Source organism: Myxocyprinus asiaticus, chromosome 12 (genome assembly GCF_019703515.2).
Source record: "Myxocyprinus asiaticus isolate MX2 ecotype Aquarium Trade chromosome 12, UBuf_Myxa_2, whole genome shotgun sequence".
In the NCBI taxonomy this organism is placed as follows: domain Eukaryota; kingdom Metazoa; phylum Chordata; class Actinopteri; order Cypriniformes; family Catostomidae; genus Myxocyprinus; species Myxocyprinus asiaticus.
In genome coordinates, this window is record NC_059355.1 from 4,894,308 (window position 1) to 5,016,203 (window position 121,896).

The 121,896-nt window shown below is 39.9% G+C and overlaps 5 protein-coding genes across 8 annotated transcripts; all 5 read left to right on the forward strand.

Moving 5' to 3' along the window:
- The first annotated feature begins 53,720 nt into the window (after positions 1 to 53,720).
- Positions 53,721 to 81,222, forward strand: LOC127449147 (vacuolar protein sorting-associated protein 16 homolog). Of its 2 annotated transcripts, XM_051712380.1 has the most exons (22): positions 53,721 to 53,951; positions 55,353 to 55,441; positions 57,156 to 57,247; positions 57,691 to 57,819; positions 58,096 to 58,240; positions 58,699 to 58,814; positions 59,161 to 59,283; positions 59,535 to 59,590; positions 61,403 to 61,587; positions 62,248 to 62,324; positions 65,529 to 65,660; positions 65,811 to 65,974; positions 66,391 to 66,499; positions 69,715 to 69,849; positions 70,399 to 70,507; positions 73,230 to 73,327; positions 73,526 to 73,630; positions 76,738 to 76,815; positions 77,223 to 77,392; positions 78,416 to 78,512; positions 78,615 to 78,718; positions 80,510 to 81,222. In XM_051712380.1, exons 1-22 carry the CDS (start codon positions 53,902 to 53,904, stop codon positions 80,652 to 80,654), a joined length of 2,508 nt encoding a protein of 835 aa, XP_051568340.1. In that variant the 5' UTR covers positions 53,721 to 53,901; the 3' UTR covers positions 80,655 to 81,222. The 2 variants fall into 2 exon arrangements, with proteins under 2 accessions (XP_051568340.1, XP_051568341.1); XM_051712381.1 differs by lacking the exons at positions 55,353 to 55,441; positions 57,156 to 57,247 and having other exon boundaries at positions 53,722 to 53,951.
- Positions 81,223 to 81,291: 69 nt separating this feature from the next.
- On the forward strand, positions 81,292 to 88,478 carry LOC127449166 (regucalcin-like). The gene is made up of 7 exons (XM_051712405.1): positions 81,292 to 81,456; positions 83,329 to 83,494; positions 83,591 to 83,773; positions 84,704 to 84,919; positions 85,010 to 85,141; positions 87,153 to 87,307; positions 87,413 to 88,478. Exons 2-7 carry the CDS (start codon positions 83,332 to 83,334, stop codon positions 87,461 to 87,463), a joined length of 900 nt encoding a protein of 299 aa, XP_051568365.1. The 5' UTR covers positions 81,292 to 81,456; positions 83,329 to 83,331; the 3' UTR covers positions 87,464 to 88,478.
- Positions 88,479 to 89,926: 1,448 nt separating this feature from the next.
- On the forward strand, positions 89,927 to 96,053 carry LOC127449165 (PI-PLC X domain-containing protein 1). Of its 2 annotated transcripts, none has more exons than XM_051712403.1 (7): positions 89,927 to 90,076; positions 91,129 to 91,259; positions 91,340 to 91,462; positions 91,579 to 91,740; positions 95,250 to 95,424; positions 95,530 to 95,779; positions 95,925 to 96,053. In XM_051712403.1, exons 1-6 carry the CDS (start codon positions 89,989 to 89,991, stop codon positions 95,766 to 95,768), a joined length of 918 nt encoding a protein of 305 aa, XP_051568363.1. In that variant the 5' UTR covers positions 89,927 to 89,988; the 3' UTR covers positions 95,769 to 95,779; positions 95,925 to 96,053. The 2 variants fall into 2 exon arrangements, with proteins under 2 accessions (XP_051568363.1, XP_051568364.1); XM_051712404.1 differs by having other exon boundaries at positions 95,530 to 95,711.
- A 380-nt stretch (positions 96,054 to 96,433) lies between these two features.
- Positions 96,434 to 102,988, forward strand: zgc:112023 (PI-PLC X domain-containing protein 1). Its single transcript, XM_051712402.1, has 6 exons — positions 96,434 to 99,334; positions 99,463 to 99,599; positions 100,267 to 100,395; positions 100,485 to 100,640; positions 100,902 to 101,082; positions 102,009 to 102,988. The coding sequence occupies exons 1-6, from the start codon at positions 99,232 to 99,234 to the stop codon at positions 102,257 to 102,259; spliced, it is 957 nt and encodes a 318-aa protein (XP_051568362.1). The 5' UTR covers positions 96,434 to 99,231; the 3' UTR covers positions 102,260 to 102,988.
- Positions 102,989 to 103,191: 203 nt separating this feature from the next.
- LOC127449167 (vesicle transport protein SFT2B-like) lies at positions 103,192 to 119,491 on the forward strand. 2 transcript variants are annotated; one of them, XM_051712406.1, is made up of 11 exons: positions 104,304 to 104,869; positions 105,933 to 106,175; positions 107,696 to 107,794; positions 108,470 to 109,523; positions 110,974 to 111,063; positions 111,155 to 111,240; positions 113,846 to 113,927; positions 114,112 to 114,147; positions 114,321 to 114,379; positions 116,602 to 116,631; positions 117,030 to 119,491. In XM_051712406.1, the coding sequence occupies exons 4-11, from the start codon at positions 109,461 to 109,463 to the stop codon at positions 117,067 to 117,069; spliced, it is 486 nt and encodes a 161-aa protein (XP_051568366.1). In that variant the 5' UTR covers positions 104,304 to 104,869; positions 105,933 to 106,175; positions 107,696 to 107,794; positions 108,470 to 109,460; the 3' UTR covers positions 117,070 to 119,491. The 2 variants fall into 2 exon arrangements, 1 of the variants encoding a protein (XP_051568366.1); XR_007898675.1 differs by lacking the exons at positions 113,846 to 113,927; positions 114,112 to 114,147; positions 114,321 to 114,379; positions 116,602 to 116,631; positions 117,030 to 119,491 and adding an exon at positions 113,281 to 113,803 and having other exon boundaries at positions 103,192 to 104,869; positions 108,470 to 111,063.
- The last annotated feature ends 2,405 nt before the right edge of the window (positions 119,492 to 121,896 follow it).

The window sequence follows — 121,896 nt, forward strand, 5'->3', positions numbered from 1 at the left end:
TCTTAAGAAAAATGTTTTTGTGAAATATAATGCTCCTAAGACTTTTGCACAGTATTGCATATATATATATATATATTATTTGTTCTAATTACTTATGGTATTGTTTCTTTAATAATGCTGGCAGTTTAGTGAGTGTCTCCATGAGAGGTGTGGTGTGAAATGGCTTCTATACCACTTCTGTGCTATGCATGACTAGATTTATATGTTTATTTTTTGGTTGTTTTAGATCAACAACTTTCTGTAAAAAACAGAACAATGGGTGGCATGGATCTTGTCTTTGGACACAGTTTCCAAAGATGAGATCAATGCAACCCATTTGTCATTGAATTATGTATCTTTTAGTGTGCTTTCTGGACACACATTATACAGAACGAGTCAAACCGGAACTAAACTTCTTCACCCCTATACTTCTCAATCGCTGGTGAGTGAAATCAGAAAATTTACCAGCTAATGGCTAATCGTAGACATTTTTAGTTGCATAGTGCAAAATTTGGTTGCATGTGCGACTGATTTATGGGAACGACAAGAGAGTGAATAATTATTGACACGACACGATTTTTCATTTTTAGGTACACTAACTAATTGGCATGCATCCGTCGCGAAGGCTGTGTGAAAAGCTAGGCAACCTATTTATGCTGCCTTAAAAGATACCTTGTTTTGGCCATATTCTAAGGCAGCATTTCATGTATCCTTAATAGAGAAGGCAATCTCAGAATGTATTTTGACAAGCTCAGTGAAGAAAGGAGAGTTGATTTCATGCAAAAACTGAAAAGTACTGTTAAAAATAGTCATCACAAATTGATTCTTTAACACAATATTTGTACGTAACATGCTAATGTCAAACAAATCAATTGTGAGTCGAGTCTCCCATGTGGAGCACTATTTTTGTGGCATGTAGCGTTGCTACTAATGTAGCATGTTCAAATCACTCCCTTCAAAAGTTCCATGATGATTAGGAAGCTGCCTTAGAAGGCAGCTCACCAGGTTTTGAAACAGAGCTAACGATTTAAGTTTCCTCCTGGGACTTACTAAGGGGGTTATATTTAAGAGTTCATATTTAAGGGGTTTTGAGAGTATTATAATGTATAAAGGCTTCTTAAAACAATGACAGGCTGAAATATAGTGATATATACCAATTCAGATGTTTAATAAATATTCATGCTATCCTGCAGTTATCCTACATGGCTGAGTAGAGTAGCAGCCAGCTCAGTGAACAGGTCCTGGTTTGATCACATGCATGCTGTCTGCTGGATGAAAAATTACGACCTCTAATGCATAAACATTATCTACTAAGTTTTACATGATAATCTCCCAGTTATCTGCTGCTTCTTGTCCTACATTTTAAACATAAATCATGCAGGAGAGGAGAGGAGAGGAGAGGAGAGGAGAGGAGAGGAGAATTGCAACTTATTCAACTCACTATTGATTTCTATTCTCTTGTTCATGTTTAAAGTGTCTTTAAATCTGTCGGCTGCTTTTAAAAGCAGTGCAAAACACGACTGGAGTTACTGCTGTCTGTGTTATAGCCTTTGTTGTTTAATATGCCATTATTGCTCATGTTTTTTATGGATGGTGTGAAAACATGTTGTGAAATTGGCGGTGAAATTAACAGGCTGTTAGATGATCGCACAGAACAATTATCTGCTTTGTGCGTGGGCAGACAGAAAGCACGGATATCACTTCTATAAAAATTAAAAACCTTTTAGTGGGTCTCACAGACTATCTGCATTTTAGGTTTTCACACAACATTGAACACCAAATGTTGAATGCATTTTTTCTTTTACCAGCTTTTTTTATTTCTGTCTTGAAATGACAGCTGAAAGGGTCTGCCAGGGACTGGCTCATTTCTCCGAGCACTTCAACTGGTTCGTTCTTATTTCAGAGAACCTCTCAGTTTTGGGATGAACATATGGAAAAAGCAGCTTTTACTAGCTGGCCACCTGTTCTGTCCTTTCCAAAGAAAGAAAAAAAGAGAAATGCGTGTATGTAGAGAGATAGACAAAGAGGAAAAGAGAAAAAATAAGTGAGAAGAAGGGAGGAAGGGACACTCAATGTGATAGAAGCTTCTGTTTTACTGTTGTAAATAAGGTGGCCTTTGGAGAGAGAGAGAGGGTAATGTTATGTTATGTTATGCTATGTTATATCCAACTTGACCACATGGGAAGTCGACATGTTGTTTCAGAGAGTTCCAGTACCCTAGGATCGGCCACATTATGCAGACCCACTGACAAGCACCATCTCCTATCAGACATTTTTGCATCTGCTCCAGTGTGTTTACTTTACCTTGTGGCACGAACAGAAGTGCGTTGCATCAGCATTGTAGGAAATCCAGGTTTGGATCCTGTGTTAAAACCAGTAAGTAATCGTGTTCACATAATCAGTCAGTGACGAGGATGATTTGGAGATTGCATTTTCCCCTCTAATTTTTTCTCCACTGTATTACGGCTTGTACAGCTGAAAACAACTCGCTTCACAACTCGCATTTGGCTCCCCTCCCGGGACATTACACCCGGAAATTGGAGCTCACGCATGTCCATGTGCCCAACAACACTTACCGCTTTGGACACTGGGGGCAGTGTTTTGAATTTTGGTGAGCACAGACTGATTTTTGCTAATGAAAAGTCAACTTACTGTTTCCAATTTCACTGTGAGATCAATATGGTTATATCAACTGGCAGTTTTAGCATTTCATTTATAGCATATTAAGGCTTAACCAAAGCTATAATACCTGAAGAAAGTTATCCATAAGCATTCCTATTTATCTCAATGGCAGTTGCTCAGAAGGCAAATGCAAGCAAATACAGTTCATTTGTTTGTGTGAGCAACATGAATTTAGACCGGGAAGTCTGCAAGAAATATCACAGAGCTGGCTGGTTATTGTTATGGATGTAGCAGGACTTTATTGATCTTTAAAAAGGAATTCAATTGATAGTGCCATTAACTGAATCTCTGCCCCATGCTGAGGCTTAAAATCTTTTAGAAAATTGCAGATCATTGCATAAAATTGAGAATCTTCAGAGAGCAATCTCAGCAGTCCTAAAGCGGACACCTGAGGCAAGCCACTGCCATACTCACAAGACCAGAGATGATAAGGAACTTTGTGAAGCTGTACATCCACACTCGCCATTCAGCAGAAAATATAGCGAGCCAAAGCATGCCGCGAGGTCCTATTAACAATGAAAGTGGTCAGGCAAACGTGAGAACATTTATGACCTCTGTGGAGAGAACAGAGGGAATATTGTTCCTATTATTCTTGGTTTATCGTTTCACTTCTTGTCTGAAGGTCGGTTCCAGAAAAAGGGTCAAACTGAGAGGTGGGGAGGAAGAAAAGGAGAATAATTTATATTCTAAAAAAGGGTCAGTATAAAAGAGCATTGAGTCAATGTCTTTCATTATCTCACTCTGTATTTTCTCTTTCTCTCTCAAAGCTTAAATTTTTTTACACCAGACTGAATGCTTTAAGACAAAGATACTAATACACTTAAAGGTGCAGTAAGCGATTTAAGCCATTCTGGAACTTTCACCAGACCAGCCATTGAATTAGCCATGCCCCCTTTTTTCAAAACCCCGCACTCTAAAGACACATGCACACACACACACACATACACACTAGAGGCCATTGTGTTGGAGCAGATGGAGGGCAATAGGCCCCCTGAGCAATTTGCCGTCTGATCCTGAGCATTTCGCGTGAGCGGGACACCCCGCCGGCACTGGCACAAGCATATATGTGCTGCCCTGTCAACGCACACATTGATTGACAGGCAGAAAGTCATCTAATTGGCTAAAAAAACTATCTGACCGTGGTCCGCACCACATTCCCCCGCTGTTCACTGAGCCTTGGGCTGTTACAGAAACAGGTGTGATATTTCATGGCACCTATTTCAGTGATAACTCACAGGTAAATAGAGGGTTCTTCTATGATTTGATGCAGCATCTAAGTTTCAGCAAATAACTTTTCTCTTGTCAAGAACCAATTATTACTGTATTGGGTTCTTGAGTTGCCTATAGATAAAGTTATTGTGACATCACGCAGCAGGCAAACACACCTTCAGTTTCTTCAGAGCAGCAGATTTTAATGATGGAGATGATATGTTATTAGTGAATGTAATTATGTTTGTGTTAATAAAATCAAATTGCTCTATTACACACATTTCAGAATGTTTCTTCTACATCATGATTTTTTGCTGCGTCTTGATAAGTTAATTAGATAAGTTAATTAGATGTTGCTTATTGATCAACTTTATCTAAAATACAGTAGTTTCACAGAAAATTTAGAAATTATAAACTTTTCCATATGGCTATGTGGCAAGCAGGGTGGGGCCGAGCAGCGTCTGGGCTGAGCGAGGCCGGGAAGATAAGTGGTGAATGAGGTCCACCTGTGTGCCGCACCGGTCTCGCATTCCAGTGAGGGGTGGCGGGAGTATATAAGGAGAGGAGACAGTGGTAGACGAGAGAGAGAGAGATGCATGAAGCTGATTGTTTGTAGTGTTGAGCTGAAAATGGAGTTTATGTGTCGTGAAGCTGAAAAGCATTACATAGTGTGAAGCAGTGTGTTATTGTGTGTGACTGAAAAGTGCAACAATAAATGTCTACGTGTTTTGTCAAGCCGACCCCAGCTTCCTCCATTCCTTGAATTGTTACAGGCAACAAGGTATCTCAAAGGGAAAATTGCTATGTTGCCATATGGCATCTATGTAAATGGAATGGCACAAATGCAATTGATTAAATAAAGAAATATGAATTCATTTAAAGGAGAAATTTTTCACCATATTATTATTATTATTTATTTATTTTATGTCAGAAAATCAAGTGGGAAAAAAATATTCAACTGTTACAACATAATGCGTAACATACAGGGTTGTGGTGGACTACATTTTTGGCACTTTTATGGTAAATTATTACAGAATTGTCATTTTTGGTGAACTGTTCCTTTAATGTTAAAGGAATATTTGGGGTTCAATACAAGTTAAGCTCAATCGACAGCATTTGTGGCCTAATGTTGATTACCGATAAAAAAAACTGACTCGTCCTTCCTTTTCTTTATAAAAAAGCACAAATCAATATTGCAGTGAGGCCAATGGGGGCAGTTTTTGAAGGTTTTAAAGGTAGAAATGTAAAGCTTATAATTTTATAAATTTATATAAGTCTTATGTTAAAACTCGTATTATTTTATCTGTATAGTTTTTTAAATTGTGAGTTTTACAGTCATGTTAGGGTGTTAGGTTTGGTTGACATTACATCGTCATGGCAACAAAGTTGTAAAATTGGCTATAACTTTACACAGAACAGGTTAGTAAGTGATTTTATCACACTAAAATCGTGTTTACACAAATATTGTTCATGTCTTGTGGCTATATTTTTGAAAAAGTGAGTACTTTAACGTTCAAAAATTGGCCCCCATTCACTTCCATTGTAAGTGCCTCACTGTAACCCAGATTTTTGCTTTTTTTAAAGAAAAGGAGGGGCAAGTCAAAATACATTTTTGTGGTAATCAACATTATGCCACAAACAGGGGCGGTTTTAAAGGGGGAGCCCAGGGGGGCAGCTGTATGTCAGTACAGAAGACTGTCATGATTTAATCATTATAATGGTACCCTGTCCGACCCACCATTTGAGAATATCCTGGCACCACCCCTGGCCACAAATGCTGTCGATTAATCTTTACTTGTATTGAACCCGGAAATTCTGTTAAATTATATGTCCTTTAGATTAGCATATTGGTTTCTGCCTTCTACAAAGGACCAACATGGTTTTCTAAAATTGCATCAGGCTGCGACATTTATAATTGGGGCCTCTATTTTTAAGAGTTAATATTGTTACCACTCATAATCAACATGAATGTTGAATACAGGGCACAGTGCCTGACATTCAAAAAACAGCTGATAGGCCTGGGGCTTTACTTCTGCAGCCCTGCTGTATATCCACTCTGCCTTCTGTGTCGGCATCTGCTCACTTTGTCAAAGTCCATTAGCATCCTCTGTATTATATCTCCTACTGCTGACACAGTCACACCCACAGAGATTTACCCCTCATTCAATATCCAAAAATCTCAGTAATGTTCAAGGTTCAAGCCTGGGTGAGGAGCAAGTTCATTTTAAAAGCCATAAACTTGTGTCACCCTGGTCAAATATTCTTTATGGCTGCTTTGGTGTGGAGCTCTCTAGCGTTTTTGTTACTTTTGCCTCATTGTCATGTTTTTTTGTCACTCTTTCCCAATCCGTTTCACCAGGAATTAACTGTTGAATATTCGGCACAGCATACCTGATAATTTTTTGCCGGTGTTTGATTATTTGGACGTTTTATTAGAGATCTTAGTTGGAGGCACAGCAGTGCTCTACAAGCAATCTAAAAGACGCATGTGAGTGAAGTGAGCCGGTGCGCTTGTGAAGCTTCGTCAACACGGATTTACGACTCTGCTGCCGAGTATTCATCTGGCGAATGTCCACTCCCTCGCCAACAAAACGGATGAACTGCTTCTGCTCACTCAAACAAATAAGGACTTTTCTAACTCCACTGCTCTGTGTTTCCCGGGAACCTGGCTGAATGAAACCATCCAGGACAATGTGTTTCATCTGCCGGGCTTCCAGCTGTTCAGAGCGGATCGCGTTGCGGAATCATCAGGGAAAACAAGAGACAGTGGAACATGCTTTTACATCAGTGAAAGTTGGTGTACAGATGTAACAGCGTTGAAGAAGATGAGCTGTCCTAATTTAGAAGCACTCTTCATCAACTGTAAGCCTTTCTACTCACCGCGGGTGAACACAGTGTTGCAACAGCTGGCTGATCACATCACAGACACGGAGCAACAACACCCGGACTCACTTATTATTATTCTGGGAGATTTTAATAAAGCTAACCTCACCCGTGAACTGCCAAAATACAAACAACACATCACATGCCCCACCAGAGACAGAAATCTACTGGACCACTGCTATACCACTGTAAAGGATGCATATCGCTCTGTACCACGTGCAGATTTAGGACTCTCTGATCACTGTCTGGTTCATCTTCTCCCGACCTACAAGCAGAAACTAAAATCAGCTAAGCCTGAAGTAAGGACTGTAAAGAGATGGACTAATGAAGCAGAGCTGGAACTACAAGCCTGCTTTGACTGCACTGATTGGAGTGTTTTTGAAGCTGCAGCCACAGACCTGGACAAGCTCACAGATACTGTAACATTGTATATCAGTTCCTGTGAGGATATGTGCATCCCTACTAGGACATTTTTGTCAATCAATAACAATAAACTGTGGTTTACAGGAAAACTCAAGACAGCTTCATCATGCCTAAGAGGATACTTACAGGAGTGGGGATAAAATATCGTACAACCAGGCCAGGAACACACTTACTAAGTAAATCAGAGTGGGTTAAAGAAGCTACTCTGAAAATCTGAAAAACCGAAAAACCAGTTTTCAGCCAACAAGCCTGCATCTGTGTGGAAAGCATCACCAAGTACAAGACACCACACCCTTGCTCTGTAGAGAATCAACATATGGCTGATGAACTGAATGTGTTTTACTGCAGGTTTGAAAATCCCAGACTCACACCCCTCCCCCACTCTGATCTTCACACACACACACATCTACACCTCCTGAAACCACCCTCCTCCCCTCTCCTGCTACTCAATCTGCACTTATGATCTTTGAGGAGGATGTGTGCTGGGTATTTCTGAAACAAAAGATTAGGAAAGCTTCAGGCCCAGACAGTGTTTCACCTGCTTGTCTGAAAGTCTGCGCTGACCAACTGGCCCCCATCTTCACACAGATCTTCAGTAGATTACTGCAGCAGTGTGAAGTTCCCTGCTGCTTCAAACGCTCCACCATCATTCCGGTCCCCAAAAAACCCAAAATTACAGGACTTAATGACTGCAGACCTGTCACTCTCATGTCTGTGGTCATGAAGTCATTTGAGAGACTGGTTTTAGCCTACCTGAAGGACATCACTGGACCCCTGCTGGACCCCCTTCAGTTTGCTTACTGAGCAAATAGGTCTGTGGATGATGCTGTCAATATAGGACTGCATTACATATTGCAACACCTCAACAGACCTGGGACTTATGCAAGGATCCTATTTGTGGACTTCAGTTCCCTATCTGTCACTCACTCAACATTGTGTCGATGTAGTGAAACTAGGGGTCACTCTTGGGAGCCCGAGACACCTCTGGTCTTTGATTAAAGGCCAATGAAAATTGGCGAGTGGTATTTTCATGCCACTCCCCCGGACATACGGGTATAAAAGGAGCTGGCATTCAACTACTCATTCAGATTTTCTCTTCGGAGCCGAACGGTCAATGTTTACTGAGCTGACTGTTCATTCACCTCTGCTGGATCTGACAGTGCATTTCAGCGGCTTCTCCCTCCTCTGCACTGGTGTACTACAGAGAACGCCCCTGGGTGCTTCAGCAGAAAAAAGAGAGTATATTTTTCTAAAAGGGTATATTTCTCTAAAAGAGCGGCACACAGGGAATGTCTTTTTAAAGACGCATCTTTTTAAAGATGCCTTTCCGTTTGTGTGTTATTCCTGGTTGCGTCATTACCTCTCAACTTCAGACGGTCACGATCGCTGTCTTTCGTGTCTGGGCATGACCCACTCGGAGACAGCGTTCGTGGATGGATCATGTACTAACTGCGAAAACATGACCATGTCAACGTTGCGGTCGTGGCTTGGTTTCGTAAGAAAAAGCAAGGACCCCACCTCGGTCCTTCTACTTACAGGTATGAGGCCAGCGCGTCTAGCACTGGGGGTGATTTGGGGACCCCAATGGGACCACCTCCGCCGGGTATTTCCCCACGGACCTCCCATTCCCCAGCACACTCGTCTGCCCCGATTGGGCTTCCGGACAAGTCTGCCGGCTCGTCTCATGGAGAGTTCGACCTCTTGTTCGGAGCCCGCGAAGCTGATGAGCTCTCGAGCGCAGCATCGGAGAGCGGGCTCATCCAGTCGGACACAGAATCCTCAGCTGAGCTCCCCCCCTCGGGGGCGGTCGACCAGTCACAGGCTGTTGCGGAAATGATGGACATGCTTTCCCGGGCAGCCGCGAGCGTCGGGCTAGAGTGGAACCCTCCACTCTCCCCTGAACCCTCGCAGCTCGATGATTGGTTCCTGGGCTCGCGGCGCCGCTCAAAGCAGCCACGCCCCGCTCCAGTACCTTTCTTCCCAGAAGTGCATGAGGAGCTGACAAAATCGTGGGAGGCACCTTTTACTGCCTGGTCCCAATCTTTCAGCTCACTACCATTGATGGCGGGGCGGCCAGGGGCTATTCGGTGATTCCCCCGGTGGATAAGGCGCTCGCGGTGCACCTATGCCTGCAGAGCGCCGCCACCTGGTGCAGATGCCCTAAGCTCCCATCCAAGGCCTGTAGGTTCACGTCGTCCCTGACGGCCAAAGCCTACAGTGCTGTTGGACAAGCCGCCTCTGCCCTGCACCCCTGATTTGATGCATGCAGTGCGCTTGGCGACCGACCTCGCTCTCCGGGTGATGAAGGTCACGGTGCGGTCTCTTGCATGGGCGATGTCCACTTTAGTGGTCCAGGAGCACCACCTTTGGCTCAACCTGGTCGAGATGGATGAGGCCGACAAGGCATGGTTCGTTGCTGCCCCTATCTCCTAGCTGGTAAACACACCACTCCATCCCCCGGTGGATGGCCGGGAGGAGAATCTTTTGTTGCTTGTTCAACAAAAGAGCGGTTTTCTCGTTCCCTGGGTCACATAACCGGTGTGCACAGCCGTCGTCACGACCACCGTCCACCTTTTTATCCTTGCAGGATTGGTGCTCCAGCAGCGGTCTCCCCGCCCCTGCACGTGCAGCTGTGGCACAAATCCACCCCTGATGTGTCCCAGGCTGTTCCGGGGGTGGTCACAAGGAGCCAGGTAAGTGCTTTGATGTCCCTAGACTCAGCACGGCCACGACATGGTGTGGCACCTCGAGCTCCGCCCCACCTGCCGGTACGTCCGACGAGATTGTCCATTTGGTCCCTCTCGCATGGAACTTGGATGCGTGGCTTGCGCTTTCCAATCCATTGCGATGGCTGATCCGGACCGTCCGACTCGGTTACGCGATTTCGTTTGCCAGGCGTGCGCCCAGGTTCAGCGGTATCCACTTCACCTTGATGGAGGACGAAAATGCTGCTACCTTGCACGCGGAGATCGCTACCCTCCAACAGAAGGGTGCGATAGAACCTGTCCCTCCGGCCGAGATGAAGAAGGGGTTTTACAGCCCCTACTTCATCATACCGAAAAAAGGCAGTGGGTTGCGGCCAATCTTGGACCTGCGAGTACTGAACCGGGCTTTACACAGACTCCCGTTCAAGATGCTGACGCAAAAACGCATTCTGGCGAGCGTCCGGCATCAAGATTGGTTCGCGGCGGTAGAACTGAAGGATGCGTACTTTCAAGTCTCGATTCTACCTCAACACAGACCCTTCCTGCAGTTTGCATTCGAGGGTCGGGCGTATCAGTACAAGGTCCTCCCTTTCGGTCTGTCCTTGTCCCCTCTTCGTCTTCACGAAGGTCGCAGAGGCAGCTCTTGCCCCGTTAAGGGTGGTGGGCATTCGCATTCTCAACTATCTTGACAATTGGCTAATCCTAGCTCACTCTTGGGACATGTTGTGTGCACACAGGGACCTGGTGCTCTTGCAGCTCAGCCAATTAGGGCTTCGGGTCAACTGGGAAAGAGCAAGCTCCTCCCGGCTCAGAGCATCTCTTTTCTCAGTTTGGAGTTGGACTCAGTCTCGTTGACAGCGCACCTCACGAACGAGCGCACACAGTCGGTGCTGACCTCTTTGAAGGTGTTCAAACAGAAAACAGCGGTTCCCCTGAAACACTTTCAGAGGCTCCTGAGGCATATGGCATCCTCAGCGGTGGCCACTCCGCTCGGGTTGATGCATATGAGACCACTTCAGCACTGGTCTGTCACCACCTCTTCAGCCCTTGGACCGACCTCGCATTTCTATGAGCAGGCATTCCCCTAGAACCCCTAGGTCTCCAGGCACGTCGTGGTCATAACAGACGCCTCCAAGACGGGCTGGGGCATCGTTTGCAATGGGCATGCAGTCGCTGGCTTGTGCAAGGCCTGCAGCTGGATTGGCACATCAACTGCCTAGAGTTGCTGGCAATTCTGCTCGCCCTGCGGAGGTTCCGGCTGTTGATCCAGGGCAAGCACATGTTAGTTCAGATAGACAACACGGCAACGGTAGCATATGTCAACCGTCAAGGCAGTCCGTGCTCCCATTGTATGTCACAACTCGCCCGCCGTCTCCTCCTCTGGAGTCAGCAGCATCTCAAGTCACTGCGAGCCACTCACATCCCAGGCGACCTCAATACTGCAGCGGACACACTGTCACAGCAGGTTACCCTCAGGGGAGAGTGGAGACTCCACCCTCAAGTGGTCCAGCTGATCTGGAGTCGATTCGGACAGGCACAGGTAGACCTGTTCGCCTCCCAAGAATCCTCCCACTGCCCACTCTGGTACACCCTAACCAAGGCACCTCTCGGTATAGACGTTCTGGCACACAGCTGGCCCCCTGGACTGTGCAAATATGCATTTCCCCCAGTGAGCCTACTTGCACAGACCCTGTGCAAGGTCAGGGATGACGAGGAGCAAGTCATCCTGGTAGCACCCTACTGGCCCACCCAGACGTGGTACTCAGACCACACGCTCCTAGCAACAGCCCCCCCCCCGGCGAGGAAGGTCCTTCTTTCTCAGGGACGGGGCACCATCTGGCACCCACAACCAGACCTCTGTAATCTCCATGTCTGGCCCCTGGATGGGACGTGGAAGACCTAAGCAGGTCACACCCGCGGTGTAGCTCTCCATAAATGATTTTAGGTATGCTGGAGCAGACCCAGTGACTGTTCTGTATGCCAGCATCAGAGCCTTGAATTTGATGCGTGTATCAACCGGCAGCCAGTGGAGAGAGACAAGGAGTGGTGTAACATGTGCTTTCTTTGTTTCATTAAAGACCAGACGTGCTGCTGCATTCTGGATCATTTGCAGGGGTCTAATTGCACATGCAGGGAGGCCTGCAATGAGAGCGTTACAGAAGTCCAGTCTAGTTATGACAAGTGACTGGACAAGCAGTTGTGTGGCATGTTCAGAGAGGAAGGGTCTTATCTTCCTGATATTGTAGAGTGTAAATCTACATGATCTTGCGGTCTTTGAGATGTGGTCTGTGAAATTTAGTCTGTTGTCGATGGTTACCCCTAGATTTCTGACTGATTTGGAAGGTGTTACTGTAGTTGCACCCAGCTGCACGGTGATGCTGTGTTCAACAGCAGGGTTGGCTGGAAATAGTTCAGTCTTGGCTGGGTTGAGTTGCAGGTGCTGCTCCTGCATCCAGGCCGAGATGTCTGCCAGACAGGCAGAAATTCGAGCAGTCACTGTGGTGTCGTTGGGCTGGAAAGACAAGTGGTAATGGTAAGAGAAACCATGTGCCTGAATGATGGGTCCCAGCTATGTTGTGTATATAGAGAAGAGAAGTGGCCCAAGCACTGATCCCTGGTCGGCCCAGTTGGAAAATCCCCCTTTTTTTTAGGAAGTGGAAAAAAAGAAGGGGAAAAGAGGCCATGACTGGGCTAGCCTGTCTCTATCTTTTGGGTAGTCGACTTGTCCCAAAGGGCCGTTCAACACTCATAACAGTGTTGGTGGAGGTTACGTGTCAGCCTGGTGCGCTGGCTACGAGGCACACAGTGGTCTGCCCATCACACCGCCAGTTCACGTAACACAGTTCAGCCAGTTGCGGTGTTTTGTATAGGGACCCCTAGTGTCACTACATCGACACAACGTAGAGTGACAGATAGGGAACGTCCTGGTTACTTGCGTAATCTCCGTTCCCTGATGGAGGGAATGAGACATTGTGTCCCTCCTGCCACAACGCTGAACTATCCGCTGAAATGGCCGGACATTGTCTCGGCTCCTCAGCATAAAACCTGAATGAGTGGTTGCACGCCAGCTCCTTTTATACCCGTATGTCCGGGGGAGTGGCATGAAAATACCACTCGCCAATTTTCATTGGCCTTTTATCAAAGACCAGAGGTGTCTCGGGCTCCCAAGAGTGACCCCTAGTGTCACTACATCGACACAACGTCTCGTTCTCTCCATCAGGGAACGGAGGTTATGCAAGTAACCAGGACGTTCAGCCTTCAATACCATCATGCCTGATCTTCTCTCAACCAAACTGACCCAGCTCTCCATGCCCACCCCAATCTGTCAATGGATCACCAGCTTTCTGACAGATAGGCAGCAGCTAGTGAGACTGGGGAAACTCACATCAGGGACCCTCACTATTAGCACTGGTGCTCCTCATGGATGCATTCTCTCTCCACTGCTCTTCTCCCTGTACTCGAATGACTGCACTGAAAAGGACCCCACTGTCAAGCTCCTGAAGTTTGCAGATGACACCACAGTCATTGGTCTCATCCGACAGTGACAAGTCTGCATACAGACGGGAGGTTGAACAGCTGGCTGTCTGGTGCTGTCACAACAACTTTGAGCTGAACACACTCAAAACAGTGGAGATGATAGTGGTCTTCCACCCCCCCCACCCCCAAATCATCCTGAACAGCAATGTGGCAGAAGTGGAGTTATTCAGGTTCCTGGGCTCTACCATCTCTCAGGACCTGAAGTGGGACACCCACATAGACTCCATTGTGAAGAAGGCTCAGCAGAGGTTGTACTTCCTTCGCCAGCTGAGGAAGTTCAACCTGCCACTGGAGCTGCTGACTCAGTTCTACTCAGTCATCATTGAATCTGTCCTGTGTACATCTATAACTGTCTGGTTTGGTTCAGCCACCAAATCAGAAAGAAGGAAACTACAATGGAGAGTCAGGGCTGCTGAGAGGATTATTGGTGTTCCCCTGCCCACCATCCAAGACCTGTATGTCTCCAAATTGAGGAAACGTGCAGGTAGAATCACTCTGGACCCCACACACCCTGCCCAATCCCTGATGGGAGATCACACATGGAGGGAGTACGTGAGATTAACCCAGCAAACTCCCGCTTCTGAGGATCCTCTTCTCTCTGTCCCGATCCCGGCTTCCGAGCCTCCCACGCCTGAGTCTGCTCCACGCCATGTCACAACCATGTCTGTGTCTGCTCAACGCCATGTCACAGCCAAGCTTTCTGCAACTCCTTGCTCTAAGCCTCCCACGGCCCCTGCCTCGAAGCCTTTCACAGCCCCTGTCTCCAAGTTGAATGATCTGCCATTGATGTCGGTGCATAGGGCCATGAAGACCCTACCTCACAAATTGTCAGCGCCCACGCCTGCCACGGCCAACGAGCCAACGCCCACGCCTGCCACGGCCAACGAGCCAATGGCCACACCTGCCACGGCCAATGAACCAACTCCCACACCTGCCACGGCCAGCAAGCTGGAAACCTCGTCTGTCCCAGAGCCTGCGTTGCCAACCTCGTCCATCGCAGAGCCAGTGTTGCCAGCCTTGCCCGTCCCAAAGCCAGCGTTGCCAACTTCAGCCGTCCAGAGGAGGAGGAGAAAGGCTTCTGTTTCCAAGTCTCTGCCCATGTTCACGACCACGGAGGTTGTTCCTGAGTCTCCGCCCATGCCCATGACCACAGAGTTCATTCCCGAGTCTCCACCCATGACCACAGAGGTCATTCTCGAGTCTCCGCTCATGCCCATGACCATAGAGGTCGTTCCCAAGTCTCCGCCCATGCTCATGACCACAGAGGTCGTTCCCGAGTCTCTGCCCATGCTCATGACCACAGAGGTCGTCTCCGAGTCTCAGCCAGTGTTTACAACCACAGAGGTCGTTTCCGAGTCTCTGCCAGTGTTCATGACCACAGAGGTTGTTCCCGATTCTCTGCCCATGCTCACAACCACAGAAGTCATCTCCAAGTATCTGCCCTTGCTCATGACCACAGAGGTCGTTCCCAAGTCTCTGCCCATGCTCAAGACCACAGAGGTCATCTCCAATCTCTGCCAGTGTTCACGACCACAGAGGTCGTTCCCAAGTCTCTGCCCATGCTCATGACCACAGAGATCATTCCCGAGTCTCCACCCATGCCCATGACCACAGAGGTCAATCCCGAGTCTCTGCCCATGTTCCCTACCACAGAGGTCGTTCCCGAGTCTCTGCCCATGCTCAAGACCACAGAGGTCGTCTCCGAGTCTCAGCCAGTGTTTATGACCACAGAGGTCATTCCCGAGTCTCTGCCAGTGTTCACAACCACAGAGGTCATTCCCGAGTCTCTGCCCGTGCCCACGAACACGGAGGTCGTTTCCCAGTCATCCAGTACTCTTTGTCTTGAGCCTCCCACGGCTCCACCTTCCATGGCTTCACCCCTTGAGCCTCCTATGGTTCCGCCTTCCATGGCTCCACCCCTCGAGCCTCCCACGGCTCCGCCTGCCACAGCTTCACCCCTCGAGCCTCCCATGGCTCCACTTGCCACGGCTTCACCCCTCGAACCTCCCACGGCTCCGCCTACCACTCCTTGGTCTCCTGGCCTTCTGCCTGATCTGCTCTGGCCTCTTTGGTCTCCGGCTCTATCTTGGCCCTGCCTCCCTTACCAGCCTTCCTTGGGTGTCAGGAGCTGCCCATTGGTGGGGGGGGGTTATGTCATGTTTCACTATTGTTTGCCTTGTGTTTTGCCCCTGTCATCTGTTTCCCTGGACTACATTCCCCATAATTCACTGCCCTCATCACTACCAGCTGTTCCAAATTGTTTTCACCTGTCTTTCATTACCTCATTTATCCTTGTGTATATAATCCCCTGATGTCTGCTCTGTCGTTGTCAGTTGTTATGTGTTTCTCTCCCATTCATTTACCTAGTTCCCATCGTGGATGTTTTGTTTGGTTTATTCCCCAGTTCTTTGTTCTGCCGTGTTCCTGAGTTTTCTATGTTAATTTATACCATACTTTGTTTCTTAATTAAACTTCTTAAGCCGCACCTAGATCCTGCTCTTGTGTTTCCCTTCAAAGTTACAGTCTTATTTGCCTATTATTTGCTATGCAACATGGTATACTATATTTAGTAACTGCATCATTTAGAGATGCAGCATGTTTTTGCTTACTTGCATTGAGCTGCAGCAGTAGCGGGCATTGTTGCACTGGTGCTGGCATGTCCCTTTATGCCATTCAGGTGTATGAAAAATATCTGTACACTAGACAGACAGCAAGATCACAAGCAATACTGGCCACCTATCATGTACTGTGTACAATACTCTGGAGTAGAACTGTTAAAGGCTTCAGGAGCCATGCGTTAGGTTGGTTTGTTAATACTGTATGCAGTTTATGAACCAAGGGAAATTGTGATGCCTCCTTGAAGCACAACGAAAGCCTTTGGTGTTCCAGTGTTCTCACAAGAGTTATTAGTCATGGTTCAGTGCATCAGAACATCGTAAACACCAAGCAAAATTAAGTTAAATCAATGTGAGTTTCATCTTCAATCCTAGGAGCAATCAGTGCCTTGGCCTGTTAATTAAGGCACAGAGCTTCTCTCTAAATTCCCTTAAAGAACAAGGAAATTTTGTTTATTACACCGTAAAACTTGATCACAATTTTATGGAAATCAAATTGATTAATTTCATTGTAGCTGTGTTTCATGATAATAGGGTGAATCTCAAACCAGATAATCAAATGTCCTGGTCATATTTTACCCCAAAATCAAAAGAAAGAAAGAAGTTATATTTTGCTTAAAGAAAATGAAGTCTATTTCTAGGACCATTAAGGTTTTTGGCATTGTGACATCATTCTCATGCTGACTAAGCAAATTTACCAACAAATTCTCATTACCGCAATGTAAAATCTCATTCTCTCCCAATAAAAATCATATTTTGATATAAAGATATAATAATGATATATAAAAAATGAAAGTATTTATACTTCATGGTAGTATTTTCATTAAAATAGTGCGGGGAGTGCGGGGGGATTTCTCCTGAAGTCCACTATCATCTCCACTGTTTTGAGCATGTTCAGCTCAAGGTTGTTGTGACCATACCAGACAGCCAGCTGTTCAACCTCCAGTCTGTATGCAGACTCGTCACTGTTGCAGATGAGGCCAATGGCCATGGTGTCATCTGCAAATACCATCAAGCAGTATGCTGAGCAGTTCTGCAGTCTCGCACAGATTTTCAATTGGGGCTAAAAGACAGCTATTGTTTTGGACTCAACAAGCCTGTAAAATCCTGTCTGCCTGGAAGCAGATGTGACCTTTCCCTGATGGAATTCATTGACTATGCTTTGAGGCTCACATTCTCCCCCTACTCTGTGGGGTATGGCAGTAATCCCTTGCTGCTGTCAGCACCCACGGCAGCCACAAGCCAATGCCCATGCCTGCCACGGTCAATGAGCCGGCACCCACGCCTGCCACGGTCATTGAGCCAGCGCCCACGCCTGCCACGGTCAATGAACCAGCACCCACACCTGCTACAGTCAACAAGTCCGTTCCTGAAGCCTCGTCCATCCTAGAGACAGTGCCTGAAGCCTCGTCCGTCCCAGAGTTAGCACCTGAAGACTCGTCCATCCCAGAGCCAGTGCCTGAAGCCTCATCCGTCCCAGAGCCAGTGCCTGAAACTTCGTCCATCCCAGAGCCAGCGCCTGAAGTCTCGACTGTCTCAGAGCCAGCACTTGAAGCCTCGGCTATTCCAGTACCAGCGTCCTCGGCCACGGAGGTCGTTCCCCTGTCACTGCCAGTGCCCACGGCTGCAGAGACCATTTTCCTGGAGCCGTCTGTCCTCGCTCCCATCCTGGACAAGCCTATCAAATTCCCTGAGGCTGTCAACGAGCCTGTCCAGTTCCCTGAGACCATTGATGATCCTGTCCACTCCCCAGCAGCCATCGACCAGTCTGTTGCTCAGTCCAGTGGCCAGAACCTGTCAAACACAAGCTACCAGTCTGTTCAGTGCCCAGCAGCTACCCACTTCCACTTGACATCTGTCCAGCAGCCACCGCCCAGTCTGCTGACTCCTGTCCAGTGGCTCCGCCGCTTGAGTCTTACATGGCTCCACACCTCTAGTTTTCCCATGGCTCTGCCCCTCGAATCTTCCATGGCTCCGCCCCACGAGTCTTCCATGGCTCCGCACCTCAAATCCTCAGCTTTCCTGGCCTCTGAGCCCTCTGAGTTCCCTGCTGCCTTGCACCCTGCTGCTTTGCTCCCTAGTGCCTTGCTCCCTAGTGCCTTTCTCTTCAAGTCCCCAGCTGCTCTGAACTCTGAGCCCTCTGAATCCCCAGCAGCTCTGACCTCTAAACCCTCTGGGTTCACAACTGCCATAACCTCTGAGCCCTTGCCTGCCATAGCTCCATCTCCTGAACCTCCTGTGGCTTTGCCTCCTGCGGCTCTGCCCCATGGGACTCCATTCCCTGAGACCCCTGGGTCTCCGCCTCCTGCGGCTCCACCCCCTGGGCCTCCACCTCCTACTCCTCCCATGAACTTTTTTGTTGTATTTATGTGTTAAGGAGCTTCAGGAGCCGCTCCTTAGATGGGGTTACCCCGGTGACCACTAGGCGTTGCCATGTATACTTATTGTTCACTGACTGTCTTGTGTTTTGATTATGGGTTTTGTAGTTCTTGTCTGTCATCTTGTCATTGTAGTTCTTTTCATTGGTTCTTGTGATTATTAGTCCCAGGTGTTCCTTGTTTTTTTCGTTTGCCCCTTGTGTATTTAATCCCTTGGTTTTCCTGTGTTCTTTGTCAGTTGTTAACCTTCATGGATGTATGGTTTGTTCTGTTTTCAGGTTTGAGTTTTTATTAAATAAGCCTGCATTTAGATCCTCTCTCTCGACTCCTTCCTGCAAACGTTACAACTTCATTGCCATGATAGAGTAAAATGGAATTATACACACTGACCTCTAGAGTTTATATGAACAGCAGACTCCATAACTGTACATTAAAATGTTGGGTGAATTTTCAGGAAAGTGAAGGTTGGATGCGTTTGATTAGAGTGTGTTTGATTGAAGTGTGAGCCTCGGATGACTCTGCACACATTATTGATACCAGTGACGCACACACACATAACCACACACACAACATTTAGTGTATGGCATATAGATCAAAAGCTTCATTAGCTTTACCCTTTTAAGGAGGTCAAGGGTCAACTCGCTTGTAACAGCTTTTTAGTGTTATATTGAGTGCATTCTACATCTAGTCTACCAAAGTGCTTTATATCAACCACCATATTTGAATACCCAGATTCTCATTAATTATCTATAATATTCATTTTTCTATTATATCCATATTAATAAAATATGAATAAAATAATATAGAATAGTCATCCATTATAGCAGTGTTTTTTGAGTGATGGGTTGCATCTTAAACATAACATTTAAACAACTTAAACATTTATGTTGCATCCTATCAGCTGAGAAACACTGCTATAATGCAGGTCTACCGATGGTTTAAGGACAGCAGTAAAAAGCAATACTACTGCATCTATAAATAGGCTTACCAAGTTTAAAAAAGGGAGCAGAAAATTCTTATATTTATTTGTTGTTGACAGGTTGTCCATTTTAAAGTGCTTTCAAAATGGTAATACTGTCACTTGATAGAAGCTAGCTAAATTATGCAGATGCCAACATGGACAGGTTGCATGGCATGCCCTCATCCTTAAAAACTATGAATGAATAATACACAATGATGCAACCCGGAATCCATTAAATACAGGTTTGGAGGTAAATCACACTTCTGCCACTTGCCACTTTTTCTATTCAGCCTATTTTAATAATTATGTATATTGTTATTGTCCTATGTATTTTATGATACTAATAGCATTAATTAATTTCAGTATTTGATTTTAAGAAGATAGTTTTTTACTTTTGTATGATTGCATGACAATGTTGGTACTTTATTGGGTCACTTGATGTCCAATGGAAAATCTGGGTGATGAAGCTCAACTTCTGCTTTATAGAATGATCCCTTAAATTAGTACTCAGCTTTTTTCTTCAAAGAAAAGATGCCTGATTCACTAAATGGAAATAAACAAAGGAAATGAGTTTTGTGGCAAGTAATTAACCTGTCACTGTCTTCCCACTACAAGTGTAGTGCATGGTGTGAATTTGGGTTTGAGTGTGTTTGTCAATGCATGTGTGCTTGTGTTTCTCTCTCCTGTCAGGAAAGGTATTTTAAACTCTCTAGGTGGCAGATAATCTATATTTCCTTATTTACTCCCACTGGGAGGCTCAGATAATGGTATTAGGCCACACATGTGTCGCATCAACCCATTTGCAGGCCTAACAAGAAAATGTCACATATTTGCCATCATTTAACCTCCTGTGTCTTCCTCTTCAGAGTGTTAAAAAGATGATAATGAGCACATATGAGAGAATAAAGGGCTGAAATCTCATGTGGTCTAATGCACTAACTGAAATTCCTCCTATAGAGTGAATCGCTAATGCTAGGAACTGACCCTTTCCTAAGCTCCACCCTAAAAATCTCAATGACCAATCCTGCCTTTGCAACTGCTGTCCAATATATTGTGAGACAAGTTTTTGCACTTTTTTATGCAAGTTTGAAAGTCCAGTGTGTTTGGAAAGGTTCAAACCAAATTTAACAAAGTTTACAAAAATATGGTTGCCGTTGTTGCCAGGGTACATTAGTGACTGAAAGTGCCCAAATGGGACATAAGCAGCACTTTTTCCCCTTTTCAAAATCTTGAGAAGTGCGTGCTGTGGAATAAACGAATGTGTCAGTCCTCTTTCCCAAATGAATGTGTACAACAGTAATGACACCTACTGTACATTTGCTCCAAGATAAATTAATGTTAATAAATGAACATACTTTTGTTAACTTTAGTTCATATGTCATTATATAATTATTATTTTCAATAACCAAATACATTTTTCTCTTTGAGACACTTTTATATTTGTACTGTATGAATATTTTATATTTTTCATTAAATCGTTTTCATTAGATTGTCGCTTGAAAGAATTAAGCCCATTATCAATTTGACCTTAAAGGCTATTATTAAAACTTTACTGAACAATAATCACATTAAAATGTAATTATAAGTGAGAAAATCACACAGCCATTAACAAGCGTATTTATTTATATACCGAAGTGGCCAACCTTAGTGGTCTCAAAACAATTACTAATTTCCAAGATGACTGATCACCTTTCAGACGCAATGAAGAGGGGTTTGAATACAGTATGTTGCCACATTTTGAGGTCAGGTTGTACAATTAGGATTCAGTTCATTAAGTGAGGCCTACAGCAGTATGGACAATTTTACGTTTGTGAAACAACAGAGCTATTTTATGACAAGCTTCATGTTCCAAGGTTTCATTTTCCCCGGTGTCTAATCAAAGTAAAAAAAATAATAATTAAATAAAAAACTACTTTTCGTTTCTTTTCAAATGGATGTGTTTTTCAAGGACGTCCATTTGTGCAGAGTACAATGGTTGACATTCTCTGTGTTTAAGATGTAAAGTGAGGTCAAACAAAACTAACTCTTTTAAAAGGTAACAGAAATCTCAAATCTCAAATAACAGAAGGTGTACTTTTATAATATTAATTACAGTGATAAAAATTCATCCCTGGATAAAATATCTCCAAGCATGGATATGTTCTGAGCTCTTTAACTAAACATGATTTGATAAGACTATGCCTTTTAGAAAATAACTATACAATCACATTATATATTGAATCTTTTCTGGAAGTGTAAGAATGTGCTCTGTTTCTCAGAGCTGAGAATTTTCTCAGATCCAGGGTAAATAAGGTGCATTGGTTTAATTAAAAAGGCTCTGAAAAGAGAACTGGTGAGATTTACATTTCAAAGCTCCTCTGTCTCTCATGGAATGGAAAACAGGAGTGTAATTTGGATAGAACACCCCTCTGAAAATGATTTGGGTGATTAAGTGACCTGAAATGTTTGAATATCAAATTAGAAACCAGTGAATTAACCATGAGAAAGAGATGAGTTGCAAGATGAGGGAGGGCGAGAAACGAGGTGAAGAGTTTGAAAGTGAGATTTCAAATGATGAGGGAAAGATCTTCAAAGGGCATGAAAATTGTCAATCACCTACAATCTATTTGTATTTGTTCATGAAGTAGCTTAATAAAACCTGAAAAGGTAAACACATTTAATGTCATCTCTTCCCTCCAACCAATCAGATTTGGAGACGTTATCTGTTTGGTCAATCGATATTCAGTTTGAAGCCTCTCGGCATGATCATCTTCTTCTGGTGTGGAGCGCAATACTAACGCTTTGATAAAACAAAAATAGATTCAAGTCTTGATACTTTTATATGTTCTCAGAGAGCAGGGGTGGTGCCAGGATTTTTTTTATGGGGGGTGGGATAGGTGTGCGAGTACTCCGACCGTGGGGGGGGGGGGTGTCTATGAGTGGGGGGGGGGTGCATCAGGGGGCCAGGCTTCTGTGAAGAACCAGAGAGCGTGCCAAACCTTTCTGAAGAAATCAAAGACTTGGATGAAGATCGCCAGCAGCTACTTCCATTTCTAAATGGATGCAAACTCCCTCCTTTTGACACGTCTAATGCTTCTATCTAATTGCCTGTATTTGTGGGGTACCAGCCACAGATCTACAATGGTTAGCCAGCATCTTTTGGCAAAGACCTTTGGCATTCTCTGACCTGCTGTTCTGATTAAAGCCTGCAGGACACTTAAGCTTCAATTATGAATGCAGTGGATGACATAAGGTGACATAGACAAAGAGGAACAAAAGGCAACTGTCATAAGTTTGACATTATTAAAAGATAATTTAATGGTAAGTGTGGTGATGTGAGTCTTTGTATGTGAATTGGGATCGATACAAGAGCCTTGTGCATCAACGCCAAAGGCACCCTCTAGCATCAGTTTCCAATGCATCCGGCAAGCACATTGCTTTCACCGAGAAACATTAGATGCCAATAGACTGACGCAAAGAACATCAGAATTGTATCGTTGTGAAACTATATGTAAGGGTACAGTTTTGTCTTTGTGACATGATATGTTGGGGTACAGTATGATTTTCATTTCATGATTCATTTCACAGTCACGGTCCCCCAGCGTCCGCCGCAACCCATCCTGCTCTCAACTCGTTCTTCTATCACATTCAAAACCTCCCACCTCAAGAAGCATTACGACACAGGCTTGTCATCAGCTATGTCAAACGTCATTGGCTGTCACATGTCTTGTGACCGATTGCAGCAAGCTCAAGTTCGGATATATTTTTTAAATGAGATGTGTGATAGGTGGAGCTACTAGCTTGGGACAGGATGTCACTGCATTAACAGAGGAAGATTTTCACCAATTAAAACCTTCAGTTTCACTCTATTTCTAACACAATATTATCGTATGTTTTGGAAAACTATTATAGTGCTTTTGTATAATTTTTGTTTTATAAATTTAAATTTATTTGCTTATGTCTTTTATATAGTTGAGAATTTGCTAGATTTAGGCATAGATGTGGGGTCAGGTGCTCATAATTATCTATATAATAGTGTAATTTAAATCCAATTATTCTGACTAAATTTATCCGTCTGTTACATGTTTTAAACTGTTAATAATTGGTAAGGTTTAAGAATGGGGTTGGGTTAAGGGATGTAAAATAGCTGTATGATTGCATAATGTAACAACACTTATACATTTATTAGTATGATTTTGCTGTTAAACATGCGATAATATCCAAAGATTGACAGTGGCACTTCCCTTATCAGACTGCCCTGTGCATACCTGCCACTTGCATCGGAAACGGATGCTAGAGGTTGCTCTCGGCGTACATTGACTGATGTGCTGGGTCTTGCACAAGCAGCTTTATTTGATGCCTCAGAGAAGGGACTGACATTTTGCATTTGGCAGACACTTTTATTCAAAATGACTTACAGTGCATTCAAGATATACATTTTATCATTATGTTTGTTCCCTGGGAATTGAACCCAAGATCTTGGCAAGCACTATGCTCCACCAACTGAGTTACAGGACTTATGGGCCTGCTGTGGAAACCAAATTTAGATCCAAAGTACATATAGAAAGATTTTATAGGAGAAATCTTTTGACAGCCACAATGGTGGATCCTGTAGGTGACATATATACATTTTCTAGCGCAGCACGGGAAGCCTCCTTCACACACAGCCCTTAGATGCACACTCCACTTCTCTAAAACACCTTCACATCTGTTTGTGCGCCTTTGCGACAGCCCTATGTTCCATTACAATCCTCTTAGCATTAAAAAAAAAATTCTGTACCATTTGAGCTTGAATTTTTATCATTTAATTGCAATTTGTGTTTATTTTGTACTGGTTGAAATGGCAGTTGTCTCAAGCCCTATTTGGATGGGATTAGTTTTCTGGACATATGTCGGTAAAGTAATTGTTACTGAAAACATCTGTAATGTTTACTGTTAATTCTCACGAGATAAGCAATATCTGTAGAAAATGCTGATATGGGTGTTTCTTTGTCATTTACCTGTTGTCATCATTTCTTTGCAATTCTTCCCATAAGGCCTGCACCCCTGAGTCTTCTCTTTACTGTTGTACATGAAACTGGTGTTGAGCGGGTAGAATTCAATGAAGCTGTCAGCTGAGGACATGTGAGATGTCTATTTCTCAAACTAGAGACTCTGATGTACTTATCCTCTTGTTTAGTTGTACATCTGGACTTCCACATCTCTTTCTGTCCTTGTTAGAGCCAGTTGTCCTTTGTCTTTGAAGACTGTAGTGTATACCTTTGTATGAAATCTTCAGTTTTTTGCCAATTTCAAGCACTGTATAGCCTTCATTCCTCAAAACAATGATTGACTGACGAGTTTCTAGAGAAAGCTGTTTCTTTTTTTGCAATTTTTGACCTAATATTGACCTAAAGACACTATTGCATAGTGTGGCAACTCAAAAACAAACACAAAGACAATGTTAAGCTTCATTTAACGAACCAAATAGCTTTTAATTGTGTTTGATATAATGGCAAGTGATTTTCTAGTACCAAATTAGCAATTTAGCATGATTACTCAAGGATAAGGTGTTGGAGTGATGGCTGTTGGAAATGGGGCCTGTCTAGAGTTGATCAAAAATGACTTTTTTCAAATAGTGATGGTGCTGTTTTTTACATCAGTAATGTCCTGACTATACTTTGTGATGAGCTGAATGCCACTTTGGTGAATTAAAGTACCAATTTCCTTCCGAATCAGCAAAATCTGTACATTATTCCAAACTTTTGGCCGCCAGTGTATATATGGATAATAAATCATGCAATAGTTTATATTAGGTCAAGATGGGTAGTGTGCTGTTTTTTAGACCAAAATCATCCCTGTATGTGTGTGTGTGTAGGTTTGGGTGGTTTACCAGGACATTTTTTGAGGTTGCAAACTGGTAATTACAAGGGTATTATGCTATAAATGTGGTTTATAATGACATTTCTAGTGTCCCCATAATTCAAATCGCTTAAAAAATATACTAAACAATGTGAAAATGTAAAAATGTAAAAATAGGGGTAGGGTTAGGGGTTAGAATCTATAGTTCATACAGTATAAAAATCATTATGTCTATGGAGAGTCCTCATAAGGATAGCCGCACCAACGTGTGTGTGTGTGTGTGTGTGTGTGTGTGTGTGTGTGTGTGTGTGTGTGTGTGTTTTCATTGTAGTCCATGTGCACTGATCATCAGACTTCCATAAGACAGACACCTGAGCCTTATGACTCTCTGAATAATGACTCTGCAGGGAGATCTTTCCCAAGACCCTCAAGACTCCACCCCTCACTTCCAGCCCAGGTGGTCCGATGCCAAACTGCGTTGATTCTCCAAACTCCGATAACTGACGGGCCTATTTTCCCTCTAATCTAATTTCTATTGAGTGAGCGCGGGCAGCAAGTGCTTCTATAGCCTCTCTATGGTGTGTTATAAATTTTACCGCTGACACCTTAAAAGCCCCCCGCACTCCACCCCGTCCCGCTCTGACAGACAGCATAAACACACACACACACACTCCCCTATTGCCCCTTACCCATATACTACTGCCCCTCCACCCCATGCAGCCTAATGGGGGAGATAGTGTTACTAATGAAGAGGGAAGTGCCCCTATCATGATGTCAGACTTCCCAATGGCTTTAAGTGCTCCTTTAAAAATGACCCCGGCACTTTCTAAATCTGAGCGCATTGTATCATGGACTAATGATTACACGTGCAATGAGATGCGGCTTAATGAGGAAGCATTTTATGGAGGAAATGATCTAAATCTTTTCTCGGGTTGTGCGCTCATTCAGTATTAAATGAAAGCAGTACGGGCAAATGTCTGATGCATGCTGGGAAGTGTGTTGCAATTCACCCTCTGCATCTTTTACTCTCAGCAATTCATTCTGTGACCGTTTGTTGTTGTGTGTATAGAATAAACACAGACCATTTGTGAAAATGCTTCTGTTTTGCATTCTTCTAATGAAATAAAAATGTTCTTTATATATTACTAGGGTTGTCAATTTTAATGGGTTAATTTACTATTATTAACTTTAAAAAAAATAAAGCAACCATATTTATAATAACAATTGACACAACTAATCATCCCCACTGACCCATACATAAATTCTGTAATAAAGGTATGTATTTTCCTAACAATGGAGCAATTGAATCATGTAACTCCATGTTTTTAAGAGCCATGTCAGCAGGGGGCAGTCAGCGCTGCTTCAGCTGTAGAGTCAATATGCTTCAACAAACCTCACAAGTAGCGCTTAGCATTGCAGCCACACAGGATGCGTTCTTGGCGAAACAAAGAAATCAAGGGGTCTTCACAATTTTCAAAGTTAAAATCTACTTTTCATTTTACACAGCATCCAAAAACATGGCATTCATAATGCTGAAAACCAGTGAGACGCCCCAAAATTGTCCGTCTGATGCATATGTACAAGACTAACAAAAATAATGTAAACACAATGCAAGAACGTGTCCAGTTAGAACAGCCCTTAAGTCTACCTCGGAGAGAGTGACGAACTCAATTGCAAAATTGATGTAGACTGCAGGCCAGTGATAGGCTTATGTTCAATTACTGTAAATGGGATTAAAACAAAGAAAGAATATATTAACTTCTAAAGCCACTTTTTGTATTGTCTAATTAATGCTTTACTTGTCATTTACAATTATGTAATGTAGGCAATTAGAATCTGAATATCTGAATTATATTCATTAGACTATATATAGGCTAGTATAATTATTATTAAAATTAGTAATATAATTTATATGTATTAATTATTAATATAATAATTAAGATTTAAATTATTATGTAGTATTTGTATTAAATAGTTTTTATTTGAGGGGTTTTCTCAGCAAATATTGATACAGTTGTGCTCAAAAGTTTGCATACCCTGGCAGGAATTGTGAAATGTTGGCATTGATTTAGAAAATATTGTAAAAAAAAAATTTATTTAAGGATAGTGATCATATGAAGCCATTTATTATCACATAGTTGTTTGGCTCCTTTTTAAATCATAATGATAACCGAAATCACCCAAATGGCCCTGATCATAAGTTTACATACCCTTGAATGTTTGGCCTTGTTACAGACACACAAGGTGACACACACAGGTTTAAATGGCAATTAAAGTTTAATTTCCCACACCTGTAGCTTTTTAAATTCCAATTAGTGTCTGTGTTTAAATAGTCAATGAGTTTGTTAGCTCTCACGTGGATGCACTGAGCAGGCTAGATACTGAGCCAAGAGTAAAAGTAAAAGACCTGCATAACAAGGTAATGGAACTTTATAAAGATGGAAAAGGATATAAAAAGATATCCAAAGCCTTGAAATTGCCAGTCAGTACTGTTCAATCACTTATTAAGAAGTGGAAAATTCAGGGATCTCTTGATACCAAGCCAAGGTCAGGTAGACCAAGAAAGATTTCAGCCACAACTGCCAGAAGAATTGTTCGAGATACAAAGAAAAACCCACAGGTAACCTCAGGAGAAATACAGGTTGCTCTGGAAAAAGATGGCGTGGTTGTTTCAAGGAGAACAATATGATGATACTTGAACAAAAATGAGCTGCATGGTCGAGTTGCCAGAAAGAAGCCTTTACTGCGCCAATGCCACAAAAATCCCAGTTACAATATGCCCGACAACACCTTGACACGCCTCACAGCTTCTGGCACACTGTAATTTGGACTGATGAGACCAAAATAGAGCTTTATGGTCACAACCATAAGCGCTATGTTTGGAGAAGGGTCAACAAGTCCTATAGTGAAAAGAATACCATCCCCACTGTGAAGCATGGTGGTGGCTCACTGATGTTTTGGGGGTGTGTGAGCTCTAAAGGCACGGGGAATCTTGTGAAAATTGATTGCAAGACAAATGCAGCATGTTATCAGAAAATACTGACAGACAATTTGCATTCTTCTGCATGAAAGCTGCGCATGGGACACTCTTGGACTTTCCAGCACGACAATGACCCAAAGCACAAGGCCAAGTTGACCCTCCAGTGGTTACAGCAGAAAAAGGTGAAGGTTCTGGAGTGGCCATCACAGTCTCCTGACCTTAATATCATCGAGCCACTCTGGGGAGATCTCAAACGTGCGGTTCATGCAAGACGACCAAAGACTTTGCATGACCTGGAGGCATTTTGCCAAGGCAAATGGGCAGCTATACCACCTGCAAGAATTTGGGGCCTCATAGACAACTATTACAAAAGACTGCACGCTGTCATTGATGCTAAAGGGGGCAATACACAGTATTAAGAACTAAGGGTATGCAGACTTTTGAACAGGGGTCATTTAATTTTTTTCTTTGTTGCCATGTTTTGTTTTATGATTGGGCCATTCTGTTATAACCTACAGTTCAATATGAATCCCATTAGAAATAAAAGAAATGTGTTTTGCCTGCTCACTCATGTTTTCTTTAAAAATGGTACATATATTACCAATTCTCCAAGGGTATGCAAACTTTTGAGTACAACTGTATATGCAATTAATTGAGAATAGTCGGAATCTCATGTAATTAAATCGATTAGCATTTTAATCGCTTGACAGCCCTAGATATTCCATAATAGATATATATTATTAACCTGAGATAGTTGTATTTTTAGCATTTGTTGTCCAAATATATATTATGTTTAGTGATCTTAAAAAGTATTTGAACGCACCTAGATCTCTACACCTACACCTGTGGTTACTCTGTTAGGACATCTGTGTGAATTAGAGGGAATTTTCATTTTAGTAAAGCCAGTTCTGAGAAAATCTCTAGCATTATTTGTTGGCAGATGCCATTTTGTTTGATATTTTGTCTAATGCAATAAAAGTCATATATTTTTAAGTGTGGCTTAAGTGTCCAATGTTATCTAGGTTTAGTATATTTATCAATAAGCAGAAAGTGTTTCAAAGTCAACTAATGGAACTAGTGTTCTCAAATACTGACTTTAAGGCAACCTTTAACAACTAGGCACAAGCTTTATAATATGGAGGAAGATTGTGGGTTATTTTCAAAGCAGAACAGAGGCCCATGTCAGTTGACGTTTGAAATGAAGTTACTGTTGCACAAGCCTTAAGTCTCTCCCTCTCTCTCTCTCTCTCTCTCTCTCTCTCTCTCTTCTCTTGCTCTCAGTGTGTGAGTAACAATGGTCGCTGTGCGGGTGCTGATGGATGGGCTGCTTTTTCCTCTTCATCTGTCTGATCAGAATGGTGACTGCCACCTCAGACAACCCCAAAGCTGCCACGCTACCTAAATCACTGGCCACAGACATGTAGAGACATTAATCTATTGTACTGTCACCAGAGCAGCCTTGCATCCAAATATGCATAGTGCCCTGCTAAACAGTACAGTATACTGTATATGTGGGTAGTTGACATGCAGTGTGACATGCTATATTCCACCTAAAACCATTTGAAACAGCATTTTCTAATGTTTGAATAGTAATTATGTATGCAGATTTCATGAGTTCATAATGATTGAGAGACTGCATGGATATTTGTACTTTTAAAATGTATTTGTCACACCACAGAACTTGGTGATCAGTACATGACCTGAGATAGAAACTTTCCCTTATACATTCTCATTCATTTTTTCTAAAATCTTGACGTTGATTAAAAAGTCCATAGATGCTGGACTTCGCTAGTTCGAATCCCAGGGCGTGCTAAGTGACTCCAGCCAGGTCTCCTAAGCAACCAAATTGGTCCGGTTGCTAGGGAGGGTAGAGTCACATGGGGTAACCTCCTCATGGTCACTATAATGTGGTTCGTTCTCGGTGGGGCGCGTGGTGAGTTGAGCGCGGATGCCGCGGTGGATGGCGTGAAGCCTCCACACGCGCTATGTCTCCGTGGCAATGCGCTCAACAAGCCACGTGATAAGATGCGTGGGTTGATGGTCTCAGACACGGAGGCAACTGGGATTCATCCTCCGCCACACAGATTGAGGCGAATCACTACGTGACCACGAGGACTTAAAAGCGCACTGGGAATTGGGCATTCCAAATTAGGTGAAAAAGGGGAAAAATCCCCCCCCCCCCAAAAAATAAATAAATAAAAATACATTGATGCTGTAAGTTATTCATCAGCTAAATTTGTAGAATGCTACGCAGTATGTCACATGAGTTGGATGTCTGAAAACTCATTATTCATGACACTGGACGGCCAACTGCATCTGCTGTGACTGAAAAGTTTGAAACCAGTGGAATAAAATATGGCAGAGATCTGTGAGTTTGGGGCTCTCTATAGGTAGATAGTTGTTCCTCATGGTTAAATTGTACTTGTTTTTTTTTTTTTTTGTGCTATTAACAATTTTTATTGATTCTTGTATATAACAAACAGAATAAACAAAATATATTTATACAGAATCAACTTTAACCCCCATTATTTCCCTCTCCCCAAACCCACCCTGTCCCTCAACAAACATCGCTGTGGTCAAAGCCTAAATTACACAATGCATACATATAAACAAAAAATATCAAATCACAAATCAAATCACTTTATTGTCACTCAACCATATACACAAGTGCAACAGTGGGTGAAAGTCTTGGGTGCAGTTCTGACAAACATAGCAGCCATGACAGTGATGAGACATATACCAATTTACAATAAACATTTACAACACAATTTACATTTATAATATACACATAATTACACACAACATAATATACAAATAATAATATACAATGTACAGTATACAATACACACAATATAGAATACGCACACACACAATATAGAATACACAATATACGATAAAAATAGTATATATAAAATATACAATATACAGAAATATACAATATATAGTAAAATATACAGTAGGTTGTACATAAAAATAGTAAATATACAGTAGGTTGTATACTGTGCAAAATATATATATATATATATATATATATATATATATATATATATATTTGAGATAATCAAAAATATACAAATCAACAAACAAAGAGAAAAGAAAGAAATCCATAAAGAACAGAATCCACAATTACTATCACAATTTTGTCTCTGTCCACATGGTCCTCACTGAGAGCCTTCCAGAAAGGACAAATACCTGTCCCATTTCTTACCAAAAGTGTCCAATCTGCCAAACTGTTTATGTGACATCTTTTCAAGTGGCGCCCCCCTGCCCGATTCGGTGAACCACTCTTGAAATGAGGGAGCGCCAATTGACTTCCATCCTCTAAGAATTATCTGTCTGGCAATCATTACACTAGTTTGGACCCAGCTTTTTGTATATTTGTCACCTACTTTTATAACCGCCTCATCACCCAATATAGAGTCCATAGTCTGGGGAAGAATGAAATTTGAGGATCTAAAAACTCACAGATAAAATTCTGGACTCTTACACAGAATTCTTGAATCTTAGTGCAAAACCACAGAACATGGGCTATATCTCCAACCTCCAACTGACATCGCCAGCAGTTAGGTGTGTCTTTTAAACCATGTCTAAACAATCTAGAGGGATTTCAGCAGAAACGATACAAAATCTTAAACTGAATAAGGCGTACCCTTGCATCCCCAGACATAGTTTTAAAATTCTATCCCAATCCCCATCCTCAAATACCAACTTCAAATCTCTTTCCCATAACCTCTTAACAGCTGTTAAGGCCCCATCACCAAGACACTGAATCAACGAGGAATAATACACTGGTGCTACATGCCCCATTCCAAAGGCTGTGAGCACCATACAGAGAGTGTCTGCAGCTTTAGGGGGTTGTGTATTGCCCCCAAAAATAGTACAAAGTAGATGGCGCAACTGTAAATACCCGAAAAATTGAGACCTAAGAATCCCTAATTGCTGTGTTATATTTTGAAATGATCTCAAAGCTCAGTTTTCATAAAGGTCACCAAGTGTAGCAACATCCCTCTTCAACCATTCTTTCTAGCAAAATGGGGAATTGTTAATACACAATTTGGTGTTCAGCCATATACTTGAGAAAACATTTGGTAAGTATCAAAATGTAACATACAGGAAACCTTTGTCCTGAATGTAAGTGTGAAATAATGGGATGCATTTTTACTTCTCTAGGCAGTTTGATAGAAAGACTTTGCAATGGTGAGATTGGGGCAAGGAGTGCTTGTTCAATGTAGTACCAGGGAGGGTCTCTCTCAGGTGGAAGAGACCAATGGGCCAGGTGTCTGAGACTAAAAGCATAGTAATAAAACCTAAATAATAGGTTATAAGGTTATAAGGTAATAAGCCAATCGCTCTACCCACGGTCACCACACAAAAATAACAAACTAATTATGATGAGCTCAACTTGTCCAAAAAGGGTCAAGACCTAACAAGGGAACAGAATGGCAACAGCAGCAATATAGCTGCTACTAAAATCCCCCACAGTTTAAACCAAAAAGATCACTTACCTTTTAAACAGCATTCAGAACAAACAACTTCCGCTAAAGCTGGCGACAGAGCTGCGACAGGCCTCTCCCTGATCCAGACTTGTGTTATTCTCTTTTGTTACCAGTTATTTTGTTATTACCTTTTTTTCCTTTTTAATAAATTATATTCTTTTGAGCAAGATAGCCAACATGTAGTCTCCCTTATTGTTGCGGCTTACGAGCTGGTTATTAATAAAACCTAAACCTCCTTTGTCAATTGGTCTGTGTAACTTACTGAAATGCAACAGAGGTCGTTTACCATTCCAAATAAAAGACTTAGATATTCTATCAAATTGTTTAAAATAAGAAAGAGGAACTTCTAGAGGGACAGATTGTAGTAGATAATTGAATTTGGGGATACAATTCATTTTTATAACATTGACCTTCCCTTCCATAGACAAATGTAGTGAAGCCCACCTTTTCACATCAAACGAGAAACTTTTCATTAATGAGTCAAAATTAACTCTAACTAAATCTCTCAAATTTTCTGGAAATAAAATACCTAAATACCTAATGCCTTGCTTGGGCCATAGGAAGGCGCCAGGTTGGAAAGCCGTGGCAGGACTATATGCTGACAGAGCAAGAGTATTCGCATTCTGTCTCCTGCAGATGAATGTAGTTTGGTGCGAAAAGTGCAAATCAATCCCAGAACAACAGCAAAGGTCCTTGTGAAGATGCTGGAGGAAACAGGTAGACAAGTATATATATATCCACAGTAAAACTAGTCATATATCGACATAACCTGAAAGGCTGCTCAGCAAGGAAGAAGCGACTGCTCCAAAACTGCCATAAAAAAGCCAGACTACAGTTTGCTAGTGCACATGGGGACAAAGATCTTACTTTCTGGAGAAATGTCCTCTGGTCTAATGAAACAAAAATGAACTGTTTGGCCATAATGACCATCGTTGTGTTTGGAGGAAAAAGGGTGAGGCTTGCAAGACGAAGAACAGCATCCCAGCCATGAAGCATGGGGGTGGCAGCATCATGTTGTGGGGGTGCATTGCTGCAGGAGGGACTGGTGCGCTTCACAAAATAGATGGCATCATAAGGAAGGAAAATTCTGTGAATATATTGAAGCAACATCTCAAGACATCAGCCAGGAAGTTAAATCTCGGTCGCAAATGGGTCTTCCAAATGGACAATGACCCCAAGCACACAGTACCTCCAAAGTTGTGGCAAAATGGATTAAGTACAACAAAGTAAATGTATTGGAGAGGCCATCACAAAGCCCTGACCTCAATCAGATAGCAAATCTGTGGGCAGAACTGAAAAAGTGTGTGCGAGCAAGGAGGCCTACAAACTTGACTCAGCTACACCAGTTCTGTCTGGAGGAATGGGCCAAAATTCCAGCAACTTATTGTGAGAAGTTTGTGGAAGGCTACCCAAAATGTTTGACTCAAGTTAAACAATTTAAAGGCAATGCTACCAAATACTAGCAAAGTGTATGTAAACTTCTGACCCACTGGGAATGTGATGAAAGAAATAAAAGCTGAAATAAATCATTCTCTCTACTATTATTCTGACATTTCACATTCTTAAAATAAAGTAGTGATCCTAACTGACCTAAGACAGGGAATGTTTTCTACAATTAAATGTCAGGAATTGTGAAAAACTGAGTTTAAATGTATTTGGCTAAGGTGTATGTAAACTTCTGACTTCAACTGTATATATATAAGAGATGTAATTACTCTACTTAATCGATTAGCCAGAATTTTAGACGAAAATTTCACATTGAACTGGATCAGGGAAATTGGATGATAACTTTTACACTCATTTGGGTCTTTATCTTTGTTAAGAATGAGACGGATCAGGGCTTGTGTCATGGTTGGCGGTAGTTCACCTTTCTTTAATGACTCTGTGTAAACTTCTAACATAAGTGGAGCCAGTTAAATTGTACTTGTTTAACATCAACTGAGTTTTGTTTTTGCGGTTGTTGTTAGTACGTCATAGGTTAAAGTAAATAGAAGTCAAAGGACAGTGCATACATAGCGTATATAGTATGTCCAAGAATGTTTTTACTTATACCACAGACCTGCCTTTCTAATGAAAGTACTTCATTAATAGTCGAGAAGTAAGTTCAGTATACTCTGTAAGTAAGGGAATTCAAATACTGCCCAAGTCACAATCCCTGGCAGCGTCTCCCCTCTCTCTTTAAATCACACAGTAAACATTGCTGTAGTGCATTGCTGGTTGTTTCAACTTCAGTTTTCTGGAATTTCTCCAGGATCATTACTGGAAAGTTTTGTTGGAATGATGAAAAGTTTAGATTCAAAATAGTTGGAAAATCATTTTAGCCAGAAAAGTTTAAAATGCTTGCAGTGTTTGAAGCACCATCAGCAATATGAGCAGATTGTTGCAGTCATACAGTACATAATAATTTGTTTGGAAGATGATAAGGGTAATTTTGATTCATCTGGGTTTCACTGCAAGAACACTGAGATCCTCACCTAAAGACTCTGATAAAACCGTAATGATATTATCTGAGTATATTCTGGTGAGGAAAAACGCTCTAGTTATACTGTACACAGGTACTGAGATTTTATCTTTTAGTAGACGATTAATCTGCCTATATTTGGCCATTTAGATAGGGTGGCCAGACGTCCCGTTTTTTCTGGGACAGTCCCATTTTCAAGCACTTTTTCTAGTGTCCCGACTTATTCTGAAAAAATCGTGTTTTGTCCCGTATTTCCCCTCTCCTAAAACTTCTCTATCGCCTATGTGGCTTTCACTTCTTTTTTTTTTTTTCCTCCCCTTTTTCTCCACAATTTGGAATTCCCAATGCACTCTAAGTCCTCGTGGTGGCATAGTGACTCACCTCAATCCAGGTGGCGGAGGACAAATCTCAGTTGCCTCCGCGTCTGAGACCATCAACCCACGCATTATATCACGTGGCTTGTTGAGCGCATTACCGCGGAGACATAGCGCGTGTGGAGGCTTCACGCCATCCACCACGGCATCCACGCACAACGTGCCCCACCAAGAGCGAACCACATTATGGCGACCATGAGGAGATTACCCCATGTGACTCTACCCTCCCTAGCAACCGGGACAATTTGGTTGCTTAAGAGACCTGGCTGCTCAGCATGCCCTGGGATTTGAACTCGTGAACTCCAGGGGTGGTAGTCAGCATCTTTACTCGCTGAGCTACCCAGGCCCCTCGCCTATGCAGCTTTCTCAGTCAAGTGAGTATTCTAATCAAAGGTAGCCAAGGATACGGCTTGTAAAACCAATAAAATCACACCATGTTATTTGAAATACATGAGTGGATTAAACTATCCAATCACAATCCCCTATCAATAGACGTCCAGTTATTGAACTGAGTGAAGAGTCAGTTTGAAAGAGCACACAGATGAAATTGCGATTGGAAAAATGTCAAGGAAGCGTGCATGTACATTTAATGAGGATCTTCAAAAAGAGTATACATTTCTAAAAAAGGAGTCACAGGCAGAGCCTAGTAAAGTGGGGTGTGAGATTTGTGAAGCTCACTTTTCCATTGCCCATGGAAGCCGCACCGACATCATGCCGCATGTTCATATACAAAAAAGCATGTGGATGCAGCTAAAAGTAAGTGTGCCACACCAAGTGTTAGTGATTTTTTTTGTGAAGCAAAGTTCCAAATCTGTGAAGGACTTTTTGCTTATCATCTGTTGTGCACGGCCATAGCTTTGCACATTCATGACCTGACAAAAGTCTTGCAGGCCAGGCTGGAGGAATCATTCATACAAGCAGTTGGATGCCCTGGCTGAAGTTGGTGACATGCGAGCAGATGATTTATTTTGTGCAGTGAGAAACTTTTATTCAGCATCGGTGGATTACCTCCAAAATTGGAGCCGCTCACTGGAGAACACAGAAAAACTTGAGTGGGCCCTACTGAGAGACATCCCAGAGTGGAAAGACATTCAGAGCAGCCTCGAGCAGTTCTACTCCAGAATCCCCACTCTCAGTTTGATTGACGAAACCACACTCTTTGATGAGTGGGCTTGCATGAAAAACATTGTCACTCATCACATCACTGCGGAACATGAACAAGATGGCCGTGTCTGAGAGATGGACAGATGTTTTTCGTGAGCTGGAGAGCAAGACCATCAACTTCGGAGTCTTAGCCAAGGTCATGATGTTTGTTTTATGCCTGCCTGGGACATCTGTATCTATGGAGCATGTGTTCTCATTAATGAATGCAGCATGGACACCGGATAAATCTTAACTCAGTTTAACAGTCATGAAGGCAATGCTTTTCGTATGTCTTAATTTTGGACTGGACTGCTCTGCATTTTACGATAAACTCTTGAAAGACAAGCGCACACCGAGAAAAATTGCTGCCAGCAAAAAGTACAAGGTGACAACAGTTACAGATGCAGATGCACCCTCTACTTCGTATTGATCTGCACCTAGGTAAGGATACATCAATGTAATTTTTGCTGGGAGGGTCTGTCCCGTTTTCCACAAGCAGGAATCTGGTCACCCTACATTTAGATATTATCAGCATCAGCCTTATTCAATAAGCAAAAACGCCGCCTCCCAAACTTTATTGAGTTCGAAACATTTTAATGGTAAAAGAATGTAAAAATGCAAGAGTAAAAAAAAAGAAAAGTTAATTGGTTAACTGGTAGTTACTACAACATATACGGTACAAAATTATCATATATTTAACAAGACAATACATGTAATTTTACTGTAAAATACTATAAAAAAAATAATTTGGTTTAGATGAAATGTTACTGTATATATAAATGGTCAAAATTTATATTATGTTTAACAAAAAAATACATGTACTTTTTACAGTAAAATACAGTTAAAATTACAATAATCGGGTGTTCTAAGAAGTCCCTGTGTGACCCATCACATTTCATTATATTTTATTGGAATAAAATTTATTGGAAATTTCTTATTTTTAATATCAGTTATGTACAAATATACATGGTGTTCTGTGCTATATTTCATGTAGTTCAGTTCATGTTTATTGCATTATTTTAGTGTTTACATGTGTTCTCATATACATTGTGTTTGGGTGAGTCTCTACATGTGTATTCAGGGCCATTTCCAGCTATAAGTGCCCCGTTAAGCAAGGTGTTTTATATATATATATATATATATATATATATATATATATATATATATATATATATATATATATATACACACACATACAGTGGCAGCCCGTGCATTTTAAGTCTAGGCCTTCAGTGCGATTCATGCCATTAAGAAAACACAGTTTCACAATGAATAAGACACCGTATGCCCATCATACATTATGTGGCAGTCAACTAATAATACCAATTGACATTTTAAAAACACGTCCACACGCGAAAGCCAAAATCAAGGAGGTCTCATATTAAATTTTGCTTGCAATACATTTTGTTTCGTCAGGGTACACGTTATTTACACTTAGAAAACTCCTGTTGTTGCTATAACAATGCAAAAAGCACTTAACAATTTGCTTAAAGTTAAAATCAGCCCTGCTTTCCTGTTTAATTAATCAATCGCACGATCATGCAGAACATCTCAGGTTTTTAAATCCATAAGGATCTCTTTCTCAATGGTGATGACAGCCGACTCATCAGCAAGATCTCACACTCTTCACTTTCAAATTACGTACATCACTTAAAGTGTAATTGCGTCACTCACGGCCAGACTGGACTGGGACATATCCTAAAGACCACACCCACCAAGAACAAATAAATTAATCTGATTGGCTGATGAATCTGACAATCTGACTTTAGATGCCCATTCATTTGCACTGTTGAGGGATTCTGTAGAAATTCTGAAGGCCTGACGGGGTGGAGCTCAGACTCACACGCTGCTTCGGCTGAGGAACATGGCATGCGATTTGTGAAAGAGCCAACATGCTTTGCTTATAAGCATCGAGGGATTAATTCTGATTGGATAAACTTTTTGCTTTTTGCTATTCGTTTGTAGATGAATTAGGAGTCAAGTGATTGAAAATACATAGGCAAAAAGGTGAATGAGAATGAAAGGATGAAAAAATATTTATTTATTAGGCATGTTATGCCAGCAGAGAAGGGTTTGCTGGCCCTGAGAAATCGCCACTGTATATATATATATATATATATATATATATATTGACTAAAAGCTGCGAGTAAGACTCTGTTATGGCTAAATTAGACAGATATAAGGAGCCCCCTTATGGCCCTAGAGGGAAGGGAGAATGTGATGATCTAGGATGGGATTGCAAGGGGCCAGTGTCCAGTTGCATAAAGCACCTTAAGTGTATTTTTCCTTTAAGAATACCCTAAAGATTCCCTTAAATTTAAAGGAGTTGCAGAAAATAACCTTTCCCTGTCTGTCACTCACTCGATGTTTTGTCGATGTAGTGACACTAGGTGTTCGCTCTTGAGAGCCCCAATCACCTTTGCGTTATTCAGAAAAGGCCAGTGAAAATTGGCGAGTGGAATTTGCATGCCACTCTCCGCCCCAGATATACGGGTATAAAAGGAGATGTCATGCACCACTCATTCAGACTTGATCTTCAGAGCTGAATGCACGTGTGTGTTCGTCCCGTCACCTTGCTATTGTCGCTGGAATTACGGCGCGAATCAGTGATCACCCTCGCACGGTCGAGTGTTGTGCTTCCCCTGGGCGCTTCGGTGGCTGAGTCCACAGGTGTAAAAAAGAGTATATTCAAAAGAGTATATTTTCTCTAAAAGAGCTCGCACAAACTATTGCCGTCTTTTTAAAGTTGTCCTTTGTGCTACTGGGTGTGCCTGTTATCTCTCCCCACTGGATGGTCACGAAATCTGTCTCGAGTGCTTGGGTCACCAGCATGCTGAGACAGCTTTTGTGGATGGGTCATGTTTTCACTGTGAGAACTTGCCCATGAGAACATTGCGGTCGCGGCTCTCATCCTTCTTCGTGAAGAAGGCCAATGTGCTTAAAGATCTGCACGAGGGTAGGACCGACCCAGGGCTCATGGGAACTGCGCACCACGACCGACCTCGCTCTATGGGTGACGAAAGTCACGGCGCGCACCCTGGGTCGGACGATGTCCACTTTGGTGGTCCAAGAGCAACACCTGTGGCTCAGCCTTGCGGAGATCCATGACGCCGAGAAGGTCCGGTTTCTCGATGCACCCGTCTCCCAAGGGGGGCTCTTTGGCAACACTGTCGAGGACTTCGCCCATCAGTTCTCGACGGTGAAGAAGCAGACGTAGGCCATTAAACACATCCTGCCGTGGCACGACTTGGCCGCCTACTGGCCTCCAAAATCCCGCACCCTGTCTGCCTCTCGCCAAGGCTGTCCTCCTGCGGCGTCAGCCCCGGCTCCTCCACCATCGGAGCCCGTGAGAAGAAGATCCTCCCATGGGCTTCGAAGCGGCCCTGGGACAGGCAACCCAGGGACAAGGTTGCTGACTCTTAACTGGCCTGACCTGGGTAAGCGTACAGGCTCCACTCCCGCCCCTGGGCCAGCATGAGGTGAGTACCCTCACAACATCACCGGGTGCCTTCTGGGCCCCGGCACCCAGTTTGTCAGTAAAAGAGCAGTTTCCTCATTCCCTAGGTCATTCTCCAATGATCAGCCCTTCTGGCCCTTGCACTTGCGACAGCCAGATGCTGAAAGTCTTTCCAGTCAACAAGCGGGATGCGAGTATCTCACCTTCCCTTGTACTCCGTTGATAGAAAGCCGGCAAACAGGTTAGTGCAGCGGTTCTTGGGGCCACTCGCCCGCCCCAGCCACCGGACACCGTTGCGGGCTTGCGGGGCAGCACTCCTCCCCTGGATGGTCTTCCCGGTGGGGCGTCTGCTCTGTTTCACTGCGAATCACCCACCCCGTGCGTGATAAAACCAATCGTCCCCCTGGTGCCGTTAGCGCAGAGGCTGGAAGCCTGGTTAGCGCTTTCCAGCCCGTCGTGATGGCTCATTGGGACGATCCGTCTCAGCTACGCGATCCAGTTTGCCAGACGGCGAGGATGCCTCAGTCCTTCGGTCGGAGGTCATCACCCTTCTGGCAAAGGGAGAGATAGAGCCCATCCCCTTAGCCGAGTCACACAAGGGCTTTTACAGCCCTTATTTATAAGGGGGGGGGGGGTGCGCCCAGTTCTGGATCTGCATGCCTTACATAGGCTTCCGTTCAAGATGTTGATGCAGAAGCACATCCTGGCATCAGTACGACATCAGGATTGGTTCGTGGACATCAACCTGGAGGATGCATACTTTCACGTATCAATCCTTCCTCGACACAGACCCTTTCTTCGGTTTGCCTTTGAGGGACGAGCATACCAGTACAAGGTCCTCCCTTTTGGTCTGTCCCTGTCTACTCGCATCTTTACCAAAGTCGCAGAGGCTGCCTTGGCCCCGCTAAGGGAGGAGGGCATTCACATCCTCAATTTTCTCGACGACTGGCTGATCCTAGCTCACTCGTGAGATCTACTGTGTGCACACAGGGACCTTGTGCTTCAGCACCTCAACCAACTGGGGCTTCAAGTCAACTGGGAAAAGAGCAAGCTCTCCCCTGTGCAGAGCATCTCTTTTCTCGGTATGGAATTGGACCATGATGGCACGCCTTACGAACAAACGTGCACAGTCGGTGCTGGCCTGCCTGAAAGCCTTCAGGCGGAAGGCAGCGGTGCCATTGAAACAATTTCAGAGGCTCCTGGGGCATATGGCATCCTTGGCAGTGGTACTCTCCCTCAGGTTGATGCATAGGAGACCGCTCCAGCACTGGCTACAGACTCGAGTCCCGAGGTGGGCATGGTGCCACGGCACCCAGCGTGTGATTATCATGCCTCGGTGCCGCCATACTTTCAGCCCTTGGTCAGATCTGGCATTTCTATGGGCAGGGGTTTCCTTAGAGCAGGTCTCTCTCTCGAAGGAAGCTTCGAATTCGGGCTGGGGTGCTTTGTGCAACAGGCAGGCAGTATCGGGGCTCTGGACATGGCCCTGCCTGCAATGGCACATAAACTGCCTAGAGTTGCTGGCAGTATCACTGGCCCTGCAGAGGCTTTGGCCATTGATTCAGGGCAAGCACATGTTTGTCTGGATGGACAACACAGCGACCGTGGTGTACATAAACCACCAGGGTGGCGTACATAAACCACCAGGGTGGCGTACGCTCATGTCGCATGTCGCAACTCGCCCGCCGCCTCCTCCTTTGGAGTCAGCAGACATCTGCAAGCCACTCACCTCCCGGGCGTCCTCAACCATACAGCGGATTCGCTGTCACGGCTGGTAACGCTCCGCATAGAGTGGAGACTCCACCCCTGCACAGTCCACCTAATTTGGGAGAGATTCGGGGAGGCGCAGGTGGACCTGTTTGCCTCCCAAAAGTCCTCTCATTGCGCTCTTTGATACTCCCTGTCCGAGGCTCCCCTCGGCACGGACGCCTTGGCACACAGCTGGCCTCGTAGGCTGCGCATGTACGCGTTTCCCCCAGTGAGCCTCGTTGCACAGACATTGTGCAAAGTCAGGGAGGATGGGCAGCAAGTCCGGATGGTTTTGCTGTACTGGCCCAACCAGACTTGGTTCTCAGACGTGATGCTCCTGGCAGTAGCCCCTCCCTGGCGCATTGCCCCTCACTCAGGGGCAGGGCACGCTCCGGCACCCGCTGCCAGACCTCTGGAACCTCCACGTCTGGCTCCTGGACGGGACGCGGAAGACCTAGCAGGCCTTCCGCGAGTGGAGATAGACACGATCACTCAGGCCAGAGCCCCCTCCACGAGGTGGCTGTATGCTCTGAAATGGTGTCTCTTCACAAATTGGTGTTCTTCCCGCAGGAAAGATCCACAGAGATGCGCGATTGGGTCTATGTTGTCCTTCCTACAGGAGGGGCGGGAGAGACGGCTGTCTCCCTCCACCCTGAAGGTGTACGTGGCTGCGATACACTGGATGGGAGACCCTCACGGCAGCACAACCTGATCACCAGGTTCCTCAAGGGCGTGAGGAGATTGAATCCCCCTAGGCCATGCCTGATTCCCTCTTGGGATCTCTCTGTGGTCCTACTTGCCCTATAGAGAGCCCCCTTTGAGCCCCTGGAGCAGGCCGAGCTCAGCACTTTGTTACTGAAGATGGCCCTCCTGGTGGCGCTCACTTCTATCAAGAGGGTTGGGGACCTGCAGGTGCTCTCTGTCACCAGCGAATGCCTGGAGTTCGGGCCGGCACACTCTCACGTGATCTTGAGACCCCGGCCCGGTTACGTGCCCAAAGTTCCCACCACTCCCTTTGGGGATCAGGTGGTGAGCCTGCAAGCACTCCCTTCAGAGGAAGAAGACCCGGCCTTGTCGTTGCTGTGTCCAGTTCACACCCTGTGCATCTATCTGGACCGCACGCAAAGCTTTAGATGCTCGGAGCAGCTCTTTGTCTGTTTTGGAGGGCAGCAGAAGGGGAAAGCTGTCTCCAAACAGAGGCTGGCCAGTTGGATTGTGGATGCCATTTCTCTGGCTTACCAATCACAAGACCTGCCATGCCCTTTGGGAGTCTGGGCGCACTCCACTAGAGGTGTTGTGTCCTCCTGGGCACTGGTGAGGGGCGCCTCTCTAACGGACATATGCAGAGCAGCGGGTTGGGCTACACCCAATACCTTTGCGAGGTTCTACAACCTGCGCATAGAACCGGTTTCGATCTGAGTGTTACGGGGTAACAACAGGTAGGCCGGGCAGCCAGTCGGGTGTATCACTTGCATTTGCGCCTTTCCCCTTTCAAGGTGATAATGTGCGCTATCTTGTCCACAACAGTTCCCCGCAACTGGTGAACACTGGATGCCTCTTTAATTTCTTAAGCATTATTCGGTGCCGCCAGGCCCAGTACTCATGGTATGCCCCTTTTCAGGTGAGCCTGTGTACTTGGGCTCAGTGCTACATATGTGGTGATTCGGCGGGAAATTGCTTAATACAAAAATCAGGAAAGGCCACCGCCTCGGGTAAGTGCCTCCTCCCACCCTTATCGGGACCAGGGAGATGCCTTACCTAACTCGCTGGAAGGTCATGATGTGGTCAAGCGCTCGCTGCGAGGCATGCAGCAACCTGCCCGTGTCCACTCCTCCGTACCTCGTGACATGGTTCTTTGCCTGTAGCATTTCATATAGGAACCCCTAGTGTCACTACATCGACACAACGTCGAGTGAGTGACAGACAGGGAACGTCTTGGTTACTGATGTAACTTCTGTTCCCTGATGGAGGGAATGAGACGTTGTGTCCCTCCTGCCCTGGCGCTGAACCAACCGCTGACATGGCCGGGACTCTCTCTCAGCTCCTCAGCACAAATCTGAATGAGTGGTGCACGCCATCTCCTTTTATACCCATATGTACGGGGCAGAGAGTTGCATGCAAATTCCACTCACCAATTTTCATTGGCCTTTTCTGAATAAAGCAAAGGTGTTTGGGCTCTCAAGAGCGAACCCCTAGTGTCACTACATCGACACAACATCTCGTTCCCTCCATCAGGGAACAGAGGTTACATCAGTAACCAAGACGTTAAGTGTTATTTAAGGGGTTTAATAAGTAAAACGTCATAATCCCTTTCAGTTTCCCTTGAGTATTTATTTTTTACTTAAGAACGCCCTTAAACACGTTAAGTGTTGCATAATGCCCCTTTAGCGCCATTTTCTAAGTAAACCTTAAGGTTGGGAAAACTTAAGTGTACATTAAGAGTTAAAAGGTTTCTAAAAAACAAGATAGCTAAGTTTATAGAACCAATTGAAGAGTACAGTAAGGTCAAGGTGATTTTTTTTTATTTTATTTTTTTTAGATAGAAAAACTATTGCCTGAGTACATATTTGACTGTCACATAATATGAGAAATTGGCAACATGCTGGAGGATGATCTAATAGGAACACACACAATGTGCCTAGTATTCAATTTCTTGTCAGAGGGTGGTGATGAGCACTGGATGCGTTCTCACATGAAAACTTACTGAACAGCGGCCTCTAGTCACAGATTGCGATAGGTCACCGATTTCGGCACAACACTGGCCGCAAAAGCAGAATCCTTCATTAATTGGTCCGCATGCAAAACACGTTTTTTTTTTTTTACTTACATGTGAAAGATTTTAACTCAAAAAAGTATTTGAATTTATTAATTTCAAGGATTGTACATCATACAAATGGAAAAATATTTAAGCAGTAATCACAAACGACTGTGATTGGTGCAGCCTGAAAAGTGCTGAGAAAAGGAACAGCTGTCACGTGACAACACTCCCCTTGTGCATTTATTTGCCGCTTCAGAAGAGGTCGGACAATAATTTGCACATTAATATTGATACTGAGAATGTTTAATAGTCATTTAAATTAAAATAAAAACAGTGTAAAGTTAAAGTATTTTGTGTGGTAAAATTGCCCAAATGTTGGCAAGTGTCATGATAAATTGAGTCCGCCCGGTAAATCGAGTCCCCATATGACATCACATCAATTCCACTGGCTCAAAGAGTTAGTAATGGGTACTCTATTCAGTGCCTGATTAAAAAGCTTACAAATTCACTTTATCGTATATGCAGTTTTAACTATGTAAATACAACATTTAATGTCTTTTAAAACATATGTTACACATAATAATATATAACTGAAGTTATAGATTGTGAAATTAAAGATGTGTCATTGTTTGTGTTTTTCAGTTAGCCTAGACTTCAATGACATGCTATCACGATAACATAATAGGTTTTTGCTCAGGCATTACAAACGGTTACCCAATGGGGACTCAATTTACAGGGCGGACTCAATTTATCATGACACCTGTGCTGTGTCTGAATATCCACACTTCCATATATACTTATATAGTATGCCAAAAACTGTATGCCATTGGAGAAGTATGTCAGAATCCACAGTATTCATGAAGCAGTAAGCGAGAAGTACCTGGATGACCTACTATTCAGTCCCTCCAGGATTTTGTGACCTTGCAATCACAAGACTTTTTGCAAATTCAACCAATCTCCACATTATTTGCGGCAGCTTGCAATTTTTTATAATTTCCTCAAATCTTCCACAAAAAATTTAAATCTGAGGGAATCCCATCGCTTTCCTTCATGTTTGACACTGGCAAAATACATGTTTGAAAAGCTTGACACAGACGCAACATATACAAATACACAGCTGCTATTAAATCATCTCCATAGTAAGAGTGTAAGCGTCTCCGTCTCGCCTCCTCCATGTTGTGCATTCACTATCAAAATCCTTGTATCACACATATATCACAGCTAGTGTTTAATCTTCACACTGCATGCTGCGAATAAGACACAAAAACCAGCTGTTGGGCCTCATGTACTCAGGTAAGAGACAAAGACAGGCCTACACACAGTCATAAATCCTGACTGTGGCCTGCAGGAACACTAGAAGTCTCACAGCCACAACAACAGCGCCAAAATCAAACAAAGGGAGTCCAAAACAGACTACAGATCCCATGAAGCCTTGCTCACTTTACACCTATGTGTGAAATTCTGAAGGATCGAACTCTCAACTCCTATTGGATGAAACGTACGACAGAACGTGTCCCTCACCCATGACATCATCAAGAGTATAAAACCTTGGAGATCCTTCTGGGCATTGCTTCCAGCAACAGTATTCACCACATCTAGTTGCAGCCGTGCTGCTCTCAGGTGTAGCCTCACTGCCCAAGGAAGTAACATACATACCTGAAATTTGGCCATATAATCTCCTTCTCGCTGGACGAGCTGAGATTTCTCCGTGTTCCACCGAGCACACTAACGGATCCGAAGGAGACCGCTGAGCAATCCGCATCTCACCCTTTTGTCTGCAGAAGTTAAGAAAGAAGACTTCTCTTCCCTCTTCAACCGAGTTGACTTCTGTTTTCTCAGCCGACCCGCCAAGAATCAGACGCCGTACCGCCCACCAACAGAGCAAGGAAATGGCCTCCCATCATCACATGAGCTTCAAGAAACCGAGTAGGAGTCAAACGACGGACAAACACACATTTTACCCGCATCGTCAAGTAAAAGGTTAACATCTGGGCAGAGATAGATTATTATAGTGTGTTATTCTTGTGTATCAAGGTTATTGCTTGTACAGTTTACGGACTGCCGAGTCCGCTCATTGCTGCTAATAACACTCAAAGGTATTACTGTAACTTACTGTTACCACGAATGAGATTTGCTCTATTGTCGTCCAACCACGTTGAACTGTTTGTGTATTTCCACCATCGTGGGTGAGACCAGCACACTGAGTTTATTCATTGAAGAACCAATGACCATGGTGGATGGATTACGAGCCGTTCACCATGTCTCTGAGTGATCAAATTAACAGTTGCCTTCTCTCCCACGATCGCTAAAACCGACTTAGGTGCCATCACTCTGTTCTCTCTCTCTCTCGTACAAACCACACACACACACACACACAACCCATCACAATCATACCCGCACACACATTTGACGAACAGATAACTTGGCGATAGAGCTCAGCTTTGTCCCTAAGTTATCGTACCAGCGGAGACACGCATTAACCAGTCTCTCCGCCCACATTCGCGGCCACATTCTCTGGCCAGAAACCTTGCATGACGTACTCTCCATGAGAGCCACGACCGCCATTTTGTGCCCTCCTTCTCTCCTTACACACACACACACACCCTCCTCTCATGTATTATAGGCTTATTTGTCAAAATATCTAATTATGTTACAGTTTAGTTTGTAGTTGGAAGTCGGAAGTTTATCGACTGCATTGTATTGATAATTCATTGATATTACTGCATCAATAATCTTTGTAATACTTTAAAGAGAAGTGTTCTGGTATTGTTCTGCATGCACCTGTGTCAAGGGCTGGCAAGGAATGTCAGTGCTCGGATTCAAGCCTTCATTGTTTACCTTTTGAATGTCGATGTTCTACGGGCGTTGACTTTCCTAAGAGAACAATCCTATATTGAGACTGTTATACTGTCTGGTTATTAGTCCCTGATTCCAGGGTGGTGCCCCGGCAATATTAATCCTTATCAATGTTCTATTGATTTTAATATTTAATAATTATCTTTGATGATTGTTGATTTGAATGATTAATAAGCTAATGTTAATTCTAATCAATGTTCAATTGATTTTAATAATTAATAATTATCTCTGATAATTATTAATTATCGCTAATAACCAAACCCGCTCCTGAACGAAGCGCCCAACACCGCATTTATACAAAGAATCCCTAAAATTCACTTAAAATCCCCATTAGTTGTGTAGTAAAATGTTATTTGAATTTGAAGTGTTTAATACAGTAGGCTACTAATCTGAAAATAGCAATATGCTTATATGCTGATAATCAATGTTCATAAATGTTTATACTAAAATAAAAAGGTCACATATATACATATTGTGGCAGCGGGGGGCGTGGTCAAGCATCTCTCTGGAGAGAGAGAAAGCAGTAAGGGCGCTTACACCTGAGCTAAATCATGTCTAACACCTGTCTCTAATTTCAGTAAGCACGGGGAGAGCGGATAAATAGAGCCACACCACAAGTAGAAAAAAGAGAGAGAGTTGCGGGCGGCTGTGCTGTGTGGTTTTTGGTTGTGTGTTTGTTTGAGTTGTTTATTGAATTGTTATTTAAGTTGTCAAGCCGGTTCTCGCCTCCTCCTTTCCACTGAACCCCTTTACACATATATGCAACATATATTTCAAAATATGACAGAAATTGCCATTTTCATAAAAACAAAATTCAAAAAATTTGTGGAATTTAAATTTGTACATAAATGCTCAAATATATGAACTCTAATTGTATTTGTTTGTATATGGCCATATATCAGATTTCAATATTAGACAATTTAATAATTGCAATAGGCCCAGTTATTGAATCCTCATTTGTGTTTTTAGTTTACAGATTTATTGCATGTCTATTTTAAACTTAGAGAAGTTTTCTTGCATTGTCTGAGGCAGAAAATTTTAATACAAATATAATTAAGGGTCTTCCAACACCCACAGGTTTCACCTAAATGTATGGTATTTTTGTGTGTAATTCCATTTTTTATTTCTTTTTGTTTTTTAATATGCTAACTGCATAGAAATTTATTGTGCACTAAAATATTTACGTTATTGCATTAACAATGTAATTAATACAATTATAGAGGTATATAATGATGATTTGTGTGTTTTCACTACAAAACAACACCAAAAAATACTGTAAATTGCATCGCAACATTTGAGAAAAGCCGCAGCAAATTCAGTCATTTTGGGCCGCAAAGATCAGGAAAAAGTGCTGCGAAATCCTGGTGGGACTGTATTATTTCAGGTGAGATTCTGAAGTGCGGATCCACTGGACACTTTATGATCCCATAATCTCTCAGGAGCTGAGGCGACATCACGTTCAGATATATACACCAAGATAATTGTTCTCTTGTTTAACAAAACCTGAGCAGACAGTTTTTGCGGTTGTTGTTCTTACGTCATATCTTCGGGTAACGAGACAATGCCCACGTACCCGGATGAAGTATGTCCAAAATCTGTTCATACAACTCTCATGCATACCTAAAAGAACAGACTGTTTTGCCGGCAGATAAGTGCGTCCTTAATCAAAAACAGTACATACTGTGACAGTACGCGGTTTCGGACGCAGCACAGGACATTTCCGATCTTCTGAAAGTAGGTAGGGACATGTTGTATCTATGGTAACCGTAGAATTTTATTAAGGTAAAATCTGGCTCACTGTTGTAAATTCCTTAACGGTTTCCCTTAGCTAAGAGAACTGTCTAAGGGATTATATGCAGCGCCCACTAATGGAAAATCTTATACTTAAGGGAAAAACTTAAGGTGTTTTATGCAACCGGGCAGATGGCCTTAAAGTAGGACTTTACTTGGGGCCCCCAAATGATCAGAAACGGCCCTGTGTGTATTAATTATGGTTCCTAAAATGGGCCACTCTTAATGAACTAAGTCATCATGTGGCCTTTTGTGTTACTACAGTGATTAACAATACATTTTAAAGTGAAAAGCAGACTTTTATAGTTATAGAAGGTTAGTATATCAAGTTTATATCATTTAATAATATAAACGGCAGTGAATGTAAAATATACAGGCATAAAAATTACATCCTGTAAAGCCTGAAACATGGTCACTGTATTTTTTACGGTAAATTTCTGGCAACCACAGCTGCCAGTATTTCATTGTAAATTTAACAAATTTTGCGTGCATCTTTTTTGCTTTCATTTAATTGTATTCTGTATATATCAATATTATATTGGCCACCTTTCTAGATATTGTTTCATATCAGCTACTGAAAAACCCATATTGGTCAACCATTACTCTCTTTTACCATGTGACTCTTAAAACTGAAGTACGCAATTTCTGCGCCACTAGCATCACCAAACGAAATTGCAAAAATATACAGTGTTTTCAAACAGCTTTATGAATACACCCTCCGTCACCATTGGTCGAACAAACACACAGACCTGCCCTAAACTCGTGCCATTAGTTGTGCCAATGTTGCTGTGTCGGGCAGGAAGGGCAGCTCAAAACTAACAGAGCAATATTGAATGTGCATATACAGTAGAGCCACAGTGTTTACACTCTTCTGCAAAATCAACATACGAATGGTTTACTTATAGTATACAGTAGTTGTCTCTGCATAGTAAATTGAGATAAACTAAGGTATTTTAACATAGAAAATTACACACATCAGCTTTAAGCCCTGAAAATTAGTATTTAGTTGAACTGCCTGTCATTGCTCCTGATAACATTGTTAACAATTTAATGTCTTTTAGAGCTAAGGGCTTGCAACAGCTAGCCTATGTGTCTCTGTAAACTATGGGAGCGATAACCAATCTGTCCAGTTTTCATTCTTTCTTTGGCATTCTGTGGCCTCCTTTCCAAATGGTTACCGGTTTTAACTAAATAAAAGAATGATTAATCATTTTCTTTTTAAAATGACAGTACACTGTGTTACAGTAGGCTGGGTGATATACCAGTTGCAGTGTTGCCAGATCTAGCAAGAGAAACAAGTGACCTGGTCTGGAAAAACAAGCCCAATAGCCTATTTAAAATAATGAATTTTCAATAAATGTATCCTTACTATTAAATACATCCTCAAAAATAATAAAAATCTTTCAAATATACAACTGGCCATCTAAAATCAATTAATAAATCTCTCTCTGCTGCATGCACACAATGCATAGTAATTCCAAAATGTACTGTGATTTAATGGGGGGAAAGTCATTGAAACTAAATAATAACGTTATTAACTGGTTACCAACTTCTGAACAGTTAAAAGGGTCTTCGTTCTTGTTTGCGGTAATATGTTGAAGGAAAAAAAAATCATTAATTTTTGGTTTTCATTTTCATTCATTGAAACATTTCTAGTCCCTGACTTAAATTATTTTCAACTCTTAATACAGGTATGTCAATTTTTCTAATATAGGGTTTATAACAAATCTATCCATACCACATTATTTTAGTGGTATTTACTGGATTATTCTGCTTCTTTGCAGATCATCTAAAGTCATTCCATCGGGTGCTAATATCATCCTTCTGAGCTGGGTGATTAACTATGATTTGCTATCGGGGCAACTTGACATGTTCTGCGTTGTTATCAGAAATAATGGCATTATTTATCTCGCCAAGGCTAAATGTGTAATAAACCATGTCTTTCTCTTGCTAGAGTAAAAAACAAATTAATTATTTTGCCATCTGATCCTGTCCTCCCCCTCTCAAAAATCCTTTTTCATATCTTCTTCCATTAGTATTGCTTTTGTAATGTGGCTAATTTTAAAGAATGACTCAGACATTTTGGATTGTTTTTCAGTGAGAGACTGCAAGAAAAACAACTTACATCTTGATGTAACAGTAAATTACCTTCAAATAACAGTAACTTGAAACATTACGAAATAATAATATAATTATAATACTTACGTTTTATTGTTAATCAAATAAATAAATAAATAAATAAATAAAAACGTATTTTGGGCTCTTTCATTAAAAGAGAGCACCAAGTGTTCTCATCTGATTGACAGTTAAATAGTCAACCCCCAACCCCACACAAGACAACAGTACAATTATGCAGCACTACTATTATAATCGTAACAATAATGCGATTTTGACATGCTCAAGTATGTTATCATCTACCACAAAAGATCCTATTGATTACAGCCTGTTACAGAGTAGTTAAATGAGGCAATACAAAGACACGAAGACGACAGCTAAGCCAAGACTGATTCCTAATGCTATGTACGCCAACACACCTGAACCATTCTTCTGTCCTTTATTGGATCAAACGTCCTAACAGGTGTCCATGCTCGGTGTGGCCGTAAATGAACGCGATATATGGGTGAGCAGCGACACCAAGTGGATATTTATTGGCGTTGGCCACTTGTCTTCCTCTAGGTGGCGCCAGGAGGCTCAATAGGCCGAATCCCCCACTGAGCTGAGTTTAAATCTCAGGACGTTATTTTAGCTTATTGTCGATACATGTACACTAAACGTATAATCTTTTAAATCTATTAAGCACTGATAAACGATATTCAAAAGGGAAATCTGCGCCAGCAGGACTTTTCAAATGCCCTCTCCGGTATCACAAACAACTGTGAATGGTCCATGCTCACATTCGCTGAGAAAAGTATGAGATACCACGTGACAACAATTTCTGTTGCGCGTTCTCGTGGAAACGCAAGCGCCGAGGACGCAGGAAGTGACCTTGATGTGTCCTTGATTTCGATGATGCATCGGATGGTGACTTGTGGGCAAGGACTCGGTACTACGGTGGCAGACGAAGGACATTTATCTTTTTGTTTTGTTTTTTCCTCAAGAGTTTTCCCGCTGTAAGCTCGCAAATGTCTGACGGCTCGTGATTCGTTAAACTCCGTCAACATTTGTTGTTGTTTTTTTGGCATCATTTCAATCATTTAAAAAAGTTACTCGGAGGTCCTTAGAGGACAAAAATATCCGCGTCAAAAAACTGCCATAATAATATTAATATTATTTTCCACTTTCAATTTCAATCAGTCCTGATCATAACTACCAAATATGAATTCATTTTCAGGATTTTAACTCTTTAAATGCCAGTTTGTTTACATAATGCCACTGTTGTTTTTATGAAAACACACACACACACACACACACACACACACACACAAAACGAATTATTTTTCATATACTAAATGCTAAGGGGATTTTTTTTAATTTTTTTTTTTTTTTTTATCATCACAGTCTGGGATATGTCAGTGATTATTTTTTTATTTTTTTTATTTTCCACTTTCACTGACTTTTGAATTTTTTTAACCAACATCAGTCCTGATCATAACTACCAAATATTCATTCATTTTCAGGATTTTAACCCTTTAAATGCCTGCTTGTTTACATAACGCCACTGTTGTTGTTTTTTTACACACACACAAATTTCTCAATACACACATACAAAACACACTCTGACATCCATACCAATACAACCAAAAAATTTTATCTGCATCATTTATTCAATTGGCCTGCAGTGCACTATAATAAAGCAAACAGAAAATAGGAAAAAAGTATGTATTTGCTCCACAGGCTAAGCATGAGAAAAATGGCGCCATCTGGTGGAAAATATTTCAAATTGCAATTTTGAGGCCAGGGCTCCCGAATGAAAGCATAATATCATAGAATTCATGATTTTATGTTTTAATGGCACTGGGATCATATATTGCAGATTTAATGGGTTTCAATGGGGACATTTTTGACCTGAAGTTCCTGAGTGTAACTGTTTTGTGTACACAGTGTATTATAGATGTATTATAGGAAGTGAGGTTGAAATATCAAAATTCCCCCAAAATACACACATTTGGCAAAACTTTATGCCGTTGGCATTAACAGTTAAAATGATCGAAAAAACAAAAATGAAAAAGACAAAAATTTACCGAAATCGCTCAAGGGTTAATACAGTAATAAACGTGAAGAGAACACGTATTTACAGACTGTATTCTTTTAACATATCACTAGTCCTGCAAAACCTCACTGGTGTGATAATGCCAGTAGTTCTTTCACTGGATTTAAATGTGCTGTGACGATTAATTGCGCAACAGGAAGATCGCAGAATATCTCAAAGTTCCGAGTTCGTTCTTCCAAGGTAGCTTGGCAAGACTGGTCATCATAAGAACTCAAGTCCGTTCTCTGCGTACTTACAATTGAGAAACACCTGGTGTTGTGCCACAAACAAAACACTAGTGGGCGAAACAGACGTGCCGTCATCGACCCAGAAGAAGAAATGCTGGGCGAGGAAAACTGAAAATAAACACTACAATAAAACATTCATGCAGCGTTAACAGAAGAATTACTCATTAATCTAAACACGTGTCCACGCTTTTATCAGGAGAGGAGGTCATGGCGTTTGTCACAGCGAACTGGAACCCGCTGGGCGAGGCGTTTTACAGGTAAATAACAGAACAGCTAAATCATTGTGTCAATGAAATTATACAAAATGTGAGTTTATGAAACCGTCAATCTGTACGATAAACACATACACTCATTTAGTAACAAAGAAATTGCACCTATGAGACTGAACGACTCGGTTTGAATGGTCACTTGAGTCATGTGACAGGTATCATGTGGCAGCGAATTGGTTAATAAGCAGCATGACTGCTTGTTTGTTCCATTATGGAAGATACATGTACTATGGATTAGTAACACTAACTTTAGTAACATTTTGGCGGGAAAAAAAAAATAGTTTCTTAAAGAGAGAGTTCACTCAAAAAAATGATAATTTTCTCATCATTTACTCACCCTCATGCCATCCCAGATGTGTATGACTTACTTTCTTCTGAAGAACACAAACGAAGGTTTTTAGAAGAATATTGCAGCTCTGTAAAACCATACAATGCAAGTGAATGGTGACCAAAACTTTGAAGCTCCAAAAAGCACACAAAAAAACAGCATAATAGTAATCCACAAGATTTTAGTGGTTTAATCCATATATATATATATATATATATATATATATATATATATATTATTATTATTATTATATATATATTTAAGTGATCTAATCGGTTTTGGGTGAGAACAGACCAAAATGTATCTTCTTTTTCACTGTACATCTTGCCATTGCAGTCTCTAGACACGATCATGATTTCAAGCTCAATTACACTTCCTAGCGATTGACACATGCACAGAGCGCTAGATGTAGATAGGATATGTAATCGAGCTTGAAAAAGGAGTTATGTTTTGGTCTGTTCTCACACAAAATCAACTGAATTGCTTCAGAAGACATGGATTAAACCACTGGAGTCATATGGATTACTTTTATGCTGCCTTTAGATGCTTTATGGAGCCTCAATGTTTTGGTCACCATTCACTTGCATTGAATAGACCAACAGAGCTGAGATATTTTCAAAAAATGTTCGTTTGTATTCTGCAGAAGAAAGAAAGTCATACACATCTGGGATGGCATGAGGCGGGTGAGAAAATGATTAGAGAATTTTCATTTTTGGGTGAACTATTGCTTTAATATGATCACGTTGCTGATTTTAACAAATACTGTAGTGAAAAAACAAATCTATAGCTAAATTGGTCTAATCTTGGTAATAAGGGTTCAACATTATTTACCTGTGCATACAGCTTACTATGATCTTACTACAAATAAACAATGTAAGAATATGAACATTTGATCAGGGGTTTTTCAGTAGGATTAAAATCTTTCGAAAGCATAGGTTGTGTTTATATTATTAGCCCATCATTAGGTTTTATTTTGTGCAATAATCTGTACCAGATATGATGCTTTTAATAGTTATTTCTCTTTTATTTCTTTCTTGTTTATGTTCATTTTCCTGTTACAGAAAGATTGAATTGTATGAGATGGGCTGGAATCTTAAGGATGGTTTGAGAGATTGTCTGGTGGCTGCGGCTCCTTATGGGGGTCCCATTGGTATGTTCTGGGGGGAGAGCATCTCGGCATAATAACAAGAGTCTGTCATTATACTGTCATATTGTGTAGTACAGTTGTGCTCAAAAGTTTGCATACCCTTGGAGAACTGGTAATATATGTACCATTTTTAAAGAAAACATGAGTGAGTAGGCAAAACACATTTATTTCTTATGGGATTCATATTGAACTGTAGGTTATAACAGAATGGCACAATCATAAAACAAAACATGGCAACAAAGAAAAAAATGAAATGACCCCTGTTCAAAAGTCTGCATACCTTTAGTTCTTAATACTGTGTATTGCCCCCTTTAGCATCAATGACAGCGTGCAGTCTTTTGTAATAGTTGTCTATGAGGCCCCAAATTATTGCAGGTGGTATAGCTGCCCATTCATCTTGGCAAAATGCCTCCAGGTCATGCAAAGTCTTTGATCGTCTTGCATGAACTGCACGTTTGAGATCTCCCCAGAGTGGCTCGATGATATTAAAGTCAGGAGACTGTGATGGCCATTCCAGAACCTTCACCTTTTTCTGCTGTAACCACTGGAGGGTCAACCTGGCCTTGTGCTTAGGTCATTGTCGTGCTGGAAAGTCCAAGAGCGTCCCATGTGCAGCTTTCATGCAGAAGAATGCAAATTGTCTGCCAGATTCCCCGTGACTTTAGAGCTCACACACACCCAAAACATCAGTGAGCCACCGCCATGCTTCACAGTGGGGATGGTATTCTTTTCACTATAGGCCTTGTTGACCTCTCTCCAAACATAGCGCTTATGGTTGTGAGCATAAAGCTCTATTTTGGTCTTGTCACTCCAAATTACAGTGTCCCAGAAGCTGTGAGGCGCGTCAAGGTGTTGTCGGGCATATTGTAACCGGGCTTTTTTGTGGTATTGGCACAGTAAAGGCTTCTTTCTGGCAACTCAACCATGCAGCTAATTTTTGTTCAAGTATCGTTGTATTGTGCTCCTTGAAACAACCACACCGTCTTTTTCCAGAGCAGCCTGTATTTTTCCTGAGGTTACCTGTGGGTTTTTCTTTGTATCCTGAACAATTCTTCTGGCAGTTGTGGCTGAAATCTTTCTTGGTCTACCTGACCTTGGCTTGGTATCAAGAGATTCCCAATTTTCCACTTCTTAATAAGTGACTGAACAGCACTGACTGGCATCTTTTTCTATCCTTTTCCATCTTTATAAAGTTCCATTACCTTGTTACGCAGGTCTTTTGACAGTTCTTTTCTACTCCTCATGACTCAGTATCTAGCCTGCTCAGTGCTTCCACGTGAGAACTAACAAACTCATTGACTATTTATACATAGACACTAATTGCAAATTGAAAAGCCACAGGTGTGGGAAGTTAACCTTTAATTGCCATTTAAACCTGTGTGTGTCACCTTGTGTGTCTGTAACAAAGCCAAACATTCAAGGGTATGTAAACTTTTGATCAGGGCCATTTGGGTGATTTCTGTTACCATTATGATTTAAAAAGGAGCCAAACAACTATGTGATAATAAATGGCTTCATATGATCACTATCCTTAAATAAAAGACAATTTTTTTGCATGATCAGTCGTATTTTCAAAATCAATGCCAAGATTTAACAATTTCTGCCAGGGTATGCAAACTTTTGAGCACAACTGTATATCTCTATACTAGTTGTTTTGTGGGGTTGACATTCTTTCGCGCTCTCTCTCTCTCTCTCTCTCTCTCTCTCTCTCTCTCAGCTCTCTTAAAGGGGCTCCAATGTCGCTCTCCCAATGCCAGACCTCAGTTAGAGATCTACTCTTCCTCTGGACTGCCTCTGGCCAATTTTCCAGTAAGAACACACAATCAAACAGTAATGGCTTTGCATTTTTTAATGAAGGCTGCTCTGCTGTGAAGATTTCATAAACCGCAATGATCTTTATGACTGTCAGAGACTGTATAGAATGAGACAGGTCACTGGTATGCTTATGAATGGGAAAAATCATAACACTGGCTATAGGAATGGAAGTCCTGCCTTAGTTAGGAGCCAATCACCTTTGATTGCCTGTCAGTTATCATCGAGAATGTGCATGAGCATTGACTGGGCAATGAAAATTTATGATACCATTGTTGTCAGATTTTATTGCTGATTTGAGATATGTTATTTGCTCGTAATCTTGACCAACTGTTTTGGAGATTTTGGTCTTTTCTCATTCACTTGTATCCATAGAAAATGGCACATCGCAGGTACGATAACATTTCTCTCACTGTCTTTCTCTGTCTTGCTCTCTTTAGTGGAAGAGTGGAGTGGTGAAACAGTTGGGTTGGACAGTGTCTGATGATCTGCTGTGTGTTCAGGAGGATGGCACTGTTCTTGTCTATAATCTCTTTGGTGACTTCAAGAGACACTTCAGCATGGGCAATGTGAGAATGCACACACATACTTAGGATCAAGTTTCCCAAAGAACCTGGAAATAGCAGATTTTAAAATGATAATTTCTAGGCTTGGAGAAGCCTTGGGAATTTCTATAATGAATGTCAGTTTTCTTGTTGTGATCAACTTGCATATTGTTTTTCATATTACTATGGTAATTAATAATATTAACATGTAATATGTGTAACACAGACACTGTAAAATAAAGTGTTAGTCAGTATTGCTTTAAAATGACCCATAGCATTGATTCTCTCACACTATCACAGGAAGTTTCTCAGAGCAAGGTGCTGGAGACCAAGATTTTCCATTCGCCATATGGGACTGGAGTTGCTATATTGACAGGTGCCTTACGGTTCACTCTGGCCACAAACATTGATGACATAAAACTGAGGCGGCTACCTGAGGTTCCAGGTAGATATGCTCTGTGTTCTTACAATAATAAGTACTTCCTCACTGAGTGTGTTTACATGCACTTTCTTACACTTTAATAAGCCGACAACTTATGTGTGGTCATGTAAACGCGATAAACAGCGTTCCTTTATTGGCGTAAATCCATGAACGGTGTAAGAATAAACAGGTCGACACTGGTAGATATGCATGTAAACACCTTAACCAGTATAATTACCGGCTTATCCTATGTACGTAAGTGTCGTGTGCATACCTCTTCACGTTTTGATGTCAAAAGCAGAGAATAACACGATTATTTCAAATCTCATGTAAATGTGTTTTTCTTGTTTGGTCCGATTTTTTAAAATAAGGTGATTTTTGGGAGAAATCAGCATATTGGTGTTCATGTAAACGGGTTAATTGTCTAGGACTGTAGAAATGAATGGTTGATGTTTTAATATACTGATTTTGTTGTACTCCAGGTCTACAGGGAGCACCCACATGCTGGGCTGTTCTGACTCAGGATAGGCAAAGTAAAGTGCTGGTTGCGAATGGATCTCATCTATTTGTCCTGGACAATACTGCCTGCACTCCTGTGGTAAGGGCCAATCACACAGTGTGGCTCTATAAGATATATTTCAGAAGTGTCAATAAACCTGCTCTTTGGCACATTTCAAGTTTCTATTCGACTTATTTGCTCTGCAAACTCTTTGCAGGCTTTGGATTTGGAGTTTATTCGGTAAATGTTTTCATCATAGTTTATGCGCATTTTCTTCTCATGAACTTTCATTAATGTCTGATCAAAAATAAATCAAAAACTGTTATTTTGTTTTGTGTCAGTTAAATCTCCATGAACCCATTATGTAATCTGTCCAACAACTCTGTCATTGCACACTTTTATTTTCCAGTTATTCACCTTGTGTGCATGTACATGTGTGTGTCAGACTCCCCCAGGTCTCTCTCCTCAAGCATCCAGGATAGTGCACATGTGTGTCTCGTTCAGTTATAAGTATCTAGCTCTCCTCACTGACTCTGGCCATGTGTGGATGGGCACGTCCAACTTAAGGGTGAGTAAAACCCAGCAATATTATTACACTTTATTGTGTCTACCAAGTGTTTGATTGGTTGTGAATGTGTTTAATGAAGTGTTCGTAGATTCTTGTAGCAGATTTATTAAAAGCCTTGTGGTCTAAGCAATTGTAGTTCATCAGTTCATTACTTTGTCTCCTTTAATTATATAATGAACTAGTTAATTAATTTCTCTGTCATCCTTAATATGTAATCAGCAGCATCAGGTGATTAATGTTTTGTTTTGCAGGATAAACTGAGTGAAGTGGACACCAAAATCAAATCTCCCCCCAAACAGATGGCCTGGTATGAAAACATTTTCCGGTTTGCACAATTTATGTATGTTTAGTGTTTGCTATATCTTATACACATCTATTTGGTAGCCAGCGTCTTTACCACTGAGCTACCCAGGCCCTCTTCCAATCGATATGTTAAGGATATGTTAGCACTTGAACCAACGGTGGCGCATTTTTTATTTGAACTTAGCCGGCCAAACAACTGAGTTATTCTTATAGTTTTAGCTGCCCATACAGTTCAAATAAAAAATGCGCCACCTTTGGTTCAAGTGCTAACATATCCTTAACATATCGATTGGAAGGGGGCCTGGGTAGCTCAGTGGTAAAGACACTGGCTACCACCCCTGGAGTTCGCTAGTTCGAATCCCAGGGCATGCTGAGTGACTCCAGCTGGGTCTCCTAAGCAACCAAATTGGCCCGGTTGCTAGGGAGGGTAGAGTCACACGGGGTAACCTCCTCGTGATCACTATAATGTGGTTCGCTCTCGGTGGGGCTCGTGGTGAGTTGTGCGTGGATGCTGAAGTGGATGGCATGAAGCCTCCACACGCGCTATGTCTCCGTGGAACACACTCAGCAAGCCACGTGATAAGATGCGCGGGTTGACGGTCTCGGACACGGAGGCAACTGAGATTCATCCTCTGCCACCCAGATTGAGGTGAGTCACTACACCACCACGAGGACTTAGAGCTCATTGGGATTCCAAATTGGGAGAAAAAAGGGGAGGAAAAAAAAAAAAACATATCGATTGGAAAATTCAACAAAAATGGTCGCCAGCAGCCAATCCAGGGTTCCAGACATTGATTTTGAAAATTTGTAAATTTACTTGTATTACAAAAGTAGTCTGTAAAACGTTAACATATGTAAAATTCTTTCATGGTTTCCTTTCATCAGGATCTTACTGATTCAAATATAGTCATCTGAAGACAAACAAAGCCTTTTTTAAACTAGTTTAATGACCGACACATTAGGGGTTTTCAACAAATAATCAATGCAGAAACCGTGACCCAGCCCACGCTGCTCGCAACGCTGTTTATGATGATCTGCGCGGCTGAGAGTTCAAGAACGGTCCACGTGTAAACACACATGCTCTTCTCTGATCTGTCCATTCCGCAATGAGTGATCCGAGTAGAGCTGTTTGGTTTCGCTTTTGGAACATTTGCCGTTTGATATTTCTCGTACGCAACAAAAAACAACAGCACATACTCAGAGAGTCAGCCAACTTTGTAGTCGAACCAGTGTGACCTCTTGCCAAGTTTAATCACACTGTTAGTAAAAATGATTGCAAAATGCAATCATTTAGTCGCATTTATACTTGTTTATACAGTTTTGAGTGAAAGCAAAGGAAATCTGTGTGCGAGCGCAGAGATTCGCGCTCGCGCAACCGGTACATGGCATGACATGCATGTGATCTCAAGCCATAAAAGGGCAGAATGCAAAACTTAACGGTTGTAACGAGTCCTCTCCTCCAAGTCAGAATGCACCTAATGCTCGAGTCAAAGTCCGAGTCATTAGTGTTCAAGTTCGAGACGAGTCACGAGTCATCAATATCTCGACTCGAGTCGGTTTCGAATCCGAGTCCTGGACTCGAGGAATACAACACTGAGAGTTAGGGTTAGGGTTTGATTTTAGGGTTAGGGTTAACTTAGGGTTATCTAACCCTAACCAACACCAAAACAACTATGTCGACGGCATTCACAGGATCTTTCCTGTCAGATCTGATTATTTTGGTCATCTCTCCATAAGTGTTTGGACTCCGATAACTTCCGCTTGCAGCTATATTTTATTTGAGTTTTTGTTTAAGTCTGTACTTTTTGTCTTGCAGGTGCCGTAGGCCCAAGAGTCAGCAGCCATCAGTAGTGATATTGTGGGATCGGCTCCTCATAGTGGTGGGAGAGTGTAAAGACACAATTCAGTACCACCTGGACGATGACACTGTTTTGGTGCCGGAATTGGACGGGGTCAGAATCATAAATGGAACACATCATGAGCTTCTGCAGGAAGTCCCAGGTTAGAAGAAAATCCAAAGGGACTAAAACATGAATAAAACAGTAAAGCTGCCATCTTCTTGAGTCTCCTCCCAATTCATTATCTTACTACAGTGGTAAACAGCTGCCGCTAATACTCACGGTGGTACTTCTGTTGATTACGCAAACATACCGAGGTTCGGACCCAAACGTACATTACAATGTGAAAACATTCCCCAGCAGGGAAGGGTAGTCTCGTGTAGCCAGACTTTTTGCGGCAAAAGGTCCGGTCCATATTGCAGCTTACTCTAGCCAAGAACTGTTTAGGAGTGGGGTTTTCTAAAATATATTATTCCACAACATGACCGACTTGGAAAAAATGTATCAGAATAATTTGGTGGCAGTCTCCGTGCATGATTGTACAGAAAAGACAATTAAATGAATAGTGAAAAATTTATAGAGACTCTTAAATACAGTACAATACAGAAAATAAGAGCAGAGATTTAAACAAAGCTTGAAATATTAAAAAAAAAATTGTTTTCCAGTTTTGTTTTGTAAAATGCTCAAACAGTTATTGAACGAACTGTGGGCGGTCTGTGAGCAAGCCGTCTGAGGCTGAGACTAAGGGAAAAGGCGGCACGTACATCATTTACATGTATACATTAGCTCACAAGTGATCTGATTTTTTCATGATCCTCTGCAGGTGCCTGTGAGGAGATCTTTAAAATTGCATCAATGGCTCCTGGAGCTTTACTCCTGGAGGCACATAAAGAATATGAGGTAGGACACATTTCTTATGTCACATAACTTCTTCCCTCTCATAATGGCATCATACATCTAACATGTTATTCCATGTTAAATCAAACAAATGACTTCCCTTTTTTTTTTCTTTTTTTTTTCTCTGAGAAAGATAAACATAAATGATAATGAAAGCCAATATTGAATGCCATGGATCAATATATACTGAGTAGTCCAATATTTTGAAGAGTGGGGTCAAAATGAAAAAAAAGAGGTAAAAACAAAAAAAATAACCTTAGAAAGGTGCCAGTGTCATTATTTTATTTTTACAAAAAAATTGGTATGTCTGTTACTAAAATCAGTTGACTTCTTGTTGCAATACTGTATATTCCAATGTTGTGAGTCCAAACATTGGAGAGAAAAAACAAATCCCTTTGTTTTTGGAGTGCCTATAAATCCAAACTTTCCTTGTTTTGGTACCTTGGAGATATGAGGCTCTCAATACATTTTGACATTGTCTTAATATAAAACAATATTATAAAATAATCTTCAAATCTCGATTTTTCAGTGAGTGGTGTTTTCGTTTTCATTTTATTGGTAGTTTTATTAATACTAAGGATACATTAGACAGCATAAAAAATCCTACTTACAAATCCGCTTTTCTCCCCACTGTTTTATGTTCACTTTAGACATAACTCTATATGTTTATATGAACATCTCACCAAGACGGGAATTTTGGCCATTTAGGCGCGTATCAGCATTAGCAGTGTGCGCGCTTTCGATTATTTTCAACAGCAGAATAAGAATATAAACTTTGTAATAAGTGATACAGGCCTAGACTATATCACAAATACAGCTGGTTATTGTTTCTTTATTGACGTTTGAATCAGACTACTTGTCCATTCGGGCAAGTAATATTCTCTTTCACTTGCCCATTCAAAATTCCACTTGTCCTGGACGAGCGGACAAGTGTTAATGTCGAGCCCTGTGATGATAAAGAGATTTTGATAATAATGGTACATTTCTACTTTCAACATTATTTCTTCTTTAGACCTTTGTTTTGTTGGACAAGAAAAACTAGCTTCATACAGTTTGACCCACATTTGTCTTTCGACCACTAAAAATGTGTAAAACTTAATAATCAGCACACAGAGCTACACTGAGAGCCCTATATATCTGGGATTTAACCTGGGATTGTTATTCTGAACCAGAATCTAAAAGTATATTTATATATCTTTTATACTTCTGGAGGGTGTTTACTTTTTTTTCTCTCTTCATTTTTTGGACTAACACCATTGGCATATAATGTAACAAGGAGCGTTGAAGACAACTGATTTTAGTAATAGATCTACCTACAGTATATCTGTATACAAATAAAATCATGATGCTGCCAACTTTCTAAGGTTGTTTTCTCTTTACCTGTAGTTTTGCTCAAATCATAGGCAGAAATTGTCCATTTAATGGATAATGGATTACTCAGTAAGTATTGATCCATGGCATTTAATATTTTGGCTGTCATCACTTTTATCTATTATTTTGAGCCATGACCCTCTGGTTTAGTTAACACGGAATGACCCTAATGACGTTTTTGTACATACAGTGCATTCATAAATTATTCAGACCCCTTAATTTTTTTCACATTTTGTTATGTAGCAGCCTTATGCTAAAATGTTTTAAATTATTGTATTTTTTTTTCCCACATCAATCTACAATCCATACCCCACAATGACAAAGCAAAACCTGATTTTTGATAACTTTGCAAATGTATTAAAAAGAAAAACTGAAACATCACATTGACATAAGTATTCAGACCCTTTGCTATGACATTTGAAATTTAGCTCAGGTGCATCCCATTTCTCTGGATCATCTTTGAGATGTTTCTACACTTTGATTGGAGTCCACCTGTGGCAAATTCAATTGATTGGACATGATTTGGAAAGGCACACGCCTGTCTATATAAGGTCTCACAGCTGAAAATGCATATCAGAGCAAAAACCAAGCCATGAGGTCAAAGGAACTGCCTGCAGAGCTCAGAGACAGGACTGTGTCAAGGCACAGATCTGGGGAAGGCTACAAAAAAAAAAAAAAAAAAAATTGGCTGCATTGAAGGTTCCCAAGAGCACAGTGGCCTCCATAATTCTTAAATGGAAGAAATTTGGAACAACCAGGACTCTTCCTAGAGCTGGCCGCCCGGCCAAACTGAGCAATCGGGTGAGAAGGACCTTGGTAAGAGAGTTGACCAAGAACCCGATGATCACTCTGGTTGAGCTCCAGAGATCATGTGTGGAGATGGGAGAAATTTGCAGAAGGACAATCATCACTGCAACACTCTACCAATCTGGGCTTTATGGCAGAGTGGCCAGACGGAAGCCTCTCCTCAATGCAAGACACAAAAAAGCACCTAAAGGACTCTCAGCCTGTGAGAAACAAGATTCTCTGGTCTGATGAAACGAAGATTGAACTGTTTGGCGTCAATTCCAAGCGTCATGTCTGGAGGAAACCAGGCACCGCTTATTACCTGTGCAGTACCATCCCAACGGTGAAGCATGGTGGTGGTAGCATCATGCTGTGGGCGTGTTTTTAAGTGGCAGGGACTGGGGGACTGGTCAGGGTTGAAGGAAAGCTGAACGCAGCAAAATACAGAGATATCCTTAATGAAAACCTGGTCCAAAGTGCTCAGGACCTCAGACTGGACTGAAGGTTCACCTTCCAACAGGACAATGACCCTAAGCACACAGCCAAGACAATGCAAGAGTGGTTTAGGGACAACTCTGTGAATGACCTTGAGTGGCCCTGCCAGAGCCCAGACTTGAACCTAATCGAACATCTCTGGAGAGACCTGAAAATAACTGTCCACCGACAGTCCCCATCCAACCTGACAGAGCTTGAGAGGATCTGCAGAGAAGAATGATAGAAATTCCCCAAATCCAGGTGTGCAAAGCATGTCGCATCATACCCAAAAAGACTTGAGGCTGTTATTGCTGTCAATGATGCTTCAACTAAGTACTGAGTTAAGGGTCTGAATACTTATGTCAGTGTGATATTTATGTTTTTTCTTTTTAATACATTTGCAGAGTTATCAAAAATCTGGTTTTTGCTTTGTCATTATGGGATATGGAGTGTAGATTGATGTGAAAAAATACAATAATATAAAGCATTTTAGCATAAGGCTGCAACATAACAAAATGTGAAGAAAAAAAATGAAGGGGTCTGAATAATTTATGAATGCACTGTATATGAGTGCAGAAAGAGAGTCAGAAGGCAGACGAGTATCTGAGAGAGATTAAAGAACAGAGTCTGCTGAGTGAGGCAGTGAGGCAGTGTGTGGAGGCAGCCGGACACGAACACGAACCGGAGACACAGAAAACACTCCTGAGGGTAAGATACACAGATTGAACATACAATGCAGTGAGACATGGCCTCCCTTCAGCACCATGACTTAATCTCCTGTTGACACAATTGCACCCATTACATTTACAGAAGAGATGACAGAAAACACAGGTTTTTGCCTTATCACTCTCTCTGCAGGCGGCCTCATTTGGGAAGTGTTTCCTGAGTAATTTTCCTCCTGAGCAGTTTGTCAGCTTGTGCAGAGACCTGCGGGTATTGAATGCAGTCCGAGACTATACCGTCGGCATTCCCCTCACGCACACGCAGTTCAAACAGATGACTGTACAGGTGCTCATAGACAGGTGAGATGTTAAAACTGTACAGAACAGCATTGTTGAGACCTGTTGTGGTTGTTTGTGATTATTTAAATAAATCTGAAGTGGATCCGCACACTGTTTAATTATTCCCTTTTATTAATTTAAAAACCACAGCAATGTTTTGATCAGACGAAGATGCCTGACGAAGATAATTCTGATTGAAACGTTGCTGTGGTTTTTAAATTAATAAAAGGGAATAATTAAACAGTGTGCGGATCCACTTCAGTTTTATTTAAATGCTTTTTGCCTTGATCCAGCACCTGTTGTAGAAGTGTTGGATGTGCATGCATTCCCCCTCCCCGTTTTGTGATTATTGCCTTTGAAATGAGGCATGTTTTGAATTGAATGTGATTGTAGTGTGTGATCACATCAGATTTTTCTTTTTCCTTTCTCTGTCTCAGATTGGTATATCGTAAATTCTATCCACTGGCCATTGAGGTTTGCCGTTATCTAAAGACTCCAGAATACCAGGGAGTGAGCAGAGTACTCAAACACTGGGCCTGCTACAAGGTGTGTGTGTTTACTTATTTCTCTATACTTGTGAGAGCCTAAGTGTCTACGCAAATATAGTAAGACCTCTTAAAACTGACTTGTGATTTAGTAACTAGTGGCCGATAATTCTGCTGATGTTTGATCATTTTGAGATTATTAGATGGTAACTGTGCCCAATTGGCAGGTTAACTGATTGGTCATTACACCTAGTGTTAGTTCCAAAATCTACATACAGCCTTATCAATGAATGATGCACATTTTCTGTTTACAAATACAGCAAAATTAGTTTGAATTTTAAATAAACATTGTAAAGTTAAAGGTGCTGTAAGCAATTTTTTTCATGGAAAAGTATGCAAAAAATATTCCTACTCCCTTAAAGGTATTAATGAAATAAGTGTCCTGAGATATCTCACCGGTCTCTGTGCAGCTGTAGACGGCAAACAAAAAATGTGTCCACGAACCGCAGACATTGACGCTTTTCACTTGTCAATCATTTAGCTCGTTCTCATAGTGTTGTATTTGAAGCGGATCATTGAGGCTATGATTCGTAATGTTTGTCAGTTGAGGGCGCTATTGTGCCACTGTTGAATTCGACAGCCACAGGAACAAACAATGCTGCTCTTTTGTTCGGTTTTGGAGGGTGGAGTTTTGGAATGAAGAGGTGTGGCTAATTCAACGGCTCAGTCACTTGAAAGCTTCAGAACGCTAAAATCGCTTACAGCACCTTTAACAAGTGTAACATTTTTAGTGTATTTTGTGTTTTATTTGTTGTCATTAAATTATATTATACTGTAGCTATCTGTATATAAGTGTTATATCAGCTACCGGTCATCCTGCTCTATAGATATTGGCACTGCCCATTACAAAAACCCATATTGGTGAACCACTAGTCCTCCTGTCTAGTTGAAAGGATCATGAATTGGCCAAATAATGTCTTGGATGCTGAAGTCAAAATCTAAATAGTGATTGTAAGGGGTAGGAAATGATAACTGGCTTCATTTAAAGAAATAGTTCACCCAAAAAATTTAATTCTCTCATCATTTACTCACCCTCATGCCATCCCAGATCTGTATGACTTTCTCTCTTCAGCACTGCACAAACGAAGATTTTTAGAAGAATATCTCGGCTCTGTTGGTCCTTTCAATGAAAGTGAATGGTGACCAGAACTTTGATGCTCAAATAAGCACATAAAGGCAACATAAATTAATGTCTTCAGAAGTGATATGATAGGTGTGGGTGAGAAACAGATCAATATTTAAGTCCTTTTTTATCATTTCTATAAATGTCCACTTTCACTTCTACATCTTTTGTTTTTGGTGATTCGCATTCTTTGTGTATATCACCACTAGAGCCCGACCGACACCGATTTTAGTGGGGAAAAATTCACCAATTACCAATATGGTGGCCGATATAGTTAATTTTTAAGCTGGAATGAAAACAGACCTTTTCTATGTGGATTATTCACCGATTTTGCACCGATATGACTATGCAAAGGAACTCAGAAGGCTGCTTTCTTAAACAGATATTTTTATCAAAGAATATTTGACATTGTTATTATACATTGTCAACAAATTCTAGAAATGAACACTGAGAAAATAAAGAATAAATAAAAATACAATAAATAGCTTAAAAATCATCAGTACTGTATGTTCAGTATCAGTCAGTTGTTGACCATTTAAATAAAGAATAAATACAAATAAAATAAATAGTTAAATAAACATCAGTATTGCTGTTTAATATCAGTCAAATGATGACCATTAAAATAAAGAATAAATACAAATAAAATAAATAGCTAAATAAACATCAGTATTACTGTTTAGTATCAGTCAAATGCTGACCATTAAAATAAAGAATAAATACAAATAAAATAAATAACTAAATAAACATCAGTATTACTGTTTAGTATCAGTCAAATGCTGACCATTAAAATAAAGAATAAATACAAATAAAATAAATAACTAAATAAACATCAGTAGTACTGTTTAGTATCAGTCAAATGCTGACTATTTTAATACTGCCAGTCAATTATTGGCAGGTTGTAAAACAAGAAGCATTTACACCTGCTGAGACAAGAGAAAAACAGCGGTATCGGTGTTACACCGTATTCTGCTATACAAGTTCAGGGGAAACTTTCAACGGTGGAAAACCAGACTTTTAAACATTACATTTTATAAATGCAACGACTGGAATTGTTCGGTTGAAGGGGGTACCAAACTGTGAATCCTGAACAAAACAGTTTGGTGAATACATGTTTACACATTAACTTTCACTCAGCTGACAAGCAATGAAAGTAGCTACGTGGTTAGCCATAAGCTCGTTGTCACGGAAAGTAAAAGATGGACCTTATTTACTTTACAACATTGCGTCTCACCAACTAGGTAACAGTGTAGCATGAAATCAACACTCAACAGACACAATCCACCACCACACCGTTGTCTGCTGAGCTGCAAAAAGATGCTCTGATGTTTACCTTTCAATCTGCTACATTACTGACTGCACTGACAAATTATAGCTGGCTAACAGCAAACAGACATGAGTGACATGGTTGTCAGGGACAGGGTTAATGTTATATTAGTAATATTGAAAAGGGAAAATGATGGGGTCATTGTTTATTAACTTTCCAGTATGTATTTCACAAACTAGTTAGCAACTTACCGCGAAGACACCGCTCAACTCCGCCCTGTCTGCAGAGCCACCATCAGCTCTGTAAACAGTGGAGTCGGAGTGCACTCTGCTGGACAAACCACGTAATGACACCAATTCTAAAGCATTGTTTTCTGCATTAACTTTTTTTCAGAACATATTTCATATCTGCGCATATCGGTAAACATATACACCGATACCGATATATCGGTCGGGCACTAATCGCCACCTACTGGGCAGGGAGGATATTTTATTGTAAAAAAGGACTTTAATATTGATCTGTTTCTCTCCCACACCTAGAATATTGCTTCAGAAGACATGGATTAAACCACTGGAGTCTTTTATGCTGCCTTTAAGTGCAATGTTCACTTGCATTCTATGGACCTACAGAGCTGTGATATTTTTCTAAAAATCTTTGTGTTCTGAAGAAGAAAGAAAGACATACACATCTGGGATGGCATGAGGGTGAGAAAATTTGAATTTGAATATTTGGGTGAACTATTCCTTTGAGAACAGTAGAGGTCTATGGGTAGTCCTCACTAACACAGGTGCGTGTGTGTATGTGTGTGTGTGTGTGTGTGTGTGTGTAGGTACAGCAGAAGGAGGAGTCTGATGAGGTCATAGCAAAAGCAGTAATTGTGAAGCTTGCTGATGTTGCTGGGATCTCATATTCTGAAATCGCCACTAAAGCGTATGAGAGTGGACGCACAGAGCTCGCTATTAAGGTACTTATGCACTGAATACCACATATAGCTGATAATGTGATGTTAAGTGTATAACATTTTTAAAATTGTCCAAAAAATACTAATACTGAAAAAAAAAAAAAGCCAATACTTTGTTGACAGTCCTCACCTGTTAAAGTTTAAGGAGTGGGTGAATGATGTAAAGGTATGAACCAAAGTGAGTAAAATTTTTATCATTAACTACTTCAAGTTGCTATGGCAACCAGCAACTGCACAAGTTGAGCCTGAACAAATTTTTTCTCCAACTAACACTTAAAATGGTTGTCGTTCTCTGTCTGGATCACTCGTTTCGGTAGTTTTTACATTGCTTCTTTTGGAGACCGGAACTAGAAAACAGTCCAGAAGCAATTAGAATAATCATAGCACCGCGCAGTGGTTGGTCAGGAAAAATGTGGATATTAATAAAGACCAGGGGCCACAAAAAATATTGTTCTTAATATATTTTAAGCTGAAATGTTTAAATCACATCATGTTGCCTGTTAGTCAACCTGTAGTGATATTCCGCTCTGACACACACTCTCTCTCTTTCAGTTGTTGGAATTTGAGCCACGCTCTGGTGAGCAGGTCCCACTGCTGTTAAAAATGAAGAAAAGTTCTCTAGCTTTGAGCAAAGCTATTGAGAGTGGAGACACAGACCTCGGTACACACCCATTTGCACGCATATGGTTAAAAACCTTGTGAGCTGCCCACTTACACAACATTTTTAGGTGTCATAGGCATGGCAAAAAAGGCTGTAACAAACAGCAGGCACCAAAATTATGCTCTGTTTAAAGGAATCGTTCTCTCATTTTTAACTCATCCTAATATTGCTCTAAACCTGAATGACTTTCTTCTGTGGAACACGAGGACAAATGTAGCACCCAAATCAAATAAGGTGACTATGTCAGTAACATGAAACCTCAATGGTTCTGGCACGTCTTATGGCCAAACATAATGACATCATGACACAATGACCAATAAGGTTTGATGTTAATGATGCTGTTGCCATATTTGGTTTGGCGCCGTGGACAGGAGTTGATCAGTGATTTTATTTGAGAGTGAATAACGTCTAAAATTTCGGTCTGTCCATTAAACAACGTGATCGTATGGCTTCAGAAGACTTGGAATGCAGTGCACGAGTCATATCGATAACTTTACTTTTTGAGAGCTTATGGTGAAAATAATGTGTGTGTGTGTGTATATATATATATATATATATATATATACAGGTGCATCTCAATAAATTAGAATGTCGTGGAAAAGTTCATTTATTTCAGTAATTCAACTCAAATTGTGAAACTCGTGTATTAAATAAATTCAATGCACACAGACTGAAGTAGTTTAAGTCTTTGGTTCTTTTAATTGTGATGATTTTGGCTCACATTTAACAAAAACCCACCAATTCACTATCTCACAAAATTAGAATACATCATAAGACCAATAAAAAAAACATTTTTAGTGAATTGTTGGCCTTCTGGAAAGTATGTTCATGTACTGTATATGTACTTAATACTTGGTAGGGGCTCCTTTTGCTTTAATTACTGCCTCAATTCGGCGTGGCATGGAGGTGATCAGTTTGTGGCACTGCTGAGGTGGTATGGAAGCCCAGGTTTCTTTGACAGTGGCCTTCAGCTCATCTGCATTTTTTGGTCTCTTGTTTCTCATTTTCCTCTTGACAATACCCCATAGATTCTCTATGGGGTTCAGGTCTGGTGAGTTTGCTGGCCAGTCAAGCACACCAATACCATGGTCATTTAACCAACTTTTGGTGCTTTTGGTAGCGTGGGCATGTACCAAATCCTTCTGGAAAATGAAATCAGCATCTTTAAAAAGCTGGTCAGCAGAAGGAAGCATGAAGTGCTCCAAAATTTCTTGGTAAATGGGTGCAGTGACTTTGGTTTTCAAAAAACACAATGGACCAACACCAGCAGATGACATTGCACCCCAAATCATCACAGACTGTGGAAACTTAACAGTGGACTTCAAGCAACTTGGGCTATGAGCTTCTCCACCCTTCCTCCAGACTCTAGGACCTTGGTTTCAAAATGAAATACAAAACTTGCTCTCATCTGAAAAGAGGACTTTGGACCACTGGGCAACAGTCCAGTTCTTCTTCTCCTTAGCCCAGGTAAGACGCCTCTGACGTTGTCTGTGGTTCAGGAGTGGCTTAACAAGAGGAATATGACAACTGTAGCCAAATTCCTTGACATGTCTGTGTGTGGTGGCTCTTGATGCCTTGACCCCAGCCTCAGTCCATTCCTTGTGAAGTTCACCCAAATTCTTGAATCGATTTTGCTTGACAATCCTCATAAGGCTGCGGTTCTCTCGGTTGGTTGTGCATCTTTTTCTTCCACAATTTTCCTTCCACTCAACTTTCTGTTAACATGCTTGGATACAGCACTCTGTGAACAGCCAGCTTCTTTGGCAATGAATGTTTGTGGCTTACCCTCCTTGTGAAGGGTGTCAGTGATTGTCTTCTGGACAACTGTCAGATCAGCAGTCTTCCCCATGATTGTGTAGCCTAGTGAACCAAACTGAGAGACCATTTTGAAGGCTCAGGAAACCTTTGCAGGTGTTTTGAGTTGATTAGCTGATTGGCATGTCACCATATTCTAATTTATTGAGATAGTGAATTTGTGGGTTTTTGTTAAATGTGAGCCAAAATCACCACAATTAAAAGAACCAAAGACTTAAACTGCTTCAGTCTGTGTGCACTGAATTTATTTAATATACGAGTTTCACAATTTGAGTTGAATTACTGAAATAAATTAACTTTTCCACAACATTCTAATTTATTGAGATGCACCTGTATATATATATATATATATATAGATATATAAATATTTTTTTAAATGTTTCGTTTTGTGTTCTACCGAAGAAAGTCATACAGGTTTAGAGTGACATTAGGGTGATTGAATAATCATTTGAAGATAATATTTTTATCTGAGCTCAGGGATGCAAACTACTCACCTTTCAAGTCACCTTTTCTGAAGCTAATTTGCCCGAATTGTTTGGTAAAATTTTCCTTTGAAAGGGTTACTTTAAGCTTAAAGATTTAAAAAAGCTTTAAATACAACAAACAAATCAGCTGAAAATATACATCTCGAACAACTGTTATGACATCCTCACCTTTTTCACCTCTCATTAGTTTGTATCCCTGTGAGATGAATTTGAAAGTATCAATACGAAAAAGTAACAATTAAAAATGCACTATTTCACGCTCTATTTGTGTGTGTCTGTGCTTACTAGTTATCAAATTGTTAGATTAGCAACATGCTAACACATTACATATACTCATATTAATTGTGAACTAATCAGGTTTCCTCACTGTGCTCTGTGTGATCTATGAAGACGGTTTACATGCAAGCTTTCTTGTATTCTAGTGTACACAGTGGTAATGTACCTTAAGAATGAGCTAAACAGAGGAGACTTCTTCATGATGTTGAGGAACCAGCCTGTGGCTTTGAGCCTCTACAGACAGGTACACACACTCTACTACTGAAGACCTGAGAACACTTATTGAACCATGGCAACTCAAAGCTGACATACAGTCAGAAATGAATTGACCTTTGAACAAAGTGAATCCTATCAGTTCTTCTCTAATGCCAGTAATGACATGACTATTCTAAAATATTATTCTGACAGAAATTGTAATTATAGTGTATATGTTACATTTCAGTTCTGTAAACATCAGGAGCAGGACACATTGAAGGATCTGTTCAATCAAGATGACGATCACCAAGAACTCGGCAATGTCTATGTAAAGGCCAGTTATAAAGAGCAGGTTAGCACTTTTCATTTGTCCTCATTTTCTCTCAGCTTAAAGGGGCTGTAAGCGATTTTTTTTCATGGAAAAGGATGCAAAATATGTTCCTACTCCCTTAAAGATATTAATGAAATAAGCATCCTGAGATATCTCACTGGTCTCTGACAGCTGTAGACTTTGTAAACAGCAAACAATTATGTGTCCGCGGACATTGACGCTTTTCACCTGTCAGTTATCAGTGTTGGGGAAGCTACTTTGAAACTGTAGTTCAAGTGACTTTGACAAGCTACAAGCTACTCATAATTTTAAGTAGTTAAGCTACAGTCAAGCTACTCTTTTGAAAAAGTAGTTAGCTACACTACAAGTTACTATCAACAAGTAGCTAGCTACATTGAAGCTACTTAATGATTCAATATTTTTTTTTTTTAATGTTACTATCAAACCAGGGGCCTGGGTAGCTCAGTGGTGAAAGACGCTGGCTACCACCCCTGGAGTTCGCTAGTTTGAATCCCAGGGTGTGCTGAGTGACTCCAGCCAGGTCTCCTAAGCAACCAAATTGGCCCGGTTGCTAGGGAGGGTAGAGTCACATGGGGTAACCTCCTCATGGTCGCTATAATGTGGTTTGTTCTCAGTGGGGCGCGTGGTGAGTTGAGCGCGGATGCCGCAGCGGATGGCGTGTAGCTTTCGATTGAAAACTGTTTGGAAGAAAAATGTAATCTATGAGAATGCTGCAAATGATCTCCGATCATCTCGTGAGTTTTTCTTTATTTCCACGGAGCAGTTCACTCTTACGCATTGTGAACGCAACTCTGCAGGTTCAGTAATATATATCTTTCTATTAAAGAAACAAAGACGAAAGTGTTTAAATCATAAAGTAATACAAGGCACGTTCACCTTGAACCTCAAATTGAGTTTTATTTTATTTTCTTTAGGCAGCATTAACTGTATTACCAAAACGCAATACAAACACATTCGATAAGAACACACATTTGGCAGCATTTATTGGGAACACAAGGGAATTTTTTAGGCTTATTTATTATGATGATTATTATAATTATCTTTACATTTATAATTGTCTTTAGTTCTTAATTTGCACCTGTTGCTGCATACTGATACTTGCGTGATGGCAAATGGGTTCGTTGGAGACGGTAAATGTTTGGATTTGGGGGGTGGTTATATATAAGATTTTTTAATCACTTCGTTATTTTAATTGCTTTTTTCATTTAGTTTAAAGTGCAATTTGAATTTAGAAATGTCTTTCAAGTTTTTTGTGTTTCAATAAATGTATGTAATTTTTAAAGCAAAGTCAATAAAGCAAAAATATTCACCAACCTTGGGGGTTGACCATATAATCAGATATTGTGATATTTTAAATGCGATTATTATTAAAATAGTTTTTACATATCACTCAGCCCAAAAGTGAAGTAAAATTTTTCATGAACAATTGTAAAATTAAGTCATTTTACGGAGACCCGCACAAACGCGTGTTCTCAATTCCATATTGCAACATGTTACCTATTCATTTTTGCATATTTGTTTGTTTCTGAGTAGTCTATGAGCAATATAAACATTTTATTTTATTGAAAAACTTTGTTTTTGAAAATAGTAAATTATTCGTTTGTGGTATGGCTCTTTCGAAAAAAAATGCATCAACCAAAAATACAAAAATTGGCTCCTTAGTGAAAAAAGTTGAAAAATTGTTGCATAATAATACATAACATAAATGATTTCTTTTACCAATCATTTTATTTATTTTACATGAAAATAATAGTTAATTAAATGCTAAGAAATTGAGAAATCAAATAGTTCTGCATGATAGTATTTATTATAATAATGTATACTGTATATTTATAAATATTACAATAATAATTAACTCGCTGCTCCCAATAATGCACAGATGATGACAAGCGAAATAAAAATATTTAGAACAGAAACAAAATCCCTCAAAGGCAATAATAACTTCTTGAATTATTTTATTTAAAATAGTAAAGGTAAATATGCTGTTGTGTGATCTATTAAGAACAAAGTGTCTGAAACATTCTTTGTTTCATAGAAGAATAAAATGGTGTTCTTTTATCATTTTCATTTTCAGATTTACCTGCCCCTGTACATCTTGTAATGGTAAACAAACTGTGGTTGCTCGCTTTACATAACCATCAGACAATCTCTTCTTATCCAAGTGAGCTGTAATAAACTCTCAGTGGATGACGGTAATTCACTGTTTTTGTTTGTGATCTGCCATTACAAAAGAAGAAGATGACGCTGCCTGATTCTGATCAGCAGACAGAAATAATGCTGCCAGATCGTCAGACGTTTTGCCGGTAGAAGTTTGGCTTCTGCACAATAAGGAAGGCTATTAGTTATAATCTGAACAACATGATGTAACGTTTGGTCACGCTACACCGCTTCTTGCTGGAAAAAGTAGTTCGCTACTGGAAAAGCTACTCTGTTTTAAAAGCAGCTGATCTACTGTCAGTTAGTAGTTAGTTGTGTCGCTACATGTAGTTAGCTACTCCCCAACACTGTCAATTATTTTGCTCGTTCTCATAGTGTTGTATTTGAAGCAGATCATTGAGGCTATGATTCATAATGTTTGTCAGTTGAGGGCGCTATTGTTCCACTGTTGAAATTGGCAGCCACAGCAGAAAACAATGCTGCTCTTTTGCTCAGTTTTGGTCTCAAAATTATCTTTGGAGGGTGGGGTTTTGGAATGAGGGGGCATGGTTAATTCAACGGCTCAGTCAAATGAAAGCTTCAGAATGCTAAAATCGCTTCCAGCACCTTTATTCCAATCCTGCAGATTGTCATGATGGCAAAATTCCTGCCATTGTCCCTTCATGTTTAGATATTGTAAATGAGAAAACACTGTATGTGTAAGCCAATGTTATTGCTTTTAGATTGACCTACCACCCTCAGGTTTCCACCTTGGCTTCATTATGATTGAGGTTTTAACAAAAGATTTCAGAGATAGAATTCAGCATGTCTCAGCTTCACCCAAGCATGCCATTCTTTGTCATACAAGCTTTTCTGGAATATTTTAGGAACAAGATATGCATCCAGTTTTTATCAAAGTTGCTTTGGTATGAAAACATCTGTTAAAAACATAAATTTGTATGTTTGTGCAGAGATTGGAGGCTCGGATTACCCATTTACAAAGTGCTGGGGACGAGTACGGTAAAGCCAAGAATGAATTTGCTGCCAAGGTGAGGACCTCAGACCAGGGCCGTTTCTAGGCATAGGCAAACTAGGCCGCCGCCACGCAACCCAAACCGACAGGGGCGCCAATAGGGATCTTGCTGAGGGTGCCAGAATTGTTTGAAACGGCCTTGCCTCAGTCTCGCTTGTTACAGGAAGATCAACAGTAAACACAAACTGTATCAGAGTTCATTATCTCTGTAGACACAACATTATGTGTTTGTATTATTAGGTAGAATTATAGCTTTGACTACTTGCCAATTAAATAAATAAAAAAAGGACATATTGATTTGAGTTAAAGTTATTTTATTAGTTTACAATGCAGACCAATCAGATTCGAGTTTTCCAGAGAGCTGTGTAATAATACTGGATAAAAGTGTCTGCTAAATGAATACACGTGAATGTTCCATCTCAGGCCACAGAAGAAGAGATGCGGCTGCTTCGGTTCCAGAAGAAGTTAGAAGACGAGAAGGGTGAGCCGCTGGTGGGATTCTCTCTTCATGAAACCATGACCACACTGCTGTCTGTGGGACTGCACAAACACGCCGAGCAACTCTACAAGGACTTCAGAGTGCCTGAAAAGAGGTGTGCTTGACTGTATTATTTCACACAACTTCCTCTCACGCTTTGTTTCAATCACTCTCTATTTTATTTAAATAAACTATACACACTGGAAATCACTGGCCCAGAACACTCTTCAGTGCTGTTTTTGGCCATGTCTTCAAATAACCAGAGCTTAATGATGTTGCTCAAGCACCACTGAAATGAAAGACTGTACAACTAATGTAACCCATAGAAATATTGTTAATTAGAATTTCTGTCTAGGAGAAATTCTTGTGTTAACCTGTTGAATTAGCATGTTTAGCTAATGGAAGACTGAAGAATTATGACGTTTTTCACCTACGTCACACCTCTTGTGTCTACAAAACCAAATAAAAACTATTAAGAGTTACAAGACGTTTAGACCGAACATTCTTGCATTAAAAAAAGCTAGACGCGAATATAGCAGAAATCAGGTGTTTCAGGATGCGGCATTATGTTTGCTTGATGAAGCCAACATACTGTTATTCTACAAACTCGATTTAGTGTTTTTCAAAATAATTTGCATCTTTGCAGGCTCCCAATTGCAATCATTATGGTTTAATACATTTCTCATACCTGCTTGTGCCAAATAAATCACCTTCAGAGAGCAGTTCTCACTCCTCACATCTCTTGCAACGCATCCGCGGGCTCGCGGCAGACAAATGCTAATATTCTTCACATCATTACACATTCAGTGCATCCGTGGTAGACAAACATAATTGTTGTTTTGTGCATTAAAAATTTTGCTGGTAAATCCTAAGAGATGAATACTTTAATATCACAGCAAAGATGATGTCTTCTTGAGTTGTTGCCTAGTAACAGTTGTAAACATCTGCCACTTGTACTTGCATTGATGATGTAATCGGACCGCAGTTCGGACCCAAAAAATATGATATGAACAGGGACCAGCAGGGGAGTAGGGAGGAAACGAACTTGGGTTCAGTCCAAGCGATCGAACCAAGTGTGAAAGCACCCTCAGTAATATGAATTAAGTGTCGATACGAGTGAAGATGTTTGTCATGTTAGGTTCTGGTGGCTGAAGTTGAAGGCTCTGGCTGAGAAGGAGGACTGGGAAGAGTTGGAGAAATTTGCCAAAAGCAAGAAGTCTCCTATTGGATACCTGGTAACTGATGCTCTGATGATCTTCTGTAGAATTGTAACTGCTGGTGTGTTTGACCATCTAAAAAAAAAAAAAAAACATTCTTCTGTCTTTTTCTACTTACAGCCCTTTGTCGAGATGTGCATGAAATACCATAACAAATATGAAGCCAGGAAATATGTGTCTAAAGTCATACCAGAGAAGAAGGTCAAGGCTCACCTTGCTGTAGGGTAAGAGTTTGGACTTGTGTGTAGAGTTCTTGGTTTGATTTGTTTACGTTTATACCTCTTGGAGAATGTGCAATATGTTTATCCTCTTTTTTTTCTTTCTTTCTTTTTGTCTTATTTTTTTAAATAAGAGGGATAAAAATAAATGACTGATTCATGTATAATTTCCTCATGGTCAATCATTTAGCTCGTTCTCATAGTGTTGTATTTGAAGCGGCTCATTGAGGCTGTGATTCATAATGTTTGTCAGTTGAGGGCGCTATTGTGCCACTGTTTAATTTGACAGCCACCGGAACAAACAATGCTGCTCTTTTGCTCGGTTTTGGTCTCAAAATTATCTTTGGAATGAGGGGGCGTGGCTAATTCAACATCTCAGTCTCGTGAAAGCTTCAGAATGCTAAAATTGCTTATAGCACCTTTAACTATGTCACATATCTTTTCAGGGCAGTTCTAAATAATAATAATTAAAAAAAACAGATTCTGCAAAGCTTATGTAAGCTTATGAGAAAGGGGGTAAACTTATGAGCACAAATGTATGTGCCTGAGATTTCAGATCCGCTAAGCGCAGAGCTGTGCTTTAAGTCACAAGCGCAAAGTCAATAGGCATGGCCATGAAGTTGTGGTATTTTCGTGCAAGCATGCACTAAGTCTAGGCGCGAGTGGGTTTGGCAAAATTGCGCGTGTAAAGCCCTAATGGGCTGGATAATGTGCAATTTAATTCTAAATTTATTCTTCGGTAATTGCACCGTGTGCGTCCTATTATATGTTCCATTCCCTGTCAAACACCAGCGATATAAACAAAGACCGCACATTCATAAGAAGTTGGTAGTGTAAATGGACTGTATGCAATGAATTATAAGAAAAGAAATATGGACTTTTGGTCTTTTGTGCATTAATTGCTTCCTCGTTGAATGTCATGCATATATCTGCGACAGTGATACGCTCCTTTTATACGCACGGAAAATGTGCTTTCTCGACAGGATTTGGATGTAGGCTCTGTTAAATTATATAGAATGCAAGTATTATTAATAATTTTCATCTACTGGCACACAAACCAGGGCTAGTATTAACAGTGATTGTATCGGCACGCACTCACTTCTATCGGTCGAAAAATTTAATGAATTTATTGAAACACGAAAAAATTAAACCAAAAATATTTCTAAATTCAAATTACAACTCAAACAAAATGAAAACGTAATCAAAATAACGAAGTGGTAAAAAAAAATCATACCAAATCCAAACATTTTACTCTCCAAATTCTTCAGCCAGCCCCTTATGCAGTGACTTAAAATCACTCCACGACAACAGGTGGAAAAATACCAATATCATAAATACAATTGTAAATATAAACATTATAATAATAATTGAAACAAACCATGACCTATAGATAGTTTAACTCTAATCAAGGGACATAATTTGATATACTTTATATATGACATATATTTTCAGAGTTTGGGCATGAACTTTAATACCACCTGCTGATGTAATCTCCAAACTGCAAATGCAGGAACTGATTTTAGATGTTGCGCTGTGATTAGACGTGCTTCTCAAACATCTTAGCGCAATTATCTATTTCTCAGGAAAATAGCAAATTGTGCTTTGCGCCACTTCAGTTACATACAATACACCCGCAGTTTGCGCATATACACCCACAGGTAGCGCAAAAACACTCCCAACCACAGCACTTGTGCTTTGCACTGGCACGAAAATTGCACTCAGTATTAGTGCTCTCACAAAAATTGGAAAAGACATGGCACACTATGTCTTATATATTTATTATTCTTTCGTTCACAGAGATCTGGAGAGTGCCGTAGAGGCTGCAATCGAGAGACGGAATGACTCCGAGATCAGTACTGTTCTTTCACGGTGTTCAGCCACCGCAGATCATACTCTGGTTGATCGCCTAAACCGTGCTAAAGCCACTGCTGCCAAAAAGTGACATTTACACTTCCACCCTGTTCAACTGAACTGTATTTGCTGCCAAACAGCGAACCCCTGTGAACCCAAAGCAGCTTGCAGCAGTTTGCAGATTTTGCTTTCGGCTGTGTAATGGAAAGTTTTAATAAAAAGTTTGCAGAAAGAGAATGGCTGACACAGATGGAAGGAGTTGGGAAAAATGTCTAGTTGGATGCACAGACAGAGAAAAGAACAGCTAGAGAACTTGCATGTCAGCATATGTGTTTTCCCGCCTCCATTGGACAGTCAAAAGCAGTTCCCATTTTCCCCCGCACTATAGACTTTGAAACCTTTGTACATGTAATTGCATTATGAACCATTGTGTGCTTGTTGTAGAATCATACATGTCACTAATCATATGCCTGTGTTATATAAAGACGATCTGCCTTCTTGAATATAACACTTAAGATATATCTGTCATTCTAATTAATCCATGATTACATACTGAATCTTGTTGTATTGAAATCACACTGTTGGTTTGCTCTGTAATGTTGGATGTCTCTGTCACCCAGTTATTGTATTAGGAAATACAACTTGCATAAGGCACTGTTTAGACTGACTTTTTTTGTTGTTGTTTTACCGATTATATTCAGGCACTGTTAATGGTGCCAAGAAAGAAGAAACTCCTCTTATTTGCAGTTGGATACTAAATTGGCTTTGGGGTGTATGTACACGTCTGACCAAAGAGGGCGCTCTTCTGGACTCATGACATGTTTACAGACGTCTGAAACTTTGCTGAGTTGGAAACAAGTTGCAAGGACATCGATCGAAGAGAGTTTAAAAAGGTACGACAACACAAAACTATAGACAGGTTAATGTCTAATGACACCGATTGCTCATATTCGTAAGTTCTCCGTCATATGACTTAATAGTTACTTTATACTGCGAATGAAATGTACTGATTTATTGAAGTTTGAAAAATAATAGTTTTGTTGGTTTAATATCGCTTTTTAAAAGTGAAACATTTAATCAACTGCTTTATTTATTTTAAGTGTCAAACGAGGCTCACTTGCAACCCTGCATGGTCACACTTTTTGTTGTAAAATCTATATCGGTGGATTTATTCATTTTCACTTGTATTTTCCTATGAAAAAAATGGAAACAATCACAGTTGTGTAGTCTGTATTCCCCTGCTCTTCTGTTAAGATCACACAATGACACATTTGTGATTGTGCAATGGTGCTTTTGTTACATTGTCCTGCAAAAAATGTCCTTGTCCTGTCACAGTTTCTGGAAATGTAGAAATTCAATAATTAGTCAACTTAGGTGAGTGAGAAATGAATGAGCGAGAGGGACAGTGGCGGTTCTAGAGGGGGGCCCCGGGACAACACTCCTCTCGCAATTTAAATTAGTTATAAAACTGCCCTTACACATTTCCTCAAACTTGCAGATACTCTGTACATAACATAATTCTCATTAATTTAGTGAACTAAATCTTCTTTATTTATGATAGGCTATCAAATGGTAACTCTTTTCAATAACTTTAAAGGGATAGTTCACCCAAAAATGAAAATTCTCTCATCATTTACTCACCCTCATGCCATACAAGATGTGTATGACTTAATTTCTTCTGCAGAACACAAACGAATATTTTTAAGAGAATATTTCAGCTCTGCAGGTCCATACAATGCAAGTGAATTGTGGGCAGAACTTTGAAGCTCCAAAAAGCACATAAAAGTTATCCATACGACTCCAATGGTTAAATCCATGTCATCAGAAATGATATGATAAGCGTGGGTGGGAAACAGATCAAGATTTAAGTCCTTTTTTTACTTTTTTAAATCTCCACCTTTGACCAGCCCCAACAAGTAAAAAAAACTAAAAGAAGTAGATGGTGAAAGTGGAGATTTATAGTAAAAACTGACTTAAATATTGATCTGTTTTTTACCTGCACTTATCATATCACTTCTTAAGACATGGATTTAACCACTGAAGTCGTATGGATTACTTTTGTGCTGCCTTTATGTGCTTTTTGGGCCTTCATGCAGTTGCATTGGATGGACCAACAGAACTGAGATATTCTCCTAAAAATCTTTTTTTGAGTTCAGCAGAAGAAAGAAAGTCATACGCATCTGGGATGGCATGAAGGTGAGTAAATGATGAGAGAATTTTCATTTTTGGGTGAACTATTCCTTTAATAAGTAATTAACAAACATAATAAAGCCTAATGCTTAACAAATCCAGTAGTTCATGTAAATTTGCATATGAATCTGAAATATGTGACTCAAACTGTCATGACGTTCATAACTTTTGAAAAGTATTTTAACTAATGATCTGACTGCTACGCATTACACAGTGTTATTAATTAAATTTATTTTTATATTTTGTTGCCGACCACATAAATAATGCATCTTGTATAACATTATGCACTTATATTTGTGCATCTTAAAAACGTTGGATATTTGGAGTGCATGTTAAAATAAGTTTCTAAAAAGCCGTGTTCTAAATAGCTAAAATAAGTCTGGTTTAGTTGGTTTACTCTGGTGCATACATTTTACAGCACACAAGCTGCTTCTGTTCTTTATTTGAACTTTATCTCCCTTGAACTTCACTTATCTAAGTAGTATCTATGATTCTGCTTAGAATGGATTCTGCTTGGAAGTAAAGTCTATTTCAAGACATAACACAATAACATGAACTTTAATTGTGTACTTCAGGTCATGTCATCCATAAAGATCGAGTGTGTAATCAAAGAAAAGAATAAGGTTGGAGAGAGTCCAGTCTGGGAGGAGAAGGACTCCTCTTTGGTATATGTTGATATTTCGGGTCAAAGGGTCAGCCGGTGGAACTCTCTGACCAGTCAAATAGAGAGTATTGCTACAGGTAAACTGATAAGACATCAGTAAGTGTAATATGGTTTGTATGTGGCATTTACTGTAATGCTGAGGAATTCAAATACAGTATGTTGTCTTTTCACAGAGAAACCTGTGGGTTCTGTGGTTCCACGCCAGTCAGGTGGTTACGTCATTGCAGAGGGAACTCGATTTGCATTTGCTGACTGGGGAAAGCGTTCTATTACAACTGTCGCTCATCTGGACAAGGAAAAAAGCAACACCCGCTTCAATGATGGAAAAGTCGATCCAGCCGGCAGGTTTTTCGCAGGTATGAAAGAGGCAGAAGTCTTAAGTCTTCCGTGGTGTTTCATGAACAGTTTCATACATGCAGTAGTGGGGTTCAAATGTCTGAGCACACATGTTTAACTGCTTTTATTTAGCTTTTCTATTTTATTTAAAAGGATAGTTCACCCAAAAAATTAAAATTCTCTCTTTATTTCCTCACCCTCATGCCAACCTAGATGTATATGACTTTCTTCTGCAGAACACAAGCCAAATTTTTTAGAAGAATATCTCAGCTCTGGTGGTCCACACAATGCAATGTTGATGGCCAGAACTTTGAAGCTCCAAAAAGTACATAAAGGCAGCATAAAAGTAATCCATACGACTCCAGTGGTTAAATCAATGTCGTCTTAAGCGATATAATAAGTGTGGGTGAGAAACAGAACAATATTTAAATCCTTTTTTACTATAAATTCTCCTCCCTGCCCAATAGATGGCGATATGCATGACGAATGCAAATCACCAGAAACAAGTGAAAGCGAAAGTGGAGATTTATAGTAAAAAATGATTTAAATATGGATCTGTTTCTCACCCACCCCTATCATATCGATTCTGAAGTTATGGATTTAACAACTGGAGTCGTAAGGATTACTTTTATGTGCTTTTTGGAGCTTCAAAGTTCTGTCCATCATTCACTTGCATTGAATTGACCTACAAATCTGAGATATTCTTTTAAAAATCTTTGTTTGTGTAATGCAGAAGAAATAAAGTCATACACATCTGGGATGGCATGAGGGTGATTAAATTATATGAGTGAGTTTATTTTTTATATTGAACTATCCCTTTAAAAAATATATATATATTATGAGCATAACAATTTGAGTGAATTTTATTATTTATAGCATGTTGAAATAGGTCCAAAATAACTATTTTATTTTGGATTGTCACATTCCCACCTCTCCCCTGCTGTGTCCAGGTACCATGGGTATGGAACTGCGGCCTGCAGTTGTGGAGAGGAAACTGGGGTCTTTGTACACCCTCCATCCTGACCACTCTGTTGTCCAGCATTTTGACCAAGTGGACATCTCCAATGGTTTGGACTGGTCACTGGATCACAGAGTCTTCTACTACATAGACAGCCTGGCATTCATGGTGGAAGCCTTTGATTATGACATCCAGACTGGAGGGCTATGTGAGTTTGAATTAGCATTGTTAGGTGGTCCTGATGTAAAACTGGTTTGCATGTTTTCTCTAAATGTATGCATGTGTGTGGTTGCTTAAGCTAACCGCAGAGTGGTTTACAAGATGGAGAAGGATGAAGGCATACCAGATGGTATGTGTATAGACTCAGAGGGCAAACTGTGGGTCGCCTGCTACAATGGAGGAAGAGTGCTGCGCATTGACCCACAAGCAGGTGTGTCATATTTATGCACATTAGCGTAATATTTATCACAGGCAAGGAGATTTACAATTGATGCCAAACATCAAGCACTCCAATGACAAGAAATCATTGCACAAAGGACTAGACGTAGACCAATATATCGGTTTTACCGATTAATCGGTGCCGATAGTTGCTGTTTGGAACTATCGGTTATCTGCAAAAAATCTGTGCCGATAGATGCAGATAGTTTTTTATTATTATTATTCCTCCGTGTTCCTCTGTGTTCGGCGCTGGAGGATTCTACATTTAGAATGGCTTAGTTCTACAGTGTAACAGCGGCCTCTAGAGGTGAAATAAAAACAATCACTGACACTTCGTGGGGATTTGCTGTATGTAAATCTGTCATCATTGACCATATTCATACATATTTTTATACTCAAGTCAATCCATATTTTCATTTTTTTTAATTAGATAATCAAGTGTTCCATATTGAAGCGAGGGCATGCAAAGAAAAATGTGATTATATGGAACCGTGCCCCAGCAGCACATACATCATGTCTCCTACTTTACTGTATATCTTGTGAGTAATAATAAAAAACCTCACCTGTTGTAATATATATATATATATATATATATATATATATATACTGTATATACAGTAAATAAACACCTACACACACAAACACATATATACACTTACCGACCACTTTATTAGGCACACCTAATTATTCATGCGATTAGCTAATCAGCCAGTCGTGTGGCAGCAGTGCAGTGCTTAAAATTAAACAGATACGGGTCAGGAGCTTCAGTCAATGTTCACTTCAAACATCAGAATGGGGAAAAAATGTGATCTTCATGATTTCGACCGTGGCATGATTGTTGGTGCCAGACGGGCTGGTTTGAGTATTTTTTTCACTGCTGATCTCCTGCAGTGGGCACAGGCTCACCAAAACTGGACAGTTAAAGACAATAGCCTTGTCTGATGAATCTCGATTTCTGCAAGTTACACAGATGGTAGGCCCACTGCAGCCTCAGTGGAACCCAACGTGGTCTTCTGCTGTTGTAGCCCATCCGCCTCACGGTCCGACGTGTTGTCCATTCTGAGATGATATTCTGCTCACTACAATTGTACAGAGTGGTTATCTGAGTTACCGTAGCCTTTCTGTCAGCTCGAACCAATCTGGCCATTCTCCATTGAGCTCTCCCATCAACAAGACGTTTCTGTCCACAGAACTGCCACTCACTGGATGTTTTTTTGTTTTTGGTACCATTCGGAGTAAATTCTAGAGACTGTTGTGTGTGAAAATCCCAGGAGATCAGCAGTTACAGAAATACTCAAACCAGCCCATCTGGCACCAACAATCATGCCACAGTCCAAATCACTGAGATCACATTTTTTCCCCATTCTGATGGTTGATGTGAACATTAACTGAAGCTCCTGACCCGTATCTGCATGATTTTATGCACTGCTGCCATATGATTGGCTGATTAGATAATCGCATGAAAATGTAAGTGTACAGGTGAAACTATTAAAGTGGTTGGTGTGTATATATATATATATATATATATATATATATATATAATCCTGTATTGGGTGAATACATAGGCTTTAAAATGCTTAATTTGGTAATACTTGAAAAAAAGACTGATCCAAGTCTTTGTCATTTTAAAATAAGAGTCCCTGGTGAATTTCTGTTTATATTTAAAAGTCCTACGTTTATGCATTAAATCGTAATTCTGTTTATTATTGGGATTTTGGTTGCACAGTGAACTAAAAATCTACTATCGGTCAACCTCTACAAGAGACCACAGTATAAGAAGTGATACACAGTACAGACCTGCTTTACACCATCAAGAGTTTGCAAATGACTGAACAGACAATGGGATACATAGTCTGGGTTTGTCTAATATTTTAGTCGAAACTAAAATAATGTATAGGTCTACCAGTTTACACAATTCTGTACGTAAATGTTTGGTATGCATATACACAAACACTCTCTTTGAAAGGTGCTTGTGCCTTGTGGTAATAATGAACTTCTCTCAGGAACACGGCTACAAACCGTAAAACTACCAGTTGAGAAAACCACATCATGCTGTTTTGGTGGGAAGGACTACAGTGATCTCTACATCACCACAGCGTATAAAGGCATGGATGAAGATTCACTGGCCAAACAGCCTGAGGCCGGCTGCATATTTAAGGTAGATATCATATTTCATATCATGGGTCAAAGTAGCATGTGTGAAATTGGCTTAACATGTCATTTTATTTTTTGACAAGTAATATCTGCTTTATTCTCGGCCCAGGTTTCCGGTTTAGGGGTCAAGGGCATTCCACCATACTCTTTTACTGGATGAAAACCAAGGAAACAGTGATGTCCGTTAAAGCATCACATTCATTTTGCTGTCACAATGTTGTAATCATGCAGTCAGTAATATAACTCCTAATGATACAGGAAAATCTGACCTAATTTTTGATGATTTCCAGGATTATATACCTTGGGAACTATTTGTTTAATATTAAACTGGATGAAATAGATCATTTTATTGGTAAATGATAAGGCTGCTGTTGGTGTTTCTTTACAGAATGAATATAATGAATAAGTGTTCTTTCTTTTGCATGACTAAAATCAAGATGTGAAACAAATTCATTTTTTATTCATTTCTATTCCTGTTTACATTAACTACACTAAGGGTACAATCTGTAACTTTGTGCAAGAATTAAGAAATGATTGCCAGTAATGGATTTGTTCAATAGTGAACACTTGTTTATTAATCATGAACTGAATTTGCTGCTGAAGTTATTGAACAGCCAATCAAGCAGAACCATGATTTTGAAAATGTCATACCTACTAATGATGGTGCTGTAATATCACAGTGATGGTGACTATTGCGATTTTAATTTTCTTTTACTTTAACCCTTTAAAGTCAACATGAAACGCTGTTAGCAGCCCATTTCACTTTCATAATGTGACATTTTTCTGAGTGAAACAATATTTTCAACAAGACAAAATTTGGGCGGGACTTGATTTCATCAATGAGGAATTAATTAGATCATGAAAAGTGAGCGTTATGTTCAAGAAATAAAGTCTTGGAGGAGTGAGATTAAAAAGGTTGCAAAATCAAGTTGTTTCAGAGGCAAAGCAAGTTATTACATTTTGATAAAAGATTACAAGATGAATTGCAACAAAGAAGCATGCACAATAAGACTAGGAATGTACATTAAGAAAGGAAATAGGATCAGTTTTGATTGAATGTTTTTGACTTAAGTAAACCTTCAGGTTTTGGTGCAATGGTTGAATCGATTCATTCATTTTTGTTTTGTGTACTGAGTTTGGGAATCTTACAAAATAAACTTTAAGTTTAGAATTCACTCAAATGATCTTTGGACCTTCTGTGAAGTTTCTAAAAATGCAAATGACAAATAAAAACATTAAGGAACAACTGCAGATAAAGTTGTTTGATGATTTTCATTTCAGTTTAATATTAGCCTTTAAAGTGCCAACAAAGTATTTTGCATGCTCATGCACTGAAGTGTTAATTGCTATCACATTTTTGTTGCAAATTTGTTCTCATTTCTTTCTTCTGAACAACTATAAATGTGGTTGTTTGCAGTTTTCAGCATTTTGCCAATGCTGCAAAATGGCAACATTTACAACAAAAAAAGGGAAGTAAACAGCTGTGTTGGCAAAAACGAAAACTCTTCTCTGAACTGTTTGTGAAGGGTCTAACTTTGCATTCAAGGGTGAATATATACATACTGTATATACTTTCATGTAAGTATTTATAAGTAGCTTTTGAGAAAGTCCTCATTTTCATGTGGGCTCAGTGATACATTGGACTACCATAGATGCCCAGCGAATAATCTTGTATGTATGTGCCCCATAATATCCAGCAGACCACTGATGGTAATATTGGCTCCCCTACCTCAGAAAGGTCACAATAACACATTTGTCAGGGCCTGGGTAGCTCAGCAAGTAAAGACGCTGACTACCACACCTGGAGTCGCAAGTTCGAATCCAGGGCGTGCTGAGTGACTCCAGTCAGGCTTCCTAAGCAATCAATTGTCCCGGTTGCTAAAGTGGGTAGAGTCACATTGGGTTAACCTCCTCGTGGTCGCTATAATGTGGTTCCCGCTCTCGGTGGGGCACGTGGTGAGTTGTGCGGGGATGCCGCGGAGAATAGTGTGAAGCCTCCACACGCACTAGGTCTCCACGGTAACGCACTCAACAAGCCACGTGATAAGATGCGTGGATTGACAGTCTCAGACATGGAGGCAACTGAGATTCGTCCTCCGCCACTGGGATTGATTCAAGTCACTACGCCACCACAAGAACCTAGAGCACATTGGGAATTGGGCATTCCAAATTGGGGAGAAAAGGGGAGAAAATCCAAAAAAAGTAACACATTTGTCTACCTGTAGCTTGACATTTGCTAGCAAGTCAAGCCAATTCCAGCTATGGCAATGCCAAGATCATGGGTTTGAATCAAATGAAATGCGTTTTCTGATACTTTACCAAGTATAACCCTCCTAAGCACCTAAAATGTACAGTCTTGTGGACTGGGGTAGCGACTTGGACCTATGAGGAACTGAAAGGAATCTTAGGAGGGACACTTGACATGACCTAACTGGAGGGTGTTACCTAAAACTACATATAAAGACAATGCTGTGATTTTTAAGCACAAACAGGACACAAATAGGTATGTAACACATAGGTACTTTGTTTGCTTTTACAGCTAAACCACAAAAGAAAGTGCATTATCTGTGATTAATTATAGATTGTGTTTGGAAAAAAAAGATTTTGGCTCTTACAAAAAGCTGTTATAAATTGTATGATTTGTTTCCTTAGGCAAATGTTTCCCTATTGAGAAGGAACCGAAAGATGGATAAAACGGAGCATCTTGCTGACTGGATGTCTAACCTTAATGAGAAGTTCACAAAAATTCCTTTGAGCCGCCTTGCCATTCCAGGTGAGTAATATGAATATTAAAACCTACAGAGTGGGCAGTCTCAATCCATTTTCAAACTGAAACCTTTTGAAAAATGTAACAGTTGTTTAATACTATATTCTGATATGGGCTAATGTGTTAGTACTGGAAACAAGTAATTTAGAAAATGTACATGGTTTTCATCAAACATGAGATATAAAAAAATTATTAGACATTATACTGCTCTATTTTTATTTATTTTTTGGCAAAATACACACGTACCAACATTTTTTTCATGAGGAAATTACAGTATAATTTTTTTTAGATGTTTTAGTTATTAACTACCTTTATTTCTTGCTTAATTCATTTACATTTAAGCCTTTGACAGTCACTATTATCCAAATTGACACAGTGCATTGAAGTTACAGTATACTGTACATTGGGAATCCTGACCATGCCACTGGTAGCATCATCTAAGCAGGGAACCCCATTTCAAACAGCTTTCCAAGGCTCTTTCCTTGTTTTATTTCATAATTAGTATATTCCATAATTTCATAAAAGAAATCAGTGTTGATGCAAATGACCGATAAGATATTATAATTTTGTTCAGTTAGCCCAGAGATACCCAAACCAGGGCAAGTGGGCCAAAGTTGGCCCGTGATGACCTTTGATTTGGCCTGCCATGCCGTATATGACAAGAAGAGGTGGGGGTGCGCCATTGATGGAACTCTTCATTGCATTAATTGATCCGATTGCAGAATAATTCTCTTTGTTATATTATGAAATCATAAAGAAGGGGAGCCAGGGCAACTTTATATTTTAATATAATACAGTTTGATAAAATGCATCGTTAACTTTCGTCCCACGGCCCTCAGTCAAGTTTGATTTTTGGCCCTTCGATGGAAAAAGTTTGGGTACCTCTGAATTAGCCTATAGGTTTTCTCAATCTCAATCTTTCACGCCATCCAATAAACGTACATTATGTTAGGGAACCATGACATACAGAATAAAATAACAAAAACCGTACATGCACAGAATGCTCCATGAGTTGAAGAGACCCAAAATAAACATACTGTACATTTGTTTTGCTCTAGGGAGCCATGATGCTATGGCATACAGCTTAGATATGGACTCTTCTGTGCTGGAACCTAAAAGATTGAAGGCCTTGGATAAAATGTTTAGTGCTTTCTTAAGGCCCATTGTCAAAAAATGGGGCACTGTCCAGGTAAAGCACCTTTTAAAGCTCAGTTATCTCATGATACATGTGTGCTAGTCCATTGTTCATGTTTTCAAATGGTTGTTCAGGAAAAAAACATCTCTGAGCAGCTTGACGGTGGTGTGCGATACTTCGATCTGAGGGTTGCTGGGAAGCCTGACTCCAGTGATTTATTCTTCTACCATGGACTCTACACGACAATGACAGTGAAGGTTGTCCCGTCATTTTTTAATAATTTCAACTAATACTTTTACATAAATTAAATAAAAGTGATTAATAGAAAGTACTGTAATTATTGTAATTGTAATTATGCTTAATAACTTTATAGGAGGGAATGACAGAATTGGATAAATGGCTAGAACAGCATTCCAAGGAGGTGGTGATCCTTACTTTCTCGCATTTCAAAGAAATGACAGCCGATCAACATAATGGCCTGACCAACTTCCTCAAGGAGCACTTTAAAACAAAACTCTGCCCGAAGCCTCAAGTGGTATGTAACCTCTGAATAGCCATAACATCTTGGTGGCAGTTCCCCATTATAAATCCCCATGTAAAGTCCAAGTTCTTACTTTTTATTTTAAAAACCTACTGAGAAAATTGTAGTCAAGAATTGAGGTAAATAATTAATGCACATTAGTCTATGGCAGACATCTTTCAAACAATTGTTGAATCACCATAAAAGAGTCCATAAATAGTATACAGCAATTAACCCTTAAATGCATGGGTTTTTGCCTAACATTATTACAGTTCATATCTTAGGTCTTTAGCGACCCGGAACTTATACCTATCACAAATGGATCTACAAAATTGAGTCTAAATAGACGTAAAACATACAGAATTTCTGTAGTACACCCAAATGTCAATAGCCATATCATACTGTTCATGTGTTGTACTTGCTATAGTTTACTTCCATGTTACTTTTACATCAAATATCAATGCCAAATATAAATCAAGTCAATAACATGTTTAATATGTATGTGGATGCGCATATGGGATACTGATAATTTACCATGATCATCAAACATGATATAGTAGTAAATTGTATGAATATGGCACTCATTTGTCTTGTAATAAACAAAGAAATAGATATCCTGTGATAGTAAACTTTACCTCGTGCGACCTCGCGTCCGCATATGTGGATGTTGTATTTTGGCTTTGCTATACGCAACGCATAATTTAAATGAATTAAAACCAACTAAATACTGTTCACAAGACTCTACACTGTCATTTAAGAGTTAAACTTCTGGTGCACCGTGTCACATGACACAACAGCATGATGTTGATTTCAAGGAAGCGCTGCTAATGGCGCAGCACCAACAAAAATGCCTCTGCTAAGAAACCTTTTTACGTTTTTTGATTGAAACCTGTTTGGTTGTAAAGAGTAGCGTCTGTAGTTTTGTTTGATTGCGGCTTTAAAAAATCCATTCATTTTTAGCGTGTCAGCGCACTGATAAACATGATGTCCACATATGTGGAAATTAGGACCACGTTCCCTCAAAAGTTATAACTAACTAACATGTTAGTTATTTTGAATATTTTTCAACATTAACACATCTGTGGGTCAATTCGCTTCATTTTAGTATAACTTTTGTTTTTGTTTTATTTTGTTATCACTGTACAGTACGGTTCTATTCATTAACATTAGTAAATGCATTCCTATATATTTACTGTGCATTTTCACACTGAGAATAAATGTATTCGTGCAAAAGCTGAAATATTTTGCTTTCAGAGGCTTTATATGGAGTTAGGATGAAGGTGCATTTCTAACTGTTCTGGGACCAGTGCAGACAAACAGCACACTGGCGGTTAAGTCTTTCACTAAATAGGGAGCAAGGGAGCAAGGGTGCATCCTATGGGTTTCTGTGCAGTTAAGTGCATTCACTCCTAATATCCAACCAAAAGTTCAGTTTCAGGCTGCAGATGATGTTTGGACCACTCAACATGTTTGGCAGACATGGGACAATGATAATCAGAACATAGATTCTGAATTTTATAATGCACAATGTTATTTGTACATGGTTGGCAGTGATTTGATGATGCTGGCCATTACTTTTAATATGAAAACTATTAATTCAGCTTTATAGAAAATTAGCTGTAATGTCTATAACATCTCAAAAACATGAATAACCAACACCCCTGGACACATAATAAACTATTTGATGTAGAAAATCTGACTTCTTAAAATGTCACAACTTAGTCCCGCTGTCCACATATGTGGACATCAATTTTTAGGAAAACTATTAGCTCTAGAACAAAATTATTATTTTTCTGCTTGTTTAGTAGGTGCTACTAGTTACAGATCAAAAAGGGAAATGGAAAATACACAGAGCAGTCACGCGGGGATCTCAGGAGGTTAAATAGATATGGAATAATTGTAGAAATATGATATATAAAAGTAGAACTGTACTGTATATTGTGACACTATTACATACACTATATTGCCAAAAGTATTCGCTCATCTGCCTTTAGACGCATATGAACTTAAGTGACATCCCATTCTTAATCCATAGGGTTTAATATGACGTCGGCCCACCCTTTGCAGCTATAACAGCTTCAACTCTTCTGGGAAGGCTTTCCACAAGGTTTAGGAGTGTGTTTATGGGAATTTTTGACCATTCTTCTAGAAGTGCATTTGTGAGGTCAGACACTGATATTGGATGAGAAGGCCTGGCTCACAGTCTTCGCTCTAATTCATCCCAAAGGTGCTCTATCAGGTTGAGGTCAGGACTCTGTGCAGGCCAGTCAAGTTCTTCCACACCAAACTCGCTCATCCATGTCTTTATGGACCTTGCTTTGTGCACTGGTGCGCAGTCATGTTGGAACAGGAAGGGGCCATCCCCAAACTGTTCCCACAAAGTTGGGAGCATGGAATTGTCCAAAATCTCTTGGTATGCTGAAGCATTCAGAGTTCCTTTCACTGGAACTAAGGGGCCAAGCCCAGCTCCTGAAAAACAACCCCACACCATAATCCCCCCTCCACCAAACTTCACAGTTGGCACAATGCAGTCAGACAAGTACCATTCTCCTGGCAACCGCCAAACCCAGACTCGTCCATCAGATTGCCAGATGGAGAAGCGTGATTCGTCACTCCAGAGAACGCGTCTCCACTGCTCTAGAGTCCAGTGGCGGCGTGCTTTACACCACTGCATCCGACGCTTTGCATTGCACTTGGTGATGTATGGCTTGGATGCAGATGCTCGGCCATGGAAACCCATTCCATGAAGCTCTCTACGCACTGTTCTTGAGCTAATCTGAAGGCCACGTGAACTTTGGAGGTCTGTAGCAATTGACTTTGCAGAAAGTTGGCGACCTCTGCGCACTATGCACCTCAGCATCCGCTGTCATTTTACGTGGCCTACCACTTCGTGGCTGAGTTGCTGTCATTCCCAATCGCTTCCACTTTGTTATAATACCACTGACAGTTGACTGTGGAATATTTAGTAGCGAGGAAATTTCACGACTGGACTTGTTGCACAGGTGGCATCCTATCACAGTACCACGCTGGAATTCATTGAGCTCCTGAGAGCGGCCCATTCTTTCACAAATGTTTGTAGAAGCAGTCTGCATGCCTAGGTGCTTAATTTTATACACCTGTGGCCATGGAAGTGATTGGAACACCTGAATTCAATTATTTGGATGGGTGAGCGAATACTTTTGGCAATATAGTGTATCTCAGGTCACTAAAGACCCTATACACTTTTGGTAATTAAACAATTAGAAAAAATATAAATATATATATATATATATATATATATATATATATATATATATATATATATATATATATATATTTATTTTTTTATTTTTTTTTGACAATTCATAAGAGAAAGTTTGAGGAATAATTAAGTATTGGGGGCATAATTCCAAACAATGGATGAGGTAAAGGAGGTGGAATGAGGTCTCGGGTCACTAAAGACCCCATGTATGAATTTAAGGGTTAAAGTGCCATTCCAACACAATACCCTATTTGATAAAATTCTATTTCCCATTTATGTGAAGCCCTCACTAAACGACTGCTGGGGAAATGGTCATCAGATCATCCTTTCTTATGACTACAGTTTTGTCAATGATGAAGCTGTACTGTGGCCTCGAATCGAATACTGGTGGGCTGATAACTCAGACCCCAAGGAAGTCATTTCATACCTCAATACCCAGAAACAAAAGGGTAGGCCAGGTGAGTTAAGATAAACAGTCAGCTCAAAAATAACTTTCATGCAAGTACTTCTTAAAGCATTATCCTTTTTCATTCTCCCTTATAACTTGTCTAATTGGTCTATAGAGGGATTTTTTGTTGCTGGTCTAAATCTGACTTTTGATGGGAAAGACATGGTCCTGTACCTAATGAAGTCTTTGAAGGAGAAGACCATGGCGGCGTACCCTCTGTTGCTGGACTGGGTGAAGGAACAACACCAGGGCCCTGACAAAGAAAGCATTAACATCATTGCTGGAGATTTTGTTGGGGTGAATAGCTTTGCTCAGGATATCATTCAGCTCAACAGAGCAGACAGTGGTTCATGAAGATCCAATGGGTAACCAATGTTGTACTGCTTCTGTTACTATATTTATAATTAGTTATAACCTGGTTATTATCAGGTTATATGGTAGTAACCTGATTCAGACACAAAAAAGATGACTTCCCTCCAGGCTACAATATGTTTTTACTCTTTGATCTAGATGCAGTTCCAGTAAAGAAGGGGAGATTCTGTCAAGAAAAATATATACAAGCATAAAAATGTTTTTGTACTTGTGAGATTTCCAAATTTTGTTCATTCATAGGAAGTCAATAAATGCCAAAAAGTGAAAGTGGAATGAAGGTATGAAATTACTAGGCCATTTGCTGCACTCAGAAACATATTTTAGCCTATCTTTGAGAGTAACTCAATACAATTTATAACAAATATCCATCAAATTGAATAGTGTAATCTTTAACCAAATGAAATGAGAAAAACTTATTTTTAGTTATATATTTAGTTGTTGTTGTTTTTTCCTTCTTTTTTTACATTTATTTTGTTGTATATTTCTCAATTAAATTTGATGGAAATTTGTCATGAAATTTAAATGTGTATATCTTAACATAATTTTTTTGGTCTGGGTTAAAAGAAGCTAATACCAGATTAGACAAACACAGATTTTATCTGTGACATTACAGTCCTTCTCTCATCTGTGGGTTATTAGTACAGAAAGTATACAAATATAAAACATTACTGTATAAGCCTGTTATAGATGCTTTTATAATATTTATGTTTGTAGCAAGTGAATAGTTTCTTGAAAATTAATATTCTATTTTAAGTTTTAGTTTCATGTGTGAACACAACCCATTTGAAAATACCAGTAATCAGCTCTTGACAGTTTCCCTGAATGAGAAGTTGTAACTTTACCTGTAAAGTTCAATTTTGATGCTATGTGTGAACAGAGCCATAAGATCGTGTACAAGATCAGGATGCGCTGACATAAGAAGTCTGCTTTGGGCCAATCACAAAGTCCTGATGGAGATAATTCGGTTGTTTAGGAGTCAAAAAAATTCCCTCAAATTGGACAGCTAGTGAAATTACTCTTTAGTCGGAGGATATCAAACATGTTTGATATTTTAGGGCTGACTATAGAGGAAATCTTGTAGTGTATGATGCTCCACGACTCCAATATGAATACATATAGTGAGCAGCCAATGAAAATCAAGCACACAGGGCCACGAAACTGGACCATGAAGGAATGAAGATGGCAAATAAGCAATTAACTTTTAACGCCATTCACCTCCAACTTGCATCGCATTCTTTTTCCACCCAATAATGGACCCAAATGCGCTTGGCCTGTTTGATTTGTGAGAATCGCGACTCGGAACAGAGTAGCAGCGACAACAACGACAGCTCCTAGTACATCCATGTTTGTTTAGATATTTCATGCATCTCCTAGAACGGGGGATGTGTGTTTCTGTGTAAGTTTGCGATCGGATCAGATCAACCTGAAAACCAGAGTGATCGTCCATTGTATGGTGTGTGAAGCGCGGTTTATGTCTGTAGCTATTTACATAGTTGTAAGTGTACGATACCTACAGTAGTATTATGATTATTATCATCCGAGGAAATTAAGAAATGTATTTGGCTGATAAAAGTACATCTCAGAGTTTAATGGCATTACTGTTAACACATGCAACAGAAAGCTGTTGCATGTGATAATAGTAAATGTGATAAATTTACCTGTAAAGACAATCCAACCATTTTATTGAAATTGACAAGATTTCATGAGTGGCTATAGTAACAGTTCAGACTGATCTCACAGAATGAAATCGCAAACAGTAAGTTGACTTTTCTTTAGCTAAAATCGGTCTGTTTTCCTAAATGTGAAACACTGCCCCCAGTGGCCAAAATAGTACGTGTTGTTGGGCGTTTAGGCACGCTGAGCTTAATTTTCCAGGTAAATTGTCCATGGAGGGACAATCAGGGCCATAGCAAGGTAATCTGGGTCCTCTTTCCTATTAAAAATACAGTTTCGAATTTGTTGTGGGCCTCCTGGATCTTTGGGCCCATAGTGTTGTTACCAACTTTCACCCCACTAACTACGGCCCTGGGGACAATAGCGAGTTGTTTTCAATTTCACAGGCTGTAAAACAGTGGAAAATGACATGCTGACTTCCTTTTTTTTCCCCACAAGGGAGGAAGTTTTGAGTTCTGCAAGTTACACTATGTTTTCACAGTACAATGAATTATTTTACCTCAAAAGATTTATATAACACTCAAAATACAGCATGCCACATTTCATTTCAAGTGTCTTTGTGAGATTTTAAATTACAACCATATAAACGTCAAACTCCAAAAGCTAACTTAAAAACAAACAAATAAACAAAACAACAACAAACAACACTTCTTGCTCCATTCACTCCCTTTCAAATGCATCCGAAGGGCCGATTCCTACATGCTGGAAACCCAAACTCATGCGAAGAAATTTCGTACTATACTGCGAATCAAAAGTTCAAGTTTGGGGGCCTGGGTAGCTCAGCAATTAAAGATGCTGACTACCAGAGTTCAAATCCAGGGCGTTCTGAGTGACTCCAGCCAGGTCTCCTAAGCAACCAAATTGGCCCGGTTGCTAGGGAGGGTAGAGTCACATGGGGTAATCTCCTCGTGGTCGCTATAATGTGGTTTGCTCTTGGTGGGCTGCATGGTGAGTTGTGTGTGGATGTAACGTGCATTACCGCGGAGACGTAGCACATGTGGTGGACCATGCTATTCTCCGCGGTAACGCGCTCAACAAGCCACGTGATAAGATGCGCGGACTGACGGTCTCAGACGCGGACGCAACTGAGATTCTTCCTCCGCCACCCAGATTGAGGCAAGTCACTACGCCACCACCAGGACTTAGAGCACATTGGGAATTGGGCATTCCAAACTGGGTAGAAAATGGGAGGGGAAAAAAAGTTCAGGTTTGGTGAACTCTGAATCGTGAATCGGTATGAACAGAGGATGCGTGACCAATAGAAGACTGAAATGTCACACGCTGACTTCTTGGCTTAATACAAAGAATACATATTTTATTGTTGCAGGAAAGTGAGTAGACAATATATTTTAACATTTTTAGTATAATATTTATTTGTTATATCCTGGTCCATAACGTTGTCCAAAAAAGATTCGCGTGCTCAAAGCCTGTGATCGCCCCTTTACACGAAATGCAAAAAAAATGAACATTTTAAGACGATCCCTAACATTGCTGTTATCGAGAAACTGAATGTGTCACGAGATCTGCATGAACATTGGAAATCTTTACTGTTCCTCCAAGCCCCCTAATAAATCAAAATTTCACAAATATAACGATCACGTCAAACAACAAAGCCAATTTCGGTTTCGCTTGGAGAGCGCATGACATCAAAGAACAACACGGAAACGATTTAGCGATGTACAGGAGAGGGGGGATGGATGGGACTGTAAATGCACTATAGTACACATAGTGTTTTAGGGCTTTAGATTTGTTTTCCTTTTTAAATAAATAAATGGAGGATGAAGAAAGAATATGTATCTCCAGCTGTGCGGACTGGATGTCCGAGATGCCAGCGGGTCTTTGGGACGTCCCGCTGTGGAATCTTGCTATACCAGGTATGTCTGTTTTCAATTTTGTATTCCTGTTTAGCTAATAGCATCTAATAGATGGCGTGTAGGCTTTTTTTTTTTTTACATCTGTTTTTGCAATCGTCAACATCTGTGTATTGCGTACTGTTTTTCAGGAAGTCATGACACCATGACTTTCTGTTTAGACGAGCAATCCTCAGTGTTGCAGTCTGAGCTGAAGGTGGTGCGAGTTTTAGACACTTTGTTTCCCTGCATCGTCCGGCCCTGCATAATCAAATGGGCAACAACCCAGGTAGGACATGTCAGTCAATCTGAGTCTATCAGTTAAAGGGATAGTTCCCCCAAAAATGAAAATTCTCTGATCATTTACTCCCCCTCATGCCATCCCGGATGTGGATGACTTTCTTCTGCAGAACACAAATTAAGATTTTTTAGAAGAATACCTCAGCTCTGTTGGTCCACACAATGCAAGTGAATCGTGACCAGAACTCAGAAGGTCCAAAAAGCACATAAAGGCAGCATAAAAGTAATCCATACGACTCCAATTGTTAAATTCATATCTTCAGAAGCGATATGATAGCTGTGGGTGAGAAACAGATAAATATTTAAGTCCTTTTTTACTGTAAATCTACACCATTGACCAGCCCCAACCAGTAGGTGGCTGAATGTGAAAGTGTAGGTTTACAGTAAAAATAAGGACTTAAATACTGATCTGTTTCTCATGCACACCTATCATATCGCTTCAGAAGAAATGGATTTAACCACTGGAGTCTAAAAATCTTTTTTGTGTTCTGAAGAAGAAAGAAAGTCATCCAAATCCGGGATGGCATGAGGGGGAGTAAATGATGAGAGAATTATTATTGTTGGCTGAACTATCCCTTTAAGAATGTGTGTGTGCTTTGCAGTCAAAAGTTGATATCTTTATATCATATGTAGTATTTTTATGCTTATTTTTTCAGGAGGACAGCATTTGTAACCAGCTGGATTTAGGCATTCGGTTCTTTGATCTAAGAATAGCTCATAAGATAAAAGATCCTGATGAGGTTTTCTACTTTGCACATGGGATCTACTCCCTCCTGACAGTACAGGTAAGGTTGATCTAACAGTGGTAAACTTTAGAAGGTTAATTTCTCATTCCAGTCGAGATTACATTTGGCTGTGTTCTTGTTATTGTAAGGAGGCACTGACAGAAGTAGTTCACTGGTTAGACCAGCACACCAAGGAAGTGGTCATCATTGCACTTTCTGCCTTTGATGGCGTGAATCTGGACCAACACCAAGACCTTATTCAATTCCTCATAAGGGCATTTGGCAATAAAATTTGCCCTAGTTATGTAAGTAACCTCTGTATTTCCATTTATCGTCAAACATTTGCAATATCGCAACCAGAATCTGTGAGCAATCTGTTTAAATATCATTCAGTGCTGCCCCTGAATACAATATTTTGTATGTGTCATGCCTTGTCATTATTAAATCACCAGTAGGCTAAACATAAATATCACAGTGGACATTTTACACGCAACAACAGCCTTTACCTAACCTTAAAATTTGAAGCAAAAAACATTTTAATTAAAAACACGATTTTGTCATTTCAGGTGACACCCTCAGTACGAGAGTGTTGGAATCACAGTTATCAGGTTATTCTTACATATGATGACTCGGCTGCGGCTGGTCATGAGCAACTGTGGCCAAAGTGTGACTACTGGTGGGCAAATACATCAGATCCAAACCGTGTCATATCCTACTTGGAGGAAAGGAAAGAGGAAGGAAGACCAGGTCAGTCATAATGATTGTTTTCTTTAAAGCCATAACAAACCAGCAAAGCTAGTTTAAAACTAGTGCTTGTTTTAGCACTGTGGTTGATTGACAGTATGTGGGCCTTCACCGTTGTCCGGACGCATCGGTCCACATTAGTGTTTATGCAACAGGAGCCTGCTGGTACGTGATAGCTGTGCGGGATGTGTAAACCTCACTCTCCTGGCCTGACGAGGCGCACTAGCGACTGATGCTACAGGCTGTAGCCTTTAGCCACTTCGTTAGCACGCCCGCCTCCCATGCCGGCTGACACCGGTTCGAATCCCTCTCAGAGCGATTCGAGCAGGACCAGTTTCAGTGGTGCCGTGACCCGGATGGGAGTGAGGTTTAGGGGGGTGAGTGTAACGGGAGCCAGCTGGTACTTGATAGCTGTGCGGTATGTGTAAACTTCACTCCCCTGGCCTCAAGAAGTGCCCTAGCGACTGATGCTAGATGCTAGATGCTAGATGCTTTAGCCTCCTCATTTGCGCGCCCGCCTCCCATCCTGGAGACGCCGGTTCGAATCCCGTACGGAGCAGTTCAAGCAGGACCGGTTACATTTACACCACAAATGCAATGTGGTTGCATGTGTTTCTGCCCGTATGTGATTTCGGTTATCAGATCACAAAACGTTTTGGTCTCCATTTACACCTGTAGTCAGTGCTGTCCACATATAAAATGTATGGTAACAACAGGTGTAAATGGGGCTATCGTTCTGATTTGAATGTGATTTGAGTGCATTCACATACAGTATTACAAACCTTGATGATTTGAGCTTCCCGATTGTCTTTTTACTTTGTGTATCTTCTACTTATTGCCAAATGACACTTATTTGTAAAAATACAGTAGAAAATATAAGTGTTATAAGGATTTTCCCTAAATCAATAATGCCTCTACATTGTTTTCAGCTGGGTTTTTTGCAGCTGGTCTGAATCTAACTGAGGATGCCAGGTATGTAGTTTCCCATCCGTGCCAGTCTTTGAGAGGCATGACCCTGAGCTCCTATAGTCCGCTCCTGAACTGGGTCAAGCAGCAGCGTCCAGGTTCAGGCAAAACGTGCCTCAACATCATCTGTGCAGATTTTGTCGGGGTTTTCAGCAATGAATTTGCTCAGCTGGTTATTGGACTTAATCAAAAACTCTTAAAAGAGAAGGCCTGACATCATGTAGATCTTTGACTCTCGGCTGTTGCTGAAATATTACAATGGAAAATGACTCCTTGTTAGTCTTATAGATATATCTTGCTCATTCTTAGATGGTGAACTCACTATTATGCAACTTAAACTCTTAGGGGTATGGATGCTTTTGATAAGGAGACACATATTTCATGTTTACAAATTGATAATGTTTTGAGTTTTACGACAACCCCTAACTGTGAATGTTTCGTTTAGGTCCCTAAAATGGAAGTGGTTTGTGCAATGCTGCCATCTAGAGGCAATACATTTGTATACTGTTGTTTAAAGACTTCTGTTAAGAAGAGACGTGCCTCAAAATTATGTTACTGGCTAACTCATTGTGGCATCAAGCTTTCCAAATTATGTTTTTTGGTAGTTTCACAAAATGGACAAAGCATATTCATATATCAAACACTCAAGGGCCCAACAAATTGGTTGCAATGGCTGTCCAATTAGTCACACATCATTTTAGTAATATCTAATGTCTTGTCATGACGTATTAATCTTCTATAGTTGTGTTGACACTCTGGTTGGCTATCTGTTCATCCATGTGTGTGACATCCATCCTTGGGCTCCAATTTTTGATGGCTCTTCTGATTGCTCTCTCTAAGGTGCTTGACATTTATAGTACTTAAGTGATAATCCTGTTCACTGATGCCTTTCACACACAGTTTGTGTATGTTTGTGTAAATGTGTAAGGTAAATAAACATGAGGTTTTGCTTGAATATGTGATTGTTTTTCTTTGGATTCCATGTTAGAAAAACCATTCATAAAGTGAAATTTTCCAGGACCAAAACTGTATACACTGTAAAAATGTGGTAACCTGCAGTTGTTACCTTAAAGGGACAGTTCACCCAAAAATGAAAATTCACTCATCGTTTACGCACCCTCAGATGTGTGACTTTATTTCTTCTGCAGAATACAAACAAAGATTTTTAGAAGAATATCTCAGCTCTGTAAGTCCATTCAATGCAAGTGAATGATGGCCAGACATTTGAAGGTCCAAAAAGCATATAAAGTAAGCATAAAAGTAATCTATACGACTCCTTTGGTTAAATCCATGTCTTCAGAAGCGATATGATAGGCGTGGGTGAGAAACTGATCCATTTTTAAGCCTTTATTTACTGTAAATCTCCACTTTCACTTTCAAATTCTTCTTATTTTGTTTTTGACGATTCACTTTCTTCGTGCATATCACCACCTACTGAGCTGGGAGGACAATTAAAAATGACTTAAATTGATCTCTTCTGACACTGATCTGACATTAAACATGAGCTTTTTAAAATGCAATTTCATCTGGAAAGAGCACCCCCTACTGTAGATATCATTGGTGGTACTATTTTACAGTATAGTAAACCATTCATTTTGAGTAAAAAGATGGCAACTAGAATGTTTACTAATTGTATTTGTTTGAAACAAATACAGAATCATTGTTTTCATTTAAAAAAAAAAAAAATGCCTGGTGGTCAAAAAATGTGCAAAAAAACCCCATAAACTTGCATTGAAAATGTCCCCACACATAAATGTATATAGGGATCAGGATGTCATAGAGACTTGGGAATGGTCTCTTTTGACTTTCAGCCATTTAGTAATGCCCTAGCAACCACCTAGCAATAACCTAGTTATCACTCAAAACACCCTGACATTAGGTAAATATAATCAAGTACCAAAAAATTTAATAATTTTGGGGGGGTTTTACTTATATATTTATTAATTGTTGTGGAGAATCCAGACAGAGGCGTTTTGACCAAATACAAGATTAATATTAGTTTTTATAATGTTTCTAATTCTTAAACTGGTCAAAAATGACCCGAACATAACAGTAGGGTTGAGTGCAGAATAGAAAATTGAGGCAACTTCCACAGGGTGCCTAGAACTCCTCCAAAGGGTTCCACCAATGGTATCCCGACTATGTTTTGTCATGCTTACAGTGTGGACAACTTCATATACGAAAGACGTCCTCCTGGACCTATTTTTTTGCTTAAATTACTTCACACTGTTGCCCTCATGCAGTATAGTATAGTGCAGCATAGGATAATAAAGTGCTACATGTGATATTCATCACAATCAAAACATGGAATGAGATGCTTCCAGATAGATTGGAGAATTGCCTCCCCCATCCAGTCCCCACCTCTCTCTTCTAGTCTTTAACAGATTACCCAGGAGTTAAAGGAGTATGCACTGTACCCTGTGCAGTCTTTGTATTAGGCTTAGAGCCACAGAGGAAGCAGATGGGATAAGAAAACCAGGGGATCTAATTACACAAGCTTATTCAGCAAGCCAAGGCCCGACCAGAAGCAGGTAAAGCCAGCTGCAAAGCTTAAAGCCACTGTCCCCTCGCAGTTCCTCTTTCAGCTGCAAGAAGCTCTTAGCTCAGGGATTGGAGACAACTACTTTTATTTAACATGGAGAATGAGGAAGAGGAAGATGAAATCTTTGCAACAGGGCAGGGAGGATATGAAGGGCAGGAGAATATGGAGGAGCAGGAGGAAGAGGAAGAAGAAGAGGAGCCAGAGACTGGGAGAAAGAGCAGTTTGGATATCCCGATTCCAATTCAGTCGCTGGCCAGCCGCAGAGCTTCACTTCCTTGCCCAGTTAGTAGACACGGTGTGCATGAAAGTTTTGTGTGTGTTGTGTAAGGATTTGATTAAATCGTTTTCTTCATGTGGAAATTAAGAGTATTTTGAGTGTGATGTTATGCCGCCTAATAAGTGGAGACAGAAAAACATCAGTCACTTCTAAATGTATAAAGTGCTTTGCAAAAGGATTCCAAGTCTATATGGAATTGTTGTTCTCTGTTTTTTTATTTCACAGCACTGAGCTCAAAGCGAAATGTGTTATATGTCGTTTTATGTATAAAAAAAATGAGCTTGAAGTTAAATATGAAATATGATGACATGAATGTTTGCATGTGTTTTTGAACTCAAAGTGTTGTAAAGGCTCTAAATTTACACAGTTGAAAAACAGTTGCCTTAACTGGCATATACCTGTGAATCATTTAAATAACTACCATATTTTTTGCATAACAACTGAATTAGGTTGTGAATCTAAGGCACACCTTTAAAAAATGAAGACTTTGGCTTTGATTTACAGGTTAGCGAGCTCAGAGATCAAAGCAGGACACCCTTTTACCTAATCCAAACTCTGAGAGGAGTTTATCCCGTATATCTTTACCTAAGCACTATGTCAGTTTGGACGTGACTGATTAAAAGTACATTTTAAACTGATCAATATTGTTTTTTAGTGTTTCTTTTTTTTTTTTAGATAAGAAACTATCATATATAAACTTAAATAGTGACAATTGATTTTTAATTTTGCTTTGAAATGTTGTATTTAAAGTAGTTAAATTCTAGTAACCAACTGGATGTGGGTAGTTGACATATAACATGTCCATGAACTCGATTTTTGATAATTATTATTATTCAAAATCAAGTTTTTAGTTTAAAATGTATTCATGAGGGGAAAGTGTGTGTCTTAGGTCCTGCAACTGGTCACCATTTCTTTTAAATTATTAAATCAAATACAAATACTCCATCTAGTAAAGATGAAGTCATAAGCTCTGCATGTTTAATTATTACAGAAGAATTGGAAAATAGTATGTCACACTACAGGACACTGTTTTCTTGTTCACTGTACCCATATACTTTAATGTCTCAGGCTCAGCTGAATGCAATGCATTTGAGTCGTCTGCATGCTGCCACCATGGCCCCTAGCCCAGCTTACCTGAGCGGTGAAGCGAGGCCGTGCTCTCGTTCTAGTCATGGTGGCAATGGTGAGGAGGGAGCGCATGCCAAAGGCAGAGCTTCTGAAAGACGACCACCTGCTGTCCCCACCATCCCTGAGGTCCACGAGCCCCTGGAGAGAAAAGCTAGATTTAGGAGCCGAAATGTCATGTCTCTGGTATGTGTGATAATGAACTTACAGACCCCCAATCATTAAATAATCTCAGTAACATTATATAATAGGCTTAACTTTCATTTAAAGTGCTAAATTATTCAGATTGTTAGAAATGTCACTAATTTTTTAAAAGAAAATTCTGTTTTATGTTCTCTGTGGATCCCTGCAGTACCTCCACAGGCCCCCAGGGGTTCACTGACCCCCTATCCGAAATGGAGAAATGTATTAATAATATTAAAAGAGAGAGAAAAAAAATCTGTTTTGATACAGTGTTTAAGCAAGACTAGAAAAATAAAATCTTTAACCACTTTTTTTAGTCTTTTAGTTCCACTGCAAGGACATTTAGATCCTCACCTAAAGACTCTGATAAAACCTTAAAGGACAGTTCACCCAAAAATGTACATTCTCTCATCGACTCACCCTCATGCCATCCCAATCGTATTTGTCTTTCTTTCTTCTGCAGAACACAAACGAAGGTTTTCAGAAGAATATCTCAGCTCTGTAGGTCCATACAGTGCCAGTAAATGGTGACCACAACTTTAAAGCTCAAAAAGCATATAAAGGCAGCATAAAAGTAATCCATACGGTTTAATCCATGTCTTCTGAAGTTATCTAATCTAATTTCTAGCGCCATATAGTGCTCTGCGCATGCATCAAGCACTATAAATTTAATCTTGAGATTATGATCATGCCTAGAGACTGCAATGGCAAGATGCACAGTGAAAAAGGAGTTATATTTTGGTCTGTTCTCACCCAAAACTGATTGGATTACTTCAGAAGACATGGATTAAACCACTGGAGTTTTATGGATTATTTTTATGCTGCCTTTATGTGCTTTTTGGAGCTTCAAAGTTTTGGTCTAACAAAAGGAAATTAAATAAATAAATAAATAAATAAATAAATAATTGTCCTTAGTAACTTTGTTTTGTTGAGTCAATGTGAATTTATTTGTTTACTAAATGCAAAAGTTCTTGTTGAGAGAACCACTAATTTCTTGTTCTGCCAATTATCAATTTACAGTACAAGAAATTTCATTCTGTTAATAGCAATCTTTGCCTCTGAAGAGTGACTTAGACACACAATAGATCTCAACCCCTTAACACACAAACCTCAATAACGGTGACAATCAACAAACCTCATTAAGATAAAAGACTAACAGAGGCAACAAAAAACAACAATAACACCAAAAATAAAGTCAGCAAACAGCAAAACAATAAGACTGTAACACTAACTGCATAATTTATTTATGTTGCAATGCATGCTGGGAACTCGCAAATCAGCAACATTGGTCAATATGAAATTGTAAGTTCAAACAACTCTATTAGGCTAGTTGGAACAACATTCGGAGGAATATTGTTGGTCTAACTTGTATTTTTATGTAGATGCAAAGTAATTTATATTTTGTAGTATCTGTGACTCACAACCCCCAGCTGGATAAAATGCAATTTCATTTTTTACAGTGTAAATATAATGTGCGGTGGGATAAATTCAACTGGATTGATAATGTGGTATCTGCCTTTCAGAGTGATGCTTACAGTGTGTGTTTGATCTGCCATGACGACCTACGCAAAGGAGGAGTAGCTATCAGAGAGCTTCACTGTTCCCACAGTTTTCACAGCGAGGTCAGATTTCAGACTTTATAAAATGGTAGTCTGGAGGTTGTAAATTGTCTTTCAGGAGTTTAACTTCAGAAATCTTCTACAGAAGTCTTCTACAGCCTGAACAGCTATTGGCATAAAAAGACAGTTCGCCCAAAAATTCTGTCATCATTGACTCACCCTTGTGTTGCTGTAAACCTGTATAACTGTCTCTCTTTTGCAGAACACAAAAGAAGATATAATGCTGAATGAGAGCCTCAGTGACCATTCACTTTAATTGTATGGAGACAAATTGGTGACTGGGAATAACATGCTCCATTTAAGACTAACATATCCCTTTTGTGTCCACAGAAGAAAGAAATTCATACAGGTTTGGTGGAAATGATGACAGAATTTATATATGTAGGTGAACTATTCCTTTAATTCCACAAGTGACTGATAATCACTTGCCAAATATAAATGGTTCAAAAGTCAGGTTTCAGCTACTATCTGTTCAGTATTTCATCTGAGTGAGTAGCTGAGCCTTGTTTTCTCGCTAACCATCTTAGGGCATTTCAGTTTAGCTATGATCGCTTGTAAACTGGGGTATTAAGGCCTTATTCTCTATAAAGCTGCTTTGGAACAATAATTACTGTTATAAGCACTATACAAATAAAACTACACTTAATTGAATTGAATATGCTGCTCTTTCTGATTTAGTGCATAGAGGAGTGGCTGTGGACCAAGCAGACCTGTCCTACATGTCGAAAGCATGTTGCCATGCCGGAGCCCCTCTACTGGACATCTACCAGAGTAATAGTGCCCTGAGCTCTTCAAGCACCCATACAAACCATCCGCTTTTTTATGGGATGTATAGCAAAGATCTTCTGTCTCCAAAAGATTGGATATAAGTCGCACAATGGATTTAAAAGGAACAGCCGTTGTTCATATTACACTGTTCTGTTGCATTCTAGCATTATTCCTCTAACACGGCAAGAAAGACCCATTTACAGAGACTCTAAGTTCTAAATCTGTGGTGCTTCAAAATGGTATTAGAAAGGTGCTTCATAAAGGTTTGCGAACATTTGCAAAGGGGAGATTGTGTAAGTCAGGAGAAACATCACATTAGGCTTATTTTTCTCACAACTGCATGAAAAGCTGTTTTTATTATTATTATTTATTATAAGGAATGTCTCATTTTCTACCTTGAATATTTTTTTCTGGAGACAAATTTACAAGCTTTATCATGCAAATGTAAAATGTACCTTACTATATTTGTGAATATTTTAGAGTTTTATATTATTATTATTATATAAAACTTCTGTTTTACAATGTAACTAATGTAAATATATACATCGACAAAGGTGTAGGCCCGAAGTGTATATTCATACGTTGTCTACACACATCTTTAAGAGTCCAGTGTGAATGTAATACATCATGAGAGCATGTTTAGGTCTAAACAATAAAGGTAAACAAAATCTGTGTTATCGATTATGCTATTGGTTTCAGTACGTCGAACGTGATGACGTCGCATAATCGTTGCCGTGGCTACATACGGAAGTTATCGAATGCACCTGTTACACTTTCGAACAGGAAAGGGAACAAATCAATACATTTTCTTTGAACAGAGTTGCTTTGTGCCACGTCTATGACATCGGTTTTATTGGATCGATTTTTATTTTTTATTTTAATATCGTGAATCTGAACATTAATGGATAAATTAAAGAAAGTTTTGAGTGGCCAAGACGACAATGGCGACCTCAACGTACTGCAGGTAGTAACGATTAACAGTTTACAGCCCGCTAGCTCGATTAAGTTGTAGTTGCGTTATATTCTCAATCAAATCTAATTGTGGCTACTTCAAATTTGTATCTAGACCTGTACATCTGTACATACCATGTGTTTACCCGGCTGTCATAACATTGTAATAATAATTTCTATAAAAAGCATAGTAACTGCGGAGGAGATGTCATGTTTAGAAATCTGAAATCGATTTTAATTGTCTGATTTTTGTAAAAACATACACTGGCGGCCAAAAGTTTGGAATAACGTACAGATTTGGCTGTTTCGGAAGGAAATTGGTACTTTAATTCACCAGAGTGGCATTCAACTGATCACAAAGTATAGTCAGGACATTACTGATGTAAAAAACAGCACCATCACTATGTCACGTCAACTATCAAATCTAGACCGGACCCATTTCCAGCAACCATCACTCCAACACCTTATCCTTGAGTAATCATGCTAAATTGCTAATTTGGTACTAGAAAATCACTTGCCATTATATCAAACACAGTTGAAAGCTATTTGGTTCGTTAAATGAAGCTTAACATTGTCTTTGTGTTTGTCACTGTATGCAATAGACTGGCATGTCTTAAGGTCAATATTAGGTCAAAATGGCAAAAAAGAAACAGCTTTCTCTAGAAACTCGTCAGTCAATCATTGCTTTGAGGAATGAAGGCTATCCAATGCTTGAAATTGCCAAAAAACTGAAGATTTCATACAAAGGTGTACACTACAGTCTTCAAAGACAGGACAACCGACTCTAACAAGGACAGAAAGAGATGTGGAAGGCCAGATGTACAACTAAACAAGAGGATAAGTACATCAGAGTCTCTAGTTTGAGAAATAGACACCTCACATGTCCTCAGCTGACAGCTTCATTGAATTCTACCCGCTCAACACCAGTTTCATGTACAACAGTAAAGAGAAGACTCAGGGGTGCAGGCCTTATGGGAAGAATTGCAAAGAAAAAGCCACTTTTGAAACAGAAAAACAAAAAGAAAAGGTTAGTGGGCAAAGAAACACAGACATTGGACAACAGGTAATTGGAAAAGAGTGTTATGGATCTTAACCCCATTGAGCTTTTGTGGGATCAGCTAGACTGTAAGGTGCGTGAGAAGTGCCCGACAAGACAGCCACATCTATGGCAGGTGCTACAGGAAGTGTGGGGTGAAATGTCACCTGAGTATCTGGACAAACTGACAGCTAGAATGCCAAGGATCTGCAAAGCTGTCATTGCTACACGTGGAGGATTTTTTGATGAAAACTCTTCAAATTGTAATAGTAATTTTTCACATTATTAATGTCCTGACTATACATTGTTGAATGCCACTTTGGTGAATAAAAGTACCAATTTCTTTCCATAAGAGCAAAATCTGTACATTATTCCAAACTTTTGGCCGCCAGTGTATGTTTACATGAATATAACACGGCTGTTGTAGGCAGCGAATGAAGCATCAACACTGGGATGGGGCACGCGCGTCAAGGGATTCGTCGCGTGCTTTCTGGTGGGCATCGTGTGTTCAGTTTTGGTAAGGTGCATCTGCGTGTGTCCAAATAAAATGGTTTCTATAGTGCTCATCTCAGCCAAACCTCATCTCTTTCCTTATTTTTGTCATTCAGGGGACGTGCTTGCTTTGGGTTCCTAAAAGCGGACTGACACTTTTTGCAGTCTTCTACAGTTTGGGCAATATTGCCTCACTTTTGAGGTGAGTCATGCAGTTTTATCTCTCCACCTTAAATTTGATCTCGATAGGGTTGTGTCACTGACTACCTTGTTTATAATGATGGATCATGTTTGCATTGGCATGTGGATCAATGACAAATAAGAATGTCTGAAATGATGAAAAGGAACAATATTTTTTATAATCAAATAATGTCAAGTAGTGTAACCATTAAGTGAATAGTAATATAATATTTTCTGCACCTTAAATACACGTGAATGAACACATCCTAGTTATTATTTTCATAAAATGTATTTTCAAGATGAAAGGTACACAGTTTGGCCGAAAGTGTGTGAACAAACCCTTTTAATTAACACGTTTGGCTATTATAGGATGAATATTAAAGCTACGCCAAACACTGCCATTCTATCTAGAGAATTGTGCTTCCAACTTTGTGTCAGCAGTTTAGAGTGGGCACTGTTTTTGTTCCAGCATGACAATGCCCCTGAAGAGAGCGATGTCCAAATAGAAAAGTCTGGTGGAAGAAATTGACTGGCTTGCACAAAGGCAAACCCCAGGCCTGAAACCAATTGAACACCTTTGGGATGAATTGGAACTGAATGCCTGTCATGCCCCATTGCCCAGTGTCAGTGCCTGACCTAACTGATGCCCTTGTGTCTGCATGGGAGCAAATTGACTTTCCAGAAGAGTGTAAACTGTAATAGCAGCAAAGAAAAGGATAAAGCATTGTTTTTGAAATTAAAGGAATAGTTAACCCAAAAATGAAAATTCTCTCATTGTTTATTCACCCTCATAACATGTCTTTCTTTCTTCTGTATAATCTCAGCTCTGTAGGTACATACAATGCAAGTGAATCGTGACCAGAAAAAGCATATAAAGGCACCATAAAAGTAATCTATAAAACTTCAGTGGTTTAATCCATGTCTTCTGAAGTGATCCATTTGGTTTTGGGTGAGTACACCAAAAATAACTGCGATGATTATTTCAAGCTCGATTATACTTCCTCTGCACATGCGTCAAGCACTAGGAAGTGTAATCATGCTTGAAATCATGATTGTGCAAGATGTACAGTGAAAAAGGAGTTATATTTTGGTCTGTTCTCACCCAAAACCGGTTGGATTGCTTCAGAAGACATGGATTAAACCACTGGAGTTGTATGGATTACTTTTATGCTGCTTTTATGTGCTTTTTGGAGCTTCAAAGCTTTGGTCAACATTCAATTGCATTGTTGAAATATATTCTACTGAGCTGAAATATCCTTCTAAAAATCATTGTGTTCTGCAGAAGAAAGAAAGACATACATGTCTAGGATGGCATTAGGGTGAGTAAATGATGAGAGAATTTTCATTTTTCAGTGAACTGTTCCTTTAAATGTTCAACAGGACACAAGAGCATCAGTGAGATCAGGCACTGACATTAGGTTAATGGGCCTGGCTTGCTATTCCAATTCATCCTAAAGGTGTTCATTAAAAGTTCAGATCTGGGCTTTGCGCAGGCCAGTCAAGTTCCTTCAAACCAGATTTACAGTAGTAAATCATTTCTTTATGGTTAACCATTTCTAAACCACTGCTTGCTCTGTGCATAAGAATAATATCACTTTGGAACAGAAAAGGCCCTCCCGAAACTGTTTCAGCAAAGCTGGAAGCCCATAATTCTCTAGAATGTCTATAAGCCCTGTTCACACATGCATCCAGGTAAATTACAGGGAAATCGTTGCATTGCCTTTACTGGTAAATGTATCACATGTGCTGTTCACACATATCATCAATATGGAAATTTATACAACTTCTCATTAAGGGAATTTGCCAGAGCAAAATTTACCAATATTTTCAAAAAGGTCATGTTCACACATGACCTCGAAGCTGAAAAATGCAGTACATTTCCTGGAAAAGGCTGTATGTGTGAAAGGGGCTATTGTATGGTGTTGCATTAATTTTTCACTGGATTTTTTTTCGAATATAATTTTTTTTTTAATCATGAATAGTACGTTTTTTTTTAGGCTTATAAAATTTGATGACCTTAACCTTGCTTGTCATAAAAAGGCCAAATTATCTGTTATTTTAGAGACCTTCTGACCTGTACACATTTACAAGAGTCTGCTGAGGTCCTCTCTGTGATACATTACAGTTTTATGATTTTCTTTTTTTACATGACAACAAATGGTTTCCTGCATGTTAATTATACCACAATGTGTGTTTTGGCTGGCAGTTTTTGTTTTGTTTTTTTGTTTTTTTCATTTTGAAACTGCTTAACTTCCTTGTTTAAAGACATAATAATGAAAGATTAATGAAAATAATGAAAGCCTTTAATCAGGATTTTTTCCTTGTAATCTCAGGGTGGTTACACCAACTAGACATTTTTACTTGATGCCCCACGAAAAATATCAAAATGAATTTTTATTTAGAATTTGAAAACATGTTCATAATAGAAGAGGTGTATTAATGTATGTATATAAATTGTATATTAAATGCAATTTTGAATAAATATACCATATCTGGACAAATAAAATCATTGTCATGTCTTTGACCCATGTACCGTATGCACTGAAGTGCAGCATCTATATGGGAATCTATAAGCCTGAGAAGGTGCAACACAAAATCCTTAATGTATCGATGTGGACTACTTTCAGCACAATGTTCTTAATGGGACCTTTAAAGCAAATCAAGAGGATGTGTGACAAGACAAGAGCACTGGCAACTGCCATTATGATTGTGAGAACATACACACACACACACACACACACACACACACACATACATACACACACTGACATCATAAATTAAAATAAATCTAGAGATTCAGATATAGATTTGTTGATAGTATGTTTCTTGTATATGAATTTGTGGCCCTTTGAGCAAAGTATAGTAGTCTACTTGTGTTTTTATGGGTTTGCAGACATGCCTGGTGCTGACCTTTTGTGCTGCGTTTTGGGTAAGTTGGTTTCTTGTCGTTGCTTTTTAAAGTTTAGAACTTTAGCTTTTACCTAACAAGTTTTTATCATTATAAAAAGTTCAATAATAAGTTTTTATCATGGATTATGTAACACTTAATGTTACCATGTTTCATGGTAATTTACTGTCATTATCTTTTTAACTCTTTCTCAGTGGAAGAACAAAGGCCTTGCTCTGCTGTTCTGTGTCCTCCAGTTTCTGGCTTTTACTTGGTAAGAAACCAGATAGCCTTAGTAATGAACTTTTACTATATAAATGATGTAATTGTATACATTCCTGTTTGTGTTTACATGCATGTTATTGTTAAACCGGTGAGAGTCAGCGGAAGTGAGAACTCCAGTATACCAGTCAGATACAGTGTCAATAAGGAACGTTGAACCTTGAACCTGTACGTCCATATAATTATTAAGCTCTGTCCTCTCCTGACCTCTGAATTGCAGGAAAGGGGGCATAAAATCAATTGCAACTTCTCGACCGGCAGTGTTTTTTGGTCAACAAATTGACAAATCTAAATTAAACAATTATTTCCCTAGATTTCAGCTGAGCTCATTTGGGTTAGGGCCAGAGCATCAGTGGAGAATCCAGCTCTGACTTGAACTGCTTTGTTCTCTCAAGCTCTGTGCCATGTTGTGAAATATATTTATTGCAAATTCAAACACTGTGAAACTGAGCTTAGTATTGTTGCCATTTTAAGCAGCTATTAGGGATATTGAGACATGTAAAATGCTTGTATATTGTGTTTATTTAAAGGAATAGTTCACCCAAAAAACGAAAGTTCTCTCATTATTTACTCACCCTCATGCTATCCCAGATGTATATGACTTTCTTTCTTCTGCAAAACACAAACAAAGGTTTTTAGAAGAATATCTCAGCTCTGTAGGTCCTCAAAATGCAAGTGAATGGTGGCCAGAAATTTGAATCTACAAAAATCACATAAAGTCAGTATAAAAGAAATTCATAAGACTCCAGTAGTTAAATCAGAATTTTCTGAAACAGTATGAGAGGTGTGGGTGAGAAACAGATCAATATATCTCCACTTTCACTTTCACCTCCACATTCTTCTTCTTTTGTTTTTTTGGCGATTCACATTCTTCATGCATATGCCACCTATTGGTTGTGGCAGGTCAAAGATGGAGATTTATAGTACTAAAAGGTCTTGCATGTGCATGAAGAGTGTGAATCGCCAAAAAAACAAAAGAAGAAGAATGTGGAGGTGAAAGTGAAAGTGGAGATTTAATGTAAAAATGGACTTAAATATTGATTTGTTTCTCACCCACAGCTATCATATAATTTCCTTAAATATGGATTTAACCGCTGGAGTTGTATGGATTACTTTTATGGTGCCTTTATGTCTTTTTTGTACCTTCTGGCCACCATTCACTTGCATTGCATGGACCTACAGCTGAGATGTTCTTCTAAAAATCTCCATTTGTGTGCAGAAGAAAGAAAGAAAGTCATACACATCTGGGATGGCATGAGGCTGAGTAAATGATGAGAGAATTTTCATTTTTGGGTGAACTATCCCTTTAAAGCATTTGCTCTTATCCAGAGTGATTTAAAACGATAAAACGATTGCAATAATGGCTCTGCTGCGTCGAATAAGCTGCATCATTTTTGCGGAGTAAATAATTAAAGTAATGCAGTGACTCCTGTTATTATTGCATATTAAATTGTAATGACACTGAAAATGTGTTGGTTTAACTTAATTCAGTTGTGGACATTGGTTCCACAAAATGAAAATGAGTTTCCTTAATATGAAATTAAAATGTAGGCGTGTAGCGAAAACATCAATTAATTGAGTTAGCCTTACTTATATTTGATCTGTTTAAATAACTCCATTGAATCTTGCGGCTTGGTTCTAGTTAGCAAAAAACACATTAGCATATTATATCTTTTTGTACTGTGAAATCAGAAGTCAGTCAGCATAATAACTGACTTGGGATGATCCCTCAGTTATTGCTTTATGAGAAAAGCTATATACATTGATATTTCAGTAGAAGTTTACCCATCCTCGACCTAACCATTAGCTCTATCCTTCTCCACAATGGCAACCACCAAAAATATTCAACATGACAGAAACTCCTCTAAATCCCAACATAACTTCATTTCGCGTAAAAATGCATTAAAATAAGACTAAATCTCCTAATTTAGTCCCATGCAAAGCATAATGGGAAATGTAAATCTCCTGCTCCACTTCAGTTATACATTGATGCAACAAATATTATTCACATAGTCCCAACACAGTTGGATTAAATAAACATAAATGGATTGTACACAATGAAATTAAGTTGAGTTTTGTTGCATTAACCTATTTTAATCAAGTTAAATGATCAAGCAGTAAAGCAGCATCTGTTAGAAGTCTGAATCCATTTGAACTACATATATATGACATGTTGCCTTTGATAAGTAAAAATCTGTCCATTTGATTTCGCAGGTATAGCTTATCTTACATTCCTTTTGCGAGGTGAGTTTCCCTTTTCAAATAATAATAAAAAAAAAAAAAACTGTTGACATTTAATTAATGCTCCGAGATATATAGCAGGAAAAAAGAAGAAGAAAATGTCATTTCTGGAGACAACTTAGAATTGTTTTTGACTGTTTAATACGTAGATGTAATAGATAAGCTCGCAAAACTAAAGCAACTATTATGTATTTTTGGTATGTAAAATTGTGAAAAGCTGCAATATCTGTCTTAAAATGACAGTTTTTAACTCATAAGAATGCTTTTTGGTATTTAATATGTATATAAAGTGTAAGTTTCACAAATCATTTATACACTAAATTTGCTCAAAGCTGTGACATTGTCAAAGACACTTTTAAATCGTCTATTTTATTTTATTTTTGGGGTTTGTTTTTATTTAGGGATGCAATTGTTAAGCTGTTCTCCGCTTGCTTCAAGTGAGATGCCTCTGTGTGCTGCTATGGGTCCAGCATTGGTGCTGGCTTCAATGCCACTCATGTACCCACTCTGTAACCTGGCACACACCACACTTCAGGCACTCCCCCTTCCTCTAATGGATGGACACTCTCCATCTGTGTGAAATAGCAAACACACACAAGTACTCACACACAAACAAACACCTGTGCTTTACTCTCAAGTAGGAAACTATGAAGGATGGGACATGTAATTCGGTAAAAGGTTAATGTTAGGTCTCTTCCCTGTAACTGTAGAGACATGTTTGATACAGTAAGAATTAGCTGCACACTTTATTTTTTAACTGCTGCATAATTGCTAAATGATTCCGTTCCATGTGCCTTCCTCTCTGCCTTATACTTGAGTACTAGATTGGGTAGAATTGTAACCAATGTGTGCTGTTTTTGTTTTGTAGTGTTATTTGTATGGTAGTTTTGAGTGTTTTCTAAATAGTTGTGTTGCAATCATATTTCAGTCTTCAGAAATGACCTAGTAGATAAGTAATAAGACCGTTTCTGTCATCCTGTTTCTTATGTAATTCTTATCTTATTAGATAAGTAGAATATTAATCACTCATTGGGGTGCCAGTGCATATCTTGAGAGTTCCTTTTCCACCAGTTTTAGTTAGCTTTGTGTTTAAGATCAAAATCATGTGGCTTTTTCTTATGAATTTATTGTATTTAAGCCTTTTCATTTTTGCTGGAGCGATTTCAAGAATGACAATGTTAGTTTCCCCTCTTTTCCTATTTTTTTGTCATTTCAAATCATCATTTCAGCAGCTGTGGGTTTACCGAAGAGACCTCTTTTGTTTTACAGCACATACATGGAAATATTATCCAGACTATAAAAGAAACATATACATTTCAGAATAATTTTATCATGACTAAAAAATGTGAATTTCCCTATAAGATCAGTATTTTGTTATTCTTAGTTGTCTTTTATTATGAAGATCTACTTTACTGTTATAAAGAAGAATATAAACTATGTGAGATTAAATTTATGAAAGTACATAAGAAACAAAATCACTATTTTTATGTGGAAATATTACTATAGCATTGCTATTAAAAGGTATTCGAATTCGTTAAGTCTTTTTGGATCTATGTTTTATTTAGTCCTTAGCCAAATACATTTAAACTCAGTTTTTCACAATTCCTGACGTTTAATCATAGAAAACATTCCCTGTCTTAGGTCAGTTAAGATCACTATCTTAAGAATGTGTAATGTCAGAATAATAGTAGAGAGAATTATTTATTTCAGCTTTTATTTCTTTCATCACATTCCCAGTGGGTCAGAAGTTTACATACACTTTGTTAGTATTTGGTAGCATTACCTTTAAATTGTTTAACTTGGGTCAAACATTTTGTGTAGCCTTCCACATGTTTCTCACAATAAGTTGCTGGAATTTTGGCCCATTCCTCCAGACAGAACTGGTGTAACGGAGTCAGGTGTGTAGGCCTCCTTTCTCGCACACGCTTTTTCAGTTCTGCCCACAGATTTTCTATCAGATTGAGGTCAGGGCTTTGTGATGGCCACTCCAATACTTTGACTTTGTTGTCCTTAAGCCATTTTGCCACAACTTTGGAGGTATGCTTGGGGTCATTATCCATTTGAAAGATCCATTTGCAACAGAGCTTTAACTTCCTGGCTGATTTCTTGAGATGTTGCTTCAATATATATCGACATAATTTTCCTCCCTCATGATGCCATCTATTTTGTGAAGTGCACCAGTCCCTCCTGCAGCAAAGCACCACCACAACATGGTGCTGCCACCCCCATGCTTCACGGTTGGGATGGTGTTCTTCGGCTTGCAAGCCTCACCCCTTTTCCTCCAAACATAACGATGGTCATTTCGGCCAAACAATTCAATTTTTGTTTCATCAGACCAGAGGACATTTCTCTAAAAAGTAAGATCTTTGTCCCCATGTGCACTTGCAAACTGTAGTCTGGATTTTGGAAATTGCTCCCAAGGATGAATCAGACTTGTGGAGGTCCACAATTTTTGTTCTGAGGTCTTGGCTGATTTCTTTTGATTTTCCCTTTATGTCAAGCAAAGAGGCACTGAGTTTGAAGGTAGGCCTTAAAATACATCCACAGGTACACCTCCAATTCAATACACCTCCTATCAGAAGCTAATTGTGTAAAATCATTTGCTGGAATTTTCCAAGCTGCTTAAGGCACAGTTAACTATATGTAAACTTCTGACCCACTGGAATTGTGATATAGTCAATTAAAAGTTAAACAATCTGTCTGTAAACAGTTGTTGGAAAAATTACTCGTGTCATGCACAAAGTAGATGTCCTAAACGACTTGCCAAAACTATAGTTTGCTAATATGAAATGTGTAGAGTGGTTAAATAAGGAGTTTTCATGACTTCAACCTAAGTGTTTGTAAACCTCTGACTTAAACTGTACATTTTGGTGTCAATGCATTGTTATTACTACTTAATTCAGTTTTATTATTATTATTATTATTATTATTATTATTCAAGGTGTATGTAAGCTACTATCATATGTGACACTCAAGACTTTTAAAGTTCACTGATGTGCGTAAATCATCTTCGCTACTGAAAGGTCACAGGGCTGATTTACTGATTTTTGATATGCAGGAGGAATCTTCGTTAATGAGGCCCTTTTTTCCCCCAGATTTAAACTCTTTGAATCTTCTAATCTCCACGCGCGTGTCACCGTAATTGGAGCACCGGTCGCTGGATCAAGTTTCCGTCAATACTGTTTTCAGCAGAGAACATCCTGTCTGTTATTCCTGCTCCACATGGCGTGGACAATACTACAGCTCTTATAGCATGTCGTGTCCTTATTTACACCGTAGATGTTCTCAGTTGAAGCTTGACTTTGTTGACAAGAAATAGGTAACAGGTTGTTCGTCATAACTCTAGAATGTATTATTTTACTACTAGTAAATAAAGGTCGTCGCGAGACCGTTGTCCTCATATGACCTGAACACAGAATTTAGTTCTTTATTGTTTGTTCTTGTGCAAGTACAACAACATTATTTATAGTGTTTAATAGTTTTTAATCCATATCTACTGTTTTATAGTTTTAAAGGTTGTAGTTTTCCATTTTTTTCTTATACACATCAATACACTTTAGGCTATCATGCGACACACTGATAATATCTGGAAGAAGAAAAAATCGTTTAAACGCTTTTCTTTATTCAGATCGCAGTATTTAGATGGAATGGATCTATAAAATGCGAGATCTTTTATATGAATCTATAAAGTTAGAATATGTCCAAAGAGGTCCTTTCTTACCTGAGCAACAGAAGAAGGTCTTTGTATTTAAGCAAAAGCGTCCTTTACGAGTTGTCCAGGGTGCTGAAAAGAACAAGTTGTTTAAAATGGATTTAGTTTATCTAATTTGCTTTAAAAGAGGCTATAAACATTACCTGAGCGTTATTTACAAGTTGTTAGCCATCATGTTAGCCACATCATTTTACAATTTCAAAATAAAAATTACGATGATAAAATGTATTTGTTTTTTAAGTAGATATGCTTTGTAGGCTAATTTTTGCCTACATTTTCATGGGAGATGTTTTCCTTTATTTATTAGCCTATTTAAATAGGCGCTTGACATTGCCTAAATATAAACATGAAGGTTTTAGAATGGATTTTAGAACTGAAACAATGAGTTGAGAATCAGTCATTTAATTAGATTAAACCCACGTGACTGCAGGTTTGTCCTCCTGTCATAAGAACAGGTGAGTGGACTTATGGTATAGCTCAAACATAGACTACTACACCTACTATTCAAGATTATCTGACTTCTCTTTTATGATTGATCCCATTCACCTGATGTTTTGTGTGATAGGGATTAAGTCAAAGTTTCCTCATAAATTATAGTGAGTTATAATTAAAGCAAAGTTCTCTTCTACTTGTCGAGAGGGTGTGAGGTTTGCCCATCACTCATGAAGGTGGAGGGAGACATAGGGAACGTCGGCGGAGCTGTGGCCACGAGTGACTGCTGTATCACCAGACTGCTGAGCTCATGGAGAGCGAGTTACATGCCGGTCGAGAGAAGGGAGATCCCACAGAGAAACAGCTCAAAGTCACCCTGGAAGATTCTGAACTCTGGAGGAAATTCAAAGAAGTGACCAATGAGATGATTGTTATGAAGAACTGCAGGTGAGCCATCGCATCCCATCTGACCAATATGTCAAAGTAAAAAAATAAATAATAAAAAATTTTTTATAAAGCACAATGGTGTTGTTTTTTCTTTCTTTTTTTCAAATAGACTATTGATTGCATTTGTTTTTCATAAAAGCTTTTAGAAATTAGATTTGCATCATTTGATTAAACTTAAATGAACACAGACAATTTTTATAAGTTAAATATTTTATAGATAAAAAGAGTAATTCACAATTTTTCATTCCAATTGTAGCAGAAATTCAGATGTTAACTAAACTATTTTTTATGACATTTACACTGCATGCCCAATTATTAGGCAAGTGAGTGTTCTGATCTTATCATTATTTCCATGCACATTTTCCAACTCCAAACCATATAAACTTGAATGCTTATTGGATTCAATCATTTTCAGGTGGTATGTATTTGTGTAATGAGGGAGGGTGTGGCGAAAGTGACTAACACGTGTGCATATCAAGGTGTGCATAATTATTAGGCAGCTTCATTACCTCAGGTAAAATGGGCCAAAAAAGAGATTTAACTGACACTGAAAAGTCAAATATGGTAAAATGCCTTTCAGACGGATGCAACACTCTTGAAATAGCTAAATTATTGAGGCGTGACTACCGGACAATCAAACGTTTTGTTGCGAATAGTCAACTGGGGCACAAAAAATG

Bases quoted from the DNA above. Each gene is read 5' to 3' on its own strand.
- LOC127449147 (XM_051712380.1), top strand. From the start codon at position 53,902: ATGGCGTTTGTCACAGCGAACTGGAACCCGCTGGGCGAGGCGTTTTAC. The intron at 65,975-66,390 runs GTGAGATGTTAA...TCTCTGTCTCAG, and splicing joins GTACAGGTGCTCATAGACAG to ATTGGTATATCGTAAATTCT. The intron at 76,816-77,222 runs GTGAGGACCTCA...GTTCCATCTCAG, and splicing joins AGAATGAATTTGCTGCCAAG to GCCACAGAAGAAGAGATGCG.
- LOC127449166 (XM_051712405.1), top strand. From the start codon at position 83,332: ATGTCATCCATAAAGATCGAGTGTGTAATCAAAGAAAAGAATAAGGTT. The intron at 84,920-85,009 runs GTGAGTTTGAAT...TGGTTGCTTAAG, and splicing joins CATCCAGACTGGAGGGCTAT to CTAACCGCAGAGTGGTTTAC. The intron at 87,308-87,412 runs GTAGATATCATA...TTCTCGGCCCAG, and splicing joins AGGCCGGCTGCATATTTAAG to GTTTCCGGTTTAGGGGTCAA.
- LOC127449165 (XM_051712403.1), top strand. From the start codon at position 89,989: ATGGATAAAACGGAGCATCTTGCTGACTGGATGTCTAACCTTAATGAG. The intron at 90,077-91,128 runs GTGAGTAATATG...GTTTTGCTCTAG, and splicing joins GAGCCGCCTTGCCATTCCAG to GGAGCCATGATGCTATGGCA. The intron at 91,741-95,249 runs GTATGTAACCTC...ATTTATGTGAAG, and splicing joins TCTGCCCGAAGCCTCAAGTG to CCCTCACTAAACGACTGCTG.
- zgc:112023 (XM_051712402.1), top strand. From the start codon at position 99,232: ATGGAGGATGAAGAAAGAATATGTATCTCCAGCTGTGCGGACTGGATG. The intron at 100,641-100,901 runs GTAAGTAACCTC...TTGTCATTTCAG, and splicing joins ATAAAATTTGCCCTAGTTAT to GTGACACCCTCAGTACGAGA. The intron at 101,083-102,008 runs GTCAGTCATAAT...CATTGTTTTCAG, and splicing joins GAAAGAGGAAGGAAGACCAG to CTGGGTTTTTTGCAGCTGGT.
- LOC127449167 (XM_051712406.1), top strand. From the start codon at position 109,461: ATGGATAAATTAAAGAAAGTTTTGAGTGGCCAAGACGACAATGGCGAC. The intron at 114,380-116,601 runs GTAAGAAACCAG...TTGATTTCGCAG, and splicing joins CAGTTTCTGGCTTTTACTTG to GTATAGCTTATCTTACATTC. The intron at 116,632-117,029 runs GTGAGTTTCCCT...GTTTTTATTTAG, and splicing joins TCTTACATTCCTTTTGCGAG to GGATGCAATTGTTAAGCTGT.